Source organism: Nycticebus coucang, chromosome 3 (assembly GCF_027406575.1).
Source record: "Nycticebus coucang isolate mNycCou1 chromosome 3, mNycCou1.pri, whole genome shotgun sequence".
Classification (NCBI taxonomy): domain Eukaryota; kingdom Metazoa; phylum Chordata; class Mammalia; order Primates; family Lorisidae; genus Nycticebus; species Nycticebus coucang.
This window is the reverse complement of record NC_069782.1, coordinates 139,182,305-139,326,483: the sequence shown is the minus strand read 5'-3', so window position 1 is coordinate 139,326,483 and position 144,179 is coordinate 139,182,305. Positions and strand designations below refer to the sequence as shown.

Genomic DNA, 144,179 nt, shown 5'->3' with positions numbered 1-144,179 from the left:
GTGGGGACTGTGAAAACTAAGGCAGCTATACTGTACCCAATGGCATTTAAAGTTAAAAAATGCTAAAACCTGTTGCTGGCCAAACAAAACAAAATCTGCCAGTCAACAGAGTTTTGGGCCCTGACTATAGGTGAACAAGTTGACTAGAAACAAAGAATATAGCGGAGAGAGCTGGGAGCTGCTTGGCTGTGGAGCCAGAAAAAGTCAAGAGAGCCCTGTCATTCCTTTTTCCTCCCTTTGGCTATCAGATGTCAACTCCCCACCCACAGTCTAGGCTCACTTGTCCTCAGAGTCACTCCACCATCCCCAAAAGCAGAATTGGGGAAAGGAAGGTAACCGCTGACTTGCATGAAGGATGAAAATCTCTGCCGTCCTCAGCTCAGGAGTGCCTGGCTGCTGGCTGCAAGCACCGCTGGTTCCCTGCGCTCAGTGAGACAGGACAAGCTTGAAGATTCAGGGAGGGAGTTGGGAAAATAAACAGAAGATGCAGAAAGGAGTTGAAACAGAGTCATAAGTTGAGAAAATAAGATTAGAGGGTTGACACACTGATGGCTGTTTCAGTGTTAATTTCCTAGCACAAGTTGGGGTCATTTCTATTCCACATTGGCTCTTTCAAAGCTGGAGGTGGGAACTTATTTAGGGACCTCCAGGATTTTCCCTGGGTGACAGTAAAAACATGGTGGAGCTTATCTTGAAAGGAATCACACTTGACAAAAGAACAGTGATTATTTTCTTCCCTCTTTGCAAATGTCCTGATTGCGGTGGGGAGTTTCTCTCACCTACTCCAGGTGCTCACACTTTGTGTGTTTGCTTTGCCTGCAATGCTGATTAAGAACTAAATTCATTTTGCCAGACCTTTGTAGGGCAAACCTCCTTACTTGACAGGAGGAAAAGTTTTTTTTTTTTTTTTTTTTTTTTTGGCCGGGGCTGGGTTTGAACCCGTCACCTCCGGCATATGGGACCGGCGCCCTACCCGCTGAGCCACAGGCGCCGCCCCAACAGGAGGAAAAGTTTTATTCTATCCCATAAAGGAAGGAAAACAATTTTAAGTGACAGAGTCTTGCTATGTTGCCCAGGCTGGAGTACAACAGCTAGTCACAGGTGTGATCACAGCTCCCTGCAGCTTCAAACTCCTGGACTCAAGCGATCCTCCTCCTTAGTCATGCACCGCTGTGCTTGGCTAAGAAGAAATATTTTTAAAAGCCATTTCCATTTGTAAACACTTCTTTTTTTTTTTTTTTTTTTTTGTAGAGACAGAGTCTCACTTTATGGCCCTCGGTAGAGTGCCGTGGCCTCACACAGCTCACAGCAACCTCCAACTCCTGGGCTTAAGCGATTCTCTTGCCTCAGCCTCCCGAGTAGCTGGGACTACAGGCGCCCACCACAACGCCCGGCTATTTTTTTTTTTGGTTGCAGTTTGGCCGGGGCCGGGTTTGAACCCACCACCCTCGGTATATGGGGCTGGCGCCCTATGGACTGAGCCACAGGTGCCGCCCTTGTAAAAACTTCTTTAGCTACACAGACGCACCTACTTGATTGTATGCAGAGAAACTCCTTGAAGGGAGCCACGATTTTGAAACAATGGGCCCATGAACAACAAATTCCCAAAATGTAGTGAGCATGTGGCTTCTTGATGGCCCAGAGAGCACTGGGCTCAAGTTCAGATATCTACTCTTTCCTCCTTAGTCCATGAGGTTCCAGCAGAGCTGACTCTGCCTGGAGTCCCAGAAAAGGCATCACATCCAGTCTTGGACTAGCAGAGAACCACACCCCCTGATTGGTCCAGGGATGGCCACCTGACATAAATCAGCCAATCAGAGTCATGGAGACTCAATTTCAGCTGCTAGGGAAGAGGATTCTTCCCCTTTTCTGCTGGACTAAAACCTGGGAGGACAGGAGGCTTGGGCTTTTATGGCCATCATGTCCGCATGAGAGGGGAATATATGAGATCAGAGCCAATAACTGTGAAGGCGGAGCCAAGACAGAGAAATCGATTCCTGGTCACATCATCTGAGCATTTGAAATGGAGCCATACCCAACAATAGCTCTACCCATGGACTTCTAAGCCACACGACACAATAAATTTCCAGTTTTTCCCTAAGTTAGTATGAATTACTATCTCTCTCCTGATCTTCCAGGTATCAGAAGATTCTGGTAGACTCCGTCTGATTATTATTATTATTTTTTTTTTTTTGTAGAGACAGAGTCTCACTTTATTGCCCTCAGTAGAGTGCTATGGCGTCACACAGCTCACAGCAACCTCCAGCTTCTGGGCTTAGGTGATTCTCTTGCCTCAGCCTCCCAAGTAGCTGGGACTACAGGCGCCCGCCACAATGCCCGGCTATTTTATGTTGCAGTTTGGCCAGGGCTGGGTTTGAACCCACCACCCTCGGTATATGGAGCGGGCACCCTACTCACTGAGCCACAGGCACCACCCACCGTCTGATTATTTTTATAGTGACACTTTATTATATATGTATAATGCTTTCAACCTCTTAAAGCACTTTGACGATGTGTTACTGCATTTCATCCAGACCATTCTCAGGGCAGTTGTCCCATGTCACCTCACCCCTCCCTAGGGTAAGTGGCTCTCCCATTGACACACAATAGTAGACAGAAGATCTTGCAAGGCACGGTGGAAGCCGACACGCCCTTGTCCATATTCTTTTCTTCAAAGGAAGAGTTCAACAGTTTAAAGACTATACTAGGAAACTTGGTCTAGAGAAAGATTGAACAGAGAGGTTCTTATTCACCACAGCCTCATTTATAAAATGTCCACCCACTGGAACCCATATGCGGCAGAGTAGCATGAAGCTGTTAGCAAGGCAGAGCTACCTGGCCTTGTATGGTGCAACTGCCAAGAATTATTATTAAGTGAAAACCAGACATTGTATCTAGTATGGATTGTATACAAGTGAACTTGCATATGAGCAGACTGGAACAAAATGGTGACATTGTTACTTTTGGAGATAGGGATAAAAGCAAAACAGACTATATTTTTTTCGACCATGTACCCCTTTTCACCTTTTCAATTTTATACAATGTACATGTTTTACCTATTATACAAATAGATTAATTTTTTTTTTTTTTGCGGGGGCTGGGTTTGAACCTGCCACCTCAGCATATGGGGCCAGCGCCCTACTCCTTTGAGCCACAGGCACCGCCTCCAATAGATTAATTTAAAAAAAGATAAATACAACAACTAATGACCATCCAAACAGACCTTTTAGTGTGAGGGCCTCACAGAGCTAAGGAATCGGTCTCTGGGCTTTTACCCAGAGTTGATTTGTGTGGCTTGGCTCCTTCCAGAAGAAGCTTCTACCTAGAAGCTGATTTGGGGGTTGGGGCTGTAGATTAGGAGTCCATATTGGGGGCTACCAAAGGGGGAAAAGCCCTAAAACCTTTGGAGCAATTAGGCAAAATGTAAACAAAGCCTTTGAGGTGGGGTTTGGGGGGCATGAGAGGTGTGGTTAAGGAGAAGGGCTGCAAAAATGATTCTGCATTTTGTATGGAACCAAAAAAAACCCCGTATAGCTAAGGCAGTTCTTAGTAATAAAAATAAAGCTGGGGGCATCAGCATACCAGATTTTAGTCTGTACTACAAAGCCATAGTGCTCAAGACAGCATGGTACTGGCATAAAAAGAGAGACACAGACACTTGGAATCGAATTGAAAACCAAGAAATGAAACTAACATTTTACAACCACCTAATCTTCGATAAACCAAACAAGAACATACCTTGGGGGAAAGACTCCCTATTCAATAAATTGTGTTGGGAGAACTGGATGTCTACATGTAAAAGACTGAAACTGGACCCACACCTTTCCCCACTCACAAAAATTGATTCAAAATGGATAAAGGACTTAAATTTAAGGCATGAAACAATAAAAATCCTTCAAGAAAGCATACGAAAAACACTGGAAGATATTGGCCTGGGGAAAGACTTCATGAAGAAGACTGCCATGGCAATTGCAACAACAACAAAAATAAACAAATGGGACTTCATTAAACTGAAAAGCTTCTGTACAGCTAAGGACACAATAACCAAAGCAAAGAGACAACCTACACAATGGGAAAGGATATTTGCATATTTTCAATCAGACAAAAGCTTGATAACTAGGATCTATAGAGAACTCAAATTAATCCACATGAAAAAAGCCAACAATCCCATTTATCAATGGGCAAGAGACATGAATAGAACCTTCTCTAAAGATGACAGACGAATGGCTAACAAACACATGAAAAAATGTTCATCATCTCTATATATTAGAGAAATGCAAATCAAAACAACCCTGAGATATCATCTAACCCCAGTGAGAATGGCCCACATCACAAAATCTCAAAACTGCAGATGCTGGCGTGGATGTGGAGAGAAGGGAACACTTTTACACTGCTGGTGGGACTGCAAACTAGTACAACCTTTCTGGAAGGAAGTATGGAGAAATCTCAAAGCACTCAACCTAGACCTCCCATTTGATCCTGCAATCCCATTACTGGGCATCTACCCAGAGGGGAAAAAATCCTTTTATCATAAGGACACTTGTACTAGACTGTTTATTGCAGCTCAATTTACGATCGCCAAAATGTGGAAACAGCCTAAATGCTCACCAACCCAGGAATGGATTAACAAACTGTGGTATATGTATACCATGGAATACTATTCAGCTATTTAAAAAAATGGAGACTTTAATCCTTCGTATTAACCTGGATGGAAGTGGAAGACATTATTCTTAGTAAAGCATCGCAAGAATGGAGAAGCATGAATCCTATGTACTCAATTTTGATATGAGGACAATTAATGACAATTAAGGTTATGGGGGGGAAGCAGAAAGAGGGACGGAGGGAGTGGGGTGGGGCCTTGGTGTGTGTCACACTTTATGGGGGCAAGACATTATTGCAAGAGGGACTTTGCCTAACAATTGCAATCAATGTAACCTGGCTTATTGTACCCTCAATGAATCCCCAACAATAAAAAAAAAAAAAAAATTAAAAAAAAAAAGAAGGGCTGCAGAGACCTGCCGCTGGGAAGGAAAAGAGGTGGCTGGTTATTTTCTGGAGTAAAAGGCAGGTCCTTGGTTCTCTGTCTGTGCATGTATTTAAGGTCTTGACATTGTCATTGTCTTCTCCACAGGGCTACGTCTGTGGAGAACAGGGTCCTGACCGCCTCATTGCCTAATGCTTCTGGGGAACCTTATTTTGGATGAGATGTAGCTTGGAAAAACTAGGTGGCAAAAAACATTATAAATGTACTAAGCTCATGCAGAGGAAACAAAGAAATGAAAGCCACAAGAACCTAAGAATCTCACGAGCCTGGCACCATCCCCAGGGCCTGAGGAGGTGGCACAGTAACACAGGGCCCGCAGCAGGAAAAAGCAGCCGGAGCTGGAGAAATACTCTGAGGAGCGCACTCTGCCTACCCGGAACAGAAGGGCTATAAGACTCAACCTGAACGGGCACTGGTGGTCTGAGAACCAGCAGGCCAAATCCTCTCAAGCAGCTACAGCAATGACTAGGGTCAAGGCAGCAGCAGAGACCTTTTCTCACCCCCCATGGCATCTGGGCACCAAATAGGGACAGGCCCTGTAAACAGGAATAACTCCAGTAGTAGGATGTTACTGAATTTACAGAGAATCTGTCCCTGAGTTGTCCTCAGCTCCCATGGGAAGCCAGATAGGCCCAATGATGTTTAAAGCTTGGTTTGATGGAAAAGCTTTACTGCTGCTTTCTATCCTATGATGTGAACAGGACAGCCTTTATTCATCCTGTCCACTGCTGGCAGATATTTGTCTGGTTCCTACTTTGCAGCCATCACAAATCAGGCCGCTGTGAACATCCCCACCCCTGTCACTGGGTGATGCATTCACTGCTCTTGGGTCCTGGGACTAGTACAGGGGGCAGGGGGAATTACTACTCCCAGGTTCAGCTTTTTCTATTCAGCTTTAGCAAAGATGCTGCCACAGAGCGAGAGGGTTCTGACTGGTTTGTTTTCTCACCAGCACATCTCAGGGCTCCTGATGCTCAGTGGCTCACCAGCATCTACCATTGTGATGCTTTTTTACTTTTTGTTGATCTGGTGGCTTGGTGGCTTTCGTCGTGGCTTTAATATCATTTCACTGGTGCAAGTGAGGTTGAACCTCTCTCGCCTGTTCATTGAGCTTTGCAATTTCCTCATGCAAAGTTTCTGTTCATGTTTTGCCCACTTTTATTTGAACTGATTCTGATAACTCCCTTGACGATTAACACACTGTAAATCCCCCCACCCCCATTTTGTGGCTTATTTTGTCATTACTAGAATTTCTTGATTTTAATGTTTTATTGCTTCTTGAACTATCTGTGGGTGACAGACCCATTCTTCCATTGGTGGCAGACCAATGTGATCTAATATAAAATGAGATCACTGAATAGTAAATTTTTAAAAATATGCTAAGGTAACTGTCAAGAAAATTTTGCTGAGTCCTTTTCCTGTGACTTTGGCTTCTAATATTCTATTAGGTTTTCTTCAAGTGAAATACCTGTATTGAGCCAGACACATTTAGACATTCCATGGATGCTTTAGGATCTAAAATGGAGAGTTTAAAGAAATCATATTGGCCTGGAATGCTGAAAATGAAGCATGAAAGGAAAGAAAATTGAGCTACCAGACATGAAAATGAGGAACACTAGAAAACTAGAATAATGACATAATGTTCTCAAAACAGAAAAGTCTGAAAACAACCAGCTCAAGACGGGAATACACTCTACCCGAGCACATTTCTTGCCATCTGAAACGGTCTACCAGAATCGCAAGCAGGGAACACAGTGATCTTACTCACTGACATGCCATTATCCAGAAGGCTCTGTAGTTCATTACTCGGAGGAAGAACTCTGAAAGCGTCACCGTTTGGAAATGAAAGCAAATTAATTTTAGATATGGCAAGATCATCTATTCCACTTGTTCATGAGATCCTTCATTAAAGTTTTGGTTTCATATCATCCAACGTCAATTCATTTACCCAGATGGTATGTGGCGTGTTCTCTGAACTTTCAAGCATTGTGGGAGTTAACTCAGGGTGGCCTATTTCAAACAAGTCTCTTTTAAAAGTCATAGTACGTATTAACTTTTTGTTAAGCTCAGTCTATATGGGTCACCTCCTCTGGGCCAGCTCCTCCATGATCAAAGATAGAGACATGGACAAAGACAGAGAGAGAGTCAGACCGTCAGAGAGATACGTGGATAGAAAAGGAGGCAAACCATGCCAGGTGTGTCTTTGTAACCATACCTGCTCATTTTTCTTGATCTCCTTTCCACCAGACTCTGATCTGGCAGAGAAGTAACATAAAATTATAATGGAAAGTGGTGACTCTTCCCTGACTCAGGTCAAAATTCCATGCTGTCCAACTTTCAGTTTGCTGGGCAATTAAGGCAAAGGAATGGGAAATAGCTCATAGTCCATTAGCATCATGGATATTCAGACTGTTCGTGAATATTTGCATGTGTTGAATGTGTGAGTGCTGAGTCCATATGTGTACATACATGTGTACTGAGTTGTGTATCTGTGGTGTATGTATGGAGCATGTGTGCTCAGTGTACACGTGTTGAGTGCATATATATATTAAATGTCTTCGTATTGAGAATATTATTAGTGTGCTTAGGTGTTGAATGCATGTGTTGTATGTGGGCCTCATGAGTATGTGTGTGTGTGCGCCCACAAGTGATCTGTGGAAGGGACGTGTGTGGCCAGGATACCAAGGGCTTAAAATATACCTGCCTTAGGTCACATATGTTGCATCAGAAATCTAAAGGGCTGCTTTCAGAGTCTGATTTCTTTTGTGGTTTGTAACTTGGCATAAATGAGGCAGCAGAGATCAGCCATTATTTATTTGGGAGAGATTATTTGAGTAGTCTGGGAAAGTGGAGAGGACGCCAGGGCTGGCATCTGTCCCTAGCCTGCACTGTGATCTGATGGTTGGTATCTTCTTAGTCAACTCTTTCTTCACTGGGGCTCACAGCCCAGTTTTGTTCCCTTTTAAATTAAAAAGTAAGCCTTAATTAGCCAAAGACTGTGACTGGATAGGCTGCAATTCACCAAGAAAGTGAATGAGTTAAACATCAAGAAATCAGCTCGCAGGCTCCTTGTCCAGGTACCTATGTAAAGTGTATGACTTTCCTAGGTGGAAAACTAGATGGAAAGCTCTTTGAGGCTTGTGACTTTCTTCATTTCCCTCACAGCTCCCTTCTGTCCCCACCTGCACTTGGCACTGGTGAGCTCTTAGCAATAACAGTGGGAATAACTGTGCCAAGCCTGGTGCTGAAGCTTCCTTCCAGTTGACAAGGCGCCATGTGACATGGCCCCGCAGACATCTGCCTTTCCAGCTCCGTGTTCTAGCCACACCAACCTTATTTTCTATTTCTTGAACTCATATAAGCTTGTCCCCATCACGGGGTCTTTGCATTTTCAGTTCCTTTGCCTCAGATGCTCTCTCTCTAACCCTCAGCATGGTGAGCTCTGTCAAATGCTGCTGCAAGGTCAACCAAGTTCAGAATAGAGAAGTAATGATGGGACTAGGGCCACTTGGACACTACTGGCCATCTTGACAGGTGTGGTCTTAGTGGCCTAGTGGACAAGCAGCCCCTTCTGCAGAGGGTAGAGGACAGCATATGGAGTGAATAAGCAGTGACAGTAACTACAAGAATTTTGCTGTGGAAAAGCAGAAAAATAAGGTGACAGCAGTAGACAGATGTGGGATCAAGGAGGGTTTTTTGTTTGCTTGTTTCTTTTTAAGGTAAGAGATAAAAGAGCACATCTGCGTGGATTTTCTTAGTCTGTTTTGTGCTGCTATAAGAGAATATCTGAGATTGGATAATTTATAAAGAACACAGATTTGCTTTTTTATGGTTCTGAAGGCTGGGAAGTTCAAGGTTGTTTCTGGCAAGGCCTTTCTTGCTGCATTTTCCCAAGATCAAAGGCAGAAAGGCAAGAGGGGGCCAAACTCACTTTTACAACAAGCCTCACTCCATAATTAACCCACTCCCATGATACTGACATTAATCCAATAACCTCTGATTGGGCCCCACCTCCCAACACTGTTGTATTGGACACTAACTTACTTCCTCTCCTCTCCTCTCCCCTTCCCTCCCCTCCTTTTTTTTTCTTTCTTTCTCTCTCTTTCTTTTCTTTCAACGTCATTTTAAGAGTTAAAGGGCACTAACTTTCCAACATGTGAACATTGGGGAACACATTCAAGCCAGATGGAAATGACACAGGCCTCTGGCGTGGGACCCAGATGCGAAGGACAGAGGGGATAATTGCTGAGAAAAGTCATTTTAAGAAGAGAAAAATGAAAATGGGATCTGATAGGAAAATGCTGTAAGTTTCCAGGCAATATCAACTTCATTCAGTAAATTTAGTGCTCTGAGGTATGTATTGTTATTCTCCTTATTTAAGAGATGAGAAATGTTAAGTAACTTGCCCAAGAGCGCATTGCAGGCAAATTGGAGTAGGTAAGGTGTGAAGAGAGGTTCTGACTGCTGGTTAGTTCTGAGACGAAAGCATAAGATTACAAAGGATGAACAGTGAGCTCATTAAGTCTAAGTCTAAGAGCATCAAAGACACACCTAAAACCCCAGGCTCACAATTCAGGTGCTAGAGACATGGAACAGCTCCAGTGGTTTACAAAATGAGGATATTTCAAGATTTTATTTGGTTGCCAGAAAATACATCTCAGCTGGGAGGTGGACACTTGGGTGTTTCCTTAGAGCAAAATCACTGAGCTACATTTCTGTGTCATATACTTTTCTCTGTGTGTGTTATGTTTCACAATAAAAGGTTTAAAAATAAACCTGAGCTGCTTTATTGATGGTAGATGGTATGTGACCACCTCTGTTCAAAATGTGGCCCACTTTAGCACTTCCCAAACCTGACCTGGAGGAATTTCTAAAATGAAGATTCCCATCCAAGACACAGGAAGTAACTCAGAATTCCCTGAGTTCCCAAAACTTCTATCATCAGAAAGGTCCCTGTGACAAGTTTGGAAACTGCCAGCCTCAAGAACAATTTAGTTAAAATTGATGTTTTCTGCAGCGTTGTTTCGTATGGCCGGCAGAGATGCTCAAAATATGCCTCACACGACAGAAGGCTGCTGAATTCAACAATGCTGTATGATCCCTTTTCCTATCCTACACTCCATGAACTTAACCTCATCCTTTCTCTTCAGATCTCTCCATTGCTTCAAGCCATGGAAATAAAATGTAGGTAAATGTAATGTGTTACACCCTTTAGCTTAAACACCAAATGGTCATAAAACTGATTGCATCTCTTCCTTCCCTTTAGTGTTCCTCTCTCGACACCTTCTGAAGAAAGACCACCTGCCACCATAGGAAGAGAGCTTTATACAGAGGTCAGAGCCACAGGGAGAAGCATGGCACCTGCATTGGGAGGGGACTAGGCTCCTGCCTGAAAAAGATAGTGGCAGCAGTCAGGCCATCTACCTGCTAGGAGGGCCACAGCAGTACACTGCTCAGGGCAGGAGAAGCTCTCCACACTCACCTTTAATCTAGAGCCAGCTGAAAAGCCACAGCGGCCATGGCCACTCCTGGCAAGGAAGGGCACAAGGGCTCAGTCACAGATGATGTTTCGGGGGAAGGTGGGAGCAGAGGCAAAGCCAGCCTGCAGTGCCCAGCCAGTCTCTCAGGGGCCTTAAAGAAGCCAGCTTTGAGAGTATCGCTTTCCCTCATTCTCTAACCTACAAAGAACACGATCAAAAAGCAGTTCCACTTGCTGCCCTTCCCCAGGAAACAAAAAAAAGGAAGAAGAAGAAAGAAGCAATAGTTCAGGTCTTGCTTTGCAATGTGAATCTCAGGAATGCATAAGGAACAGCAGTTGCTGCCTCTAAGCAAAGATGCTCTATTGAAATTTGACTCATCCTTGGCAGTTCATTGTGTTTTCCCCCCTCTCCTTCCTTGTGACACAGATGAGTGAGGTGAGTAATGCTCTGCGCAGTGAGAGAAAAATAGATCCCCAAATGCCTTCCATTATGCTAAAGGCCTGTGTCACCAGCTGTGGCAGCAGGGGTGTGGTCACCATCCATTAGGAGGGGGGATTCAGAACATCTGACTCCCTCTCTCCCAGGCTATTTGTGGTTCCAAAAGTGTGACAAGCAGGGACTGAAAACTGATAAACACAAAGAAATTGAAAAGCCCAGAATGGTCACAGAGCCCTGGTCTGCAGGAGTTCCCACAGCCATACAAAAGGAAAACAGTCAGACCTGCTTTCTGCTCCTGACGTTGCCCGGCCCCTTCCCCACAGGCATAAGAACCATTTCTTCTACCCAAGAGTAAAAATAGCTAATATTTTTTGAGTGTGTGTTCTATGCCAGGCACTGAGCAAAGCATTTTCCACGGATTGTTATCTAATGCACATGCATATAATGTATTCACACATGTGTATGCACATGCACACACACCTTGAGGGGGTACTATCAGTATCTCCTCTTACAAATGAAGGGATGAAGATTCAGGAAGGTTCCATAACTTGCCCAGGGTTACCAGCTTACAGCAGCACACAGATGCAGGCAGCCTTCAGAGGATAGTTCTAAATAAATGCAGCCTTATCAGAATATCTGCTTGGCTAAAGGCAGTTATTTGAACAATGAACAAGAGAAGTGTAGGGAAAAATTATCTGTTGCTTCATTTATTTTGCTTTAAAGACTACCCAGGTCTTATCCTAGAGATAGGACTACAGATCAATAAGCCCAGACTTCCCAGCAGCATTTTGGGATACCTTCTAGAAGGAGGAAGCAGGGATGTGGTCATTGCCAGATTTAGAAGTTTGTGGATGAGGCAGCAGCAGGTACAAATCACAGGTAATCGTTGTGATGGAGCTTCTCCCTCCCTTACAGAAACAAAAAAATTGAAAAAAATTAAAAGCCTTCAGGGGGCGGAGCAAGATGGCAGCCGAGTAACAGCTTCCTTGCATCTGGGCACCGTGAGTCTGGGGAGATAGGACTCCAGGCATCTCTGGCTGGTGGGAACTGCCTATCGTCACTCCTATGAGGATACAGGGAGTCAGCGAGAGACTTCTGGACCCCAAGAGGAGGACTAAAACAGTGGAAAACCGGCAAGTGGTCGCGTGTGTTCAACCCGTCTAAACCCGCCCACAACTTCCACAGGCACGAGAACTTAAAGAGCAAGAGGAAGTGAAAGGAAAATTAGGGCAAGGAAACAGATAAAAGAAATCACTCATGAGGAAGAATCAGCAGAAAACTCCAGGCAACATGAAGAACCAGTCCAGAACAACCCCGCCAAGGGACCATGAGGTAGCTACTGCAGAGGATTCCACCTATACAGAAATGTTAGGAATGACAGAAAGGGAATTTAGAATACACATGTTGAAAACAATGAAAGAAATGATGGAAACAATGAAGGAAACTGCTAATAAAGTGGAAAATAACCAAAAGGAAATCCAAAAACAGAATCAAATCAGAGATGAACGATATGAAGAATATAAAAAGGATATAGCAGAGCTGAAGGAAATGAAACAGTCAATCAGGGAACTTAAAGATGCAATGGAAAGTATCAGCAACAGGTTAGACCATGCAGAAGAAAGAATTTCAGAGGTAGAAGACAAAGTTTGTGAGATAACTCAGATAGTAAAAGAGGCAGAAAAGAAGAGAGAGAAAGCAGAACGTTCACTGTCAGAATTATGGGACTTTATGAAACGTTCCAACATACGAGTTATAGGAATTCCAGAAGGGGAAGAAGAATGCCCCAGAGGAATGGAAGCCATACTAGAGAATATTATAAAAGAAAATTTCCCAAACATCACCAAAGATTCTGACACACTGCTTTCAGAGGGATATCGGACCCCAGGTCGCCTCAACTCTAACCGAGCTTCTCCAAGACACATTGTGATGAACCTGTCCAAAGTCAAGACAAAAGAAAAGATTCTTCAAGCTGCCAGGAGTAAGCGCCAGTTGACCTACAGGGGCAAATCCATCAGAGTGACCTCAGACTTCTCTAATGAAACTTTCCAAGCAAGAAGACAATGGTCATCTACCTTTAATCTACTTAAACAGAACAATTTTCAGCCCAGAATTCTGTACCCTGCTAAGCTAAGCTTCAAAATTGATGGAGAAATCAAATCATTTACGGATATACAAACATTGAGGAAATTCACCACAACAAGACCAGCTCTACAGGGAATACTTCAACCTGTTCTGCACACTGACCACCACAATGGATCAGCAGCAAAGTAAGAACTCAGAAATCAAAGGACAGAACCTAACCTCCACACTGATGCAAAAGATAAAACTAAGCAATGGACTCTCACCAAATAAGACGAATAGAATACTACCACACTTATCAATTATCTCCATAAATGTTAATGGCTTGAATTCCCCACTGAAGAGACATAGATTGGCTGACTGGATTAAAAAACACAAGCCATCCATTTGCTGTCTGCAAGAAACACACCTGGCTTCAAAAGACAAATTAAAGCTCCGAGTCAAGGGTTGGAAGACAATTTTTCAGGCAAATGGAATTCAGAAGAAAAGAGGAGTTGCAATCTTATTTTCAGATACATGTGGATTTAAAGCAACTAAAGTCAAAAAAGACAAAGATGGTCACTTTATATTGGTTAAGGGAAAACTACAACAAGAAGACATTTCAATTCTAAATATCTATGCACCAAATTTAAATGCTCCGAGATTCTTGAAACAGACCTTACTCAGTCTGAGCAATATGATATCTGATAATACCATCATAACAGGGGACTTTAACACACCTCTTACAGAGCTGGACAGATCCTCTAAACAGAAATTAAACAAAGATCTAAGAGATTTAAATGAGACCCTAGAACAATTATGCTTGATAGACGCATATAGAACACTCCACCCCAAAGATAAAGAATATACATTCTTCTCATCACCCCATGGAGCATTCTCCAAAATTGATCATATCCTGGGACACAAAACAAATATCAACAGAATCAAAAGAATTGAAATTTTACCTTGTATCTTTTCAGACCATAAGGCACTAAAGGTGGAACTCAACTCTAACAAAAATGCTCGACCCCATCCAAAGGCATGGAAATTAAACAATCTTCTGTTGAATAACAGATGGGTGCAGGAAGAAATCAAACAGGAAATCACTAACTTCCTTAAGCATAACAACAATGAAGACACAAGCTACCAAAACCTGTGGGATACTGCAAAAGCAGTTTTGAGAGGAAAATTCATCGCTTTAGATGCCTACATTCGAAAAACAGACAGAGAGCACATCAACAATCTCACAAGAGACCTTATGGAATTGGAAAAAGAAGAACAATCTCAGCCTAAACTCAGTAGAAGAAAAGAAATCTCCAAAATCAAATCAGAGATCAATGAAATTGAAAACAAAAGAATCATTCAGAATATTAATGAAACAAGGAGTTGGTTTTTTGAAAAAATAAATAAAATAGATAAACCATTGGCCAGACTAACTAGAAATAGAAAAGTAAAATCTCTAGTAACCTCAATCAGAAATGATAAAGGGGAAATAACAACTGATCCCACAGAGATACAAGAGATCATCTCTGAATACTACCAGAAACTGTATGCCCAGAAATTTGACAATGTGAAGGAAATGGATCAATATTTGGAATCACACCCTCTCCCTAGACTTGGCCAGGAAGAAACAGACCTCCTCAACAGACCAATTTCAAGCACTGAGATCAAAGAAACAATAAAAAAGCTTCCAACTAAAAAATGCCCTGGTCCAGATGGCTTCACTCCAGAATCCTATCAAACCTTCAAGGAAGAGCTTATTCCTGTACTGCAGAAATTATTCCAAAAAATTGAGGAAGAAGGAATCTTCCCCAACACATTCTATGAAGCAAACATCACCCTGATACCAAAACCAGGAAAAGACCCAAACAAAAAGGAGAATTTCAGACCAATCTCACTCATGAATGTAGATGGAAAAATTCTCAACAAAATCCTAGCCAATAGATTTCAGCTTATCATCAAAAAAGTCATTCATCATGATCAAGCAGGCTTCATCCCAGGGATGCAAGGCTGGTTCAACATACGCAAGTCCATAAACGTTATCCACCATATTAACAGAGGCAAAAATAAAGATCACATGATCCTCTCAATAGATGCAGAAAAAGCATTTGATAAAATCCAGCATCCTTTTCTAATTAGAACACTGAAGAGTATAGGCATAGGTGGCACATTTCTAAAACTGATTGAAGCTATCTATGACAAACCCACAGCCAATATTTTACTGAATGGAGTAAAACTCAAAGCTTTTCCTCTTAGAACTGGAACCAGACAAGGTTGTCCTCTGTCACCTTTACTATTCAACATAGTGCTGGAAGTTCTAGCCAATACAATTAGGCAAGACAAGGAAATAAAGGGAATCCAAATGGGAGCAGAGGAGGTCAAACTCTCCCTCTTTGCTGACGACATGATCTTATACTTAGAGAACCCCAAAGACTCAACCACAAGACTCCTAGAAGTCATCAAAAAATACAGTAATGTTTCAGGATATAAAATCAATGTCCACAAGTCAGTAGCCTTTGTATACACCAATAACAGTCAAGAGGAGAAGCTAATTAAGGACACAACTCCCTTCACCATAGTTTCAAAGAAAATGAAATACCTAGGAATATACCTAACGAAGGAGGTGAAGGACCTCTATAAAGAAAACTATGAACTCCTCAGAAAGGAAATAGCAGAGGATATTAACAAATGGAAGAACATACCATGCTCATGGATGGGAAGAATCAACATTGTTAAAATGTCTATACTTCCCAAAGCAATCTACCTATTCAATGCCATTCCTATCAAAGTACCTACGTCGTACTTTCAAGATTTGGAAAAAATGATTCTGCGTTTTGTATGGAACCGGAAAAAACCCCGTATAGCTAAGGCAGTTCTTAGTAACAAAAATAAAGCTGGGGGCATCAGCATACCAGATTTTAGTCTGTACTACAAAGCCATAGTGCTCAAGACAGCATGGTACTGGCACAAAAACAGAGACATAGACACTTGGAATCGAATTGAACACCAAGAAATGAAACTAACATCTTACAACCACCTAATCTTCGATAAACCAAACAAGAACTTACCTTGGGGGAAAGACTCCCTATTCAATAAATGGTGTTGGGAGAATTGGATGTCTGCGTGTAAAAGACTGAAACTGGACCCACACCTTTCCCCACTCACAAAAATTGACTCAAGATGGATAAAGGACTTAAATTTAAGGCACAAAACAATAAAAATCCTCAAAGAAAGCATAGGAAAAACACTGGAAGATATTGGCCTGGGGGAAGACTTCATGAAGAAGACTGCCATGGCAATTGCAACAACAACAAAAATAAACAAATGGGACTTCATTAAACTGAAAAGCTTCTGTACAGCTAAGGTGACGATAACCAAAGCAAAGAGACAACCCACACAATGGGAAAGGATATTTGCATATTTTCAATCAGACAAAAGCTTGATAACCAGGATCTATAGAGAACTCAAATTAATCCACATGAAAAAAGCCAACAATCCCTTATATCAATGGGCAAGAGACATGAATAGAACTTTCTCTAAAGACGACAGACGAATGGCTAACAAACACATGAAAAAATGTTCATCATCTCTATATATTAGAGAAATGCAAATCAAAACATCCCTGAGATATCATCTAACCCCAGAGAGAATGGCCCACATCACAAAATCTCAAAACTGCAGATGCTGGCGTGGATGTGGAGAGAAGGGAACACTTTTACACTGCTGGTGGGACTGCAAACTAGTACAACCTTTCTGGAAGGAAGTATGGAGAAACCTCAAAGCACTCAACCTAGACCTCCCATTTGATCCTGCAATCCCATTACTGGGCATCTACCCAGAAGGAAAAAAATCCCTTTATCATAAGGACACTTGTACTAGACTGTTTATTGCAGCTCAATTTACAATCGCCAAAATGTGGAAAGAGCCTAAATGCCCACCAACCCAGGAATGGATTAACAAGCTGTGGTATATGTATACCATGGAATACTATTCAGCCATTAAAAAAAATGGAGACTTTACATCCTTTGTATTAACCTGGATGGAAGTGGAAGACATTATTCTTAGTAAAGCATCACAAGAATGGAGAAGCATGAATCCTATGTACTCAATCTTGATATGAGGACAATTAATGACAATTAAGGTTATGGGGGGGAAGCAGAAAGAGAGAGGGAGGGAGGGGGGTGGGGCCTTAGTGTGTGTCACACTTTATGGGGGCAAGACATGATTGCAAGAGGGACTTTACCTAACGATTGCAATCAGTGTAACTGGCTTATTGTACCCTCAATGAATCCCCAACAATAAAAAAAAAGAAAAAAAAAAAAAAAAAAAAAAAAGCCTTCATCTTCCCCTGTGCAGTTAAAAACAAAACAAAACAAAAATGATTAAGTCCCAATACATCAGAAACGTATTTTTTCCCTTCTGAAATTGACCACATTACCCTCCTACACAGCTGGAATCATGCTAGGGAGAAAAATAAATGTTTGTCTCAGTGGCATTTTCTTATTCAGCTAATTGATTTTTTCAAATAACAATAATGCTTGAACATCCAGCCACCTAATTACCAGCAGCTTTTTATTTGTACTATCATTAACTTCACAGCTGCTTTGTTGGTGACAAGTGGCACCACAGAGACATCAGCCGAAACTGTTAGTTTCTGAAAGGAGGATCATGCAAAAGACCCACCTCCCCCTTGGCCAAGGTCAGCGCGGGCTTCAGGCCGACTTCAACAGCACCAGCTCCCGATTCTTAGTGGTGGAAACGACACATGGAACCAGGATGGTGGGCAGAGCTGGGTCAATCCTCTCCATTTATAGCTGGGGAAACTTGAGGTCCAGTGAGGTTACTAAAATCAAGTGTTCATAACCCCTTCAGATTGTTACTCCCCACTTGGACCTCCGCAATTACCAATCTCATGCTCTGGGACTGAGATCTGGTAGCAAGAGCACTGTAGTTTTCCCTCTGAGTCACAAACTTGGGGACAAAATATTCTTCATGTTCCCACTTGTCATTTCCTTTTTCTGTAAATGCAGAAAGTCAGTCTGGTGGTCAGGTGAATTCCTAAGCAGTGATCCTTTGGCATAGTGTTCCCTTTCTAACCTCTTAGGTTGGCTGAACCTATTGATTTGCATAAGTAGAAATATAAAGTCTCTTTCTCTAAAGAATTTGCTAACCTGACTCATAAGTGCAGTTTTATTCCCGTCAGAATATAAGATCTCTGAGGCAGGGGGACTTATTTATCTCCAGGACTTAGTATATCTAGGCCCTCAAGGACTCTGAATTTATTCATTCAACAAATATTTACCGAAGCATTTACTAAAGAGGACATTGTGTCAGGTGATACTTGAAACAGAAGGAATTAAACACAATTGTAGCCAAGAGGATGTTTCAGCCAGAAATAACAGAACTGCTTTAAACAATCAGACATTTACTAGTGTATAGGAGAAGAACTCCAAATTTAGATCAGCTCAGGTTTGTTCCATTCACCAGCAAGGACCACCCCCCACCCCATCATCCTAAGACATGTTTCCTTAGGGCAGTGGTTCTCAACCTTCTTAATGCTGCCATGTATCTTCATTGTTAAATAGGGGTCCCTTCCCACAGGTTGAGAACCGCTGCCTTAGGGTAAGAGGAAGAGGGGAGGAAGAGAGAGAGAGCCAGCACAATAACAAGGAGGGTAATGACGGGAGAGAGAGTGGAGCTTCCTGCAAAAGCAAATAAGACCCTTCCGAGAACCCCGGCAGTCCTCTGGTGTCTCTGTGGCCAGAACTGTGTCACAGGCTCATTCCAGGGATTTGGCCTTGGAACAATCAGACCCTCACCTGACACTGAGAGAGAGGTCTGCTTCCTTTAAGCAAAGGGCGGCTCTCTGAGCAGAACCCAAGGAAAGCGGGTACGAGCTGGAGGCTGGGGTGGGGGTGCAGGATGGCTGTAGCATTCATCACAAACAGCAACTAGCATTTGTCAGGAAAGGCTATAGTTTAAAAAAGTGTCTGTCTATATGTGAACTCGTTTAATCCTTCCAGTGACCGTAAGGCAGTGGTTCTCCACCTAAGGAGACATCAGAGTTACCTAAGGAGTAATTCTGATTCCAAAGGCCTGGGGCAAGACCTGGACAATTGTGGGTGTTAAATGCCACACAGGTCATGGTAATGCTCGGGCCCCTTTGCACACCAGGGCTTTGGCCAAGCAGCACCATCCCACAGGTTTGCAAAGAAGCATTCAGCTCCGTCCCACCCTGGAATTCTGCACAAAATGTCAATGTTAAGAGATTTTGACATATAAGCCAGAGGAGTTCCGGGGAAGAAAAGCTCCCCACAGGCAAGCAAGCTGGGGAAGAAAGGTTACCAGGAGAGAGTGAAACCCCCAAGACTAGACTTTGAGTAAGGAGCCAGAGGCAGCATGTCAGCCAGAAGGGCACAGTGTGAGCCACGTGGAAAAAGATAGGACATTTGTTAAATTCATGCACCGTCTTTGTCAGAGGATGGGCTGATTTCTGGTTGTTACCCTGTTAGTTCACGGGAAACAGGTTCCTCATCATGAGCCAACTAAGAGAAACTAAGGTTTGTTTCCAGAAGTTGTTGAATCAATGTTACCTGATATTCCTGACACTTTGCCAAAACTATTCACTGAGCTTCCTCTTTGAGCACAAAGGGGATTTTAAGAGGCAACATTGGGGCTTTCTTACATTTTTGTTTTTAAAAATCAGATACACTGAGTGGAAAAACCCTGTGAGATCACCTCTGCGTTCTATCCAAGCTGTGCAAAGGATATACAATTATCTTAGAGAAGGAGGCATTTCTATTCCTCCTCAAAACAAGGATAAACCCAATCAAATCCAGCCAGGCTGCAAAAGTGATTAGAAGGAAGGTTGGAAACAACCAGGAGAACACTGAGGAAGTTTGTAAATTGGCTGGCAACTGGATTACATGTAAAGATTCAATTAGTGACAGATTTAGAATAGAGTTTCTTTTAGTGACTCTGTTAACAGCCAAGGCAGAGGCTTGGTGCTTTGCTGATAGCACAGAAGGTGAATCATTCAGCATCGGCTTGCTCAGCTCGACTGGGACAAATGTCACCCACTCACTTTGATGGATATACCCCATGCACAGAAATATGTGGATGGGTATTGATTTTTCAAACTCTATCATTACTCAGTCTTCTCTATTTGTTTTCCTTGGGGGTGCTATTTCTTCTGCTTCTAAATTGCTTTTTAGTAAACTCTGAAGGGTTCTTCCTCATGTACAAGAAGTTTCTCAGGGGTAGAAAGAGAGTTGGCAAGAGACGTTCAATGTGTGGCTTGGGCCAGACACTGGGGGAGTATTGCCTCTCTCCAGTTTCAAGTACCTCATCTATGTAACCTATTAAGTGGATTCAGGCTGGGAACTCGGGGCTAATCAAGAGGTAGATAGAGAATGCTAGTTGGGCAATTAGCTGCAGCAATGAGAATGAACAAAATTTGTGCATACCTTTCAAGTAGAGGTCATAATGTAATCTTTAAGAGAGAAGTGTTATAGAGCCAATGGAAAAGAAAGAAAGAAAGAAAAACACCAGGCCACAGAGGAGAGGACTAGCAAAATCCAGTGAGGGCAAAGGCAAGAACTGGCTTGCCTGGTTCCCAAACCTGTGCTCAAGTAGCCTCGGAAGACAGAAGAGGGAGTGGAAGCCAAAGCAGGAATGTGCAAGAGGGCAGCTGATGTGGGGTGAAGCCACGACACGGGCCTCCCTGAAAAGTGAAAGATGATTCACACACCCTGGGCTGGGAGAGCCAGAGCTTTCTGATGGTCACATCTTTCCTGGTTTGAGCTGATCAGTTCAGTGAGAATCATTTTTATAGTGTCAACTCTGTACTCTTCTCTTTGGGGTGGACCTGGAATCAATGATGCTGAAGAGCTGAAAATGACTACAAACAAAAGACCATATTTTGGAGAAATTCAGCTTTGTTTTGGCAAATGAGTTGCTTAAAACCCTAGCAATATGAATAGTAGTGGCCATGAGTACTAGTCCACTAACAGTGGTATAAAAAGCAAGGAAGGGCAGGCTATCCCCTCTAGCTGAGAAGGGGGCAAACTTTCACTGACAAAGATTGCTCTTCTGGCTTAAGCTAGTTGGTGGTCTACTCATGTCCTAATGATCATACGATGTTAGGGAATTGAATCCTTTAGCCCAACTCAACCCTTTGGTGGCAAAACGGGCCCAGTTGCCTCACTGCCATCAGGTCCCCTTACCTAAGCATGTGTACAAAGTTCCTTGGGCCTCTGGCTCAGGTTCTTTCTGATTTTCTCATATTTTTATCTGGAGAAGGCTTATTGTGGCAAAAGAACTTGGTGGCTAAAAATTGGGTAGGCTCCACATAGTTAATCAATTCAAACTGTTTCACTAAGGTATTTGCTCATTCAACAAACACCAAGCACCTAATATTTGCCATGTTCTGTAGATCTACAGATGAATAAGACCTGATCCTAAAGAAAGGTCAATGACGAGACTGAAGTGGAACTCCAGATTTAATAAAGATAAGTAAACACAGGATACCATGGCAGCACAAGGCAAGAACACAGGGGACATCCCGCTCTACCTGGGGAAGGGTCCAGGGAGGTTTTCCAAGAGGAGGAAATGCTTGAGTTGAGAATTGAAGGATGAGTACAGATTAGCCAGGGCAACAAGAGAAGAAGAACCTTTTACACAAAAAGATCAATGTTGGTAAATTTGAAACTAAGAAGTGATGAGAATTGGGCTTAAAATAACCATTCTGAGAGCTCAAAGAGAAGAAGGCAGTATGACAGTGTAGGAGACTCCCAGGCTACAAAGGAGCAGGGACTGAACAAAGCAGCTGTGACAGAGAAAGAACTTTGAGCTTTATCTGGTATAATGGATGAAGTTGGTGCCCCACTGAGTTAGAAAGGAAAGGAGAAGAATTAATCAGGAGGGATCCCAGGACTCCCTCTTGTAGGAGAATGAGGCTGGTGGCATCACTTCTTCAAAAAAGAAATACAAGATGAGGAGCAACTTTGGAAGAAGAGAATGCATTCCATTTTGGACATGTGTGTGAAGTGTCTGTGGCTTCTTCTGCTTTTAGTAGTTTGGGGAAAATGTGTCTAGGTATAGTTTTCTTTGTGTTTATCCTGCTTGGGTTTACTAAGATTCTTGAATCTGTAATGTGGAAAATTTTCAGCTACTATTTTCTAAAAAAGTTTTTCTGCATTATTTTCTCTTCATTGGGGCTTAAAATTATACATGCACATATCTATGTTAGAATTTCTGATATTGACCCAGAGGTCAATGAGCTCTATTATTTTTTCCTCACTTTTTATCTATTATCTTTGATTCTGATCACTTCTATTGATCTCTCTTCAAGTTCATTCACCTGCCATCTGCAACCTTCTGTTAACTCGTTGAGTGAATTGTTAATTTTACATATTGTATTTTTTACTTTTAGAATTGCCTTTGAGTTCCTTTTTTGTAGTTTCTCTTCCTCTGCTGAGGTTTCCTCTCTGTTCATTCATTATGAACATTTTTTAATTTATGTCCTTGAGCAGAATTATAATACCTAGTTTAAAATAATTGTATTCCAATTCCAAATTTTGCATCATCTTCAGGTCAAGTCTCTATTGAGTGCCTTTTCTCTTGAATATTGATCAAAATTTTCTGGTTGTCCAATAATTTTGAATTGTGACCTACGCATTATGAATGATACATTGTAGAGACTGGTTTCTGTTATGTTTCTCTGAACACTTTTTTTTTTTTTTTTTTGTTGAGACAGGGTCCCACCCTATGCCCCTGAGCAGAGTGCAGTGGGCGTGGTAGCTCACCACAACCTCAGACTCGGGCTGCGGGCACCCCGCTGCCTCAGCCTCCGGAAGCCGCTGGGATTACAGGCGCTCGCTGCGGCGCCCGGCTGGGTTTTTCCATTTTTTTCACGAGTCGGGGTCTCACTGTCGCTCAGGCGAGTCTCGAACTCCTGAGCTCAAGCGATTCTCCCTCCTCAGCCTCCCACAGTGCTGGGATTACAGGCGTGAGCCACCGCGCCCGGCTCTCTGAACACTTTTTAATTTTTTGTTTTACTAAACAGTTGATGTAGCTAAACTCTAAACTATTTATCCTTTATGGTGTTCAGACATTGAAATTTCTGTTTAGTTCTTTTGCTATTAGCTGGGCTGCTTGACATCTGCCCCACATGTGTGTAATTCAGCAGTAAGCCAGAGATTTAGGAAATCTGGGGCTTCTCTTCTGTGGTTCTCTCCTTTCTAGGATGCCCACCACCACAACCATTTTGTAGCGATCGCCTCAAGTTCTGTCTTCTAATTCTTCATGTCAATAATCAAAACCATGGATTTCTATCCAAATTCTGACTATCTTATCTTGGAGCTGACTGGGGCCTGCCTTCAGGCAAAAGTCATTAAAAAAAACAGGCAAACCAGGAAATTTATCCAGTGTCATCACTTTTTCCAACTGTCAACTTTTTTGGTCACTCTTTAATGCCTTTAGGTTATTTTTAAAATTTTAATTTCTATAATTGTCATTTTCAGAAGGGTTAATTGAATATGAATTACTCTGCTATTAACAGAGATGGAATTCCAGATGCTCAATAAATATTTGTTGAATAAATTCAAGTAGCCACTTTATATCTATGTTGATCTCTAATAGACAGCATACACTTATTTTTCCCAACTGCCTTGATTATTTCCACTTGAATGCATAATAAGCACTTTAAACTCAACGTATCCAAATGGGCAATACTCCTACCTCAAAGTCTTTGCATTTGTTTCCTCTACACAAAATGATCTTCCACCAGACATCTATTTGGTTCGCAATTCTTTTTTTTGTTTGTTTTGTTTTATTTTTTTTATTAAATCATAACTGTATACATTGATATGATCATGGGGCATCATACACTCGCTTCATAGACCATTTGACACATTTTCATCACAATGGTTAACATAGCCTTCCTGGCATTATCTCAGTTACTGTGCCAAAACATTTACATTCTACATTTACCAAGTTTCGCAAATACCCCTGTAAGACCACCACAGGTATGATCCCACCAATCCTCCTCCCTCTACCGACCACCCCCCTCCCTCCCCTCCCTTTCCCACTTCCCCCTATTGTAGTGTAACTGGGTTATAGCTTTCATGTGAGAGCCCCAAATTAGTTTCATAGTCGGGCTGAGTACATTGGGTACTTTTTCTTCTATTCTTGAGATACTTTACTAAGAAGAATATGTTCCAGCTCCATCCAGGTAAACATGAAAAAGGTAAAGTCTCCATCTTTCTTTAAGGCTGCATAATATTCCATGGTGTACATATACCACAATTTATTAATCCATTCATGGATTGATGGGCACTTGGGCTTTTTCCATGACTTAGCAATTATGAATTGGGCTGCAATAAACATTCTGGTACAAATATCTTTTGTTATGTTGTGATTTTTGGTCTTCTGGGTATATGCCCAGCAGAGGAATTATAGGATTGAATGGCAGATCTATTTTTAGATCTCTGTGGGTTCTCCATATATCTTTCCAAAAGGAATGTATTAATTTGCATTCCCACCAGCAGTGCAGAAGTATTCCCTTTTCTCCACATCCACACCAACATCTCTGATCTTAAGATTTTGTGATATAGGCTAGTATCACTGGAGTTAGATGATATCTCAAAGTGGTTTTGATTTGCATTTCTCTGATGATTGAAGATGATGAGCATTTTTTCATATGTCTGAAGGCCGTGCGCCTGTCTTCTTCAGAGAAGTTTCTCTTCAAATCCCTTGCCCAGCCTGCGATGGGATCCCTTGTTTTTTTCTTGCTGATGCGTTTGAGTTCTCTGTGGACTCTGGTTATTAAACCTTTGTCAGAGATATACCCTGCAAATATCTTCTCCCATTCTGAGGGCTGTTTGCTTGCTTTACTTACTGTGTTCTTGGCTGTGCAGAAGCTTTTTAGTTTGATCAAGTCCCAGTAGTGTATTTTTGAAGCTGCTTTAATTGCCCGGGGGGGTCCTCCTCATAAAATACTCGCCCAGACCTATTTCTTCAAGGGTTTTCCCTGCACTCTCCTCTAGTATTTTTATAGTTTCATGTCTTAAGTTTAAATCTTTAATCCAATGAGAGTCTATCTTAGTTAATGGTGAAAGGTGTGGGTCCAATTTCAGTCTTCTGCAGGTTGCCAGCCAGTTCACCCAGCACCATTTTTTTTTTTTTTGTAGAGACAGGGTCTCACTTTATGGCCCTCGGTAGAGTGCCGTGGCCTCACACAGCTCACAGCAACCTCCAACTCCTGGGCTTAAGTGATTCTCTTGCCTCAGCCTCCCGAGTAGCTGGTACTACAGGTGCCCGCCACAACGCCCGGCTATTTTTTGGTTGCAGTTTAGCCGGGGCCGGGTTTGAACCCGTCACCCTCGGTATATGGGGCCGGCGCCCTACTCACTGAGCCACAGGCGCCGCCCTGCACCATTTGTTAAATAGGGAATCTTTTCCCCACTGAATGTTTTTAATTGGCTTGTCAAAGATCAAATAGCGGTAAGTAGCTGGATTCATCTCTTGGTTCTCTATTCTGTTCCAGATATCTACTTCTGTTTTTGTGCCAATACCATGCTGTTTAGGTCACAGCCCCAGAGTCAACTTTCAGTGAGACTTTCCTGACCCTATGCTATAGAGTGAATACAACCCATGCCCTCCTTTTGCTTTACTGATCTCCTTACTCTCCTTTATTCTTCCCCCTAGCACTTATCACCATGTAACTATTACAGATCTGATTTTAAATCATTGCTGTCTTCCTTCACTAGAGTGTGAACTCCATAAGGGCAGGGTCTTTTCACTACTTTATCCCTAGAACAGAGAAAAGAGGCCAGCGTGGAGTGGGTGTTCCATAAACATCTGTTAAGTGAATGTTGAAGCTACTTGAATCAAAAAGAATGAGAAGCTAACCTGGGTGAGGAACACTAACATTCACAGGCAGTGTGGTAGAACAAGAACCTATAAAATAGACAAAGGGAGAAAAGCCAGGAGAGGATAATGTCACAGAAACCTCTAATTGTTTCCATAGAAAGATGACAAATATTGCAAAGATCAAGTGAGGTGAGAACTGCAGAGTGGCTTCTCTGCCTTTAGGAGTTAGGAGGGCCCTGATGACAGTGTGAGTGACAGTCATCTCGGTGATACAGAAGAGGAAGCCAGGCCACAGCGAGACATGCAGTAAGTAGAAACACAGGTCAAAGGCTGGGAGAAAGGGCTAGAAGGGAAGCAAGGCTGAAGCTGCAGGAATGAGGGAATAAGCAGAGAGCAATGTGGAGGAGATAAAGTCAGCCCAGCTGGAGGGGTTTGCCTTAGACAAGAGGAAGGAGCCTTCACTCTGAGATGCAAGAAAGGAAGAGAGGAAGCAACTGCTCCACGCACAGAGTCAGGGCTGCTATAGATGATCGCACTGGCATGTCCTGTTGTGCCACGCATACTGACTCCTGGCTGAGAGGGCCATTCTGTTCTCCAAGTCATAGCCCTGATGTGGGGCTGTGTCCACCTGGAGGAAGAAGCACTTTTTACTAATGTAGCATCTAAGCTATGCCTCTGTGGTATCACATTTGCTGAAGAAGAGCATAGCTTTTCCCAAGGGTTACAAAAATGGCCTGTATAAAATTTACCTATTTTTCAATAAATACGTGGAGGAGTCTGTAAAATTTTGACATATTAAAGATACTATTGAAGAAATCAAGTATTATAGACACAGTGAAAAAGCTTGCTATAGTATTATCATTTGATCCCAGTGCTCCTCCTTCTTCCCCAAACACAACCACTACCCTGAATTTGGTATTTTTCTTTTTTTATTTAATTTTTAAAATTTTCATATGGGTACAAATGATTAGACACAATGTTTGTGTTGTGAATTTGGTATTTTTCATCCCACAAACAATATGAAGTATGTCTACATGACTTTAAAATGTGTAGATATAGCCTCCTATTGTGCATATTATCCTATGATTTGCTTTTGTTTGTTTAACATTGTTTTTGAGATTGAGCCAAAACTAGAATACACATGTACTTGACACATGTACTTCTAGTTCACACATTTTCACTCATTTCATGAATATTTATTCAATAGGATAAATGCATTCAATAAATAGAATATTGAATAAATACACTATATTCAATATTCAAAATTCTATTGCATAAACATACCATACTTTCCCCTCCATTTTCCTGTTGATGGACACTCAGGTCATTATTTTAAAGCTTTTATTTTTAAAATCAAAGCTATGGCTAGATGCAGTGGCTCATGGCTAGAAAACCAACACTTGGGGAGGCACAAGCAGGAGGATCATTGAGCCCAGGAATTCAAGCTCAGTCTGGGCAACACAGTGAGACACCATCTCTATAAAAAAGTAAAAAATTAGCCAGGCATGGTGGCTCATGTGTAGTCTCAGCTAGTCAGGAGGCTGAGGCAGGATGATTGCTTGAGACCAGGGGTTCAAGGCTGCTGTGAGCTATGATTGTACCATGGTACTGCAGCCTAAGCAACAAAGTAAGACCCTGTCAGAAAGAAAAAGAAAGAAAATTTTTAAAAACAATAAGATCAAAATAAACATTTTTTATGTATCGCCTTGTTACATACACCAAAGTTTCTCTCAGAGTGGAATTTCTGGCTCCTAGTGATGCTCACCTTCAACCTTACTAGATAATGCCAACTTGTCCTCTAGAGTGGTTATGACAATATATACTCCCATTAGTTGTGTTTGTTATTTTCTGGGTTTTTTCCCCAGACTTTTAAATTTTATCTTATCTGAGAGGCTATAGTTTTTGTTGGAAATATCCCTGATTATTCACAATGAGTATTTATATATACATATATATACATTGCCATTTAAAGTTCTTTCTTTTGTAAATATTCTGTTCATCTATTTCTCTTCCTCTTTCTTCTTTTCATTTTTCCATTAGGCTATTCAGCTACTTTCTTAGTGACATATAGGGTTATAAAAATTATTATTCTTCTTGTTACTAATTCTTTATTGTAAATATCTTTTCATGGACTATGGCTTGTCTGACTTTTTAATGTCTTTGGTTATTGACCCGATTTAAGTTTTAATACAGTCATATTTTTCAATCTTTTCAAGGATGAATCAACATCAGTAAACTTTAGGCACGTGTGCTGGAGTGGAGAATGTATGTAAGGAATCCTTGCAGATAACCTTCTTTTTCTCTGTAAAGTAAAAGGGGAATACAGCTCTTACAGATTACTGTAGAATTCCTATGCAATTTCTTCCTTCAGTTACCTTGCATCAAATGCAGAGACCTGGGATTTGGCTGGGGTGGGTGGGGAAGGGTCTCAGATAGATTTCATACATGGACTCCTGCCTTTCTAGAACTTACCATCAGGAGTCTAATAGGGGTTAGACTGTGTAGCCCTTACACTGTATGCTACAGTAGAAACTCAGGGGAAGGAGAGATTGAGTGATTGTCTATAGACTGGATTAATCAGGGAAGACTGAATGTCAACTTTCTTGACTTCCTATAAATTTAAAATTCAGTGTTCTAGGGCTACAAAGAAAAATAAGGAAATGGAAGGCCACTGAAGTTAAGCTTTCATAGCTAGTGAGAGGCAGAATACAGATTTCCATCCAAGGCCGGGCATGGTGGCTCATGCCTGTAATCCTGGCACTTTGGGAGGCTGAGGCAGGTAGATTGCTTGAGCTCAGGAGTTCGAGACCAGCCTAAATAAGAGTGAGACCCAGTCTCTCCTAAAAGTAGAAAACTAGCTGGTTGTTATGGAGGGTGCCTATAGTCCCAGCTACTGGGGAGGGTAAGGCAAGATTATCACCTGAGCCCAAGAAATTGAAGTTGCTGTGAGCTATGATGATGCCAGGGACTCTGTCTCAAAAACAAAACAAAACACCAGATTTCCATCCAGTGTGCTGTCCACCTGCCAGTAAAGAATATTGAAATATTTCTCTTTGATCACAAAATAAATATCTGAGAGTAATGTGAAAAAAACCCAAGTCAAAGCAGAACATCGATAACAATCAATAAAGTCCATGGCCATTTCATCTGGGTTGCTAGAAGCAGCTTTTATATTCACATCAATTTGTTTCTCTTAGGAGGCTACAGAAAAACATGTTACCATCTTTTATCACCCCCGCCCCCCCAGGATAAGATACAAAAAAGTAAAGTGACTTATCTCAGGTCACTTTATAAGTCACAGCAAAAGAAAGTAAATTAACATGAGTTCTGTGCTCAATACTTACATAAACCACAAGATCATATGCACCATAGCCACTTTCTTGTCTTGGTTACATGAATTTTGTTCTTCTACTGATTATCAGGTTAATTGTCTCTACTTCATTTTGCCTGTGGAGAAAGCTGCAAACTTAGGCAGCCACTCAGTAACACTGAAAAAAATAAGCCAGAGATACATTGCTTAAATTCCTTCTAATCAAGCTGCTATTACAGTCTTCATTTTTCCTATTTATACCCTTACCAGCACACACGAGTATAAAAATCATTTCCAACTGCCTGCAAGAGATATGCTGTAATTAGGATTAATCAAAAATTTGTTCCTTTATGAAAATGCCGAGAACATTACCTCCTTATATCTTACTACGGTAATAAACTTCAGAAGAAGTTAATATCATGTGCCCGTGTTAGAAAAATATCATAATGCTAGTTACAAGAAAGCTTTAGAATATTCACCAAAATCAAATACAATGTTCACTTATGTTGAAAATCTGCTTCCTCTGTGTTTTCAGGAATATTGAATTTAGTCCAACAGTCACATTATCAAGTATTTACTAATGCCAGACACACCCTGCCAGGTGTTGAAGATGCAAAGAGGAAGAAGATGTGATTACCACCCCTGGGATATAATGTCTAGAAGAGCCCAGTTCTAAACAGTCCAGGTTGCTCTTTAAAAATGTAAAAACAGGCAAGGCGTGGTGGCTCACACCTGTAACCTAGCACTCTGGGAGGCCAAGGCAGGTGGATTGCTTGAGCTTACAAGTTCAATACCAGCCTGAGCAAAAGTGAGACCCTGTCTCTACTAAAAATAGAAAAACTGAGGCAAGAAGATCACTTGAGCCCAAGAGTTGGAGGTTGCTGTAAGCTATGACACCATAGCACTCTACCCAGAGCAACAGCTTGAGAGTCTGTCTCAAAAACAAATAAAAATGTAAAAATACCAAGGGAGCAGAAGAGAGAAGCAAGCTCTACCTCTGTGAGCTGGTAAGCTGTCACCAGTTCCCATATGCAGATGGTCTTTAAAGACACTCTTCCAGGCAGGGAAGTGGGAAAGGCATGTGAGGTAGAGCAGACACAAGGGCAAAGGTGGCAAGGCAGGTCTGTGTGTGTAGGGTGTGGCCAGGGCTAATGCCACAGCCGTATCACCCATGGCCTTGTGTGGTGGGCCAACAAGTTGAGATTTTAAGTTGTAGATGTGACCAGGTTTAGATAGGTGTTTCTCGAAGATCAATCAGAAAGCCAAGAGTGGTGTATAGATTGCAGGAAAGGAATCCCATTCTTAAACCAAATGAGAAACGGTAAGAGCATGATCTGCAGTACAAGAAATGGAGGAGAGGGATACATCCAGAAGACTTCTGGGGCATTTTTACAGTTAGCTAAATGACTATAAGGGAAGAAAGCTTCCCCTTCTGCTGAAACTAGAAAAAACTAAAAAAAAAAAAAACTTAAGAAAAGCATCGGTGTCACAGAATACAAAAGAAACTGATGTCAGGCAAAAATATAAATAAAAAACCTTCTTTGTAGTCAACTGCATTTACAAACGGCAAAGAGGCCATTTTCAGGAAATATCATTTATTCCTTCTTTTCTCTCCCTTTTTATAAAATTCACTCAAATCCCTTTTGTTATACAGGAGTAAACAATCACCAATTATGCAAAAAATTTTCAGAGTATTTATCAACAGATGAAATGCTTATTCTTTGAACCTGAGATGTTTACCCATACACAATCTCTCCTGTAGCATATATACCAGAAATCAATTTCAACCAAACATGATATCATCTGCAGGAAGTGCTGAGGCAGTTTGCCATTAGTATTAACCTGAGGAAAATAAGACGAGAAGGACATGTTTCACGGTTTCTAATATGGGTGCTTCTGCAAGAGAGGCAGTGTCAGAGATACCAAAAATAAGAGTGACGCGAGAGAAATATGCCTTCTTCCCCACTACAGTGAGTAGTTACTGCGGTGCTTTGCCCAGATTCCCCCTTTAGGACTGAAGTCCTCATTTTCCCAGCAGTTGGGAGTGCTGATGGCTGACAACTCTCAGCTGAATTGTTCCCAGCCCATTTCACAAGGGGCAACTCAATCTTTTGGCTGACCAGTTGAAAATAAGGTGAGTACATGTATAAAGATCTGGCCCCTTGACTTGGACATCTCAGCTCCAGAAGGGCCATTTCAGCTCCAGAGCTCCTGCAGGACTGATTGAACCCCTACTGCAACTGCGTAGCAGCTCATGTCCCTCTTTCCTGTCCCAGCCATCACTTCTCACCTCTCAAAAAAACTTCATACACAGAAATTTCGAGTCCTCCTCCCAGGAAACCCCAACTACAAAAGCTTCCAAGATCATAAAGAGCATTTTGCAAGCAGGAATTACATACGATGAGGGTGTCAGTATAAAAGTACCTATTAAATAAATGTACTGGGCTTTGAGCAAATAAGCTGCCCTTCCTATTTATGTTCTAGCTTGTATTCTAAAACCAAAAAGTGCTGCAAACAGTTTACAAGTAGTCAAAAGGGCTTTGGACACAAAAGAATTAGTAAAATTTATTAAAGAATCACAGCAAGGCCAAATAAAAACATGTATTTTAGAACCAAAATGGAAGTTGAGTTCAGATAACTTGTGGTTCTTCATTTGGGTACTGCAAGCCATAATTTTTTTTTTTTTTTTTTGGTTTATTTTTCCCTATCTTCCCCCATCACCTCTCCCAGAATTTACTTAGCAATGTTCCTTCACTCTCAGGCTCCATCACTGGGTGAGGAAAAAAAAAAAAAAAAAAAAAAATCAGACATCAAAAGATGCCTGTGTCCTGACTGCCCCCTAATGGAATCTTTGAGCATTAAACTCAAAGTGTTGGGGGCTTTCCTTTTTATTTATTTATTTATTACATATACGTGTGTTTATTAGGTTTCCACTTTCTGCATGGGGGCTTTCCTTTTGAACTGCTGGCATTACATTAATAAAATGGCTAAAAGTGATCATGTCAAGTTACGGGCCACTAGTATTGACAGGGAAAAACTCATTTTGGTTAAGAGTCAAGTAGTTTCTGAAAAAAGTAACTCTTTTTTTCTCTCTACATTTGAGAATGTATATCTCCTACCATCCATGGTTATTTGGTTTAAATAACTTTTAAAAAATGTTCTGAGGGTATTTTTGAGGACTGTGATGCAGGCAAATCCAATTAACTCCTAATTTAAAAGACCATCTTAAGACCAATGCTGGAGCTATTATATGAGAAAGCTAAGCAGGGCCAAAGAATGAAAAAAAGGTCCCATTATCACGTCAGACCACAAGGCACACTGGACTCTCTCCTGCCAGAGGGGAAGTCAAAGTAATTCTTTCACATTTTAATCATGCTTTCCTTCCTGGCCTTCAAAGAGCTCCTGATGACTGGGTTAGCCTTCACTGCCCACATCTTTCCTTTTAAGCCTGAACCCATCCAGATTTCTACCGTTTTGTTTTTTTGAAGGTGCTTTTGTAATCTCCTATATTACTTTTGAGCTTGTTAAGCTACTGCAACTTCTAAATTCCCTCCAATTATCTGCTGAACTTTTCCAAACAGACACACACACACACACTCCTAAAACCATTCTAAAAGGTGTTGTAGGCAGTCTATGAGTATTTTTTATTTTTGAAAAATTTGAAACATACAGAAGTTCAAAGACTAGTACAATGAACATACATATCTAGAGTCAATAACTGTTATAATTTTTTGCCACATTTTCTTTTCCTCTTTCTACATATATACATGTAACTGTATACATATATATGTGAGTTTTATAAAATTTTATGTAATTTTTTTGCCCAAACCATTTGAGGGTGAGTTACAGATGTTATGGTACTTCACCCTTGTAAGTAGCTCAGCATAAGATATTCTCTTAAGTAACCATAATTAAAACTAATACAATTCAGCATCATCTAATACTGATTTCCTATTCAAATTTCCCAGTGTCTCCCAAATTTTTATAGCTTTATTTTTCTAAACCAGGATCCAGTCACGATTTACCCATTGTACTCAACTGTGACATCTTTTTGTCTCTTAATCTAGAATAGTCCCCCACTCTTTTTTTTTTTTGCAGTTTTTTGGCTGGAGCCGGGTTTGAACCCATCACCTCTGGTATGTGAGGCCAGCGCCCTACTTCTTTGAGCCACAGTCCTAGTCCCCCACTCTTTTTTTTTCGTTTTTTGTAGAGACAGAGTCTCACTGTACCGCCCTCGGGTAGAGTGCCGTGGCGTCACACGGCTCACAGCAACCTCTAACTCTTGGGCTTACGCGATTCTCTTGCCTCAGCCTCCCGAGCAGCTGGGACTACAGGCGCCCGCCACAACGCCCGGCTATTTTTTGGTTGCAGTTTGGCTGGGGCTGGGTTTGAACCCGCCACCCTCGGCATATGGGGCTGGCGCCCTACTCACTGAGCCACAGGCGCCGCCGCCCCCCCCCCCACTCTTTTTAATGACACTGATCTTTTGAAAAATTTAGGCCAGTTTCCTAATAGAAGAATGTTCCACATTCTGGACTTGATTCTTCCCTCACATTTTTACCTCTTCTACACCTGTATTTCCTGTATACTGGAAGATGTGTCAAAAGGCTCAATTCTATTTGAGCCTTTCTTAGCGATGTTCAGTGGGTTAAGTTGGTGACTGCTGAATTTCTCCATAGTAAGGCAGATTTTCCCTTTGTATTTATTAAGTAATCTGTGGTGGGTGATAGTTTATATGTATAATATGGGCAGCACTTTGACACTGTGCAAACATCTTCCCTTTCTTTCTCCTCCTTTTACCTGATAGGTTTTAGCTTCTATGACCTTTGTCTGAATCATTGGGGATTGCAAATGTTGATTTTTCCAGTTTTATCATTCCATCTACATTTATTGGCTGGTATTCTTCTATAAAGAAAAACTCCCATCAGGCACACTGGCTCATGTCTATAATTCTAGCACTGTGGGAGGCCAAAGTAGGAGGACTATTTGAGCTCCGGAGTTCGAGACCAGCCTGAGCAGTAGCAAGACCCTGTCTCTACTAAAAATAAAAAAAAAACGGAGGGAAGAGGACTGCTTGAAACCAAGAACTTGAGGTTACTGTGAGCTGTAATGCCACAACACTCTAGTCGGGGCACCACGGGGAGACTATTACTCAAAAAGGAAAAAAAAAACAAACCTCCCTTTCCCCATTCTTTTATCTGTGCAACATTAATTTATTTTTAAAAGGCTATATTAAATTTTAATTCTCATAAAAAGATAGCCAGATGTTACCCTTGACTTATGAATTTCAAAAAATGCTTTGATAATCTATTATAATTATTCTTTTTAGTGGCCAGTGGAGTCCCCTCAAACTAGGTTCTGCAGGCATTTGACTTGACCTATTAATCTGGGGGCACTTTGCTTTCTGGAAAGGTGTTTCAAATTCAACTTTGTTTCCACAAAAAAATCTGTGACTTTTCAGGTGTGTTTGGGTTCTTTTTGTCCCTAGAATATATACCACTGAAGAATGTGTGGTTAAAGTACTGTTATATTCTACTTCTGAATAACTCTAAAGAACTATTATTTCTGATCCTTGCTTCTAAACCCTTAGATTATAATCATTTTCAAACTGAAAGAAGTCTCATTTTCTGCTTTTAGTAGCATGTTTTCTTTTATTTAGTGATATAGTTTGTTCCTTAGTGATACCTGTAAAACACCAAATAGCTGAAAATATGCACATCCTAAGACTAGCAAGACAATACAAATTTAAGTAAACAATTCAGGATGGCTATAAATGATGAACATCTGAGCCTCTCCACTGACCAACAGATATTTAAGGCTGTTTTTCCATCAACTTGAAACAGATGATGCCACCTAAGCATCATCCCAGGATATATGAGGCCAGATGATTAAGTCTGTGAAAAGTTCTACATACTTCATTGCTGAATATCACTACAGTATGTACTCAATGCCCTGTATCCAAAAACTCTCAATAAGCACAAAAAATCAAGTAGCTTGCCCTGCAGCTTATCTCCATACAAGCATTCAAAACACATGACTGAAGAAATAGTTATGACTACACATACATCTCTAATTCATCACCTTAGGCATCTGTCAAGATAGAAAAAAATATGAACAAATCTGGGGCTACTTAAAGTCAGGAAAGGATACAGTAAAAGCTAATCTAAAGAAAGCAGTCTCACATTTGACTAACATATATTATTTTATTGCATACTCTTGTGCCCTGTAAGGGGGGGAAGGGGGGGGGGTTAGAACATCTTCACAGGTGATAATTATACTTAAATTTTCTTTATTAAGGAGAGGAAATACCTGTATATTTTGGCGACAATTTCGAGTCTTTAAATTTTATTTACAGGTTTGAATAAATAAATACCAGGTTTAACGACTACGGGTTTTAAGATACTGCTCTTTAAATCATGCAAACTTAATCATGAAAACTCAGATAATGAAAGTGGATTTTGACACTTCAAAGGAGCAGATAAGTCAGAAAGCCTATTTGAAGTATAGTTCTTAATTTATAATTGTTCTAGTTTTGTCTTTAATGCCACATAAAATCACTGTGAAAATTAAATGAGTATGTATAAAAGGCTTAGGATGTTATCTGGCTATCTTTTTGTGAGAATTAAAATTTAATATAGCCTTTCAAAAATAAATCAATGTCTCACAGATAAAAACATCCTGAGAACAAAACTATCAAGATGGTATAGAAATCAAAACTAGAACTTATGAATATTCCTGTTTTCTGATCCACGCAGTTCAGCAAGAGTTCTTGTTTGAGATTTTTACACAACTGTTAAAAAGATCCTCCTGGTATCTGTTCTTAAAATACACAATTAGAATAACAGCAGTTGTCAAAACTACATTTTATTTTAAACAAACCTCTACTATAATTTAGGAAAAGTTCACTCTTTCCAGTTTGTCTTCCTTCTGACTTCTAGCTGCACACTGCTGCCCTCTGCAGCATTTTCGATTCTTGTAAGTCTAATGCCATCCCAGTCATACGAACCTGGCCTAGTTTCTACCTCTACTGGTTATCTGCTCACTATGAAAGTTACGTGGGTGCATATAGCAAACAAAAAGGAAGCCTCCTTCAGAAGAAAACAAGAAAGAACTAAAGCAAGAGGTTGGCACAGTTCAAACGAACCCATTTAAGAAGAGAGCGTACTTAATGGATCCAGCAACAAACCCTCACACCCCATCCCGGGAAGGTTCCTTTCTGCCTCCTTCTTTGTATGTTAGGACTTTATTTTTGGTAACAACACTTCCTGTGAAATTGTTTTTTAAACTGTAATAAAATTACATGCACACGGATATGTGTCTAAGAAAGGGTAGTGAAAAGGGTAATCAATGAAACCATTTGGCTCCCACTTCAAACTAGTGTTTTCTTCCTGAACTCCTTTTGTATTATCACAACCATATACTTAATGTATATTTCTTTCTCCTCATAAGTGGAAGTATTTATACTACTGTGCTAACATTCAAGACTAAGAGATTTTCTATCAAGCGAGATTTATCTAATTAAAACCAAACAAGTTTTAACAAAATTTTAAATAAATCAATCTCCTCTCCAATAGGTTCTTTCTGCTATAATTTAATTACATTCCTACTGTTACTAGCGTTTTTATTAGTACTGTATACAAAGCAGTTCTCAAACTTGAGAGGACATCGGTATCACCTGGAAAGCTTGTCGAAACTGATTGTTAAGCCCACCCCAAAGTTTCTGGTTCAGAAAGTCTGGAGCTGGGCTTGAGGATTCCATTTCCAATAAATTCTCAGGTGATGCCGAGGCTTTAGGGCCCACACCTTGAGAATGAAGTATCTAGTACAAAGACTACATTAAACCCCGTTCCTCCCACCTCCCAGGCACACGCCGATTACTCGTTTGGAAACCTCAGGAAGGACACAAAAGCACCAACCCTAAAAGAAACAGCTCCCAGGGGCAAGCCGGAACCTAGGTACGACGAACCGCCGCTCCGCGTCCGGCGCAGGCCAAATACGCCACTTCCATCACACTAGACCCGCCTACTCCGCGTCCCTAACGTGAGTTTAGATGGCCAGCTTAGAGGGCGCGAGGAACCACGTGAATCGAGTGACATCTCGCGAGTATTTGTATCTCTCGCGAGACTTCATCCACCTCTGTCTTTTCCTTCTTCTAGCGCCCGGCTTTCCTCCCCTCCCCCTCATCGCCGGCCGAGTTCTTCCTTTTCAGAGTCGTCTTGTCGCGAAGATTTTCTTACTGCTGCTGTCGCTGCCGCCACCACTACCACCCCGGGCTCATTTGCCCTGACCCCTTCCCGCTGCCCTGCCCCCCAACCCTACACAAGGTAACAAATCCTGTAGTGGAGAGTGAGGCCTCGTCAGCCCTCGGTCTCTCCCGAGTTGAAGCCGAGGCCTGAGGCCGAACGGAGAAGTCCGGGCGTCGGCGATAGATTTAGGAGCTACCGTCTCTTCTCCGACCCGGAGTTGAGCCTTGAGGGGCCTGGGACAGCGTTGGGGCCCCCGTGCTGTGCCGCGAACACGGCCAACCAGGGGAACCCGTTGGGTGGGGTTGGGACGCCCGCGGCGGTTCAGGGAAGAGCGAGCCTGCTTGAGGGTGTGGGGCTCCGGTGGTTTCCCTGGAAACTGATGTTTGAATTTCGAGGTCTGACATAAGCAGGTTGTGGCGGGTTTTGAGGTGTTGGGGGACTGCGAGGACATCCCAAGCTTTCGTTGAACGAGAATTTTAAGACGGAAATCCCGCATTATTTGCTTAGAAATCGTCAAAAAAGTTAATTCGTATCTCATTTTCAGGAAAATGAGCTGGATTTGGCAAAAGGCATGTTCCTTCCTTAAATCGGAGTGTATTTACGCTGTTTCTTTTACTGAAGAAAATGCATCGACAGCTATTTAGGCTACTGGTTGAAAGATTTGTTTTGGATAAGAACTTCAAAATACATTATTGAGTAGTTCTAGTAGAGTTATTTATGTATTAATTTAAAACCATTTTTATTTGACTTAAGAAGCAAGTACTTAAAAATAATCCCCCCTACCCCGCCAAAAAAACTCAACAATTCCAACAGACTAGTGCTTTTTTAAAAGAAGGTATAACAGCCTTGATTATTGAGCCAAACACGGTGCCCTTCCTGTAATAGGAGATTCAAGATTATTATACGTTTCCCTTTCCCTCTAGTCTCTATTTTCTGCTTTTCTTTTTATGTGAAATTGATCTCATGTTTATGATCCTTAGAATCTATCCTCTTAAACTTTTGTGCTTTAGTTCAAGTCTGAACTAAGAGTAAAGGTAATGGAGATCTATAAACTGCAGTGTTAGGAATTAGAAGCAAAAACTGGTTAATTCAAGCAGACGGAAATTATTTTGTATGCTGGATTTTTGCTTCCATTTTCATGGTCTTACCCTTTTTATTTTCCTTAGATGTCAGAAGATTTAGCAAAGCAGCTGGCAAGCTATAAAGCTCAACTCCAGCAAGTTGAAGCTGCGTTATCTGGAAATGGAGAAAACGAAGATTTGCTAAAATTAAAGAAAGATTTACAAGTAAGTATAGGTGGACAATTGTAGTTTCTCTGTTTTTCAGATGATTTATTGCTTAGAATCCATAGGTATCCAAAGAGGTACCCCTCACCTGTATTGTTACATGTATATGCACATAAACTCTGTGGCTTGTAGAAGGAGGCTTGCTTCCTCAGTATATATCAAAATGAGTAAATAGGTATTCTTAGTTATATAGATCTGGTGTGCTTCTGTGATTTTTAAAATGAGAGTTGATTTTTTAAGTCTCCATCAAATTCTCAAGAGATTACATATACTACTTTACAACAAAAAGTGCTTTTATTTTTTAAGACCTGGCCAGGGAAATTCAGTTCAGGAGACAACTAAGATTAAATAAATATATAGCTATATTAAGATTCTTTTTAATGGCTCGAGAGTCTTTGAAGATGTGGCTTTTTTTCCCCACCAAAACTAGAGGCTTATACCTTGTATTGAAAACATCATTTTAACAAATGAGAAAGGCCTAGTTAAAAAAGAAAACCCATCATAAATACCAAAACAAGGTACATGTTCTCTGCATAGGTGCTTGGACTTAGGCTAGGTTATTTACAGTATAATTGTTGACAATTGTTGAATTTGTGAAAAGGAGATCTTAATTTTTCTGTCATGGGAGAGGTTAGTTACAAAATCTTTTTTTTAAACCTGCATTTGTATTTTGAGACAAACCCATGATAGTAAATCAGGTTAATTACAAAAAATGCCAAATATAATTTGTAAATAAATGACTTTTCATCTTAAGAACTTTTAAGTTCTGAATCTGATCCTTAAAAAGATTTAAGGGTATTTTGATCTCTTCACTGATTCAGTATAAAACTGAAATCTGTATTCTATCTAAATAATCCTTTCCCTCCGTTTATCATCCTGTTGTCCATTAAAACTATTAATATTTTAGGGATATTAGAATGCAAACAAGTAGAACTACCTGAAATGAGATCCAGATTTGGGATTCTGAAACTGCATATCTGGGCACAACTAAGATGAGTTGAATATTTTCAGATTCTAGATTTAGGATGATAGTATGTTATTTAAAATATATAGAAAGTATCTGGGATAATTTTAATATGAATAGGAAACCCCTCCCTTCAATATTTAAAAGGTAGGTCTGTGGATTTTAGGTTGCCAGTCAATAAAAAGGTGTGTAGGAGTAATTTCTCATATTCACAGGCTCTTCAGTAAAAATAACCCAGTGGTTTGCTTCCTGCTCATTCATTTGATTGCTTACCTGTTGTGAATATACATTGAAGATGACACAATAGAGGCAAAATGACCTTTCGTATACTTTGTAAAGTAGTAAGTTTCTGTTTGCCCCACTGAGAAATGTCCAGTCTACTTTTACCAACTTAAAAGCAGTCATTTTTTTCTTTCAGGAAAAGAAAACACTTGTTTTCTTTTCTTGTACCAGTGTTTTGTATATTGCTTCCTAGGAGATATATGTGGAACTGGTAGAGGGGGAGTTGGCAGTGGAGTGTGAAGTAATATCAGTTCTTTTTAATATTTCTAGAATAAATTGTCATTAGAATCTGGGTAGAACTGCTTTACTATGACATGATTTATACTGTCCTGAGAAACCATTGTGGTATACGTTACAGTAAGCACCTAAAAGGGTTACCTAGGGCTCAGTTAATAATGAACTAGGAATCATTTATGTGTATATTTTCTTTTCTGTAACCATTCAGAACAGCACTATCTAATAGGACTTTCTGTGACAATAGAACTGTTCTACATCTGCTGTTCAGTACCATTGCCACTAGTCATGTGTGGCTACTCAGCACTTGAAATAACAGGTCAGGTTACTGAGGAGCTGAGTTTTAAATTTGATTTGATTAAATAAATAACCACATGTGACAACCATATTGGATGGCAGCAATTTAGGAGGTTAAATTCTAATACCTCAGTAATAAAAGTGTTTTTCCTGACCAGTCTTGCTCACAGTTTCTTTCCCTTTTACTCTAGCATGACAAAAAAAGTTGCATTTTGGTTACTAGTAAGGTCCGTTTTGAATTGAAAACTACTCAAAGGTAGAAAGCATCTTTTAAGGTTAAGTAAACTCTAAAAAGTATATGTCTGCAGGCTTCCACCTAGTAACTGTTTTCTCCATTGAGGTTACAGTTAACAGCTTCTATTTTGCTATGGGTATTTTCCTCCCTCTTCTTTCTGGGGAGTATCTCATATCATTGGTATTTAATTCTGTCTGTCATGTTTGGTGAGAAGTCTGTTTAGACTGAATTTGTGGCTTCCTCATTCTTATATTCTTGGACATTCCTATGGTTTCTAATTTCTTGTGGAATTATATCATGTTTTGAAATTATATCCTTGTACTGATTATTAATTTGTCATTTGATTTATGACAAAATGCTCTGCATTTTTTCAGTGACTTCATTTTGCCAGTAGGTTTCTGTGTTTATTTCTTTTATGTATTATTTTTCATATAGACTAAAGTTACTCGGCAGGCAGAAAATTAATCTACTGGAGTCCTAACTGCCTTTCTTTTTTCACTTAAAAAGCGGTATAGTAAAATCCAGGCTAGCTAGCTAACTAGCTCCCAAGGTAGTTCTGATAATCACAAAAATAGTAAATTTATGAGGCTGTGTTGCTGAATAAACTGGTTTTAAAGGAGGCAGGGGTCAAGTCACTTGTCTCATATATTACAGTGGCTCTCTGCATCCCCGAAACGCCTTCCTTCAGTAAGCAGAGTGCTTGAGTGCACCCCCTTTGACCTGCTGATATGTAGATCACAACACCTGATGCTTCCTGGAATTGCCGATTACTGTAACTGCTGCCCATCTGTCGATGAAGGAGCAGTTTCAGAACTCAGACTTGAGGGAGGAAAAGTAATTAATGGTATGTACCTTTGAGAAACCCCCTCATACATAAAATAGTTTTTCTAATACTTGGGTCCATATGTACATGTGAAGAAAAATAAAATTAGTAGGTTTTTCATAGTTTGGAGGTGTGTGTAAAACTATAGCAAAGTTGAAGGACACCAGAAGTAAATGCTCTAGATTTTTTTAAGGGTCATTTCAACATAGGGCTCTGAAAATTCTTTATAAAATGTGCAGCTTTTCAGGACCCGTTTCTTTGATGAAAATGTATCTCCTTATGAAAATACAGTGGGAAAATGTTCTGTTCTAAAACAAAGAGTTCTGAATTTGAGACCTTAGACCTATAAATGCAGAATTTGTGTTTGTGCTTTAATAGTTAAATGATCCTTAGGAAGATGTGGAAGACTTTAATGATAGGGGTCATGTGGGCTTTTGAGCCAGGGTTACTGGATTATGTTCCTGACCCTAAATAAAAGTGGTTTTATTTCCAGAACTGACCTTTCTCCAAGAGTTTAATATTCCTTTTATTAAAGACTCAATGTTTTCAGAAATAGGAAGATTTAGAATCTTTAGGAGAAAAGGTAATATTTACTGGCTACTGAATCAGAACTACTATTAGAAAACTTAAGTGGGGAGTGGCGCCTGTGGCTCAGTGAGTAGGGCGCCGGCCCCATATACCGAGGGTGGCGGGTTCAAACCCAGCCCCGGCTGAACTGCAACCAAAAAAATAGCTGGGTGTTGTGGCAGGCGCCTGTAATCCCAGCTGCTGGGGAGGCTGAGGCAGGAGAATCGCGGAAGCCCAAGAGCTAGGGGTTGCTGTGAGTCCTGTGACATCATGGCACCCTACTGAAGGCGGTAAAGTGAGACTCTGTATCTACAAAAAAAAAAAAAAAAAGAAAGAAAGAAAACTTAAGTGGGAATTAGAAGAATCTCAGTACAAGTTTAGTTTTGCTAATTTTTCTCCCTGGACACACAATATGCCATTTGAAATGCAATAGTGGGAGAATGGGTATGCAAGGTCTTCAAATAAATCATATGAGATATAACATGGGTCTTCATTGGAATAAAAAAATAGCAGAAATAATTATCAATTTGTACTATTTCTCAAGTGTTTACCAAACATCTTTGAATGAAGCCAATAAATACAAGCCTGAATTAGAAAAAATATCTGACAAAGAGGCATTGCTCGCCTGTGTGTTACTTTTGTTTTATTTTTTCCTTTTAAATGAAGCCTAATGTGCTTAACATTAAGGTATGGAATATTTTTTAATCTAACCCAAATGGAGTAAATTTTACAATAAATGAATTGGATGACTACTGGTTTCTTTTATACATGGCCTAAAGTATTTTAATAGAAATAGGTATACGTAGGAATATTTGTGTTACTAATAAGGCTATTCCGAGGATGAGGGGGTGGCTAGGCAGTTAATACTACTGCCAGGAAATTTTCAGTTGCATAAAATATACATGACATTAAGAATAAAAGTGATATCATGTCTAATTAGCCTTCATATTTGATTTTATTTCTTATTTTTAGAGAGATCTAATTAGCTAAAACATAGTCATTTAGGAATAATGCATGGTACTTAAGGTCAAGTCTACTCGATTACCATTAGTATTTGTGGCAACTTATATGTACTTAAATCACAGTTCTACCATTTACTAGTATAAAAGTTTCTGTCTCAGTTTCTATATGGGAATAATCACTATTCTCTTGATAATATTATGAACAGCAAATAAATAACGTAGAGTACTTAAGTGCTATACATTGTAAGAGTTGTCATTAATAACAAAGTAGTTTATAAAAGAATTACAAAAAATGTTGTGGATTTTGTTTTTCTTTTTTAGGAAGTCATAGAACTAACCAAAGACCTTCTGTCAACTCAACCTTCTGAAACTCTTGCAAGTTCAGACAATTTTGCATCTACTCAGCCCACACACTCATGGAAAGTAGGAGACAAGTGTATGGCAATCTGGAGTGAAGATGGACAGTAAGTGTAGAAAAAACTCTAACTATAACATGAAATAATAAAATACAATGGTAAGAAGTTTTTATTCAGTTTGAACCACTCTGTTTTAATCTTTCTATATAGGCAATATGATTTATGGAGCCAGTTTGATTCTTAGATACAATTTAGTTTTAGCTTTAGATTAAGTTTGAGGGAGAAGAATGGTTTGAATCCTAGAGGAAAGAAAAAAGCAGAGGAAAATGATTACCTTAAAAATCTAAATTCTTTTCTACTTGAAAGTTGAGTGAATGGCTTATTATCTCAGACTTCTGTGACTTGCACACATTGAAATTATTCTTTTAGGAAATACGTGTATCTTTTCAAAGAGATTAATGCACATTGAGGAGGTATATGTAAGAGACTTTGCCAACAATATTTTGATTAGGACTTCCTTTTTTGATTGCAGGTGGCTAACTTCAACAGGCTAACTTAAACTACTATTTTGTATTATCTTTGCCAAAAGGGCTATTTGATTATAGAAGTTTCACTTTAGACGTATGTAATGATTATATCACTGCAGTATAAGTCTTGTAGGCTGAGTACCAAACCTTTACTCACCTGCTTACAGCCATGATATCTTTACAGGTGTTATGAAGCGGAGATTGAGGAGATAGATGAAGAAAATGGCACCGCTGCAATCACCTTTGCTGGTTATGGCAATGCTGAAGTGACTCCACTGTTGAACCTCAAGCCTGTAGAAGAAGGAAGGAAGGCAAAGGAGGACAGTGGCAACAAGCCCATGTCAAAGTAAGTAACTTTGACTTTATTAGTATTGTAGGTGTAATCTTCCCCATTTGGGTATTTGAGGTAATCTGCAAAGAGAATCTAAGTAGTCTAGATTGAGTTGTGAAAATTATACTGGTTACCATTGTTTTGAAGATTAGTGATAATAGGGTCAACTTTCTATGTGTTTGTCTAGGTAAAGTGAAGGCATTTGGTTCCCATTTGGGCATTCAATAAATATTAAGAGGGTACTCTGTACTAAAAACATTTTTTTAATTGTGTGTGTGTGTATTTTTAGTCAGTCTTAACTATGTCGCCTTTGGTAGAATGCTGTGCCGTCACAGCTCACAGCAACCTCAAACTCTTGGGCTTCAGTGATTCTCTTGCCTCAGCCTCCCAAGTAGCTGGGACTACAGGTGCCTGCCACAGTGCCCGGCTATTTTTTTGTTGCAGTTGTGATTGTTGTTTAACTGGCCCAGGCTTCGGCCCCAATGTATGTGGCTGACACCCTACCCACGGAGCTATGGGCACCGCCCTTCCCAATATATTTTTATAAGTCAGGTGCTAGGGCTCACACCGTAGTGAAGAAGACTAAGTATTTTTAGTCTTTGACTTCTGTGTAAAAAGCCATGCTTAGCTTCATGGTGGTGATATGGTACTGGAAGTCTCATTTTTCTTAAAGATTTCTTCATCCTTCAGCTGGTTAGAAGTTGTGGTGTTAACTGAGCAGAAATTATTGAGTTTTATTTAGAATTTTTTAGAAACAGATTTTTTGTTTTTATAAGAATTGTTAGCTATGATCATAAATGATTGCTATGCTGCTGCATTTTTCTAACAGGTGAAGTAGTTTTATCTGTATTGAATCTCGTCATACGTTTTTTCCAAATGCTGTACTTGCTAACTGTCTATTTGGAAACTGATAAAGGTTTAGTAGCCGTTAATGGAACTCAATTTATTCTTCATACAACTGGCAAAAGCTATATAAAAGTCAAAAAGTCACAGTTGAAATATTTGATTTATATACGTAATAGATTATAGTTATGTTTGAAAGCATCCAAGGATGCTATATATTAAAAAAAAAAAACGATTGGCTTTGATTTTAATGAGTTAATGTTTTTTACTCATGAAAAGAAGTGTGTACATTTATTAGATTTTGTTTTTTTTTCCACTGCTAGTATCTACCAAAAAGTCCCTTGTTAAGTCAACATTTAGCTCTGGTTTTTATCTGGTTTTTTCTTTTATGCAGAAAAGAAATGATTGCCCAGCAGCGTGAATATAAAAAGAAGAAAGCTTTGAAAAAAGCACAGAGAATAAAAGAACTTGAGCAGGAAAGAGAGGATCAGAAGGTGAAATGGCAACAGTTCAACAACAGAGCCTATTCTAAAAACAAAAAAGGCCAGGTTAGTAAACCCTTTAATTACATTTTATAAATTTGAAAAGTATAACTGTCATTAAAATAATTCTAAAGTGAAAAGAGAGGTACATTAAAATTTTAGAAGTACGTGATTAACCATATCTTGATTCAGAATCCTTGTCAGTCTTCAATTTGACTTACTGAAAAGTAATCTCTATTCCACTGTCTCTGCAATAAAAAATACTATGAATAACTTTATATCAGGAATTACAGAAAGTTTATGCTCTGTTCCTTCTACAAACTAAAGTTTAGGAATTATTTACTACGTAACATACCACTTACAGGCAGTCTGCTGAACTATACCTGTTATAACATGCTTTTGTGCTGAGCATCACTAGGGGATGTTATTTTAAAAAGCATTCAGGTTCCCTTGATATACACTTTACTTTCTGAGTGCATGGGGGAGGTAGAAAATAACCATAGCATTCATACAGGAAGTTGAGAATGAGGATAACTTGATTTTCATTCATATCTTAGTTTTCATTGCTGTCCAGATAGCTCCTTTTCTGGTGGACATGACTTATGGAAAGTAGCACTTGCTTTCATAATGAAGTTTATTTTGTGACTAACAAGGGCCAATGGACTTCATAATTAATCGTCTCCACAGCAAACTTCAATAGAGCCACAGGTTTAGTCTTGCTAAAATGGATAGTCTCATAGCTAAAATTAGGATTGGAATCTGCAAAACTAAATTTTTTTGAGACAGAGTCTTAAGCTGTTGCCCTAGGTAGAGTGCTATGGCATCATAGCTCACAGCAACCTCAGACTTAGTTCTCTTGCCTCAGCTGTGCCCATCACAGTGCCCAGCTATTTTTTGTTGCAGTAGTCGTTTAGCTGACCCAGGCCGGGTTTGAACCCACCAGCCTTGGTGCATGTGGCCGGTGCCATAACCACTGTGCTATGGGCGCCAAACCCCAAATTAAAATTTTTAAGATACCTGAAAGCAAGTATTATGAATGTTAATAGCATGTAGTGGTATTTTTCACAACTTACAAGTTAAGAGTAAATGGTTTCCAGCATGAGACCATTTCAGTACCCAGTATGTCTTTGTGTTGCCATAAAGAAAGGCAACACACTTCCCTTTATAAAATACTGAAACAAGGGTATATTTTAACATGACTTAAAATTTGAAACTTTGACTTACTTGAAAACTAATCAGGAATGGTTTCTATTTTCTTTCTCCAGGTAAAGAGGAGTATTTTTGCTTCGCCTGAGAGTGTAACAGGCAAAGTTGGAGTAGGAACTTGTGGAATTGCTGACAAACCTATGACACAATATCAAGATACTTCTAAATACAATGTTAGGCATTTGATGCCTCAATAATCGGAAAAACTGTTGGATTTCATCTCTGCAGGGCTTTACATTTACCTTTTTATCCTTATATTTTTCTAAAGGTAAATTATTTGTTAGATGAGTAAGGAAGATACCATTGTCATTATTTGACTTCAATAGAATGAAACTTGAAGAAATTGATAACTGCGATTCATTTAACTTTTTCATTACTACTACCACAGTTCCCTCAAAGTTTGTTGAATAAAGCAACTTTTCTAGATGCTGCTTAATACAGCACTTAGATGAATTATTGATCTTCCTATTATCAGGCCCCCAGTTAATCTGTGGCATATACTTTTTGTAAGTCATAACTTGGAATTTTCAGATGCTTTCACCTTGATCCATAACTCTAGCAATTCATTGGAACATCAAGGCAAAATACCAGGCTGCTAAAGAGATCTTTTTAATTTTCAACTTTTAAAACCTAGCTTTTGTCCAGTTAAAGCCTAAATATAGGTTAATTTGTAAATGGCAGAGTTTGAAGTTTTTCCTTCAATACTTTGTTTCTTAGGCCTATTATGCCATCTCTGAAGTTGATCCAGCTCTTTTATTTTCATTGGAATTTTTGTTTTATGTAAGAAACCATGTTGAGGATGAGCTACTTTTTCTAAGGAATTTTTGTTTTCTGTACATTTGCTTTTTTCCAGTGTTGATTTTTTTTTTTTTTTCACTTAGTTGTGGTACCATGTTTGGAATATGTGATGTTTATATGGGAAAACAAAAAGCTGATGTATAGCCCTGTATACAGTGTAGATACTATTTTTGTAAAAAAAAAAAAAAAAAAAGGCTAAATTAATGAACAAGAGTACTGAATGTTTCATTTAATTTCCTGTATTTCTTGTGCATTAATCTGACCATAGTTCCCTGTATATTATGTTCATGTAGCTGAGTTTATAATTTTCATTAACTAGATCAAGTCAGCATTTGTTGATGTAAGTGAACATCACAGTTATTGTCAGTTGAGTTTAAGCCAAATACATGCATAGAAAAGGGTCTTCCTGTTAATGGAAGATAATTTTAGGATGTATGTTAATTTCATTTTGTATGTTTAACTTTTATTAAATAAAGTGTTTTTAAAATCTCCAGGGTGTGTTGACAAAAGGTATCTTTAGCTATTAGCATTGGTATAGTGATAAACTTCGAAGTACTCCCCCACAGCATTGCTATGGAAGGGAATATTGGGTATGAGGTAAAGATTTCAATAAATTCTCAAGTATTCCTTCCATTAGATAAATTGGGTCCTAAGGTACAAGCCAATCTTATTTTAAGGACTTGTGCTGTGTTTGTAAATTTTTGACAGAAGGGGAAAATTAGTGTTAATTCCATGGATTTTTTATTTTTTGATGAATTGGAACTTAGGAGGATAGTGATGGAGAGGTAGAATTCACCATCTCTCCCTTCTACCTTCAACCTTTCAACCCCGAAAGTCACTGTTTTTCTTTCTTCAGGGTAGAACAGAAAGGCAGAAAAAAAGGGACTACTAAAAACCTGAAAACTACTAAATAAAATGTACTAATAATTTGTTTTAGTGCTATTGTTAACAAATATCTTAAGAGCATACTAATAATCAAGAGTAGCCACAAAGGTTTGCAAGAGAATCCTTTGAATTAAAAAAGCACTGGAAAGAAATTTGGTTTAATTGTGTGACGTCAGAAAATGTTTTTGTTCAGATTACCTTGGTCTGTTTTTTGGGAGTTCATTCCGTGTTTGTGTAGGCAAGACTGTTGCTAACAGACTGTCCCTGTGATCTACCTTTCTTAAATGTTAGTTTTCTCAGAGGACTTTGCTGTAGGGAGATAAAGGGTGTAAAAGTGATCCTGTCATTAAACTTTTGTTTTGAAAATATAGTGTAGATGATAGGGAAATCAGAAAGAAACCTTTGGGCCAAAGACCTGAGGTGGCTCTTTGGAAATCCTGGTGTCAGGATGATGTTGGTGTCTCGAAACTAAACTAAGTTAGAACACGTGGGGAAATTAGAGTACCTGTCCCGTAAATGTTACACTGATTTGGGAAGATGGCTTACTGAGAAGCATACCACCAGCAGTGTTTTACAAATAAATATAGTTAAGCTATCTTCTTAAACCAAAGCTTGGCTTCATGAAGCTTTGTTACAAAATTTAGGGCCAGGCTGGGTGGCCTGTAATCCAAGCACTCTGGGAGACGGAGGCAGGTGGATTGCCTGAGCCCACAGGTTCCAGACCAGCCTGAGCCAAGCAAGACCTCATCTCTAAAAGTAGCCAGGCATTGTGGCAGGCCCCTGTAGTCCCAGCTACGTGGGAAGCTGAAGCAAGAGATTTGCTTGAGCCCAGGAGTTTGAGGTTGCTGTGAGCTATGACGCCATGGCACTCTACCAAGGGTGACAAAGTGAGACTCTTGTCTCCCCCCTAAAAAAAAAAAAAAAAAATTTAGTATAGAATTTTCTCTTTCAAGAAAAGACTTGAAGCTCTGAAACTGACAGACTGAAATGTTAAATATTAATTTATGGTACCTAAGTGGGAATAATTGGATGTAACTTCTCAAAGCTTGACATAATGACTTTGTTGTTGGCCATTTGCGGAAAAAACAGTCCTGATGCTACAAAAACTAATCAAAATTTAATAGTAATCCCAGGTAATAAATGCTGCTTGACTTAACATGTAGACAGGTTATAGAACATTGGAAGAGCAAGGACTCTAGGACCACAGTGCTTTTGGAATCCTGGCTCCCCATTTATTGCCTGTTATTAACTACTGCATTTTCATCAGCTGTAGAATGAAAATACCTGTTTTTCCAGTTTAAAAGATTGAGTTAATATATGTAAAGAGCTTAGTAGAGCATCTAGCATTTGGTAAGCATTAGAGAAGTGTCTGCTGTTACTGTGCAGAGTGGTAGTGGTGATTACCTGATGTGTTTTCCTAACTTGAATAGCAATTCACACTACAGTGGATAGTAATAACACCCACTACTTATGATTTGAGGCCCAAATTATAACTATTACTGAAATGTTAATCAAGTTACCAAAGTTAGCAAAATACATTAAATCCTGCTAAAGGCTTAAATTAATTTTTACACCACAATAAAAATCACCCCTAATGTGTGTTTAAATTAAAGAGGTATTCTCGGGTCTGACCCTTACCCTAGACCTAATCCAGGCTAAGGTATGTGTGTCTGACAACCACCACAAATGATTCTGTTTGTGATGTGCATTCCTGGCTGAGAACCATGTTTGGAGTTAAATGTAAAAGCAGTTTTACATGTTTACTTTTGAAAAAGAAAAATTACCTTTAGTGGCAGTTTTATTAGCCTAATTATGAAGACTAGGCATCAAACCAAAATGAAATGCATCAGTTTATTATAGCAACACATTTTTAAAAATGTTTTTCCCAATGGAAGATATGCGTGTATTCCTATTTCCGGTTTGATATATTTTTAATGCTGAGTGTGTTTGCCTTGAAAATAGCAACAGAAACCATCAGGTCACATAAAGGAAAATTGTAGTTTTCTGACTTGAGTGTGTCTATAGATTGTAATTTTTTAATTACACCTTTTATAAGGTTAAAAAATACCATTTATAAATTCAGCCAAAAAATATACTTAAAGCTTTGATTTGGCTTTTTGCCTTAACTTGGGTATTAAGTGAAATATGAAAAGCAACAAAATTTTGTATTTGTTGAAATTTGACAGGATTCAATAAATCTTCTGAATTAAGTATTTGTATTGTACTATGAAGCAATCAATTAGTTTAAGTGGTAATTTACAAGTTCAACAGTAAATGTAAACATTCTTTATATCTAGGATTTTTGAGTTGCAAGTTAAACTGAATTTTTACTGCAGTGGAGAGGAAGAGCATAGCAGGCAAAATAGCAGGTAATACTGTAGTTTAAACAAAGAGAAAACCCAAATAATTGAATCCCTTTATCGACTTTTAAAAGGCATATATGTGCATAGTTATGTTCTTAAGTATCTTCAGAGGTTCACAAACCAATATTATAGATGGCCATTCTAAGATTTTGTTTGGTCTAACCAAAAAAGTAAGTAAAAGAAAATGTAAGATGTTAGATTTCTGTGAGGTTTTTCAAATGCCTTTCTTGCCTATAATTTGTGTATGTAAAGGTGGTTCTTGTGTGGCCTTGAGTGGGGTAAAGCAGTTCTGAGGATAACACTGTGTTTGTGGTAGTTGACAGCTATACTACCCCAAAATACCAAGTTTTGGAAACTTATTTTCAGAAATTTTCCAGGCAATAAAAACTGGCAATTTACTTTGATCACATATACCAGTTCATTTATACAAAACCAGTGTAGACTAAAGGTACTGGAATTGAAGTTATAATTTGTTTCCCCAGTTTGTCTCTTGTAAGAGCACAGCAGAAGGAGCTGTGGTGGCTATGCTCATTAGGAGAGAAGGTTGGCTTTTAGTTTGAAGAGCTAACTTTCTCAACTTGGGGCCCAAACTCATGGTAATTATTTTGCTGGTTCAGGATTTCCTTTTCTTGGTAAAACTGATGTGCTTTTGTTTTTTCCTCCTTTCAAACCCTGTTACTAATTTAGCAAGATGCAGTGAATTTCTGACCAGAGAACAAAGAATTCAGGCTTGGAGGAAACCCTTGATTCCATATCCTGGGAAAACTAGAATTGAAGCCTGAGATCTACAGCTAGGCTAGTCTTTAATAGATGGTAATTGTCCAAGTGTTCATTGCTCAGAAGTAGCAGGAAGGAGTAAGTATCCCTTTGGTTCTTTTGCATGGAGTTTTTCCCTCCAAAAGCACTGTTAGGTTTAGTTGACCTAGCTTTCAGAGTGTGATGAAGCTATATAATTTAGAAACAAGTGATGTCTTAAGTTTATATTCTTTTTCTAATATTAGAGACAATTTATGGATTTGTTGTATTTTTATAATGCTATTTTGTGACCTGTTGTGAACATCTAAAATATCCCAGTTGTTGCCCTACTAATGAAGACTTTAAGCATTCCCTGTGGCAAAGCGCTAAGAGCTTAAGGATATGGGAAAAATTCCAAAATTATAACAAGTTAGTTGGCAGTATTTCCCTGAATAATTTATGACTCCATAGAATGGTAAAACAGAATCAGGAAGTGAAGTTGTCTGCCAATACATGTATCAATATTTTGAACTACACTGCCTACTCCACTGCCTACAAGAAAACAAATTTCCTTTTAGATCTGGTATGTGAGCCAAGAAGATAGCCGATTCTCTTTTTCTGGCAAGGTCAGCACTAAATACTAACTAGGGCACTCAATTATCAGCATGTAACATGCTCACTCTTAGGTTAGCCCTTATTTTAGGAAGACCAGATATGATCAGAAGTGTTGCCACATTAATTTTATAAAGCCTTTGTTTTAAATAGTCTCTAGGACATCAAAATTGGATTTTTTTTTTTGGAGATAGGGTCTTGCTCTGTCAACCAGACTGAGGTGCACTAGTGCATCATATCACTGCAGCCTGGAACTCCTGGCTCAAGTGATTCTCCCATATTAACCTCTTGAGTAGCTGGGACTACAGGCGCGTGCCATCATGCCTGACTAGATTTTGGTAGAGTCAGGGTCTTGCTGTGTTGCCTTCCAGCCTCAAGCAGTCCTGCCTCAGCCTCCCAAAGTACTGGGATTACAGGTGTAAGTCAACACACCCAGCCAAAATTGACTTCTTAGAAGTATTGCTTGCCATTGAATTTTGTAAAAATGTACCAATATTTAGAAAGTCTTTTTCAGTAAGATCTAAAGTCAAAATTCAAGATGAAAAATAAAGAAATTAGAAGGTTATATGCATTAGAGAAGTACATACCTTTTTCCTATTGGTGCTACATTTTCCTAGATTAGGGGATTTGAGGTGGATAATTCAAATATATCAGCTTAAATCTTTACAATCCCTCAAGATACAGGTATTTGTAACAACTTTGAAGAATGAACAGGTTCCACATGAAGAAATTAACTTGCCCAGGATCTAGCAAATGCTCAGATCTGGGATTAAAATGTAATTAAAACCCTTGCTTTTCACCATAATATGCTGTTTTTGGTAGGTAGGTTGGGATTCTGACTTTGATTAGGAATATTGCCTCAACAATCCTTGAGGCCTTTTAAAATCTCTTCATAATTCTAAAAACAGTCATTGTCTTGGGGACTAGAAAAGTTGTTTTAGTTTTTGTACCTATTTCAATCAGAAATTAGTGCCACAATGACCATCCTTTGGTCATATGGACTGGAATAGGTTTTTTTTTGAGACAGAGTCTCACTTTGTTGCCCTTGGTAAAGTGCCGTGGTGGCACAACTCACAGCAACTTCCAAGTCCGGGCTTAGGCAATACTCTTGCTTCAGCCTTCCGACTAGCTGGGACTACAGACGCCCACCACAAGCCCGGCTATTTTTTGTTGCAGTTTGGCTGGTGCTGGGTTTGAACCCACCACCCTCGGTATATGGGGCCGGTGCCCTACTCACTGAGCCACAGGCACTGCCCCTGGAATAGGTTCTTAATATAAATATCAGTCACAAGTATTTTACAAAGAAGTTACTCTAAATAACGTTACTGGGGACTAAAGGGGAACTTCCAAATGTTTTTCAATTTGAGTAATAGTATAGCCAAAGGAATTCCCTCACAAAAATTGAGAGCAGGTAATGACAAATGACTTTCATGTCCTACCTGACACAGTTAAGATTATCAGGTACATTAACCATGTGCAGTTACGTTATTTGGAGTTATCAGATGAGCACCTGTTTAAGTTGTGTAACAGGAATAGCAATTATAATTCAGACTCCATTAATACTAGTCCTTATTTTTTGCCTTCATAGAGAAGGGAGGTACAAAAATAACTCCGGTGATTCTTTGTTCACAGTTTTTATTTCTTGCAATTAACTTGTGTCTTCAAAGTCAATTTGTCTTTAAAAAAAAAATTAATACTTCTTACTCATTGTACAGTCTACCCCACCCCAAGGAAAAGAAACCCAGGGAAAGTAATCTAGAGGGCAGTTGAAATATGTACTACATACAGGTTTGTAACAAAAGCTTCCCAGCCCAGCATCCTGTACATATACAATAAGATGACAGCACCTCAAATTCACATGAATGAGTCCCAAACTCCAGCCCTAGGCCAAATAATGCAAGTGAATGCCATGGGAATAACAAAGAAGTTTAGTTATTGGTTTCCATTTACTTTCCATTATAGTTAGCACAGTCTTTAAACTGTCTTAACTTGGGAAAGTCAAAAATAAGCAAATGTATAGAGAAAAACCCAGCCAGGAGTAATTGTAAATGAAATCAGAAATAAAATTTACCTGGGCCATAAAACTGAATTTGTTATGTTTTTCATCAAGTCCCCAGCACCTGAAATGTAGCAAGTTCTAATACTGGGCTTCTAAAGGCATGCAATTTTTCTCACATATCTACTTCAAAGAATTTCTTTCACTCAAACATAGCACAATCAAGGAAAAATTTTTGTGGCACAGGAAAAGCACAAGAACAAGTAAATATATGCTGAGGCCTAACATGACCAAGATGGTACATTTCACATATAGAAGCAGTGAATGCTGTTAAAGTGCTACTCACAAAAGGATAGTCTAACATTAACACACAACTCAACTGCACTGCTAAATATGGTTGTCTTTATTTTCTTTTTCCTTGCCCAGCCCTATCTAAACATAAAATAAAACTACAGGTCTAAAATTAACAACCCATTAAAATCAGCAATAAGTTATGAAAATCATAAAGCTTTTTTTCTTTTAAGTAATTAAGGGTAGTTAAATTATTCAAAGTGTACAAAGTCCAAACAGCCAGGGGTAAGGTCTCCAAGAAGACTTCAAGGTAAAGGAAAGGGCCAGAAGGGAACCTGGGAGTTTGAAAAACAAAGGGAACACATGACATTAAAGTGTAGGCTAGAAATTTCACTTAGAAGAAAATAACATTTCTGAAAAATCTGTAAGAGCAACAGTAGCACCTGCACAGTAGGACTGTGAGGAAGGAGAGAGACTGCCTGTAGGAAAATGGAAGCATATCTTTATGTTAAAATGAGACAAGTGCTGAACTTAACTATGTTAACTATGATAGTGTCTACTATAGATACCAGATGGTTAAAAGCTGGTAAAAGGTAATGATTCTAAAAGAAAACAAAAACAGCATTGATCTTTTTTCTACCTAGCCCAGACCTCATTCATTTTGTGCACTATAAAGAGTGAGGTGTGAGGTGTTTTATCATTATCAAATGCTGCATCAAAATAGATGATTTTTTTTTCCCATGTTTTTCCACTATAAAAGACATCTATTTTTATTTATGGACAAGCTTTAAAAAGATGTCATTTTGGTTTTTAACACATATAAACAGTTATCAAAATCTGAAATAAAAATGCTGCCGTGGCTCAGACCTTGGCCTACTAATCTGCGTAAACAACTCTTCTGACCCACGCAGACACAGAGGCACATGGAGCTTTTTCCTTCTGGCCCCCCAATCCATACTTATAGGCCTTGTGTGATAGAGGCTGTCAGGCATAGACTGCCCCCATGTGGCCTGGGGTGGTGGACGGAGAGCTGAGCTGGCGGTTAGGTGCCCTAGTGTTAACAATGCAGGATAAGGTTAGCTTACTTAGCATGGAATCCAACAGAAAGCTGAGCTGCATGATGATCCCTTTCAAAAGGCTTCATGGGAGTCTCTCCTTTTGCAGAGCATGAAATGAGCTTTTTTATATTTTAATACAGAATTGATCATCCACAGGCTTCATGATAGGCTCTCCTAGGCTGAGTTTTAATAGCTCTTTAGCTGTTCAAGATTAATGCCTGATTATCATGTCTTTTCATTAGTATAGATTTGATTTTGTTTTTAGGACCATAAAGTTCAGGAAGGGTTCATACCCCCATCCTTAAATGTGTCTACTCAGTGTAGTATGAGCAAACTAGAAAAGAAAAGAGAATGGAATCTTCAGTGTCCTCTTTTAAATCAACTCAATCAAATCAAGAAAATTTCACACAAGTTTTCTGTTGCCATTAGAAATTGTGATTTTTTTCCAATATGAATATTTGTTCTGCTGGGGAGGCTCTGCTCCACTTTTGCTAAAGTATTTGCCTAAATACAGGTCTTTGGTCTTTTGACCCTTTTGTTCAAGTATAGTTGTGTTTTTAGTTTTAAAGAGGAGACTGCATCATGAACCCAATTTAAGAGATTGTACTGAATTGGCCCAGTGAATATTTTGCCCTGCACTGTTATGTCATGCTGGGTTCTAGGAAGTGAAGGAAAGTTTGACACTGGCACTGGAGTAACCCTCGTCACTCCCAATACTCTGTAGGCTGCTGTGGTCATCAATGTCACTGATGCTGGTGGTGCTTATATTGTCCACTTCTCCATGGGAGAACTCTGTGCTTTCAACGTCCACTTCAATCTCCTCTGCCAAAGGGAAAAGAAGAATAACAAAATCAATAAGCTAGTATATATGTGCACCTTCAAAAACTAACAGGGCCTGAGGAAAGGTGACATAAAAGAAATAATATACAAACAGCTTATTATTAGTGATCTCTGGAGAACAGAGGTACTAAAGGTGAAGAGACAGGAATATTTTTTGCCAAGGGGAATGTCTGGTATACAGTGGTGGTCTTAATTTAGGCAGCAAGTTTACTAAACCCTTTGACGCCAGTCTGTCTGGACCTCCCACTTAAAGCATTTGGCCTACTTGGGAATTAGTGCTTAATATTAAAAGATCTCAACCCCAAGTGGTTTAACAACATCTGTTTTGCATTAAACAATTCTCAGTGTTGTTTATTAATCAGGGTTGCCTTAAAGGGGGGGAAAAAACCCCAAATAAACAGAATATAGGCAAACTAAAAAATTTATCCATCCAGGCCTTTGGTGGTATCATTCTACAGATAGTTTGACAGGTTTCTATTCATCATAAAGATCTCTGACTATTCAGTAACTAAAATAAGCAAGTCATAAAGTTGACTTTAAGGGATTTATCTTCATTTTAATTTTCTTCCTCAAACATTGTGTGAAAGAAGAGTCTAAGGCATAAAAGTCTCTGGATTACAGTGATAATCTATAGTAAAGATTATAGTAAAGGCCCTCTGGTAGTGATTTATAGCTACAAAAATCAAACATTTAAAAAAAAAACCTAAATACATATGTGATCTAGCCATCATTAACACACAAATTGTTAAATACTACATACACAATCACCAGTAATACATAGAAAGCAATACAAACTTCAAAAATAAAAGGGGATTTAAAAATTGTTTTTTCCCATAAAAACTAAACTTAAATAGGTCAAAGGCTAATGTTTCACATTTGGCACCGATAACAATTGCTTTAGGAAAAGTAGGTTCTTACTGAGGCCAAAAAGACAGGGTGAAGCTATTTCAAAGTATATACTTTTCAAAAGGGCTTGCTGCTTCAAAAGTTTTAAAGAATTGTTTTTAAAAACGCAGGCAGCTGTCCAAACAAGCTGTGCAAATAATCTGTGAATTCATAACTATTTGCTTCATATCCACATGCAGAAGCCATTCAGTGTTTCCCTGCATCATAGAACACTCATCCAACCTACAACTGAGAAGTAATATCAAAGCACCTTATATCAAACATACCATGCTGACTCAATCAAAGTAAAATGAGAGACTTTTCCAGCCAAATGGACCAGAAATTAAAGGTCCCTGTAACACTGGGAATAAATGGTTGCCAGCTCAGGATAAGAGTATTTGGTAAAGTATACTGAGAGTACTAAAAAAAAAATAACTATCCTATCTAATAATAGATACACCCTCTGTGAAATTTAGAGGGTGGTGGGGTTGTGTTCAAGGAGGAGGTAACAGGAAAGCAGCGAAAGCCTACAGACCTGACAAAGTCACATAACGAGATAAAGACTAGGACAGAAGTCATCGTAATTCAGGATTATTTCTAGTATACTTTTCTTCAAAGCTGAGTGCCACATTAAAAATAACCATTTACACAGAAAAATAGAACAAAATAGCTAGGGTTGTTATTAAAAAGGATAAAAACCAATTTGAAAGGCTCCTCCTAACCAAACGTGGGACAATTTTGAGTATTTAAAAGAATTAAAAAGAATGACTGCAATGGATTGAAACACATTCAATACATAAAAACATGAGTTTAGAGATAAAATAAAAAAAAAAAAAAACTTGTCACCTCTGGAAGTTGCTTCTGGCACCAAGTCTATTTGCAAAATTGATAAAGCAAGAAAACCAAGCATTTATCCCACCTTCCCTGTGTTAACCAAAAGTTGATGAGGAAATGTTCTTTATGGAAGAAAAGCAAACACCAGGGAAATGACAGAATTAGAAAATCACTGTCTCATAACACCTAATGAAATAATCAGGGCAAAAATTATTGATTGCTAAACTATTAAGTGAAAGGTTGATACATTTACATAAATTATCAAGATGATAATGCTTGAACCTACTGATTAATCAAACATCACCAAAAGTGAGACAACTAGACATAATACTGATGCAACAGGAAATACAAAGCACCACCTACGAAGTCATCTCACATCTGTCACCCAGTTTACAGGAAATATAAGGGAAAGAACATGTTAAAAGGACACCATAATCAGACAAATCATGTGGGAAACTCTGTAAGAAAAATGTCCTAGTTTCTTGATGTTTAAAAAATATTTGTTTTTACAGACACACACACACACACACACATACTCATTCATATTACCTCTCCTGAAGAAGTCTTTGTGAGATGTTGGGTGTAAGTCAGTTTTCTGTTTCTATCAAAATGGTATGAAAAAAACAAGTGCAGGAGGAAAAATTCTGATACATTAAGGCACACACTAAAATGCAATGTGGACTTTGGATCCTGATTCAAAAAATGTTATCAATAAGTTAAATACCATTTTTGAGAGAACTGGAGAAAATTTATCAGACTGGACATTATATAACATAAATAAGATTATCTGACTTCATTAATTTTGTGTAGTTATTATAACTACATTTTTAAGTCCTATGTATTTAAGATACATATTAAAATTTAGAGACAAAATGATGTTATCTAGGTGGTGATTTAAAATATTCCAATAAAAAATATTGAGGATGAGGGTGGTACAGAACAGATGAAATAGGAATGACAGAATGCTGACAGCTGTTCAAAGTGGATGGTGAGTATATGTTGATTATGTTTTATTACTGGTGGTGAGTAGGAGTTCATTATTCTATACTCTCTACTTTTGAGTATGTTTGAAAATTTCCATTATAGAAAGTCAAAACAAAAATAATAAAAATCAAAGTCTTAAAAACAAAAGAAACTTGTCACTGGCTAATGTTTTAGAATCCTTAAGATCTCATGAGCTCTATTCCCCCAAATGTAAGATGTAAAATCACCAGTTCACCTCTGGGACCTTTTTACTGAGAAATGAGGCCTGACATGGTGGGCACTATAGATAAACAAATCAATATAATTCAAACCATTTCTTTTTTGGTTGATTTCTGTTCTTTAATTCTGCCAAAGATAAAAATTCTAGGAAAAATGGAAAGAGAATTGAAGGGTGTGGTACTTTAAAATATACCTATAAAAATTATCACCACCAGTAATGAAACATATCATCATCTATCACAATTAACTGAAAGCACAGTATCACTTGTCATATTCCTTGCCCTACACATACACCTTTGACCTAACCATTTGAAAAGATCACACAAACCCAAATTGAGGGACACTATAATTAGCCATTATTCTTCAAAAGTGTTATCGTCATGAAAGAAAGGTCAATGACTGTCTAATGAATGCAGGATCCTGCCAAAGATCCTGCAAGAAAAAGGGCGTCAATGGAAAAACTGGTAGAATTTGAATAAAGTCTACAAATTACTTAACAGTATTGTATCAGTGTTAATTTCCTCCTTTTGATATTGTGTTATGGAATAAAATCATGTAAGATGTTAACATTAGGGGAAGCTGGGTGAAGGGTATATGAAAACTATCATTTTCTACTGAAATCTTAAAATTTTTTATAAGTCTAAAATTATTTCAAAATAAAAAGTTAAAAATATATACATATGGGCGGCGCCTGTGGCTCAGTGAGTAGGGTGCCGGCCCCATATGCCGAGGCTGGCGGGTTCAAACCCAGCCCTGGCCGAACTGCAACAACAATAACAAAAAAAATAGCCGGGCATTGTGGCGGGCGCCTGTAGTCCCAGCTGCTCGGGAGGCTGAGGCAAGAGAATCGCATAAGCCCAAGAGTTAGAGGTTGCTGTGAGCCGTGTGACGCCACGGCACTCTACCCGAGGGCGGTACAGTGACACTCTGTCTCTACAAAAAAAAAACATATATATATACACACACCCATATATTTTCAAGAAAAAACTATTCTGTCCTTCATACGGGCATTGCTAGACAAAATATAATTGCTAATAATATAACTGTTGGCTAAAAAGAAGGCAAATACAGTGCTTCCCAACATACCCTCCCCTATTTCCAGATACAGAAATGCTTAGTATTTCATTAGAGAAGAGGCACACTGCCTACCTCGCTCTGAATCAGAACGATCTGAAGAAATAGTTGATCCAATGCTGTCCATTCGTATTCGTTCCATCTCCTGAGGACCCTGCAGCTGTTCTAGTCGCCGCTTTAAAAATCTCTGTTCTCGTTCCAAATTCTCAAGCTGGTGTTGGCTCTTCCTTTCAGCTTCTTCAAGTTTCTAAAACGATGAAATTATACTTATGCTTGTGTATAGTCCAGTACAAACAATAAAATCAATTTCTACCTAACATCTTAAAAGATTTTTTTGACATAGAAACGAATATACAAGTAGACGTATATTCATATATAAAATAAATATAAATACGTTTTTAAGTATCCAAAATAGTTCAGTCTTTATGTGTGTGAAATGAATGCTATGTTACTTAAACAAGATGGAATTATAAAAGTCAGTGAAGTAATCTACAGAGAAACTTTCCTCTGTAGTGTGGTGTTTGATGGAAAAATACTGAGGGCCACAGCTAAATGAAGTTATCTCCACCAGAGGGCACAACTGCCTTCTTTCTGAGTATAAGGAGGGTAATTGTTACTTCCTAGTGTTTCTAGTTCTTCAAATGGCCACTGTCAAAAAGATTTACTTTAATCAGGTTATGTTGCTCCCATCAGATTAGCTGGTAAGTTTTTTAAAAGATTTCTCTTGAGGTCAGTTATTAAGGAGAGCACGGTAAGCTAGCTGAAGTATATAAATAAGAAGGAATCATTGCCACCTTAAACGAAAACCAAAAGAATTGTGCAAATCTGAAAGTAAAAGTTCTCACCTTGATGTGTGCTTTGGCTTTGTTCAGCAAACCAAGTGTTGTATGCCTGGTACAGTCTGGTCCTAGTGGAATCAGAACTTTCAAGCGTTCTAAACACAGACGCAGATGAGCTCGTCTAAAAGACAAAAAGTCAAATCAGCACAACTTGTATATTCCACTAGAAACATCATAAAACCTATTTTACGATAAATAATTTGCAGTTATTCAGCCTACAGGATGGATGTTATACTGCTAATTCTTCAGTTCCAAAGTACCGTATCTCCAAGTGTAGGGTCCTGCATTTCAGTGTCTGCCATTTCTGCTATTCTTTGTGGACACCAGTCACTTCAGATTTTTATCCCTAATGGTAATAATCTCTGTCAGAGATGGTTTATTTTTTAGCCCATCCCCATGAACTGTCTCAAATGTATTAATATGGAAATGTGAAAACATACTAGGGCAATTTTATTTGTTCTTGAATGCCTAAAACCACAGGTTAGATAGGAGTTTTCAGCTGTGGTACTCCAAAGGGATATACAATGGAAATACAAGTTTCCATTTCCTCCCTCGGACACACACACACAAAAATCTCCACCTCTCTGCAACTGCACCCATCCTATGTTACATGTTGTGATGTATTAGTTCAAACCATTGGAAATTTTTGATATTCAACCATTTTTTACTTATAAAAATGGTATTTTCTTATGATCCACATAAATGAAACAGCAAAATTCTGTGACCAGCTATCGGGTTAGACAAAACATATGCCCTGGAACCAATTCTAGCCACTGAAATAACAACCCATAAAATAGTTCCCTGCTTCCTATCTAAGTGTACCAGCTCACTGGCTTAGTTATATTTTTCTATTCCTTGCCCGCCTTTTTTTACTCTCACTACCTTGCCTCCATTTTTCTACAAAGTTTTTACTTAGTCATTGCATTCTCTGATCCACCCATCCTATGGGAAAGTTAGGGGAAATTTCTCCTGAAAATGCCAGCAGAGAACCCCATAGATTTAACTTCTCTGGGTTCTAAAAGGAACTCTGATCAAGGTGATAAGAGTTCTAAGTAGTAATTTCATTCTAAAACAATACTAGTCAACATCTTTAGTCCCATGCCTCATACAGCATAACAATTCAGCAGATAAGAGTACATCTGAAAAAATTTACAAACATTTATTCCTCTCCTTAAGAAGCTAAAACTGAACTTTCAGCAACTGTTTCAGCTGCATCAGTAACAAAACACACTCCATTTTCTTTCCAAAAGGGACCAAAATGGCATGACTAACCCACCAAACTATGCTTTCTCTGTCTTAATACACAAAAATGTCAAATGAAATTCTCAAATACTAGCAATCTGAAAGGAAAAGGCAGTAAGCAGCCAATTATGTCACTGACAAGCAAGGATGATTAAGGGTAGTGAGGTCAGAGGTTTGGCTGATGAATCCTCAAGATTCTTTGAGCACCTACTAGCCCAGCTATGGTTAAAGGTCTGTTAGCATATCCATTCCAAATCTCTTTATTGAGTTCAATACCTCAAGTCTAATAATTGGTTCCAGGCTGAAATCTGACATACCTGATGTGGATAAAGAAATGCTTTTATTTTTCCAAAACAAAAGGTATATCAGTGGATTCCCCCTTAATAATATTTAACAATTTCAAAGTTATTCTCCTCACTGTTCTCCCCAAATTCATAGAACCTTTAGCAAAATTTTCATTTTTAACCGGAAAATCTCTTAGGTGAGGAATCTCACGTGATGAGAGTGCACTTGCTGAGCAGACAAAAAAAAAAAAAAAAGAAAAGAAAATAGGGTAAAAGATGCCTTTAAACCGTCCATTAGGATTATGATGGCATATGACTAACAACTACGCTCACACGCTATGACTGGGGATTGCAGAGAGACACCAGCAGTTCCTTTTACTAATAGTTTAGAAGTTCTGGCTCTGAATTCAGCCTTCTAAAAAAGGTTAAAGCAACTAGCAAAGTTAAGAAATATATTACCTTAAGAATAGCTTGTCAATTTTGTTCAAATTACTCAACTCCACAAATTCAGCATATATAGGAATTATCTTTTACTTTTCAGTTTAAGAAACTTCAAAATGGGCGGCACCTGTGGCTCAGTGAGTAGGGCGCTGGCCCCATGTTCCGAGGGTGGCAGGTTCAAACCCAGCCCCAGCCAAACTGCAACCAAAAAATAGCCAGGCGTTGTGGCGGGCACCTGTAGTCCCAGCTGCTTGGGAGGCTGAGGCAGGAGAATCGCCTAAGCCCAGGAGTTGGAGGTTGCTGTGAGCTGTGTGACGCCACGGCACTCTACCAAGGGCAATAAAGTGAAACTCTGTCTCTACAAAAAAAAAAAAAAACTTCAAAATGATTCCTCACTACAGTTTCACATCAAAGAAAAAAGGGCGGGTTGAGTTTCCATTTTGTGAAATTTACTAAAACCTAAGCTGAAAATAACTAACATAATATTAAAATGTCTGGGATTTTTTTCTGTTTTAGTCAATGTACTCAGCACTGTTTCAGATACTTGCAGAAAAAGTAAAAAAAATATTGAACTTTAAGAGTTTATAGACTATCGAATGAAACATACTGTTCTGCCTTCCTTGGTTCATGCTGAATTAAGTCATATGGATATCAAGAGCAAGAGAATGTGAATAAATGGAGAGATTGTAATTAGAGGGGATAGACTTGTAAAAGAGGTTGAAACTTAACTTTGGACTTGAAAGACATTGAATCTGTCTATGAAAAAGCAAGGTTTACCCCGATAATTAAAAGAGAGCACAGATAGAAGTAAAACTCTGCAGAACTCAACAGAACTCTAGCAGATGGAAGAGGGGAGGAGAAGGGTGATATCACACCTCACAGGTATAGGCTACACTATCTGGATGATGGGCACACTTACAACTTTGACTCAAGCAGTATAAAAGCAATCAGTATAATCAAAACATTTGCACCCCTGGGCGGCAACTGTGGCTTAAGGAGTGGGGCGCCAGCCCCATATACCGGAGGTGGCAGGTTCAAACCTGGCCCTGGCCAAAAACTGCAAAAACAAAAACAACAACAACAACAACAAAAATAAAACATTTGCACCCCTGTAATATTCAGAAATAATAATGACCTAAAATTGTAGATTAGGACTAAGTTTAAGCCTAAAATTAAAAATACTATAGTTTCTTTCATTTAACGGAAAATGACTGAGTTGGAATTCTGTAAGATTATACCAGATAAGTGTAGTAGTATGGGGATTTGCAATAGCACTGTCAAACCAGGAGCTACCCAGACCAAAGTGGAATGAGGCGTAAGTGAACAGGGAAGGCAGAATGCCCTCTAAAGTATTTTATTAGCCACTACCGAACATTACTTCACCGAAGTAATTACAAATCTCTTCCAACATAAGCTTATACCAAGAAAACACACCCTGAGATATGTCTCACAAAGGACAGTGAAATCATTCTCCAACCTTTGTAAATACAATCCTTCGAAATAGATACGAGTGTGAAGGACAAGCAGTGAATGATGTCCTCTGCTCTCCTGTGGGGAGAGGTGTATCTGTGGGAGCCGAAGATCATTTCCTCTAGTTTTTACATTTGTAAATGAAAAAGGATTTGTAAAGTGTGACACTTTATGGGGGCAAGACATGATTGCAAGAGGGACTTTACCTAACAATTGCAATCAGTGTAACTGGCTTATTGTACCCTCAATGAATCCCCAACAATAAAAAAAAAAAAAAAGAAAAAAAAAGAAAAAGGATTTGTAGACTAGAGGACAGTAGCTGACCAAGGGAGCCATACTTTTCAGAGTCCTATCCCATCCAAATAATGCACACAGTTAACCAGCTGTGCTTATATGCCACTTAGGTAAATGCATCATTCCAAGAGCAATGGATAAATGGATACTCTATGACTGAAAACCAGAATGGATTAAATCAGAACACCTGTTCTCTTCCATGTGTAAGTTTTTTCTCTCCAGCAAATTCTCGGGATAAGAATTATATAGCAAAATTATTCCTCTCTTATGATGGGGCTGCTCTCCACCCTTTCCCTCTCAGTCTCCCTCTTGGTACCGCAAGCTCAGCCACCAATGACCTAGAAAGGCATATCTTCTGCTGCCATCTGGTCCTTTCTTTTCTTGCCTCCACTCTCACGTGACTGGTCAGGAGCCTCCTGCGTGGGGCTGCCAGATCATGAGCACTAAAAGACTTTGGGGAAAGGTAAGAGGATGAGAAACAGAAGAAAAAGGTTTGGTTTGAAAATCCATATGCACAGAGGAAAAAATGGAACTATCATATGATGTTTTTCAAGTCTATAAGGAGTAGAAGAGCTGACATGGAGAAGGAGGAGTCATGAAAGGCATGGTCCTGCACCTCCACTCAAAGTAGGGAAAGAAGGATGGGGAAAGTCAAGGCTGCTATTTCGAATATTATGATGAACACTATACAAACAGTAAGTAGAAAGAAATCCAACACCGTAAAATTTATGAAACTAGATTTGATGAAAAACAATGGGAAAAAAATTAGCCCCCTGGTTGGCACATACTGAACTTAACACGAGATTTTTTTTTTCCAAATACATGGATAACTTGATAAAAACTGTATACCTGAAATGTTTCCTAGTTTAGCATGGGTGATAGTAAAGCAAAGTCAGAATTAGACACTGCAGCAGGAGGTACCCTGTGAGAAAACTGGAGTCTCCTTGCTGAAAGGGAGGGGATTAGGGAATAGAGAGATACCCAGGTGCTTTTATTTTCAAAGACACTTTGAGGTCTGTTTTAAAATTGTGATTTAAAAGTGGGTTTTGCCTAGGGAAAAGGCAATTCCCAGCCACTAGCCCTGTTAGAGAGAAGAGTCCTATCAAAAGTAACTACACCTTCAAAAAGGGCAAGCCCCCCTGTGGGAGAAGGAACAATTAGAGTCTGTTTGGCTTTTATTTTGGTACATCGGGATCATTTTTCCATGAAGGAACCAATGCTGCTTTTGATTTCAAACCCTGTGAACTCTACTGCCAAGTTGACATACCACAGAACATGAAGGGAAGTGATTTTGTTATATAATGGTCTTTTCTAGTAGCTGTGGCATTTTAAAGCATAGGTATAACAACTAAAAGCAGCACGCACTGTTGTGAGGAGAGAAGAAAGGATTCCCTTTTGAAAAAAAATTGGAAGTATCATTTGATGGTATTTTTCATGTAGTCTCTTGAAACTTTAATCCCCCTGGCCCAACAATAAGAAATCTAACCCCGATCTGGCCCTACAAACTGTGCACTGGCTGATGCCCTTAAAGGCAGGGTCCTTCACTGGAACTTGCCTTTCATTCCTCCACTACAGGACACCAAGACTTTGCCAAGCAACTAAATCAAAATGGAAAACAAGTCAAATGATAGGGACTGTGCTTATATTTTCCTCTCTGCAGAATGTTATGCAATGGGCTGTGAGCCCTCCCATGAGCCACCTTCTCAAAGCTGCAGTGGCTTGTGGCCAGGTTTCCCAACTCCCCACACAGACTCCTGCACATGACAGCTGCTAGCTGCTTATCCTACACATTATATATAATATACCAAAGTTTCTTTAAAATTGAGTGTGTTGAGAATTTCTTAAAAATCTCCAAAGTTATAGAAAAAATTGCCTGCCTCCTTTTCTTACAAATAATGACATGAGAAATGGATCCTGAGATATCAAAAACACCTGGTGCTCATGAATTTTATTTATTTTATTTTTTATTTTTTTGAAGTTTTTGGCCAGGGCTGGGTTTGAACCCACCACCTCGGCATATGGGGCTGGCTCCCCACTCTTTTGAGCCACAGGCACTGCCCATGAATTTTATCTATTAAAACATAAATGATCACATTTAGCTGTGTAGCTTGTGTTTGTGAAATAAGAAAGCTAAACAAGCTATTTCTATAAAATGGCATTTGATAATTATATGTTTCATCTACAATGCATATATTATCTACTTCACAGAAAATAAACATGCTATTAACTCCCAGGTAGTAACTTGGCAAGTGGCATTTCCCTAGCGTCACATCTGACTGTGGTAGTCATGGGACTCAATGACAACAGGAATAAAAACTTAGGAAAATAACTGGGACCCTATTCTCACTTTTCAAAAGAAGTTGCTTTCATTTAATATATTTCTTAATTAGTATATTACAGAGTGATCAAACAGAAATATCAAGTGTTATTATGAATTAGCAAATTATACAAAGTACATACTGCAAATGCTAAAGTATACACTATATACAGGATACTATAAAATACATATATAATAATATAAATTATTCTAGTATCATACTGTCCACCTCAGCATCAATGGATTCATCTACATACAAAGGAGAATTAAAAGGTTGAGATACATGTTATTTATTATTGGAAGACTTTTAAAAACCACTTTCTCCCAATAAAATCTAAGTTGTTCTTAGGGTAGATTATATATACCCCTGGAGGTATTCAACACTGAGCCAGAGGGTAGCTGAAGCCATTAGATTAAAACACTTTCAGAAGTCATAATTTTCTCAAAGATTAGATGAGAAACACTGTTTTACATAAAAACATGCACAGATAATGTAAAATGTACTTAGAAAATAAAAGAAGTCTTGTAATAAATTTCACATAATTTCATACAGGTTCAGTATCCCTTACCTGAAATCCTTGGGACCAGACGTGTTTTGGATTTTGGAGTATTTGCGTATATTCAGTTGAACATTCCAAATCCGAAAATCCAAAATGCTCCAATAAGCATTTCCTTGGAGCATTGGTTTTGGATTTTGGACCATGTCAGATTTCCAGATTTGGGATGTTAAATCCCAGGACCTCCAGGAATCTCTGTTCAAATTGCTAAAGCAAATTACTATAGATCACTGTTAGAGCTCTGGACTTTGGAACACCATTTCTGAATCAAGGCTGGGATTATGTCTCTCAAAGATTTAGAGAAAGAAGGAAAAGAAAGAAGGGACAGGGGAAAGGGGATACAGGAGGGAGAGATGTTAAGATGACAAAATAGTATATTCTTTCTCAAGCTACACAGATTACATGTAGGCTAAAATTTTATTTAGTTTTTACAACTCAGAGATAGGAAGGGCCTGAAGTGCCACTCAGTCACTAACAATGATCATAAGTAAACAGTGAGTCCTGCCCTGTTATGACACTGAGCTAGATGCTATGAAGATTGTAAGAGCTGCCAGTAGTAATGTAGTAGTAATTTTTATCTGTTTAAAGACTATCATTTAGTCCTCTGCTACCACCTTTCTAGCCTCATGCCCCATTACTCATACCCTTCAACAACCAAATGTGTTTTTACACTTGCCGATTTCCCTATCTGGAATGCCCTTCTCTCCAACTGTCCACTTGGCACCTAAGTCACTTTTCCACCCGCAACCAAACTATTGTTTCTTCGTGAGACCTTCTTCACTATACTCCCCTTCCTTGGATAATTAATATTTGGTTTTTACACTAATCACACTGTATTTCAATTAAGATTGAATCCATACTTTCAATCAACACCAAAGTGGAGAGAAGAGATATAATGTAATTTATACATATGCACGTATACATACACAAACATACATATGTGTATATGTGTTTACACGTATGTATATATGTGTGTATGTATATACTTAAAATATAATTTTTAGTAGCAGGTACTGGGACTTTTTAACTTACCAAAGTTGAGGTAACAATACTGGGGCCTCCAAACAGTATAACCTGCTGCCTAGCCAGCATTTATTAAGAGATCTGCTTACGATTTGCTTATGAATGCTAGAACTCTTAATACTTGTATTGGTGCAGGTGAAGTGACCTGTGAATGTTAAGGTGTGTTCCACCAAAAGATCGACATGTAGAGTGACTGACCAACAGTCTCCAACTGCCCTGGTTAGAATGCAGTGGCCTCCTCATAGCTGACTGCAATCTCAAACTCCCTGGGACTACAGGCATGTGCTGCCACACCTGGCTGAGTTTATATTTTTTGCAGAGATGGGGCCTCAAACTCCTGACCTCAAAGGATCTTCCTGCCTTGGCATTCCAAAGCACTAGGATAACAGGCATGAGCCACCTCACTGGCCTCCAACCTAACTCTTGATTAGAATCAATATTAGAATCTCTTAACAGTGAAGCAGAGGATTTAAGAATTGCATTACAACACAATTATTCAGAAGACAAAAATGTCAAATGAAATTCAGACAGAAAAATTTTAATCCAACTTGTCACCAAATTCAACTTTCTGATCTTATTAAAAGGCCTCCTAGCAAGTGGAAGATTTGACCTGACTTAAATTTAAGTTTATCTTTGTTCCAGCTGTTGTTCAAGAAATAGTAGTTAGAGAAAAGATATGCCATGGTTAAAAAAAAAATAGGGATAACAACAGGTAACAATGCAGGAAGGCAGTTGCTGAGAAGAAAATAGAAAAGTAACAGCTAAGAAAACCTGGGTATGAGAGGGTAAAGCCTAAAAAGAAACATGCCCAATGCAAAGAAAGAAAATTAAATCAACTGTTTTTGTCCCATTCAGCAAATGGGAAACTAATGTATACACAAGTTTGCAAGACCCATGGACTAACCATATTTCATTGTCCTACACTCATTTCTGAGGAAGACTTCACTTCTGACAGCCTCATTTGGGGGAAAAAATTAAAATCTTGTTCCAGAGGCATGTGTCCTTACTAGAATTCCCACAAGGAAGCCAAAGTGATTTAACTCACCAAAGTGATTTAAAAGAAATTGTTCACTTGATAACCATTCTGTGTTAGGTTTAGTTTCTATGCATATATCCCTTCTCTTATCTGTTTATAAAGATCTGGTTAAAAACAAAAACTTGATCATTCATTTACCAGATTTTTTCTTTGGTCACACAAGAACTTTCTGTATTCCAAGTTTCAAAGTCTGGGAAATAGGGCTACATCACTGGAGAAAACAGTGGCAATTTGTTCTAAATACAAAATAGCTTATTTTCCTCTGGCAAGTCTCCAGGGCTTTGGGTGGAGGGAAAGGATACTTACTCTCTCTGGAGACATCAGGCCAGAAACCTGGACTACTGTCAAAACTTAGCTGTGGGTGGGAGAGAATATTTAAAAATTATTTATCTTTCACATCAATTTGGGAACTGATTAAAGATTTTTGCCTTATTAACAGTTTTTCACTCTTTGGTCTTTTGTTGGTGTTTATCCCCATTCTGGCAGCCCCCATCGGCTGATTTAATGGTACCAAGGGGCTGAGAAGTGTTGCTGTCCAAAAGAAAAAGCATTCTCTCACAGGGACTGGGAAGGCAATCTGCAATCACAACAGTAGCTACTTGTTAATTTTCTATTTGAAACACAGTGATGTCAATAGTATTGTACCCCGCCAGCCACCATGGGGTAAAGTACATTTTGAAACCAAAACAAACTTCCTACGTGCTGGCAAGTCAGATTTGAGACACAGTGATAACACTCCATAAGACGCTGTCCTTGCTTATATACAAAATGCACACAACAAGAATTGAGTCTAGGGCAGCATCTGTGGCTCAGTGAGTAGGGCACCGGCCCCATATACCAAGGGTGGATGTTCAAACTCAGCCCCGGCCAAAAACCACAGAAAAACCAAACTGCAACAAAAAAACAGCTGGGCGTTGTGGCAGGCGCCTGTAGTCCCAGCTACTTGGGAGGCTGAGGCAAGAGAACTGCCTAAGCCCAACAGCTAGAGGTTGCTGTGAGCTGTGACGCCACAGCACTCTACTGAGGGTAACAAAGTGAGACTTTGTCTCAAAAATAATAATAATAATGATAATGAAAAAAGAATTGAGGGTACTCTTCTACAAAAGTTCAAGTCTAACTTTTACAGCTCCACTCCTACCCAGAGCCCAGTATAACTGTTTAATTGTATCAAATTATTGTCCAGGATGGCAGAGGGAAATGAAGAAATACTATTACTGATCTCTAACAAAACAGTAATCCCACAGAGCACAGACAGCACACTTGAAAATACTTTGTAATGGAGCTGTTCATGTACTGCATAGAAGCATAAGATGAAAATAGCAAAGTGATTTTAAAAATGGTCCCACTACTAAGATGTGATTAGTGTAATAGCTCATTTTAAGGGATATATTCACTTAGGAGAAAAGATACATTTTATTAAATGAAACAGGAACATTCTAACTTAAGAATTACTGCATTCACCTGAAAGGTGAATACTCAACAATCTATACTGAATTTGAGTAACCTGAAACAGAGAGCTAACTGACTTACAATCGCCTGTAAGTAGTAACTATGCTTACTACTGACAGATGGCAAATGCTTTGGCATGGCTGGACATCTGCCAATTCAAACATTTTACAGTCTCATTTTAGTACATTATCCCAAAATCAAAATGCAGTTTGTTTTTTGGTAAAGAAGGGAATAACATTTGGAGTAGAAAAAGGGGGTAACAAAGAGCAATTGTTGGCTGATGTGTTTGTGTAGTTTTTTGTTGTTGTCTGTTTTAACAACCTTGAAGTATTCATAGGCCTTTTGGAACCTCTGGAAAAACAGAATTCACAGAATTTTAAATTTGCCATACTCCTAAAAGTGACAGAAAATTAATGTTCTGTTGTATCTTTTTATTACTAAATTGCTTAACTATTCTGAGCTTTCTCTTTCATTACACCATATCACATTTTTTTTCATGACCACAGGACCCAACTTAAAGAGTAGTTTTGTAAGTTACTTCTGGAGCCAGCCTAGTATAACACAACACCCGGCACCAATCCTGGGCAGGCTCTTCCCTGATAAGGCAGACATTTTTTCTTTTTTTTTTTTTTTATTGTTAAATCGTAGCTGTGTACATTAGTGCAATCGCCTGTAAGGCAGACATTTTTTCAATGTTGTCTTAGGGCACTGACAGATGGGTACTTCTACGCCGTAGACAGTGAACATGCCTTAAGAACTATGCCATTTAAAAAAAAAATCATCTGAAAAAGGAAAGATGTTCAGAAGATTAACAACAGTTACAACAATCTCCTAAATGGTAAACTTTTATCAAGCAAAAGACTGGGTTTAAGTTATGGCTAGACTGCAACACTATACTGTGTGACTTGTTTCTATTTATATGTGTCTAAGTCTTAGACTTAGACTAAGACTCTCCTCTGAAAAAGCCCAGGAAAAGACTACATGAGAGGGGAATAAGGGCTCTAGTATTCACTTCATGTGATTCCAGCCAAGCTCGGTTTGTATTTATTAGAGTTTTCTGTTCTGAGGACTGCTACACAAGTGTTTTACACTTTTTTCTTTGTATTTCTTTATTTTATTTTATTTTATTTTATTTTTTGAGACAGAGTCTCACTATGTGGCTCTCAGTAGAGTGCTATGGCATCACAGCTCACAGCAACCTCAAACTCTTGGGCTTAAGCAATTCTCTTGCCTCAGTGTCCGAGTAGCTGGGACTACAGGTGCCCGCCACAACACTTGGCTATTTTTGTTGTTGTTGTTGTATTGTTATTGTTGTTTCGTAGGCCTGGGCGGGGTTCAAGCCTGATAGCCCAGGTGTATGTGCCTGGCGCCCTAGCCACTGAGCTACAGGTGCTGAGCCTATTTCTTTATTCTTAAAATTGACAAATAATAATTGTACATTTTGATTTCATCAATAGCTCAGGGGAGTTGCCCTGAAAAATCTGAAAAGTTCCATGGATTTGGGAAAAGAAGGAAGAACCAGGCCAAGGGAACATGCCAATCAAAATCCTGGATGTTCTTCCTCACAGGCTGTGTGGCTCTCTTGCCTAAGTATGTTCCAGCAAAGGAATATGAAGACTATTACTCCAACTGATGAAGCTTGTAGAATACATAGGTGTAAAGTTTATCAAACTTGGCTGCATTTCCTTTCAGATACTACAGGATGAAAGCTTAAAGCATCTTTCAGGGTCACCAATAGATCACATACCATAAAACAAAATATATATTAAGGATCCTTTGAAATGGCGAAAAATAAAACCCAGTATTTACTCAGTATTTTCAAAAATACCAATATTTCCTGAACATTGTAAGCCCACATACTCAAGCTTTTCTCATTCAACTGACCCAATACACACAGCCGTAAATTCCAACTGTTTTCAAGAAGTTTTAAGAGTTCAGTATCACCTAATGCTCTTTAGGAAAAGATACATCCATTACAAAAATAGCAGTCTTGCAAACTCACTGAGCTATATCTAAAGTGTGTTACATTTACAAGTGTTTTAACTGCAAAGATAGAATTTCTAATCGAGAAAGAGCTTTATTTAGAAGAGACTAAATTTTTTTACAGCTTTGCCAAATACAAGCTGTTCTGCAAATAAATAATTGTGAAATGGCTGGAATAATGTGAGTCAAGATAGAAAAACATAAAAAATTACAATTTCAAAGAAGAATGCCACACTGATCACACCAATGGTCCAAATGCCAAAGAGTTTTTGTCAGTGACACCAATTATGGCTCAGGCAAGACTGGGACAGTTGTCCTCTGTGACAATGACCTATATATTATAGACACATATCTCTCACTATCTTTCCAAAGCCCAATAGCAATATTTTATCAAAGAACTGATCTAAACTTGGTTTGATTTTATTTTTACTTTCCTTTAGGACAGTAAGTCCCTACATAGACCATGCATTGTATTAAGTAGCATTTTTTTAATCAGAAAATTCTTCCTTTGAGATTTAAAAGAGGTACACTCCTTAATTTTAGTCACTATGATTTTGGTGACAAAATCTAAGTACACCATTCCCTCATTTCCAGATTTCTCCCTTATTCTAATTTAGCCATTACAACATTTCCAGATTAGAAAGCTGGTATCTTTCACATTTAATTTTAGATTATTTAAAGATCAGCTTTTCTCTAATTATTTCAGATAAAAGTACTGGAAAACAAAGAAAAAAACAGATTTTTTTTTTCTAATAGCTAAAATCCCATCTCAACTTCAGTTTTCAGGCAAGCTTAAAGACAAGTTGTGGGTTTAAATTTTTAAAAATCAATAATCTAGGAAGATGTATTAGAGCAGGCAGAAAGTTTAAAAAGGCACAGGATTTCCCACACAAACATTTGTTTGGGGTTCTTTATTAAAGGATAAAATGAGAAGCACTCAGATAAAATATAAGGTACAAGAGGAAATTCATGACCTCAAAAGCTACTAGGCTCTTCACCCTATAGGGTTTACTAGGACAAAATTAACATCTTCAATAGTACCCCCAACAGAACGACATCTAAGAGATTCTGGACGGCTAAGGAAATGGGTACACAGTTATCCTTTTTTACTCAACAGCACAGCAGATTTAACCATCCCAGTTGAAGCTTTTGGTTGTTTTCACAAGTCACTTGGGCATTCACCAATATAGCCACTACGAAAAGAACAAACCATAGGAGATGTCCCTTCATAGAAAAAACACAGCCATTAAAAATGACACCATATTTTAGCTGTCATCAGAGACATACCAGGCAAGGAACAATAAATTAAGAGAAAATTCTCTATCACATTCTCTAAATGTACTCTCAGGCCCATAGCTATCTTATCCATGCTGAATAGCTGTAAATCCACCCTCACCCCAGAATAAGTGGCAAGCTATATTTTAATGATTAAAAGACAACAAAAAAGACTCCGACATAGCATTTCTCCTGAAAGCCCTTTCAAACATAATGAAAACATGACAAAACCAATTTTGGCAAACTCCTGGACAGAACTATGCACGTCACAGAAATAATCGTTCATGACTAAGCTGTTCATGGCAGCTTCAGCCTCTGATAAGCCCCTGCTATGAGTTTACTTCAACTCTCATCTGGGACACACACACAACTTAGCACTTAATTATATACTTCTCATAGGGGCTTTATAATAACATCTTTTGTCTTCTACCTAGTTAGACTATAAATTCCCAAGACCAGGGCCCAGGACTTCTACTTCTTTTATCCTATCCTCAGTACATAGCACAGAATTAATGCTTAATAATTAATTATTAAGCACTGTCAATGATTTGTAATTATCTTTAGGAGTCCTTTATTAGTACCAGGAACTAAGGCACTTCAAATGAACTCCCATTTCCACCAAAAATTTCAAATCAGGAAACACGATCTTAGGGTTGGTTAATGGCATATAAGACTGTTAAGAAACATTAGCATAAAGTATCTGACCACTGCCTGTAACTTTTAAGTCATTCTAGATTGATAATCAAAGAAGTTCAAAACAAACCCTAAATTTTCAACATATTTCCTCATTTTCTTACCTAAAAGTACAAAGAGTGGAGGAGGAGAGAGAGTTCGAGGGAAAGGCCAAATTGTACCTTATTAAAAATAGTAGAAGTGTTGATAAAAGATAATTCTTCTTTAAAAAAATTTTTAGAGGCAGGATCTCACCATGCTGCCCAGGCTGGCCTCAAACTCCTGAGCTCAAGTGATCTTCCTACCTCAGCCTCTGAGTTTATAGGTGTATGCCACCATTGTCTAGTTTCAAAGATCAATAATTCCTAGCTATTGTTAATTCCTAACCACTGTTAGGCCTGTACTAGCATCAAACCCCTCTGTACTCAAAGCACCGCAAGAAATGTTGAAAAACCTCTAATTAACCTTCACCTGCCAAGAAAGGTGGGTCCATTTTGCAAATTGAAGGTGCCAAGCTCAAACATATGTTTGAGCTCTAGCTTTTCCATATCCAACTAAAAAATCCTGAACAGAAGGAGAATACAGTTCTTCATAACATCTGAAAAAATGTTTCTCCATTAGAAAACTATCATTTGGAAAAAAATATTTTAAAATTAAAGAACTATCACTAACTCTCAACTAATGTTAAAAAAAATCATTTTTTCTATTCCATTCGAACATTATGGAACATTGTTGACAATATTCAAATAAATGGAATTTTATTACAGAAAATTCTAAAGCTAATTAAAATTTAGAAAATGATATATTTAATAAAATATTAATTTTAGCCTGAGTAAATTAATCTACGTAAGGAATCTATCTGGATGAAAATTTAAAATTTGTGACCTCAAACCATTAATATTTTTCTTTCTAAGCCAGCAGATCAGAATGTGCTAAACAAAACTATTTTTTAAATTTCTAATAAAAAGCTCAACAGAGAACAAACAGGGTTGGTTAATGGCATATAAGACTGTTCAATATACCATATTTGAAACTCACTAAAATAGTTACACATCACTTCCTATTTAATAACCTCTCGTAAATGAGCCTCAGAACTGATATACATGTAATTCATACATATCTTTGTAAAAACAAATGCATATCAGGTGGTGCCTGTGGCGCAAAGGAGTAGGGAACTGGCCCCATGTGCCAGAAGTGGTGGGTTTAAACCCAGCCCTGTCCAAAAAGCTGAAAAAAAAAAATGCGTATCTCTCTCTCACACACACACATTTTTTTGTGGTAATGTAAGAGTAGCTCCATGTGAACACCTGTGAGCACTGACTGACCGCTGTAATAACAATCTCTGTGGCTAGCAGCATTTATGGAAATTCACAGCATCCTATGATATTTTTGTAATGCTATTAATTCTAAACTAAGAAAGATGTTAGCTTTCCAAAAAGGAATAAGTCTTCCCAAGGCCCCACCCAAGAAAACGGTTCCAGTTGATCATGGAAACTTCCATGAAAGAATCTATTTGTTTAAATAGTTCTGCAAGCTTTTAATAATGTCAAAGTAAATAACTATGAGAATAAACCAAGTTATAAAAAATCAGATGCAAAACAGAATTAACACAACTGTAAATTAAAAATCATAAAGAGTCTACATCACAAAAATCGAGTAGAAATTTAGTAAGATACTAATATCAAACAATATAGCTATGTAGATAGATAGGGTAACAAAACATCAAGGTTAAGACACTTCTTTTTTTTTTTTTTTTGTGATTTTTGGCCGGGGCTGGGTTTGAACCCGCCACCTCCGGCATATGGGACCGGCGCCCTACTCCTTGAGCCACAGGCGCCACCAAGACACTTCTATAAATTCCAAACATTTTGAGGAAATGTTTTCATAACAAAAAATAATCTGTCACAGCTTCTACACTATTTATAGTAAAACTTTAAATTGCAATTGAGTTTTTTGGTCTGCTGTACCAAATTAAATACAGAAAAAAATATACTCTCATCATCAAGAGTCATTTTTCCATGGCACAACTTTAGTAGAGAGGTCCCATTATAAAGCACAATTGCCACATAGTTCCTAAGTGGGTCATATTACCTAGAATATCCTATGGGGACAAACTGTTCTCTCTGAAGCAGGAATGAAGAACAAAACTATTTTCTTTGGAAAGGGAAGATATTTGCAGGGTAGCAAATATCTCACTATGTGCCTTCCCAAAATATTTTCTATCTTGAAACGGCAGATTTCACTAAAAAACAAACAAACAAACAAACAAACAAAAAACCCCACAGCTTATTTGACTTGGCATTCAACATTTTTCTCTTAATCTAACAAAAGGTGCAGAAGAGCCTGCCACAGAAATGTCTGTTATTAATTCACTTAGTACCTGTTGCTTGAAGTACCCAGTATCTTGAGTACTAAGTGCAAGCACTCTGTCAGATACAAAGACAAACAAGTAACAAATTCTGCCCTCATGGAATGTATAAGATCTAGAAAGAAGATATATGATCTGTATATGGGAGAAATTACAATATAAAGTATACGATCTGTATATGGGAGAAATTACAACATAAAGTGGTATGGGTTAAAATTCACATGAGTGACACAAACTGTGAACTTCAGATAGGAATTAAGAGGAGAGGTCACTTTGGATAAGCAGGAAAGGCCTTGTGAAAAATTTACATTATATTTTACCTGTGCCTTGAAGGGAGTATGAAAGCCTCTAGTATGGGAATCAGAAAACCTAGGTTCTCACCCTTTATCATTAACCAGCTTGGGGGCACACATAACTTACAGGGACTCAGACTTTGAATACTTGACTACTTGAATAGACAATTTTCTGAGGTCCATTATCTATGGATCTGACAGATAGGTTACATATATTGCTTCTTTTAAGGTATCATTTTTAAGCAATACACTCTTGATACACGACAGTTTCCCTTGAATCCGCTTCCTTCCCCAAAGGTAATAAGTGTATCATTTTAACATATATCTTTTTTTTTTTAATTTTTTTTTTGTACAGAGAGATGTACTGTACCATCCTCAGGTAGAGTGCCATGATGTCACACGGCTCACAGCAACCTCTAACTCTTGGGCTTACGCGATTCTCTTGCCTCAGCCTCCCAAGTAGCTGGGACTATAGGCGCCTGCCACAACACCCGGCTATTTTTTTGTTGCAGTTTGGCCGGGGCTGGGTTTGATCCCGCCACCCTCGGCATATGGGACCGGCTTTTTGGACATGTGCCTTTTCCAATGCATTTATATACATATATAATGTACATATGGAAAAACAGCCTGCCCTCAGTATCTGTGAAGAATTGGGACCTCCCTCGAATACTAAAACCCACAAATGTTCAAGTCCCTGAAAAAAATGGCACAGTATTTGCCTATAACCTATGCTTCTGTGTAATTTAAGTTATCTCTAGATTACTTATGATACTTAATATAATGTGAATGTTATGTAAATAGTTTTTTTGTTTCTTGGTTTTTTTTGTTGTTGTTGTTGTTTTTTGGTACAAAGTCTCACTCTATTGCCCTGGATAGAGTGCCATATATCATAGCTCACAATCTCAAACTCTTGGGCTCAAGTGGTTCTCTTGCCTCGGCCTACCCAGTAGTTGGGACTACATGTGCCTGCCACAAATCCCAGCTAGTTTTTTGTATATTTGGTAGAGCCAGGGTCTCGCTCTTGCTTAGGCTGGTCTCAAACTCCTGAACTCATGCAATCCAGCCCCCTCAGCCTCTCAGAGTGGTAGGATCACTGGTGTGAGCCACAGCACCCAGCTGCTATGTAAATAGTTGTTATACTGTATCATAAAAGGAATAATGACAAGGGAAAAAAATTCTGGTCAATGCAGATCCAATTTTTTTCCCCAAGTATTTTCAAGCTAGTTAGTTCTACACATGCAGACCCAGGGAGATGGAGGGCCAAACCCATGGATATATGGTTTTGCTTTATAATTTTTAACACAAATGAAATCGTACTGGAAAACCATTTTATAATTTTTTTTTCATTTATGTCTTGGAAATCTCTCCACATAACACATATACAGGTCTATATCATTCTTTTTATTTGTTGCAAGGTATGGATATCTCATCATTTATTTACCTATTCCCCTACTGACAGGAATTCAGGTTACTTTTAATTTGAGATTAACACTTGTTATGCTTACTCATGTCTCTTTGTGCATGAGTATAAGTTCCAAGGGATGAGGATACAGTCCACGAATCTCAGCCAAAGGTAGAAAAGATAAGGGAAAATGAAGAAGTTGAAACCAGGCATCCATATTTTCAGTAGAAAAGGAAATAAAATGTCATAACAGTATACTGGAAATGCTTTTAGACTGGGAGACAGGTGATAGGGTCCTAGCCCTTGGTACAAAAACTGTATCTGAGAGTAAAATGTGGGATTGGAGCTCGGTGCCTGTAGCTCAGCGGTTAACATGCCAGCAACATACACCAGGGGCTGGCGGGTTTGTTCCTGGCCCAGGGCCTGCCACACAACAATGACAACTACAACAAAAAAATAGCCAGGCGTTGTGGTGGGCACCTGTAGTCCCAGCTACTTGGGAGGCTGAGGCAAGAGAATCGCTTAAGCCCAAAAGTTTGAAGTTGCTATGAGCTGTGATGCCACAGCACTCTACCCAGGGTGACATAGTGAGACTGTCTCAAAAAAAAAAAAAAAAAAAAAGTGGGATTGGGCACTTAAAATCTCAGGACTCTTTAAGACTAAAGACCATTCAATTGTACCACCTAATTTTAGAGGTAGAAAAACCCTATCTGTAAACTAGAATATGATTTGATGACCTCTAGCTTTGCAGTTTTAACCCATATTCTACTGGAGGGGTTAAAAAATGGTTTGATTACTCATTATGATAAATTCTATAGGGAGACAGTAAGAAGAAGGACCAAATCACAAGGAGGTTGCAATTAAAGACAGCATAAACTTCTAGCGGATCCAGTCAGCACATCTGTGACGTGCAGCAGCTCTTAAAAACTCTGAAACCAAAATTAAAAATAAGAAGAAATAGAGATGTCTCTGACTAAGGAACAGGGCCTGGCAGACTATCACAGCAGAGAGGACATGATTGAAGAGATACTTTCATTTATTGTCTAAATGGTAAGGAAGAAAGGTTACAATATACTAACCTGCCGCTTACTTTCTTGCCAGATTTACTGACAGATATTTTAGATGAGCTAAGCTGTCCTTCCTTGTTCTGTGTTAACAGCCGTGTGCTTTTTCCCCCTGGTACAGTACACCTCATCTAATGATCACTGGGGCCTATTAAAGTGACGGATTAGATACGGCAATACAATATGGTTACAACACAAAACCAGATTTCTGGAAGATACAGCAACATGATATAGTTACAAAGACAAAACTGGATTTCTGGAAGATACAGCAATACACTATGGTTACAACTACAAAACCGGATTCTGGAGCCTGAGCAAATACAAACTTGTCAGAGAACACTAAAAAGTGACTAGGAGTTATAGCACAATAATGTTTACAGATTAACTTGTTACCTCTCCTTAGAAATCAGCTTTCCAAAAGGGACAAGGTCCTGCATATTTGTGAGCATTTAAATCTCTGAATTCAAATTTCTATCCATATTTATGCATAGGTATATATGTACGTAGGTATATTTGCAGCTTTGAGAAATCAGTTTATAGTACACACACACGTTTCTTAAGGCAAATTCTAGTTTTATATAAATACTAATCAAAGTACTTCATTATAAGACTTTATAGCTACAACCAACATGTATTATAATAATCTATAGATATTTTACAAAGTACCAAATTTTAAATGAAATGTGGGACTAAGCTGATTTTTCCCATTGGCCTTTCATTTTTTGTGTGTTGGGGGGGCAAGCATTTATATATGTACATATGTATATATTTATATTATGAAAAATGCTTCAATGACAGCACAATTAAGTTTTTTTTTCTTTTCTTTTCTTTTTCCTTTTTTTTGAGACAAAGTCTCACTATGTCACCCTCCGTAGAGTGCCTTGGCTTACACCAACCTCAAACTCTTGGGCTTAAGCGATTCTCTTGCCTCAGCCTCCCCAATAGCAAGGACTACAGGCACCCACCACAATGCCTGGGTATTTTTTGCTGTTGTTTAGCAGGCCCAGGCCGGATTCCAACCCACCAGCCCCGGTGTATGTGGCCGGCGCCCTAACCACTAAGCTACGAGTGCTGAGCCCACACTTAAGCTTCTAATATGCCTATAATTACTGAACTTAAAAATTCACAGGACTATAAAACGTTTTATATAGGGAAGGCGTTCAGAGATATCTCAATCTCTTCCTTTTACAGCCAAGAAAAGCAAGATTTCAAGAAGTTATATAATTTATACAATATCCACAGCCTACCTAGTGGTAGAGATGAAAAGAAAAATTATATCTTCTGACTCCTGGCACAATTCTCATGTCAATGCATTATTTATCCCTGAAGAAGCCATTTGTATTGGATTCCAGGTATTCTTGTTGACAATTTGGCTTCCAAACCATGGTTAGTATTAAAAAAAAAAAAAAAATCTTTCTTCACTGGCTTTCCCTTCAAAAACCAACAAAACAAGGAAGTCATTTACTTATTTAATTCTTAAGGTCTAACTTTTCTTGATGCTGAAGATACGGGGTATAAGCAATATATCGTGTACTTATCCCAGTGTTGAATTATCTTCCAAGAACATTTGTCTTCAAAAATAGGGCAGCAAATAATCAGATTAAGAAACTCTGTTCTCACTACTGAATCCCCATTTAGATCTGAATTTTTCACTAGTAACACTTATGGTATTTTAAAATACAATATTCACCAGAAGTATAAAAAGACAAGCAAGTACAAAATAATTATTGTCTTCCTCACAAAAGTTAAAATACATCATAAGAATCTGACTAAAGCATCAGTACTAAAGGTATAGTTAGTTTTATGGATGAAACACATTCCTCAAATTTGCACATAAAATAAATTGGTATATACTGCATCATCTAAAATATCTCAGGAAAATCCAATAACTAAACTCTTGTTTTTGTTTTAAATTACAAATTCATAGTATGAGAAGAAGTGTTTTCCTAAATAAGTTATACCTTCTTCACCAAGATAGACACTCTACAATGACTTGGATAAAAAGGTCCCGTATCTTTGACTATGTCAAGTTTTCAAAGTCTGACTTAATTTTTTCTTTCTAGAGGAAATTTTAGAATCCGAGTTTTAAGTTATAACATTTCTGTTTTTTTTTTTTTAAACCTGATCTCATCTATTCCCATATGCCAGCTATAGAAGTGATTCAAACTTGAGTAACTGGATAGCTGAAGTACTAAGAACACTTGGTTTCTAGAAGACAATCCTTGCCTCTCTCTGAATCAGCCTGTCACCTTGCAGTGTATGTAGCCTAGGTTAGGGAGTAGAAAGCTTAGTCTTGGGTGGTGCCTGTGGCTCAAGGAGTAGGGCGCTGGCCCCATATACCAGAGGTGGTGAGTTCAAACCCGGCCCTGGCCAAAAACTGAAAAAAAAAAAAAAAAGAAACCTTACTCTTAATGAGCTATTTCTAACAAAGGTCAATATAGAAACTGTGACTCTATCTAGACACAAGTGCAATGACTTCATTGCATAGACTGCATTTTAGATGTGTAATTTTATCCTGGCTCTATTTCCTCTATTAGCCATAAATTTTATCTCTAAAACCTGCATATTACTTCATCTTTATCTCATATAACATTCCATTCTAATGCTAACAGGTGCCTATCTCTGCACTTCTGACAACTATTTTTAGTTGATCTATGGTTTTCAGCATTCCTATCCCTAAAATATACAGTTTAAGACATTATCTACTTGTATACAAAAATAAATATATCAATTATGTCTCTCTGACACACGATGATCCTATTCTTCATACTGTTTAATAATGTCAACTTACACATTTATCTGGCTCTACAGTTTCATGAGAAAATTCTACTAAATGGATATCCCCCACTTTCCAAGACATGCATGCTTTTTAAATGTTCTATGGTGATCCTCTATAATTCAGTACTGTAACTGAACTCCTATACCCTAAAAAAGTACAAAGAATGTTAATTATCTCTCCAGGGCCTCCCCATGAATTAAAAGTAAGAGTATCAGTTTTCCACAAAGTGGAGTAGTCATCATTTTTATTTGCCCGATCAGAAAACTAGATACGTAGCCACTTCCTGGTCACTGGAAAATGCTATTTCTCCTTCTCTCCACAAATATACTTTTGAATTTTGCTGTTTAAGGCATAACAAATACAATCAAGTTATATTTTATTATACCTTAAATGAAACTGATAAAATTTTTACAGTCTTTCAATCTGGTCTTAATTTTGTTAGACTTCATTGTTAATCAGAAGTTCTTAAAAATGTCTTTTTGTATGCTTCTTTTAATATGCTATATAGACCCCAATCTTTCCCATTATATACTCATACCACCATTAGGTACTGGTACTACATAATAAATTGGAAACTTACCTGTGATTAAATACATGTCTTGAGTCATTCGTGCAGTGCCATCAGCTGATGATGACATCAGCATTTTGGGGCGGGGTTGAGACAGAGTCTCATTATGTCACCCTTGGTAGAGTGCTGTGGCATCACAGCTCACAGCAACCTCAAACTCTTAGGTTTAAGCAATTCTCTTGCCTCAGCCTCCCAAGTAGCTGGGACCACAGGCAGCCGCCACACACCCAGCTATTTTTGTTGTTGTTGTAGCTGTCATTGTTGTTTGGCAGTCCCAGGACAGGTTCGAACCCTCCAGCCCCGGTCGGTGTATGTGGCCAGTGCCCTACTGCTGAGCTACAGGCACCGAGCCAGACAGCAGTTTTTAAGTGCCAAACTGTGAGATCAGTGGACTTTTCAGGACCTTTCCCCATCAGTGGGCTGTTACAGTGAATGGATGACCACAAAGTCAAAGAGCAACCCTAGCTAGTCATCTGAGGAGGTGTGAAATAGTTGTGATTTGCATTTTCAAATCATAGTTGTGATTTGCATTTTCCTAACAAGTATAATGAACTTGAGTTAATTCTGTGTATGGCATGAGGTAGGGATCCAACTTCATTATTTTGTATCTAGGTATCCACCTGTATAAGCATTATTTGTTTAAAAGACATTTACCGTTTTTGGATCCATGTCAAAAATTAGTTCACCAAAAACGTGAGGGATTATCTCTGGATCTCAACTCCATTCCACTGAGCTGTAAGTCTATTCTTTGACTACTACCATACTGTCTTGATTAGTGTAGCTTTGTAGTAAGATCTGAAGTCAAGAACTGTGAGTTCTCCCACTTTATTCTCGTTTTCAGGATTTTTCTGGCTATCCTGGGTACCTTGCATTTCCATATAAACTTTAGGATCAACTTGTCTATTTCTGGAAAAAAGGAGAGCTGGTACTTCTATAGAACTTGCATTGAATCTGTAGATCAATTTGGGATTTGGGGAGTAGTACACACTTAACAATAGTAAGTCTTTTTTTTTAAGACAGTCTCTCGCTCTGCCGTGGCATCAGCCTAGCTCGTAGCAATCCAAACTCCTGGGTTCAAACAAGCCTCCTGCCTCAACCTCCTGAGTACCTGGGACTACAGGTGAGCATCACCATACCAGTTAATTTTTTCTATTTTTAGAAGAGACAGGGTCTTGCTCTTGCTCAGGCTGGTCTCAAACTCCAGGGCTCAAGGGATCCTCCTGCCTTGGCCTCCCAGAGTGCCAGGATTACAGGTGTGAGGCATTGCAGCTGGCTGAACAATATTAAGTCTTCCAATCCATAAACATGAGATGTCTTTCCTTCTATTTAGTTTTTCTTTAATTTCTTTCAATAATGTTTTGTAGTTTTCAGTGTAAACGTCTCTCATCTTCTTGGTTAAATTTATTCTTAGGTACTTTATTCTTTTGGATGCTGTCATAAATACAATTGTTCTTGAGTCCATTTGGGATTGTTCATTGCTGGAGTACAGAAGCATAACTTGGTTTTGTGCGTCAATCTTATACTCTGTAATTTTACTAAATTCATTTGTAAGTTCTAATAGTTTTTTGTTTAGGATTTTTGATACATACTTCAAAGACACTGACATTCTGCAACCATTCAAGTTTGACTATGAGATTGCAACAATTCAGTCACATCTTTGGGTTCCACTTGTAATTAATTATCTTGTTACTTCTGCCACATCTACAGTTAACTCCTCCCCTGAAGTCTTGAATCTCTCCAAAACATCCATGAGAATTGGAATAACTTCTTCCAAACTTCTGTTAATGTCAGTACTTTTACCTCCTTCCATAAAGCACTAATGTTCTCAATGACATTTAGAATGGTGAATATTTTCCAGAAAGTTCTCAATTTACTTTGCCCAGATCCATCAGAAGAGTCAACTATGTATGGAAGATATAGCTTACGAAATGAATTTCTTGAATAAGAAAATTTAAAAGTCAAAATTACTCCTTGATACATAGGCTACAGAAAGGATGTTTCAGCAGGCAGGAATAGAATGTTAATCTCCTTGTACATCTCCATCAGGGCTCTTGGGTGACCCATACATTGTCAATGAACAGTAACATTTTAAAAAGAATTTTTTTGTCTGAGCAGTATGTCTCAACAGTGGGTTTAAAATATTCAGTACACCATGCTGTGAACACAGGTGCTGTCATCCAGGCTTTGTTGTTCCATTTATAGAACACAGGAAGAGTAGATTTAGCATCAATCTTAAGGGCCCTAAAAATTTCCTAATGGTAGTGAGTTCTGGCTTCACTTCCAAGTCGCCAGTTACATTAGCCCCTACCAAGAAAGTGATCCTGGACTTTGAAGGTTTGAAGCCAGGCACTGACGTCTCTTCTTGATGACTTCCCCTCTAGCTGGGAATGCCCTAGATGGCATCTTCTTCCAATAAGAAAGCGGTTGCCAAACTGCAACAAAAAAATAGCTAGGTGTTGTGGCGGGCGCCTGTAGTCCCAGCTACTCGGGAGGCTGAGGCAAGAGAATCGCCTAAGCCCAGGAGTTAGAGGTTGCTGTGAGCTGTGTGATGCCACGGCACTCTACTGAGGGTGATAAAGTGAGACTCTGTCTCTACAAAAAAAAAAAAGAAAGCTGTTTCATCTGTGTAGGAAACCTATTGTCTAGTGTAGCCACCTATATTAATTACTCTAGCTACACCTTCTGGATAATTTGCTGCAGCTTCTGCATCAGCACTTGCTACTTCGCCTTGCATGTTTGTGTTAATGGAGATGGCTTCTTTCCTTAAACCTCAAGAACCAACTTCTGCTAGTCGCCAACTATTCTTCTGCAGCTTCATCAGCTCTTATCCTTCACTGAATTGAAGAGAGTTAGGGCCTTGCTCTGGATTAGGCTCTGGTTTAGGGAAACAGTCTGGTTATTCTTTTTGTTTTGTTTTTGTTTGCTTTTTTGGCCGGGGCTGGGTTTGAACCCGCCACCTCTGGAATATGGGGCCAGCACCCTACTCCTTTGAGCCGCAGGCACCACCCTGGTTGTTTTGATAGTCTATCCAGATCACTAAAACTTTCTCCATAACAGCATTAAGGCTGTTTTGTATTCTTATCATTTGTATGTTCACTAAAGTAGCACCTTTAATTTCCTTCAAGAACTCTCCCTTTGTATTCACAATTTAGCTTACTGTTTTGCACAACAGGGCTAGCTTTTAGACTATCTCAGCTTTTGACATGCCTTCCTTACTAATTTTAATCATTTCTAGCTTTCAACTTAAAGTGAGAAACATGTGACTCTTCACTTGACTGCTTAGCAGCCTTTGTAGGGATATTAACTGGCCTCATTTCAATATTGTTGCATCTCAGAGATCAGGGAGGCCCAGGAGAGGAAGAGAGACAGGGAATGGCAGGTCAGTGGAGTGCCAGAACACATATGACCTTTATCAACTGTGTTTGCCATCTTATCCAGGCATGATTCGTGGTGCCCCAAAACAATTACAGCAGTAATATCAAAGCTCACTGATCACAGATCATCATAAACAGGTATAATAGTAATGAAAAAGTTTGACATATCGTGAGAATTACCAAATGTGACACAGAGACAGGTAGTAAGCACATGCTGTTAGAAAAATGGCACTGATGGACTTGCTTAATGTAGGGTGGCCACAAACCCTCAATTTGTAAAAAATGCAGTATTTGCAAAGTGCAGTAAAACCAAGTATGCTGAGTATAAGACTATGAAGCTTCAAATAGACATAGTTTTACTTCTTCCTTTCCAATCTGGAAGCCTTTTATTTCTTTTTCTTGCATAACTACCCTGAATAGAACCTCCAGTACACTGTTAAGTATAAGTCATGAAAGTTGACATCCTTGTCTTATTCCTGGTCTTAGAGGGAAAACGTTCAGTTTTTGTTTTTTTTTAATCACTGTAGGTTTTTCACAAATGCTCTTTATTAGGCAGAGGAGGTTACTCTAAAGTTATTTTCATACTGAGACATCCTAACACCCTTTGTATTTTAGTAATAAAACAAGGCTAAGAAGAGCTTTTGATTAAACTTTTGAAACTCATAGGACCCAATGCAAAACTTTAGATTTTTAATCCATCTGCAATCATAGGTTAATTTCAAACCTACAGTAAAGGTTTGGATTCCCTAACTTCGTAACTTGTCTTTAACACAAGTAAATACCCTTTATGTACTACTGAGATAAGAGTTGTAATGAAAGTTCTGCCAAACTAATCTTGGTTTTTCTCCCAACAAGTGTACATTTAAAGGTATTCTACTTCCCCGCCACCTTCACCTCTACCTCTTGACTCTAAATTTCTACATCATCAGTCCTGAAAGTACCTAAAGTTCTCTAACAGGCCATAGACATCCTTGGGTAATTGTGGGTCAAAGCAAATCTTCACCACTAGGATTCCCTCTGAGATCTGGGAGTACCAACCTCACATTTGTGGGCCATTTGTCTCCTCAAGGCCAGACCCCAGAATTTCAACGATCTTAGCCTTTATTTAAGACAGCCATCTGTAATTACTCTGCCATTCACTAACAGTTTAGAATCACCTACTCTAATTCTCACTGCATTTGCCCAGTAAAAAAAACACTAACTCAGAGCAACTTTATATGCAAGATTTTAGAACCAAACTAAAAAGAAAAAAAGCAATTTCTGACATGAATATGTTATATATAAAGTGGAAAATTTTAAAGACTATGAATTACTTTAGGAATGTCTTCTTAGAATGAAGACAAAATTTAATTACCCTTTTAATAATGAGTTATTTTCTTCACATAAGATCACACGCAAAGGCAGATGAAAGGCAAAGCCAAAATTCTACCTACATTAAAGGATCCCAAAGCTAGGCTAACATTTTTTTCTCTAACAAATCAAAAAGGACAGTTAAACAGGAATGGGTGGGTGCCTAAAAAATTAATAATAACAATACAATCATAAATGTTTTAACTATTCCTATGCTGCCTTTGTGCTATTTGGCTAAGACATCCTCCACTCTCTTTAAAGCTTCCTATGTCTACCAAAATTTTGATTTTTTCCAGATAACAGCCAGTAACATTTTGGAAGTGGGGTAAGGGTTATTAAATTTGATTTTTCTTCTAGCACTAACCCTCTGTCATATGCTACTAAATGTACTAATAATGATTTTTAAAAATCCTTTTAAAAACAAATATGTCTTGGAAAAATTAACTGTACATCAACTTTCAGTGATGTCTCAGGGAAAAGAGTGTAAAAGGGGAAAAAAGGGAGGAAAGAAAAGAGAGGGGGAAAGAAATAATTTAAGTAATGAAGAATGTCTATTAGCCTTTCTAGGGCTATCAGAAGATGAGGTAACCATGCCTCAAGTGAAGTGGGGTAGGAAACTAGTCTGAAACTCTTAGATCTAAGTAAATAAAATAGGGGCAAAAGACCTTTAGTGGACATTGCATACAGCCCAGGTAATAAAACACATGTGTTACACCTCTGTCACAGTCAGATACTAGATTAAACAACTTATAGGGCATGTCAAAGTAATACTATGGGTGATACAAAACATTTTCTGTGAGGTTTTATAAAAAGCTATCAGTTAAGTCAGAAATGAATATGCAGAATGCATTAAACAAAATTTAATTCAAAGATTTTAAAAGCTCCATTCCAAATACAAAATTGCAGATGAATTTTACTTTTGTTTTTTCTGTAGTTACCTTTAAAAGCTGAATACAGTAGAACTCCATAGTTGAGCACCTCCGTACACTGACCACCTCCTTAAGCTGACCTAATTTTCACAGACCAGACATGCACCACATGTAGATACAGTATGGTAGGCCTAGTTCCTTATGCTGATCATCTCCATATGCTGACCAGTCCTCTGGGTGATCAACTTATAGAGGTTCTACTGTAGTCACTAAAATAAGTCTCTTTATCCCACGTTAAAGGTTTTTGCCAAGTTATCAATGGGGGTCTCTCAAGAAGCACATCCAGTGGATGAAGTAATTATAAAAGCCACATATTCATCAGTATTTAACACATATGGCCCAACATATCCTCTATGCTCTAAATTAGAGTGAACTCCAGTATAAGGTTTTCTTTTTAGAATCCTCAGAGCCGTCATTTCTTAGTCTTTTTGGCTATGTTTAACTAGTCAGATACTTCCTTTAATCCATCCAAATCTTTAATATACCAAAAATATTAGGCATAAAATAGTCATTAAAATGGAGGCTCTCCTGCTGAACCGCTTTGCCATAACTGGCAGAATGTCTTTGACTAGATGACTGGACTCTGAGCTCCAGATTTGCCCTTCACTCAATATTAAAACCATCATCTACTGTGCATGCACCAAATGCCAGGCACTGAGAGTAAGACACTGAACAAAAAAATATTCTTGGCTTTGAGGCAGGTGGAGTCATTTGGCAGAAAGGGACATGAACAAATAATTACAGTGCTACCTAATCAGTCTTATAATGGGAGATACGAACAGAACACTGCTCAAACAAAGTGGTAAGAGCCACTATGTCTGCCTGAAAGGCTATGCTAAACCCTTTCCAGAGGGACACATTTAAACTCACATGTAGTGAGGCAGTTAGCTAGTCACTCTATTTTTTAAAAAAGTTGAAGGTCATAAGATCTTGATTTTGAAAAATGGCTGGTGCAGACAATTCTAGTTTGTTGGTTACTGATCAAATTTCTATATCAAAAAAGTAATATTTGACTCCTATCATTCTCACGTTCTCTCCCACGCTTGTTCTTTCTATATTCCTTTTCTCAGTTAATGGTAATGCCATCTAAAACTTACCTACAGCCAACTAATATCCAATTTCTATTGATTCTACTCCATACTCTCTTTCTACTTCTGTCTCTACGTCCACCATCATCTCTTACTCGGATTACTTCAATAGCCTTCAAAAGGATTTTCGTGTCTCTGGTATCCCTTGTTCCAACCAACCAATTCTTCACACTATAACCAAAGTTCTTTCCAAAACTCATAGCTGATAATATGACAGGTCACTTTAAAATCATTCAACTGTTCTCTACTGGTTTCCAGAAAAGTTCAAACTCTTCAGCAAAGTTAACAAGACTCTTCAACATCTAGCCTGGCTTATTAAACTTAATGCTACAATCTTTATACTCATACTGACCATCTTGCAGTTTCCTCAGTATGTGAGTTCACTCACCAACCTCTGCAGAGCCTTCCAAGACTCCCTTCAAAGGGCATCAGGTAACCTTTCAAAATAATCTTTCAGTACCCTCTCGGACCCTGTGCTTCTCTTTTACCATACAGGAATTACCTGTATAGCTCTGACTTCCTTAAGGACAGAAACTATCTTACACGTTTTCTATGTCCTATGTAAAGCATTGTCTGTGCCTAGCACTGACATATTATTCATGTTTGACACATATATGTTGAATGCATGAATAAATGAGTGAATGAATGAGTGAACAAGTTACAAAGAGAAAAATTCAATACCCTCCAATTTGTCACATTTATTCCCTACTCTTTAGAACCCTTATCCTTTAATAAGACTGTATTTAAACCATAAGCTTATCATATTTCTGTCTTCAGAGACAGAAATAAAGACAACTATCTCATAAACTCAAATTTTAAATAAGCTTTAAAAATATATTTACTTCTTCCAGTTTAGATAGTATAACTTTACTATTTAAGTCATATTTTGGACAAATATATATGTATCATAATCATAATAGGGCGATGCATTAGAAAAATAAAATTATAACTACATATGCACTATTAACATTATTTTCACAGGTAAAACAGTTAGTTTGCTTTTTATATGAATTACTATAGAGATGAAGAAGCCTTGGAGAGCTAGTCAATATGGCTAGTCTCTACGCAGAGACCGAGAGGGCCAGTTATTTACCCAAGGTCCCATAGTTGATTTACAAATGCAGGCAGGACTTAAGTTCAGATGTCCCAGTCTGGAGGCCTGTGCTTGTACTACCAAATCATGGTACCTTCCAATCATCTTTAAATTCTAGAACAAAGCCCTGGCACATAGCAGCTGTTGACTGAACGAACAATCAAGCATAGAGTTCTGAAAATATTATGCCTGGGCCTTTGTTAGATGTCTTCATACTGATCAGCAAATTTCATCCCCCCAATAATTTTATGTGATAGACCATTTCACAGACCAAGAAACCAAGGTTCCAAAAAAGTAACAGCTTACACTGTCTGCATGCTTATTGAGGGATAAAGCCAAGTCACAGCTCAAATCTTCAGAACATCTAACTAAACATAATTGAAAGTTGTACCTTATCACTGACTCACCGATTCTTTTCCAGCTCATTGTGTGTAGATCTAAAAAGAAAAAAGATAAAATAAAGAGCATTAGCCATGCTTTGGTGCTAAGGCTATAGAAAGGGGGAATAGTTTAGTTACTGCTATACCCCACCCAAAGAATTTATTTAACAATGCAATATATTTCAATAATATCTCTCATTAAAAGGAAATAGTCTACATTCATTAGGACTGTGCATTCAGATATAGTGTTTTCAGTTAACAATGGAGTTTCATTGTTATTTTATTAAAAGTAATATCAGCACCTGTGATTTATAGACATTATATCAAAAAATTTAACTTAAACATAATCCCACTTTTGTTTAAAAAGAAAACAGAGGTGTGTGTCCCTCTATGTTCTCCTCTATCTCCACTTACCCATTCCTAAACATCAAAAAAAAAGTTCTGGCTAGCACAGAAGCTGAAACGGGCTTGCCTTACAGCTAACCGATTTAGACAAATCCAAGCTTTCCTGCCTTTTGTGTAAAACACAAGAAGTTATACAAGGAAGAAAAATATATGAATTTAAATAATGAAGATATAGTAGTAAGATCAAGAAACATGATTTATAAGATTAGACAATACAGCCAAGAGGTTTTTTGGATGATATTTTTCATTTTGCTTTTTAGTATTTTCATTTTGGTTTTCAGAGTTTTTGTTTGTTTTTTTGAGACAGGGTCTTGCTCTGTTGCCCAGACTAGGAGTGCAGTGATGTAATCATTAGGGCTTAAGTGATCCTCCCACCTTAGCCTCCCAAGTAGCTAAGATAAGGTGGACACCAACACATCTGGCTAATTTTTCTATTTTTCTGTAGAAATGGGATCTTGCTTTTGCTCAGGCTGGTCTCAATCTCCTGGCCTAAAGTAATCCTCTTGTCTCAGCCTCCCAAAGTGCTAGGATTATAGGAATGAGCTATCATACCTGGCCACTCTGTTAAAGAATAATAATAATAATACTTTCATCTAATGAATGAGCACAGTGTCTGCTAAAAACTGGGCTAAAGAGTTAAAATACATTATCTCATTTTAGCCCTGAAACAATCTTTGTTTTATAAACAAGAATACTGAAGCTCCAAAAGGTCAAGAAACACACTCCTGTCCTGAGAGTGTAAGTAGCAGCCATAATTCAAGCCCAGGTCTACCTTGCAACTCCAAATTCTTAACAACCTAGTGAGAAGCAACACTGAATATAGGTTAGGGCACAGAGTCGAAGGCCAGACTGACTGGATTCAAATACTATGTGGCCTTGGTAAAGTCTCTTCATTTTTGTGTTCAGTTTCCTCATCTATGAAATAGGAAAAATGCCTCATAAAGATAAGTATACACTTAACAGCAAAATGTAATAAACTCTACATAAAGTTAGCTACTGTTAAAATGTTATGCCAGTTCCCTTAAATGAGTAACTTGTGTTACTTTTGCTATAATTTAGCATTTACAACAACAGAAATTTTATAAAGGAGAATTCAGGTTTCTGTCACAATAACTAAAACTTTAATAATTTTATATATTCTAGTCAATCTTAAATGCCTTCAGAATATTACATTACTGGTTGCTTTAAACCTGACATATTATTCTAATGGAAATTTAGTAACCAGATCCCCACACCCTGACAAGAAGAGTATTTTTGCCAGCCTCATAATCTGGGGAAATGTTACCCACTGTCTTAGTTCAAGAGCCAAAGACTTGAGTTGCTGTCTCTTGTCCACCATTTGCTTTATTAGCGGTTTTCATAAAGTCCAATGACAAGGGATGAAAAAGACTGTTCATTTGAAAAAGATTACCTTAATAAAAGGAATTCTCTCCCTCAAAGGGGATAAAGAGAGTCTTAGGATGTTTCAAGAGTTCACCCAAGGCTCAGCACCTGTAGCACACTGGTTATGTACCAGCCACATACACCGAGGCTGGTAGGTTCGAACTCAACCCGAGCCAGCTAATCAACTACAACAAAAAAATAGCCCGGCGTTGTGGCAGGTGCCTGTGGTCTCAGCTACTTGGGAGTCTGAGGCAAGAGAAATGCCTTAAGCCCATGAGTTGGAGGTTGCTATAAGCTGTGACCCCAGGGCAATCTACCAAGGGCAATATGGTGAGAGACTCTGTCTCAAAAAAAAAGAAAAGAATTCACCCAAATTAACAGCAAGTGTATGTACAATCCAGACAGAAGAAACTATAAGAACATAAAAATTATAGTTTAACAGAGACCCAGTTCAAAATTCAATAAAGTACAATAAACCTTTATCAGAATATAATGATGAAATTCTTTTTTGTTTGAATGAAATGTTAAAGTAAACCATCACAATAAAAGAGAGAAAAGACATATAAAAGAGATTTAAAAGAAAAAGTATCATTCAAAATTTGAATGAGTAATCAATAATGAGTTTTCCTGCCCCCTCTTGGTTGAACAAGTTTTGTTTTAATTGTCTTATTGAGAAGAAAATTAAGGACAACAAAAACAATGCATGTATAAAATACTAGAGAACATGGAAACATTATATTTAGAGACAAGCAGACTGTTTACCATAAACTCACTCTAAACAGTCTGGCAATCCCACCGGCAGCCATAAATGCAAGAGATAATATACCCAACAATAACCAATTGTTGAATTCCAATATTATATTGAGTCTATTATCAAAACTAGCTCCAAAAGAACATAATCTGACCCACTGCTGTGAACAAAATTAAAACAGCAGGTTCTTCCTACCTCTGTCATAACAGATTTTTCAATATTTATCTTAAAAAAAAAGTTAGCTAATAATATAAACCTTTTCACTAAACCAGGAAAATGCATGCCACATTTAGCTACAAAACCAGCAAATTTAACAAGATTTCCAAATAACAATAAGGAAAAATGATCAGAAATATATTAATCATTCCCATATTGCCATGTTCTTCCAATGTTTTTTAAATGCATCAATAGTGTTTACTCCTACTCTGATGGGTTTTTGCCTATAATAGCAAATCAACAAATACTGAATACCTTCAATGTTCAAGGCTGTCTTAAGCTACAAGAAATCAAAGACAGTCTCCAGTTGGTAAATGAAGACACAGATAGGAATGATTATAACTCAAGATAAAATAAGTATTTTTATAGAAATATAATCAAAGAAAGGTTTAAAGTATTGTAGGAGTTCAAAGGAGGTAAAATTTACTTACAAATGGGGCTATAAGAAAAATTTTAGAAAAAGTAGCATTTGGTCTGGGGGTTAAATGACAGGCACATGTACTGCACAAGCAGATTCTGTAACTGCTAAAGAGGTGCCACTCCAAGGGAAAGAAGTAAGATAAGCAAACAAGCAGAGTTGTGAAGTCCAAAGCAAAATCACCAACGTAGAGAAATCATAAAAACCCAGTGTTAAGAGGGAGAAAGTCCTGAATTTAATACTAACTCTGTCACTCACACTAGCTGTGTAACATTAGGACATTTTATTTAACCTCTCTGATTCAGTTTCCTCTTTTGTAAAACTGCAATATCACCCCACACCTTGGGTAGGTTACTGTGAGAATTAGAGAAAAAAATATGTAAAAGCATCTAGCACATAAGTGTTCAATAAACATTAGCTGTTAATATTTTTAACAAGACTAAAAATATACTACCCAGAACATTAAGTATACTGCATTGGACAACAAATTGATAGGTTCTCAGTAACACTTAGAATCAGCCTGGAAATAACCAACCAACCAACCAGTTACAATCCTGAAACAGAAAATAAAAGGTGATTGAAGCTACATCATGTAGCCAGCTATGAGGCCAAACAAGGTTTAGGAGTGTGAAAAGAGAGAAAGATGCCAAATTATATATGTACACATAGAAAACAGTAATCCAAACAGTGCTGGCAATAAACGTTATCACACGCTGGCACACTCAGCAACAAGCCCTGTGCTTCTCTGAGCCTGTGTTCAACTAAGCCCATCCAATAATGTGCCACTGACATATTCAATTATGATAAATTCCCTGTAAGGCTAAGATGTTCTGAATTCATCTGGTTAGCACACTTTTCTTCTCCAAATAAAATGCATCTCTGAAAGCAAACACTAATGAACTGTCTTCCCTTATTCTGAAAGCTTAACAACTTCCAAGGACAGAGAGAAAGACCTTTCTAACAACTCAACATTGAATCATAGGTAATCTTTTTCACAAATAACATCCCCCTAAGAAAGACATCCAAATGTATTCTCCATTTGAATGGGAGTTGTTCCCTCAACCAGATGTGACTTTTCATTGACCACGATGTAACTCTAATACATAACTAAATCCTTCAGGGTGTAGTTGGTGGCAGTCAATGAAGCATAGAATTGAAACCACACAAAATGATAGAGTTTGGCTCCAGTGTACTGCTGCCATGAAAGAAAAGTAAAAGCCACCATTCCTAGAATTAATACCTTACTTCTAATTAATAACAACAAAGGTCTCTGTCTTTGTTGAATTAAGGTGCCAACCGCCAATTTGCTAACATTTTCATTTTGGTTAGTCTTTAATTCCAAAGTCCCTCACAGATGTTGCCCTCCATACAATGAGAGGAACACATTTAATTAAATTAAAGAGTATCTTCTAACTGGTATCCTAAAGCTTACAATTTATAAACATATATTCAGAGGGCAAGAGAAACAAAAATTTCAGCTATAGTAGAGCAGGGGTCTCCCAAGTATGTACCCAAAGGAAGTTGAGAAAGAAAATCTACTAGAATCACAACAGTAAAACTTATATTTATATTTAGTATTACTCTTCTTTCAAAATGGTAGTTTTACACATTTGTTTCCATCAAAAGGTACATCTCATCTTAAAAAAGTATAACAGACAGTAAAACTTGGAATATTATAAACTTTTAGCAAAAATTCATCATAAGAAATGCACTGCTTCTTCCTTAACAATAACAAAACATAAGCACAATAACTAAGCCCACAAAAAGCAAGTATCCAAAAAGGAGGCACAATAATAACTATAATATAAAGTTTAGACTTTTCAACAAATGGTGCTAGAACAATTAGATGTCCATTTGCAAATTAAAAAAAAAAAAGGAAACTTTAACCCTTCCCCAGACTGTCTACCAAAAATTAACTCTAAATCAGTTTTCAATCTAAATGTAATGCCTAACACTATAAAACTAATGGAAGAAAACATAAGATTTTTATGATCTTGAGTTATGCAAAGATTTCTTAAGACACAGAATCATGAACCATAAAAGACAAGCATGATAAATTGGAATTCATCAAAACAAAAAACCTGTTCTTCAAAACACAGTTAGGAAAACACCAAAGACAGACCACTGAGTAGGAGAAAAATACTTGCAAAACACATATGTAATAAAGACTTGTATCCAGAATTTACAAAGGACTCTTATAACTCAATAACAAACTCAGTAAAAACCAAACGAACAAGAAACTCCAAAAGATTTGAACAGACACTTCACCAAAAAAGATGTATTGGTAGCAAACAACCATACAGAAAGATGCTCAAGATGATTAGCTATGTAAAGAAAACACAGATTAAAACACAGATACTATGACACATCCATTAGAATCGGTAAAATTAAAAAGACTGACAATAGGCTTGGCACCTGTAGCTCAGCAACTAGGGCACCAGCCACACACACCAGAGCTGGTAGTTTCAAATCCAGCCTGGGCCTGCCAAACAATGACAACTACAACCAACAAACAACCGGGCGCTGTGGCGGGCACCTGTAGTCCCAACTACTTGAGAGGCTGAGGCAAGAGAATCACTTGAGCCCAAGAGTTGGAGGTTGCTGTGAGCTGTGATGTCAAAGCACTCTACCAAGGGTGACATACTGATACTATCTCAAAAAAAAAAAAAAAAAACTGACAATATCAAGTGCTATCAAGGATGTAGAGCTACTGGAAGGCTCACAAAACTGTTAGAATGTAAAACGAAGCCAAATGTGGAAGCTCTTCCTGTAATCCCAGCACTCTGGGAGGCCAAAGAGGACTGTTTGATGCCAGGAGTTCAAGACCAGCCTGGGCAACATAGCAAGCCCCCATCTCTGCAAACAATTTTAAAATTAGGCCATCATGGGTGGCTCACACCTGTAATCATAGGCCACAGCAGGAAGTACATGAGCTTAGTTCAAGAACAGCCTGAACAAGAGCAAGACCCCATCTCCCACTACAAATAGAAAGACTAGCTGAGTTTTGTGGCAAGTGCCTGTAGTCTCAGCTACTCAAGAAACAGGAGGATCGCTTGACCCCATGAGTTTGAGGTTGCTGTAAGATATGATGACACCATGGCACTCAACCCAGGGTGACAGAGTAATACTTTGTCTAAATGAAGCAATGGATGAATGAATACATGGCAGGGGTGTGGCACAGAGGTTGAGACAGGATTGCTTGAGCCCAGGAGCTTGATATTACCATGAGCCACTGCATTCCAGCCTGGGCGACAGAGACCCTGTCTCGAAAAAACAAATAAATAAAAATGTTTCTAAAAGAATATATAAAGGTATTGCGACTTTGGAAACCAGTTTGGCAGTTTCTTTATACATTTAAATATACATTTACTATATAATCCAGCAATTGCACTCTTAGGTAGGTATATTACCTAAGAAAAATGGAAATAAGGCACAAAAAGACTCATTCGTGAGAGTTCATAATTATCTTTATCATAGCTAAAAATTACAAAACAACCTGTCTATAAATCAATTAAAGAATAAACAAATTATGATAGAGCCATACAAGAATGTTACTCAGCAATAATGACTGAACTGCTGATATTGAACATGAATGAATCTGACAAGACATTATGGTAAAAGAAATCATACATAAGAGTGTATGTTATATATACTATACTACATGTGTATATACATATAGGGCAACATAAGACTCCATTTACACAAAATTCTAGAATAGTAAAACTGTACTAACAGAAAAGAGATCAGAGGTTTCCAGGAACCAGAAGTGAAGGAAACTGACTATAAAGGGTCAGGAGATAATGTACAGGGTGACAGAAATTATATATATAATAATTGTGTTGATGGCTACATGACTGTGTATATATGTCAAGTCCCTGAATTACATACTAAAATTGGGAAATTTTGTTGTATGGAAATTTTATCCCAATGGAACTTATTTTTTTAAAAAATAAACCTCATCATGAAATTGAGGCAATAATCTACCACAAAGTACTCAGGGATGAAAGTAAAATATCAATTCTTTATTGTAGGAGACTAACAATATAAATTACTCAGAAGTACAGAATTTGAGCTCAGCGCCTGTGGCTCAAGCAGCTAAGGCACCAGCCATATACACCTGAGCTGGCGGGTTCAAATCCAACCTGGGCCCGCCAAACAACAATGACAGCTACAACCAAAAAAAAAAAATTGCTGGGCATCGTGGCGGGTGCCTGTAGTCCCAGCTACTTGGGAGGCAGAGGCAGGAGAATCACTTGAGCCCAGGAGTTGAAGGTTGCTGTGAGCTGTGATGCCATGGCACTCTACCTAGGGTGACAGCTAGAGGCTCTGTCTCAAAAAATAAAATAAAATAAAAAGAAGTACATAATTTGAAAACATCATTCCTTTGGGGAATATTTGCTCCACGTACTTTAGAAATATGAGGGCAAACAGAAGAAACTACTGAATTATTAGAAGTGGTAATCTCTAGGAAGCAGAAATTAGATGGGGAGAGATGGTGCAGGAGAACTGTTACTTTTCTTTATAAGCTATTTATTATAGTTTTAATTGACTTTTTAAACTACATACATTAATTTTAAGAATGAATTTAAAATAACTACTACATCACTTTCTATTGCTTGTACCATCAGAAATTAAGAAGCACCTTATACATACTAAAGTTATGCATTTGTAAAATAATCAACCACATAGAATCCTGAAAGTTAATGATTGCTCTTAAATATATTTTCAAAAGTTTACAAAGGACATTTATGATAAACCACTAATTATTTAGACCACCTTATTAGTTTGCAGCACATTCTATCACAGAACAATACTCTATTAACCTTTAAAAAATAGAGAAAATATCAGTGATTTTCTAAATAACCTGACTTCCAAATTGTAATTCAGTGTTTTAGGAAGAGTCAGGCATTAAATAAACATTCAGTAAAACCTGTTGAAACAACAAAAAAAAGGCACCATAACAGCATTTACTCATAAAACATAAAGCTCATTTTTTGAAGCTGCTCCTAATTTTAATACACTCAGTTCCTCCCTATAGATATAATAAGAGTCTATTTCAAAGAATCTTAACTGTCTCTAAGGGAAGTATACCACAAAGAAAGGTAGCTCTCAAAGGGAATATGAGAGGAGAGGCTAGAAGGCTGACTGAGTCTCCTTGCTCTGGGAGAAGTGGGAGAGGGGAAGTGCCATCTTCCAACTGGCTACATGCCCCCCCATCCCCTATCATTAGTTTGTTTCACGTTTTAAAGGAATCACTGCTTAATTGTCATTCACCCTTTCTGCTTTTCCTTCTTCTTAGCATCCGTCACATGTTCAAGACTTTTCATTAACTTACTGCAATAAATAAGAACAGGCAATCTTTCTTTAAAAAGCAGTTTTATTGAGGTATAATTTACATATTATAAAATTCATTTTAAGTATACAGTTCAATAACCTCTGATAAATTTATAGAGCTGTGTAACCTTTACCACAATCCATTTTAGAACACTTCTATCACCCCCAAAGTTCCTTCCTTGTACATGTGAGTTGTTTATTTCTTTTTATTGTTGGGTGATATTCCAGTGTATGAATATACCACATTTTATTATTCACTCATCAGCTGATGGACATTTTGACTGTTTCTAGCTCTTTTTGTTTTTTTTCTTTGAGACAGAGCCTCAAGCTGTCACCCTGGGTAGAGTGCCATGGCGTCACAGTTCACAGCACCTCAAACTCTTGGGCTTAAGCAATTCTCTTGCCTCAACCTCCCAAGTAGCTGGGACTACAGTCTCCTGCCACAATGCCCGGCTATTTTTTGGTTACAGTTGTCATTGTTTGGTGGGCCCAGGCTGGATTCAGCTCCAGTGTATGTGGCTGGCACCCTAGCCACTTGAGTACAGGCACTGAGCCTGTTTCTAGCTCTTAATGATTATAAATAATGCTATTCTGACCATCCCCATGCCAGTCTTTCTGTAAGCATGTAGAATAGGAGATCTTCATCTTAAAGGACTTCTTACAGTTTACCATTAGCATCTGAGTTACTTCTCACACTTACGAAAATGGCTAGCAGTATAAAGTACATATTAGTCCTTAAGCTACTGATACTTGCCAGATGTTTACTCAAAGAATAAAAGAAACATGTCACTTAGCTATTTCTGATAATGTATATCAGAAAGTCTCAACTTCACATGTGAAAAAGAAATCATAACTGTATCTCCAATGACTATATCTGCTACAAATACAATAGCAATAAGAACAAAGATATAAACGTCCCTAAATCAGTTTCATACAAAGCTATCAATTGAGCTTTCTCCAAAACTCTTCTTAAAAATATCTGTCAATGTTTCATCAAAAAAAATACCTTCAGATATCCATGATCTTGCTCAAAGTGTTCAGCCCTGTATTCATGCAGTAGGTGTTTACTAAGTACCTTCACTGGGAATATAAATACTCTAAAATTACTATAAGATAGGCCTACCCTCATGGAATTTGCATTCCATCACCCCACTTTTTGCAAAACATAATTAACAAAGCAGGACTCATTAAGAAATTAACTATATGCCATACATTATGGTACTATATCCTTATAATGTTAGATAACTATTATTCTGTTTAATTAATTTATATGTTTTTAAAACATTTATATTTCATATAGATAAATTTTGTTTCTTTAATAGTGGATTAAGTGGTAAATTCTGTAAAAAATACTGGACTTTGAGCTTTTGATAACAGTAACTCCCTAATCAACAATGATTCTATAGAAAGATGAAATTCAAACACTTCTTTTGGACTTACAGTACTATTTCCAGGAGTAACCTGCGTTACAAACTGACTAGATACTAATATGCAGATGTTACAAAGGACTGATTAGATACTAATATACAGATGTTAAAGTAATATTATGTATACCAAATAGTTTTAGTAGAGCCATACCTAAAATTCTCAATTTTAAATTCATAACTTATATGTGCAATAACTGTTAACCTACAAAGATTACAGCAACCAATCCTAATAGACTCAGTATTAATGGCAATATTTTGTCTGGAGTTTTTAGGGACATTGAAGATCACTTCAGTTCTGTCATCCATATAGGAGAAATACACTAGATATGGTGGGATCAAAATTAAACACCTGAAAGCTCATTCATGCGTCTTCTAATACCAAGGCAAACTTTTTTTTTTTTCTTTTTTTTTTTTTTTTAATTGTTGGGGATTCATTGAGGGTACAATAAGCCAGTTACACTGATTACAATTGTTAGGTAAAGTCCCTCTTGCAATCGTGTCTACCAAGGCAAACTTCTTACATACTACCCTCTAGTCCAGGGGTCCTCAAACTGCAGCCCGTGGGCCGCATGAGGTCGTGTGATTGTATTTGTTCCTGTTTTATTTTTTTACTTCAAAATAAGATATGTGTAGTGTGCACAGGAATTTGTTCAGTTTTTTTTTTTAACTACAGTCCGGCCTTCCAATGGTCTGAGGGACAGTGAACTGGTCCCCTGTTTAAAAAGTTTGAGGACCTCTGCTCTAGTCTCTTTTATGACCTAAAAGGTTGTTTTAGACTCAAACAATGAGAAGCCTAAACTGTCCCTGCCTAATTAACCAAAATCAGAATAAAAGAAAATTGGTTGCTTCATCAAAATACGCAACTCAAGACAAAATTACATTGTTTTATAATTGAGAAACACCCAGTTTCAAATGGCTTCAAGACTCTAGCCATTGAGCCTCAAAAAACTGGCACTTATGTAGTATTCTCAAAAACCAACAAAAATATTCCTTCTGATAAATAAAGGTAAGGAAATAAGCACCACAGAAAAACGCTCTTATCCAATGTCATAAAACTAAATAAAATCTGTAACGTAACACATTCCGTGAAATGTATGCAATAACATTAATAACAAAATTTTCTATTGAACCAAATGGTTTGTCATATAAGTTAGTTCCTCAGACAAAATACACGGAATTTTGTTCTAATACCAAGTTATGGAATCCCTGTATCTCCCTGAATGCATGTTAATCAAGGGTCAAATATATACTGGGGATCTATAGCATTCCTACAATAACCTATTATAATCTCTTTTTCTATAAATTTAAACAATTTGCTCTCTGTTCTTTGTATTTGGCACAAAAATGGCCCTGTTCACAGCATCTTATTGCCTTGTATTATTTGCCATTTTATTATATGTAGATAATATATTTCCAAATACATCATAAGCTCCTCATGGAGCTCATGCCTCACAGCAGGGAAGCATATATAGCAACAGCTCTATGTAAGTTCAATAAATTTGGTTACTAATTACCTTCAAGAGAGCAATTTCAATAGCTAGTGGAAAAGGAAGCAAATTGCAGAGGGTTAAAAAAGAGCACTCATAATAAGGCACTAAAAGCAGCAGGCACAGACCACACATTTCGGCATTTGACAGAGCAGAAAAACAAAGCAGTAACACATAAAATTCCAGGTTACAGTCACTGAGTCTTACTTTTTAATTATTACTAAAGGCTGTTTGCTGATCCCAGAGAAACAAATCTCAGGGATTTGTCTCATCTTTTAGTTTTACCTATGAAAATTACTTGGCATAGCAGTCCAGTTTCCTCATCAAAAAAATGGGGAAAATATTCCACTCTACTTCACAGAAGTGTTCTGAAATTTAAATGAGATGATAATGTATGTTAAACAGCTATACATAAGTAGGATATTAAATGAAAGGTGTTATAATTGTTATTATTGTCAATGAAGATGGAGTCTACCCTTTGACCCAACAATTCTAATTCTTCATGTTTACCCTGAAAATCTAGGTGGACAAATACAAAGGTATCTGCAGAAAGATGTTCATTAACAGCCCTGTTGGGAAAGGCAAAAAAAAATGTGAAAATAACTTAAATCATTAATGGATGATTGGCTGAATAAATTATGGTACATACATAAAACAGAATATCATATAATAATTAAAAATAATGTCCACAGATACGTAACTATACACATGAAGAAATGTTCAAGATAAGTGAAAGCAAGACTGCAAAATGTCCAACCTGAAGTCTTCCACACCCTCAGACCTGATCAGGTCCTCTGCTCCATACCTCACAGGAGCCTGTTTCTCCTATAGGAAGCTCATCACATTTGAAATAACATATATATGAATACGTTTCATTCATGAGATGGCAAGCTTCCTGAAGGCAAGGAAATATAGTATGTAAATGTAAATACACATATACACATATGTATGCAGAGGAAAAAAGTCTGCCAGTATTTTAAAATGTAGGAAAACAAAATGAAAAAAATAACAATAGTATTTGTCACTGTAAAATAAGAGTTAAAATGGGATCTGAAAACATATTTTACCAAGCCATACCATCAAACCTCTTTATTAGATTAGTATCTGGAAAACTGTCCTCATTAAAGAAATTACAAAGATCCACGCTATATCCAAAAGTAAACAATGCTGTAAAGAAAAATTTAGAAGAGATTTCTTTCCTCCAGTCCGTAGTCCTACTATATATATACACACATGCACACATAAAATCCAGCTTGGTATTACAGAAAACCCAATGGCTGTAAGACTCAAGCAAATCACTTACCATCTCTAGGACACACGCTTTAATCATAAAATGGGTGGCAGTAATCTTACCTTCATAAAGCAGAGAACTGTACTAGATGAAATCCTGAATTCCCTTTCTATTGATATATTTTCATGATATTCCACATCATATATTTAATATTTTGTTAAAAAGGCCTCTCATCTAATAGGAACAGAAGCAGTTGTTCAATTGATTTACAAGGCATGATCACTCAAGTCTCCTTCAATCTATACTTCCATAGAGGAGTATATTCTTAAAAAATCCAGCAACAATGAATTTAGGTTTTAATGAAGCACTTAATGGAGAGCCCAAGTTTGTTTAGTATGAAACCTATAAATAATTCCTGGAAATTTTTCATTTAATTCGGTTTTGGTGGAAGACGGAATATTACAAAACACATCAAACAGAATGTGTTAATCACCCAACATGCAGAAAATACTGAAGAACAGTAATAACATCAATAAGAATTTAACCGCCATTAATCTCCATTTTTGTCCTGAAATTCTGAGAGTTTTCTATTGGACAATGATCCAGAAACCGTTTTTTTTTTTTGGGTTTGAACCTGCCACATCTGGCATATGGGGCTGGCGCACTACTCCGTTGAGCCACAAGCACTGCCCACCAGAAACTGTTTATATGTTTATGTTTTTAAACATAGAAAACTTGAAAAACACAGAATAGTAAGAAAAAAAACTTCATAAAAATAAGGCTTCATTTAATTCTTCTATAAACAAATAGGTACATTAAACAGATAAAAAAAAACAAGACAAAACATCTCAAATTACTATTGGAGAAAAATCCTCTGTAATTATCCTAGAAAAAAGATTTCACAGCCATTTCTCTCCCGTATATGAAAATCCATAAAGAGAGCCAGAAAGGAAAATAAAGCTAAAAATATAACAATACAATAATTCCCTCTAAAATAAGACTAAAACATTACTTTACCCTGTAGTTTAAGAAAAGTTAAACTAAAAATTAATACCCATCAGGAAAGTTTTGTTTTTTAGTGTCTTCAATCTTCAAAGGAAGAACTGAACTACCACTGTTATGAGATTTAGTATCCCTAGGACACTACAGAGAAGACATTACATATCAACTTGAAATTCAAGCATAAATCGGTTACTTACTACTTTTCAGGTCACCTTAAGACAATGCAATTATAATGTATGGGTCACAGGCTCATACCATTAATTATTGACAAAATATGATAAACTTCTGGTTCTTTGAATATTATGTAAAAGTTTCGATATTTTATCATGACAAAGGGTAACAATAAAAGTTCTTTAAAATTTAGTATTCTGCGACCTATTTTTGTCCAAAAGAATTACAGTTTGGAGATTTTCGTTCTTCAAATACTACATATTGTTTTCCTTTCCAAATGCAGTCATCAACATCCCTTAGAACACAAAGTAATCAGAGTTTGCTAAAGCAGGAGTTGCCTACTATTCCATAATTTCTCCTTCCAGTTTAATATGGTACTTAGCACAAAAAAGAAACTCAATTTCTACATAAGACAGTCTACCTAGAGTTAGAAAACCTTCTATTCTTTAAGACATACCTACTGCGTTCAGGGTCTTGTCATAGGTATTGGGGATAATTTTTTTTTGTTTTGGGACACAGTCTTACTATGTTGCCCTCGGTAGAGTGCCGTAACGTCACAGCTCACACCTCAAACTCTTGGGCTTAAGTGATTCTCTTGCCTCAGCCTCCCAAGTAGCTGGAACTACAGGTGCCCACCACAACGTCCGGCTATTTTTTTTGTTCTAGTTGTCATTGTGGTTTAGCTGGCCCAGGCTGCATTCGAACCCACCACCTCAGTGTATGTGGCTGGCACCGTAACCACTATACTACCGGTGCCGAGCAGGGGATAAATGTTTAAGCAGAGGGAGTCAATCCCTGCCCCAACAGAGTTTTTAGTCCGATGGATGGGACGTGCGTTTAAGAAACATTCTATCATAGAAACTGTATTTCTACAAATGGGATGAACACCATGAAGGAGAAGTAGGGATGCCATTAAGTATGTGAAGACCTCATCTAAGGCAGGTGAGGGAAGGCTTCCCTGAGGAAGTTATAACTGAGCTGAAGTTAAAGTGTTATTTAGATAAAGATAACCTGACAAAAGGAGAGGAAAAAAGTGATTCCCAAGAGGGAATAGAATATGTGCAAAGACCCTGAGGTAGAAGGAAACATGGTATATTGGAGGTAATGAAAGGAGGCCAGCCAATGTAATTCATGAGAATTATGGCTGCAGGGACACCAGGCAAGAGTATCTGGAAAACTGTCCTCATTGAAGAAATTACAAAGATCCACGCTATATCCAAAAGGTGTCCAGGTGAGAAATGATGGTAGCTGCGATCTGAAGAACTGTAATGAAATTAAGAGAAAAGAAGGCAGATTTGAGAGACATTTAGGAAGAAATGATTGTTACTTTGAGGTCATGGCTCATTTAGCAGAGTTTTAAAGATGACAGACCTTAAGGTTTTCCAGTTTGGGGTAAAGTTGAGAATAGTAAACCTGAGAATTTGACCTTATCTGATGCTCCCCCATGAACCAGACAGCTATTACAGCCAGGTACTCTAATAGTAGTAACATCTTAGTAAGGTTAATTTTAGAAGTGTGCCAGAAGGCTGGAACCAAGACATCAGTAAAATCAAGCATGTGTTTAAAAAATAGTTGGCGGCGCCTGTGGCTCAGCGGGTAGGGCGCCGGTCCCATATGCCGGAGGTGGCGGGTTCAAACCCAGCCCCGGCCAAAAAAAAAAAAGAAAATACTGAATGGAAAATTCCAGAAATAAACAATTCCTAAATTTAAAAAAAAAAAAAAAAAAAAGTTATATATTACAGGTCACCTTTTACCTATCATTTACCTCACAAATGATAAAATTACTGGTATTTGCAAGATACATACTTGTAATATCCCATTATATCATGTATTTTGTCTCCTTTGTACTTCTGTAAAAGTAAGATTTCAGGGATTAGGGAAAAGGGGGAATAGAAACTTATTATTGGTCAACTTTCAGCATAAACCTATAAAGTAATTTTTTATCAAGAATATCATGTTATACCTGAGAATATTAGGGGGGAGTCAATTACCATCATGTTTTAGATGCTACAATTGCCAGAGAAACAGGTCAGAGAAACAATGGTCAGATTAAAATGTATTATCATTTTATAATACACATCAATGCTCAAGATATATGGCAGGAACAGGAACTTCCACAAAGGCAGTTCTTTTGATTAGGAAGAAGTAAAATGCATACAGTCATCAACTCTATTCCTTTCCTTGTTTCAGATGATAAAGAAAGATAAATTTCTATAAGTCTTTAACCTCCTGCTTGATGTAACCAGTATAGTATAAAATCTCTCTTAAATCCAAAAGTAAGCTTCAAGGTAACAGGAAGCCCATAGAGTCCCCTTACAAATAGATTAACACTATTTCCCAAATACCATAGTATTAGAATTTGATCTTCAGCTCCTCTACTTCCATGAAGCAGAATTTTAAATATGTGGTTAAGGAGAAATAATTGCTAGTGTTTCACTTTCATATACTAGTTTCTCTCACAGGCCCCAGCCTAAACCCCACATATGGAAAGACCTTGAGATAAAGGTGTTCTAAAAACCTATTTCTCTCTCTTTCTGATACTTATAGTCCCATGAAAAAAATACTTTTCTCAATTTTAGGTGGTCCAAAATACATGTATTCTCCCTTTGGTACCTACCAGAACATGGCATGCTTGTAGTTTTACAAATTTTCTGACATCCTATGCTAAAATACAGTAATTAGCACTATGATCCTACAGATAATAGTAGAATCCTAACAGGAGTAATAGCATGAAAGAAACATCATTTAGTCAAAATCCCAAGCTGAGCAAAGTATAAGCCAACAGATGACAAAGACTTTTTTATTAATGACCTGTAACATAATTGGTAAAATCCAGAAATGCACATCTTAGTTGTGCTTTAAAATCTTTGGGTGGTTTGTAAAAATGTCACATCTGCAATGATGGGGAGATATCCTGAACTACTAACACACTAACTGATCTCTAAAACTGTCACTAAATCAGAGTCACAGAACTTCATGGGGAAAAAAGAACCTTGGTGGGTATCTAATAAATCCCCTCATTTCACAGATAAAAACAGTAAAGGGAAAGGAGGAAAAGTAATGAGAGCATATACCTAATTACTAGAAAATTAGGAAAGACTTAAATACTTGCAGCATGATAAAACCTAGGCATGGTTTCCTATCTGGTACTCTTTCCATGTCTTCAAGTTAAAGAAAAAAAAAGTTGTTTAATCTACATATGGAAAAAAAGATACACATAAATATAGCTTATTAAGCTTGAAGTTAGTTATGTTTCTAATTTAAAAAATTAAGTTTAAAAAGTACATTCTGTCCCAAACGAAAAAAATCCCCCCCCCAAAGGAAATATATAGTTCAAAGATTAAGTCAAATGGAGAAGAACGAATGTTTTGCCTCAGTGATGTCTGTAATATAAAAAGGACAATCCAATTTCATGAGATCTAATTATTATCCATGGGAGCCTCAGGTTTTCTGCATCAAGAACGCTAATCCTGCTCCTTCCTAACCTGCCCCCCCATGTAACTAACCAATCACACGGCTAGAGCTTTTTCCCCAAAGTCTTCAGGAAAACTTACCCAGGGATTGCTCTGACTCCCTCTCCCATAAATGTTTATTATATTCCCTAGACAAAGCTTTGGCAATTAGAAATAAAGGTTTCATTTAATCTTCTCTTATCAATGGAAAAGGCAGCCATCTGTTAATCTTTTTAAAAAAGTCTTTGAAAATTTCACATGAGATGAATCCTTGGAATTCATTGGCTTCCTGGAATAAAAATACTGAAGAAACAGCAAGATACTTCCCAAAGTTTTAAAAAATGGAAGTCAGCTATGTTTGAGTACATCTAGACAAGTATATTCTAAAGGATCTGTTGTGCTTGAAGGCTAAACATTTTTCTTTTCTATTTTTGCTTTAACCACCCCTTACCAATCCAATCCTGTAGAGACCAAAACCTTTGCTGTGTGGTCTTCTTCCTCCTCCAACTACAAATCCACCATGCCCCTAACTTCTTACTGTACCTCAATACCTGTATTCCTTTAACAAAGCTCTTGATTCTGCTTTATACACTGCCAGAGCTATAAAATTCTTTTTGGACCATTTTAAACTTGGACAGAACAATGAAGGCTGGCCCGAGACTATTTGTAGCATGGGCTGCATGCACAGACACATGCTGCCAAGTCTCTCAGCTTACCATCCTCTCAATCACAGACCTTCCCTTTACAGAAATCCCAGCAAGAACTTCTTTGGTTGTCTTTCCAGATTGTATTCTTGCCCCTCCACACAAAGCCAGGTTATGGTTCCTAGCCTTTATTATTTTTAAAAAACCAAATCCCCAAAGTGGTGGTAAAGGAACCCATCCAGTGTTGCTCCAGAGTTAGGATTAGAGGAGAAATTTAAATCTGTAGGTCTGGCACTTCAGTATGAGTCTGTACTCCTTCCCTCCAGTTCCCTTCTCTAAACTTCCCCAGCTGGCTACCTGTTGGCAGTGCTGGTGTTGCTGCTCCCGCTGCTGTGTTTCTGTGCCCTGCTCAACCTTCGTGGGGGCTTTGAATGCTGCAGCCGGGGACTTGGCATGGAGGGGAACGATGAGGCGTAGCCATGTTCACACTCTGAAGAGAGCAAGGAAAAAACAAGATATAAGAACACAGATACCCAAATCCGTGGATCCACAAATCCCAGGTCCTTACCGTAACAGGTTTTTGAAAGCAGAGGCAATAAACTGTTTCCACTCTTTTGGGTTAGAAAATAAAAAAACTCCGTCCTTGCCTGTGTATCAATCCTGTGACACACACAGACCCAACCCACCACCTGAAAAGATTTATACTTCCCCCAAACCAAATATTTCTCCTTCCTCTACAAAATCCTTTTCTCCAAGAACTCTTTTTGAGATAAATACCTTAACTGCTGAGCCCAGTTAACCATTCGCTGCAATGATTTCACTTGTTTCAAAACTCCCTTTTCCTGCAGCTCTCTCCGCTGGTAGCGCCTCTCCGAGCCCCGCGTTTTTGTGCACATCACATTGTCAAGCACCTGGTTTCAGAGGACTCGCTCTCTCTCGACACCAGTTCCCAGAGTTCCTGTTCTCCACACCCCAATCTCTCCCCAGCCTCTCCTGCGGCCACCGCGAAGGGACCCCACCTCAGCATACCCAGATCCTGCGCGGCCCTTCCCTCCCTCGACTTTCCCACAGCCTCGCCCGTCCACTCAGATCTGCCCGGCCCCAGAGCCACCAGCACGCTCCTCGCCCCTCAAGCTCTGGGTCCCTTCACACTGGCTGCCCCGTCCTCCAGCGTCCCGCAGCCCCTGCTTCTCCCCTCCCTGCCCCCACGCACGCACCTCGCCTCACACCTGTGCGCCTCACGCACCTCTCCACCTACAAACTCACGTGCGCCTCGTTCCACATACACCTGCCCGCGCGCACAGCGCACACCTTCCACATGCGCGCACCTCCCCTCACGCGCGCGTACCTCATCTCACGCCGCACACGCTAACTGCACACGCGCACCTATCCTCAAGCGTGTGCATCTCGTCTGGGAGCACACACGCGCACCTCCCCTCACGCGTGTGCATCCCGTCTGGGAGCACACACGCGCACTCCCCTCACGCGCGCGCACCCCGTCTTGGAGTGAACATGCGCGCGCCCTCCCTCACCCGTCGCACCGCACTCCCGGCGCGGACAAGGAGCGCACGGGCTCAGGCGTCGGAGGCGTGGGAGCACAGCCGTTACCTCGCTCCCGGCGCTCCAAAAACTCGGCTGCCTCCAGCAGACGCTGCACGTTGATCATCCGCACCCGCTCCATGGGCACCGCCGGTGGCAACCGGGCCTCTCCGCGCTCCCTTCCCTGGCCGACAGGAGGCGCCGCAAGGGGGTACAGTACGGCACCGCCCCCGGACATGTGCCGCGGGCGGGCGGGCCAGCTCGGCAGCTGCTCGGCGCGCACTCAGCCGCCTCCGCAGCCCCCGCCGCCGCCGGCAGCCCGCGCGCGGTTTGTTTACCTCCCGGCGCGAGCACGGGGGAGGGGCGGGAGCAGCACCACGGCCCGCCCCCGCCCGCCCCTTCCTCTGCCCCCTGGGAACGTAGTCCCGCCCCGCCCACTGCACGCCGGGAATCGTATGCACACCGCTCCAGTGCGCCTGCGTCCAGCGGGATTCTGCAGTGGCTGCTGGGAAATGTAGTCCTGCTGGGCTTTCCCATTTCTTTGTACGGTGAAAGACTAAGAAGTTGCCGGAATTTTGCTTGCGGAAGGGAAGGATTCGAGCGGACTGTGAGTCTACTCCAGGGAAGGTTAGCTCTCAGCGACTCCCTGCGGGTGCCCAGGGAAACAGGAATTCTTTGTTTAAAAGTGCCATATTCCAGTTCTTTATTCCTACTTTCTCATGTAACTATGTGCCTCAGTTTCCTCATCTGTAAAATGAGTTAAGTAATACACCTGCACGGACAGCACACACAGAAACACTTGAAAAGCCAAAATCGCTGTTCAAAAACAAGGGGTGATTTCCTCAAAGAGGGCTTCCATGAAACCCTGCTTCCTCACAGACAAGTTGGAGGGTTTTTAATCATATTTTTAAAGCTAGAGCTTTTAGACTCCAAAAAAAGCTTTCTGGTGTTATGACTTCAAGTCTCATGGCTAGTGCCTCTGGCTACTCTCACTGCCAATTTCTTTCCAAGTCCTTAATCTAACAAATCCTCAGTCTAGTCCAGGTTCCTCAACCATGGCATTATGACATTAGGAATGGTTAATTCCCTCTTGGAGCTCTGTTCTGGGCATCGTAGGCTATTTAGTAGCACACTACCACCTCTCAGATGTGAAGACCAAAAATGCCTCCAGAGTTACCTAATGTCTCAGGGGACCCAAAATCGGTCTCCACCCTTCCCTCCACCCCCCTGTTGAAAGTAACTGATCTAGGTAGAGCAAGGACAAGAGGATCCTAACTATTGAACGCCCTAAGAGTAAACTGGGGACTATGTAAACAAATTTATAACTTTTTCCCACCCTGATTATTTAACTCTGCTGGTTGACATCCCAAACAACAGGAAGCTCCTAGTGAGGGGAGAATTTACCCTTCCCCATGGTCATTCCATTGGCGACTACAGAAAATACTATCTTGGGATGGAAGTCTTACCCTCTCAAAAATGTAGCAAGTTTCAGGATGCATTTTAACACCCTCTCCCTTGTGCTGTGTTTTTTATTTCTTTTTTTCTTTTGAGACAGAGTCTCACTATGTTGCCCTCGGTGGCGTCACAGCTCACAGCAACCTCAAACTCTTGGGCTTAAATGATTCTCTTGCCTCAGCCTCCCAAGTAGCTGGAACTATAGGCGCCCGGCACAATGCCTGGCTATTTGTTGTTGTTGTTGCTGCAGTTGTCATTGTTGTTTAGCAGGCCCTGGCCGAGTTCGAACCTGCCAGCCTGGGCATATGTGGCTGGTGTCCTACCCACTGAGCTAGGGGCACTGCCCTGTACTGTGTTTTTGAGGGTTTTTTTTTCTTTTTTGTAAAGTAAACAAAATCTCCAATGAGGTCACAAGCTACAAAATTCTGCCGGTTCTTTTAATAAATACAACAACTGGCACCACATTTAAGAACCAAATAGATGTTCCATCAAATGCAAGGAGCCCCAAAATGAGAGGTGTTCACAAGCCATGAGAGAATTAATTAATTAATTAATTTGTAAAGGCTTTGTAAAAGAAACTGTGCTTTTTCAGCTGTTGGCTAGATCATTCTACATCTGGGTTTTCCCATTGGGTGTTGGTAGCAGCCAGCCTCAACAAGCGATGTGTTGGATACGGTTGGGACGGAATTATTCACAAGAAAATACCCATTTAGAACACTTGTTAGTCGCAGATAGACATTATTAGGCTGAAAGTTAGTTTCCACCACTTGTAGAACCCCATTAGGCTTCAAATCTCAAATTGCCAAGGCTACACCAGGAACTTAAAAGAGGCAGTTAATGACAAATACAACTCTACTTTGCCCAATGGGAGGTAAACCCAACCAAGAAAAGTAGTGCAAACTGAAAATTTACATGAATTCAAGCATGGGTTTAATTCTATAGGTCATAGAGGCATAGCAGGTTAGTAAAAGAAGGCTGGATAGGTGGTTGGGGCCCAAGCCTGGTTTTTCACAGTTAATCTCCAGGTGTACTAACCAGCCCTTCTTCTAAACTAGAGGGCCAAGATGAGGAGATGAAAAGTAGAACAAAAGGCTACCTGCTTACACTGAGCAAGAGAAGTGATGGTGATGGTGACTGTGGGCAGTGCACAGTGTTAATTCCTGGTTTAGGTACAGAAATCGCCAGCCTTTTCTAAAAGCAATTGAGGGGACACTTCCTTCCCCCTGCTCTGGCTGCCTCCTCAAGTCCTGGCTTGAACCTTGGCCACAAGGACCTCCCACATCACAAAGCTTAGGCCTGTAGCCTCAAAAGAGCGATTCCACCCACAAACCATCCCTCAGCAACAGTCTCAGCCTGGAGAAACCCAGAGGCAGCCATGGGCATTCTTTTGCTCAGGTGAATCTACTTTGCACTACAAATACAGATGGGAAACAGGAAAAGCAAGGCTACCAACGTCTACTGACAAAAAAACGGGAAATCCTACCCATAGTCGGTAGTTCTGTCTTACCTAAAGTATCTCTCTAGGTGGGGGGATGTGGGGAGAGAGGGGAAAAAGGGGTAATCTCATTTGAAAATGGAAAAATGCCCCAGAGTCCCCCAGACCTGTAACAATCACAGCCTGGATGGGACAGATTCATGAACAATGGAAGCTCCTCTGTTACATCTTTTCTGCAGAGAGGAGAGATGGAGCGAGGTGAAGGGGCCATGATGTTAAACTGCAAGTCCAAAGCCACTGTGTTGGTGACACCTGGTGCTTAGAACTTCCCTGAAACTGCAAAGTGCTTACTGTGCAGGGCACTGTTTGCTGCAGTTATCTTTAAGGATGGGGGGTTTCAAATGATCGAGGTTGGGGACAGGGGAGAGTGAGCTCCGAGGTCCTAAATGAGAACCGTAACAGTTGCACATTTTCCCATCCCCCACCCCAAAATGAAGACCGCAGCCGCCTCCCACTTCTCCCTCCCGAGCCCAGAAACGTGAAGAGCAGCAGAAAACCTTTCCGTCTGCCCAGTGAGTCAGCTCTGCCTAACTTCATGCGTAAGCTCTCAAGTCAGCGGCAGCTCAGAGCTGCGGGTCTGTGTGCAGCCGAGATAAATTTGGGTCTAGAAGGGATGACGTAATGCTAAACCCGAGAGGTAGCTACCTCCTCCCGGGGCTCCAGTCGCCAGGGCTGCAGGCTGACATCCCAACCACACGGAAACGCACCAAACCACCAGGTGCCCGAGCTGGGGAGAAAGGGAAAGGATATCAGGTTGGGGGGGGGCAGGCAGGGGGGAGGCAGTGTTAATCCGAGATGGCTGAATCTGTTAGTTTGTTGTTTTTTAACTCAAGTTTTTCAGTGAGATCAGTCCACTAGCAAAGGCTCAAACAGCTACACTTGACTTCCACCCTGACCCACCTCTTCCCTCTTAGAAAGGGGCTTCTTAGATTTTATTAAATGGCCCTTATTCCTGCAGCCAATTTCAGTGATTATAATGGACGTGTTAATCCCTCCAGTGTCCTCTTCTTTCTTTTTTTGTATGAACTTAGATCCAAGAAGAAATCTGCATTGCAGGATTGAATTAATATGCACATCTAAGTAGCTTGCTTACTCTGGAGCAGCATTTGGGTGCTGTGAGGTGCAACTGATAAGGTGTTCAGGAGGATTCTGCTAGGGCCACACCAAGCGAACATTTCATGGTTTATGTCATAGAAGTTTATATTATTAAGCTGATTTCTCAGTACATTTTTCAGTTGAGAAAACTGAAGCTCAGAGAGGTGTGGTAACTTGCCCAAGGCCACACAGCTGTCCATCAAACTGATGGAGCAAGGGTTGAACTCAGGCCTGCAGTTCAGTGCTGTCTTCTCATCTCCGTACTTCTCTTTCTGGCTGATTCATGTTTAAAGAAAAACTAGAGTAAGTTTTCTGATCCTTTAAACCTGTGGTTCCCCAATCCTTTAAATGTCAGGATCAAGTTACATGCCCAAAGGATCCTAAGGCTGCTTTTTCCTGTTCATGGTTCATTTTTCCCTAAGGAAATGTTGCCCTCAGAGTCAACTCTTTCTCTGCTGATGATGACTGAAAGCCCTGAGCCCAAACTCACTCTTCCACTATAATTAAAAGACCACAGGTAAACAATCTTTGTTGCATTGAAGTAGTTTCCCTCATGAGAAATGCTCTCAAATACTTTTTTCAAATGACCTTTGCATCATTTGTTGTAGTCACGTACTATTCTCCTATACTTTGTGGCTGTAATCATTTTTATTGGTAGATTTTGTGACTTTCAGCCATATCTGACATATAACCTGGTTGGCCAAGGTATGTTATTCTTTTAAAGCAATGCTCAATTCCATGAGTTAGTATTTTTGTTCAGAGTTTTTTGCATCTACATATATTCAAAATGAGAATAAACTGTAATTTTCTTTTTTGTTGCATTTATGGGTTTTGGTATTGCAATGATCTATTCTTTCAAACTTGATTTAAAGCCTTAAAAAAAATAAGAATAAAAGCTGCTAGAGGCCTTCTGCTGCTAAGAGGATGCCCCACATTCTTGCCACAGCCCTGGGCAACCCTCCCTCCCCTGCCAGGAGCTAGCCTAGAGTTGCACTGCCCCCAGCCCTTGGCATCACTACCTGCTTCTAGGGAGCAGAAACTCATAGAGGTCACTTTTAGCCCAGCAAGGCCCTAGACACTAAACCACACATTCAGCTGCTGCTGCCTTATGTCTGAGTTCTCTCAGCTTCAGGTGCAGCATTAATAATAAAAACAGGCTCTTGCCTGTCTGAAGACATAGGTGATCTCACCATTTCTTCCAGCTCTAATAATCTGATTCTAGGATGCTGGGGTCCTCCCAGAAAAATGTGGTCCACTTGCCTACTCAGTGCCATGTAGCTTGAGCCGCTCCTACAGTCAGTTCATTTAATCCTCAGCACACCTCTGAGATTCCTGTTTTATAGACTAGGCCCAGAAAGGTTAAGTAATTTGCCTAAGGTCACACGAGGTGTGATCAGATTCAAACCTCGGTTTTCTTGGCAGCCACAGCATACATCCATATTAGGTTCAATCAGATAAGATCAAACAGAATTGGTTAGGGCAATGGTCTCAACCAAGGGCAATCCCATTCCTCTAGGAGGTTTTAAAAAATATGTAGGAAGGTCTTTCTCAATGTCAAAATGACTAAGGGTAGGAGTTCCAGTGGCATTTAGTGAGTGGGAACCAAGGATGTTAAATCCAGCAGTATTCTAGACTAATCTGTACAAGAACAGTCCCACTAATAGCTCCTTTGTTGAGAAACACTAGGTCAGAAAGACAGAAAACTCATCATTTATTTAATAAATATTCCTTAAGCATCTTTATGTGCTGGGCCCTAAGCTAGACGCTGAAGATAGAATAAGTAACAAGATAGAATAAGAATAGTGCAATAGGCATTGTACTGTTTCTGGTCTCTTTCCTCAAGGTGCTTACATTCTCACCTAAGAGACTGATGATAAGCAAATAACATAACTGTAAATTGTGATAAGTAGGATAAGTGATAAATGATAAAGGGGAGGTAGGTAGGAGAGCTGGAAAAACAACAAAGGCTGTCCAGGAAATCTTTTCTAACTTTAAAGAGCACACAATCACCTGGAAATTGTGATAAATGCAGATTCTGCTTCAGCAGGTCTGGGATGGCGCATGGGAGTCTCATTTCTCATAAGCTCTCAAAGGGTGCTGAGGCAGATCATCCTTGAACCATACTCATTCCAAACAGCAAGGCTGAAGGCCATGGCAAGGAGTTTGGATTTTTATTCTGAGTGTGATAGGAAAGAAACTATCGTAGGGCTTTGGCTGTGTGTGGTGGCTCTCACCTGCTGTCCCAGCACTTTGAGAGGCTGAAGGAATATTCGAAGGCTGAAAGTAGGATCACTTAAGCCCAGGAGTTCGAGGCTGCAATGAACTATGATTATGCCAATGCACTCCAGCCTGGGTGACAGAGCAAGGCTAAAAATTTTAAAAAGAAAAAAAAGTGAAGGCCTTTAATCAAATGAGTAACACAACCAGTTATATTTAGGATCCTTCTTGTTTCCTAGACCTGGATCTGGGAAAGGACTATATAGAGGCCTACATCACTTGACCGGAACCAGCTGGCCCACACTGCTTCAGTGGCAGCCAGGACCCAAAGCTCATCTCTGCAGCTCACACTTGTCTCTCTCTTCTGGCCTTTCTGGCAGAAACCCTTGGCTCCATATACATGACAGCACAGTTGCCCTACAACCTTGGAGGCCTTCAGGATGCCTAGCACAGCATAACAGGGTGTGGACTCACATTTCTGACACCTTAGCTTGCAAAGCCACAGGAGCCCTACTGGTTGTATGAGTTCCCCAGGGACTGCTGGGCAAGGGAGTATTGCACGTGCAAGCGGCAATACCCTAGGCCATTGCCCTCTAGAGGAAGGGTCCTATTAGGCTCCAGTGTCAATGCCAAAAGAGCCCTGGAAGGTTTTGGCTATTTTCTTTCTGCCCTGGGATGACTGGGGAGAAAAGGAAGCCATCCAGGCCTGGGGGGCACACCCCCAAGGGGTCCCTCAGCCTGGACTTAAAACATTACAGATTCCAATTCTTGCCTCATGCTGACTTCTTCCTCCCTGTAGGTTCTGCCAGTGTCTTAAGGTCTCTCTAGGAAGAAAGAGAAACCTGGGTTTGCCTTTCTCTTCTACTATTTGTTAGCATGTTACCTTGGGAAAGTTAACTGGTCTTGCTAAGTAAGGCTAAGGCTTTCCTCATCTATAAAATGAGGGCAGTTATAGCACCCACCCTTTGGACATTTGTGAGGATTTAATATAAAGCACTTAGCTGGCACATGGTGAAGGCTCAGTAAAAGAAGGCCACTATCACTATTCCTTTGGAAAACAGAGAAGGTATCGCACTTGTCAGCAGCCCCCTTGGGAACAGGTTATTAAACTACCAAGAGACAGACAAGAATTGCTGATTGGTTTCTATTTGCTTGTCATTTGAACTGGAACTGTGAGGCCACACATGCTTCACTTTGGAAGCACCAAGCACACTGTTTGTCTCCTGAAAGGTTTTAGAAATTTGTTGAATTGAGCTCAATTTTACAGCTAGTAGAAAGAATGAAAGAAAGTTGTTTACAAGGCATTCAGAGTCTTGGGAGTCAAGAAATATGGTAGGATGGCCAGGCTGTGGTGGAGGTAAGGGGGAGATAACACAGGTGCACCATACAGTAGAAATAAAAACAAAGGCCATACTAGCTTCCACTTGCCACTCTCAGCCAGAAACAGAGTAGCCCTGCACGTGCTCTACATTTTGATGCAATAGTCCTAGGTCATCTTTATTTGAGGATCCTTGCTAATGGCAATGAAGATATGGAGTATGATGTTGCAAATAAGAGGTAATCCAAATCCCTGTTTACTGGCTTTCATTTAAATTTCCCAATCTCCCTCTCCCTCAGGAAAGAGTGTTTATCTTTCAAATTTTGTCGTGTTTAAATTTCCTTAGCAGATACTAGACTTGGATATTTGAGGTATGTGCCAAGGGCATGTTGCATGGGAGACTGGGCTTGGCACAAACACTGGTGTGGGCAATCCTCCTAGTGTAAAAAACGTCCCTATCTGTAAAGAACTCAGAGTAGAATTTGTTTATTTACAAGATTGCTTACATTGTGCTTGGTTTCCTAAGCTCAGGCTGTAAAGAAAAGAAAAAGGAAATGAAGGAGAAGAAGAGATGAACAAAGAAAAGAAAAAAGTCAGTTCTGTAGAAATTATAAGAACAAACATGAAAACACAAAGGATTTTAAACATGGAGGGTGGAGGCAGGCAGGGAAGGAACTACAGGCAGACCCCAGGTTACGAACACGAGGCGTTCTATAGGTCTGTTCTTATAAACGGGTCCATTTACCTATTACCCATAATAGAGCATCTGTTCGTGTGAGTTGTATATCAGTGGGATGTTTGTAATTTAGGGACTGCCTGTATTCCTTTTGGAAGCCCAGGATAAATTTCTATTCTATCTCTAATAATGACTAAAACCAAAGATACAAAGCCTAAGTCAAATACCATTTCACGTTTTGGGGGAGTTTACTTTAAGACAACTGTCTATTCAAAATCTGGCATTGGAATAGAGTGAGTATACACTCCATGAGGCCAGGTACTGTACCTCCAGGACCTCGCATGGTGCCTGACATAAAGCAAGTATGCGCTCCCCACATGCCAGTTTAACCAATAAATGAATGACCACATCTTACCAAGGTAGTTGCTGTAAGGGCCTTTTCAAGAGTTTCTCTAGTCTCATTTTTTTAAAAAAAGAAATTCTATTTACATATATTTCCTGGAGGCTTATTGCTCAAAGCAGGGGTCACCTGAACTTTCAAAATGTTTCACAACCAAGGGGCCCAGCACACATTCTGCCAAGATGAGGAAGCTAAAGAAGTAGCCTCCTGCTTGGGATGATGGTGGCAAATGTCTGTTATTTTTGGCTGTAGAGGTCAAGTCACCTGTTGACAGCTTTAACACTTCTCGCCAGGCCACTCAGGTGCAAGGATAAGATGATTGTTTCCTTTAAGTTTAGCTGAAGTGCCAGAGGACAGGTGTCCTCCCTTGGGAATTGATGCCTCTCTTTCTTCTCTCTTTCTTCCTTCACTTCCTCTCCCTTCCTCTCCCTTTCTCTCCTCTCCTCTCTGTCTCTTTCTCTCTTCCCCACTCCAGTGTGAGTCCAGAGCTCTACCCCAAAAGGAGCGCCCCGACCAAGACATGAATTTCTCCTCTTCAGTTAAGGCTTGGGACAACCATCTCATCTCTGTCACCACATTCTAGCTCCTCCTTCTCTCCTCCTACCCGTCAAATGTAAAAGAAAATATTTTTCTAAGTTTGGCAAATTCAAATTAGCTTCATTTTGAAAGACAATTGAGAATGTTGCAATGACCTCAGTAATAAACAGACACACCCTAGGATCAGTAAACCAGGTTTGAGAATTGCTGACTATATGAGCATTGGACCTATAAAACAAAAGCCCAGTTTGGGGCTCAGGCTGGGACCCATTCTCCTGTCAGGCAGAAGGGAACACAGCCCAGAAGGACCTGGTTCTGCCGCTGCTGTGTCATCTTGAGCAAGCCACTGTCCCTCTCTGGGCCTCAGCCTTCATGTCAGTATAGTCAAGATGATGAATGCTCTGTGACCTCTGGGACTCTTTCTGGCCCTGATGCTCTGTTCTACCACCTGCCTCCTTTAAAAACAAAACCCAAAATGGAGAGAATGAAGAATGGAAGAGAAGAGAAAGGTGCAGAAGGCCAGACTACCAGAAACCTCCCCCCTTTTCTACCTGCTGAAAATTGCTTTTCTTGTCCTGCAAGAAGATTCCCATGTCTTTCCGGGTTGTTGCTTTTTTATTTCTTTTTCTTTCTCTCTCTTTTTTTTAACTCAAAAGCCACAAAACCATAAAATTTACCTCTCCAAAACGGGTCAGCTGGAAGCCAGAGCTGTTGGGGGTTAGGTGTGTTAGGTCTGACTTACTGGTGGGTATCTAAGTGAAGACCAAGCCAGGGCAAGCATGTGCTTCTCCTCCAGAAACCCAGTTTAAATCAATATTTATCCAACTGTATTTATAGAAAGTGGTGGTGGCAGGGAGGAGGGGGCGGGTGAGGAGGCAGGGGGATCTAAAACAGAACAAGCCACAATGACTGATGCAAATCTTTGTGGCCAATTCCCTTCTGCAGGCCAGCCGGGCTTTTTCTTAAAAGGCAAAAGACCCGGCTTTTGATGAACCTGCTGTTGGCCCCAGTACCATAGCAACAGCCCCAAGTCCTCTAATATGCCCAGAGGATAGACTTGGGAAAGGCGGCAGGAGGGGGGAGTGGTGTTTCCTAGGAACCCTAAACTTGAGTTAGGGCCAGCAGAGTTGAACAACTCTGAAAAACAAAAATCCTCTCTCGCTGGCTATTCTGTCTTCAGCTGTACTTCTAAAAACCCTTTCTAAACAAGGTGTGTGCAGGGTAAAACATGCTTGAATAATCAACAAGGTGTTTCAAACACCAGCTCTGCTTCAGGTTTCTGGGTGACCTTGAGCAAGTCATTTCACCCCTTTGGACTTCAGTCCTTGGCTATAAAATCAGTACACATGTGTACGGTTAAGACTGGATGAGACCACAAGCTCAGCTCTGCTGCTTACTGACCAAGGTAGTTGCTGTAAGGGCCTTTTCAAGAGTTTCTCTAGTCTCATTTTTTAAAAAAAGAAATTCTATTTACATATATTTCCTGCTCCTTATCCCAAGGAGCAGGGAAGCCAGGTAACCTTTGGACAAGTTACCTGGCTTCCCTGCACCTTGCCTACCTCTCTGTAAAATGGGATAATAAAATTGCTTCTGTCACAGGGTTGTTGTGAAGATTGGGGTGGATAATGCATGTACAGTCCCACACTTGGTATGTGGTCAGTATTCAATAAGTGGTAGCCAGTATTGATATTATGTAATACAATTAGACTTTTGCCCAGCCATCTCAGATGAAAAGCCCCATTTCTGGGCATGTCAATGGGGAACTATTTTGGTGAGAGATGAAAGATGAGTGAGTAGCTGCTGCCTCGATAACCAATGAAGCCTCCTTTTTCCTCCCAAACCAGGAATGGCTCAATTCAGCTTTGCTAACTTCCTAAGGCCCTGTCCTCCTTCCCTGGATCGCCCTTCCTAGGGCACCTAGTGGTGGGGAGCTCTGGAACTCCAAAAGTCACAATTTCCTCTGAACAGTCTTCTTCTGACATTTACCAGTGGGCAGAGACCATATTGAAAACTGGGGGAAAAGCTGAATCAGGGAAACGCAATTTAGGGTGCAGAGGAAATAGGACCTGATTTAAGAATGCTCTTTATACAACTCCCGTAAAAACAGTTACCCTATACCACTCCAACCAACAAATCAACCTACAAGGTTTTCAGAAAAAAGCAATTACACATAGTAGATGTTCAATATAAATTTGTGGAATGAATGAATTCATCATAAGATGCTGCCAGGCAGAAACATTAGTTGCCATCAAAGCCTTCGATTTCAGCACAAGTTGCCCCAGTCTATTAGTTTCTAAGCCAGTACCTTTTCATTCTTAGGGTCACGGCTGTTGATAGAATACAGGTTCAGCTCCCCCACCTTGACCTACCATCTGTTTGTAGGCTTTGGTCAGAGCTCAGTATTTCCTACTCTCCTGCAGGTATTCAGAGAGGCTATTTTATGTTCCCTAGCTTCTAAACCTGATCCCTGTGTCACAGCCAGTGACAGCCAGTAAATGACAAATATAACCGATTAATGCATTTATATTGTCTTCTGTTTGCCCAGTGGTATGTATATGCAATGGGTGATAAATGCTGAATACTGCAAGTGATCTTTTCCCTTAAGAAGCTAATAATCTTCCTGTGAAGATTAATACACAAAAGCAAGTGGAGAATTCCATGGCTATCAAAGCTCAGAGAAGTTGCTATTTATCGAGCACCTATTATATTTCAAGTACTTGAAACATTTAAATGCAGTACCTCATGCAGTTGTTTGGCAATGATAAGAGAATTATTCTATTTCCTTATCCCCATTTTACAAAAATGAAATGGAACCTCAGAGAGAATAATAATTTGTGGCTAAGATTACACAGCCAGTAAGCCACAGAGTAGGACCCTGCTCCATATGCTTGCAAAGTTTTCATTCTCTCAACTACTCTGACTTAAGAAATAGAGCCAAGTGGGCAGAAATAGCCAGTGGAGGCTTCCTGGAGGACATAGGAACTGACCTAAGTCTTGAGGGGAGATAGGATACAGATGGCTGCAGGGAATTAAAGAACAAGGGCATTCTAGACAAAGGGAAGAGTCTGAGGCAAGCAGGAAGGCTTGCCTGTGAAGCCTACTTGCTGGTGGACCTGCTGGACAGAAGCAGAGATTTCAGGGTGAGGTAGAGGAGATTGAGTCAGGAAGGCAGGGTGGGGTCAAATGACACCACACAATAGCAGCTCCCAGCACCAGGAGGAAGAGGCTGCTTCGTGCCCTATCCATTCCCCCTAGAAAAGCAACCCACCCTGCAACCAGAGACCCACTCAGGGAAGAAACCCAAAGCTTGCTAGTCTTGTGTAATCATTCTTCCCTAGCTTTTAAGTGTTGCCTCCAAGACCACTGGGAAGCCCATTTCTCTCCTCTAGACCTTACCTATCATAGCTTCTTCCGCCAAACAGCTTTTATACACCTGATATCTGTGAATCTCTTTTTCCCTCTGAGTTTTAACCTTTTCCAAAACAAGGACTAAATTTTTTCTAAGTATTATTCTTTAATTGTCACCCCTCCACTAGACTTGAACTGCATACAGATGATGGTGCTAGCTAGCATTTCTTTTTACATATAACTTCGAATTTGTGATAACAGGGCCACAGTTGTCAAGGTTAATATTTCTGGAAGCCTTCAATTTGAGAGTCATAGGGATACACATACAAATGTACCTGCACTCTCCAGGGAATCTCTTGCCTAGCAAACAGCTTACAGCCAACACTGTTGGCTGAATTTTAACATTTCCCCCAAGAACACTCACCCTATCTACTGGAAATAATTCAGCACTGTGGCCACAAGTTAGTGAACACTTTTAGTACGGAAACCTCAACAAGGCGAGGAAAAGCAGTTCTGGCTACAATGGAAAATAAGGCAAGCTCCTGCCAAGTAAGCGCTTTGCAAACAGCAGTAAAAACGGAACATGTGAACTTGTGACTAGGGTCTATCGTGCATCTTAGGAAGATCTCACCTAATTTGAAATGGAAAATCGAGGCTGGCCGCTCATCTCCAGGGAAAATTGCGTCCCTTTAAGAACAGACGGGACCAGCTGGCCACACAACAGCTCCCAGAGATTTCCTGGCTTGCATCCTGGCCCCACCCTCCAGTCTCTAGCCTCAGCAACGCATGACGTCAGAGGAGGCTAACGCTGCCAATTGGCTGAACGAGGCAGCTAGGTCAAGTCCAGTCGTAGGAAAGAAGTTTGTCTCCATGTGGAAACCATGTGTCTCTAGCAGGGAGGGGGAGGAGGAGGCGGAGAAACCCAGATCAAGTGATTACTGGGGAACTCGCTGAAATGAAGGCAAGGAGGTTGTGCACCTGAGCCAGCCAGCAATACCCTTTACAGTAGTGACCTAAAAAAAAAAAAAAATTAAAAAAAAAGACTTGCACAACAAACAAAACCTAAGCCTCCCCCATCATAATAATAACTAAAAAGCTAGGATCCTTGCTTCCTTCCCCAAACCTGGAACCTGAGAAATGCTGGAATCCTATCGGAACGCTCAGATCCCTCTCCCTCCCCCAACGACTGAATGATGTAAGCGTTTCGGAAAGCAGAGCTCCGGAGCAAAACAAGCCCCGCGCGCGCTGAGCAGCCCGCAGTGCCCGAGCCTGGCGCACGCACGACCCGCCCCCCGACTCGCGTTATTGCTGTGCACACGCGGACCGCCGTGACGCGCGGGCATTGTGTGCAGCAAGCAGAAAACAACGGCGAGCGCCGCCAGTGCGAAGAAGCGCCCCTAATAAAACCAGGCAGATGCAGGGCCCGCCGTTTTCCGTTCCAGGAGACCAAAAGCGAGCCGGAGGAGGGGAAGAGAGTGGGGAGGATAAAGTGGGCCCCAAGGGCCCCGCCTGTTTGCAGAGGGTAACAGAGGGCCAGGCGGATGGTCGCACGGAGTTTGCTGGAGGTCACCCCAGCCTGCGTGAGCTGTTGGGAAGGGGGCGAGAGTCTGGAGCGGGGTCTCTGCAGCCGAGCTGGGTATGGCGCAGCGCCCCAAGCTCTCGGGGAAATCTGGGGGCCGTTGGCATCACGTCATTTAGAACCAAACAGCGCTAGCAAAAAGAGGCGAGAGAGCTAAAAATACTCCCGCGGGGAGCGGGCCGGAGAAGGAGGGGTTGCGGGGCCGAGGGACTTATTACGCACACCAAGTTGACTTTGACTGGGGCGCTAGGGCTCCAGAGCCCCTCTCGGGGGCTGGCAGGTTTGCAGCGGTGACGCCTCGGGAGAGAGACCGGGAAGAAGCCCCTGGCTTCACCAGCCTCTGGAGCCCCGCTCCGCCGCCGCGGGCCCGCCCCGTGCGGGGCAGCCCTAGCTCGGCGCGCCTGGCTCCCTGCTTACGTGACTGGTGGCCACGCCGGAGCCCCGGCACGGGGTAAACAAGGAGGTGGTGGCAGCCGGGGCGGCGGGGGTGGGGTGGGGCGAGGGGAGGTCTCCGATTGTCTGCGTGTGCGAAGGGGGGGCGGGACGCTGAGAAAGCTCGGCCGCCTCCGAAATGCATTTGGCCAAGTGGTGGGGGCAAAACCAGGTTTGCCACACACTGCCAAGGTGCCCTCTTTGGGTGCACCCCTACCTAATCAGAGCTGATGCCACAGAACAGACTCCAGAGAACTGGGGACCGGGACAGGGTAGCTAAAGAAATCGAACCCCTCCCCCCTGCAACAAAAGCAAACACACCAAACAAACCGCGTCTTCGCCCAGCTCCCCCCACCCCACCCCTGGCTTTTCGGAAACAACCCTCCAGACGAAAGCACACATTGTGTCCCCAGCCCCCCACCCCGTCTCCCCCTTGAATAATAGCGAAGCGATTCGGCTACATACACAGCCTGCGATGCGCCTCTCTCCCAACCCAGGCACTCCGGGAAAACATGCGAGAAGAGAAATAAAGAACGCACCACCGATCTCCCAACAGAAATCCCTGCTTTGGCCTTACAGCGTCTGCACAATTGCACTGCCAGCTCACGGCTACTTTAACACTGAAGGCCTCGGGGGGGAGGGGGTCCATCAGCGAAGGTGTTTTTGTATTTGAGGGGTGTTGTGTTGGGTAGGGGGGAGGTTTGCAAGATCTGACACGTTGCAATCGGACCTTTCTTTCTCTCTCTCTTCTCTTTCTCTCGAGCCTCATTGATCTTTCTACTTGTTCGGGCGGATTAAACCTCCAGGTTCCCTCCTGTCTTTTGGTCCATCTACCTTGTCCCCTTCCTCCTCCTCACAGCTATTATTCTGGGGACTGTGCTGGAGACACCGCACACGCGTGCCCCCGTTAGGGCTCTGAGTTGACTGCTGGGGACGGCTAGGGGACCTAGCTGGCAGTGGCAAAAATGAAACAAACAAGGAAGAAGCCAGGCCGGGGTGGGGTTCCCAGCAACTCCCCCCCCCTCGCCCGCTCATAGCTCTCTACCTGAATCTGGAGGTTGGCTGGCCGGGGTAGGGGGGTGGGGGAGGGCAGTAGAAATCCACCAGGAAGACGTTTGCCTTCCTCGCCCTGTGCGCTCACTGAGGAGCCGGGAGCCGTCTCTCGGAAAATAAAGAAACCGCAGATATCAGCCCACATCTTCGTCCCCAACTATTGTTTCTGCAAGATCCCAAAGTTTCCTTCTAGCCGCGTCCCCATGGCCAAGTTCCTCCAGCACAGGACGACGTGTCTGGGGCGTGCTATTGGCACTCCCTGGCCCCGCTGCCCTCACTTGGTGGGGGGGGGGAGATGGCACCCCAAACAACAGAGGTGCAGGGCGACTATGTCCGTGGACGCGGTAGCTTGAGCCTAGTCCCGCTGTGAGAGGCGATGGGAAAGCGAAGTAGACAGAAGGGAGAGGCAGCCCGAGCCCACGCCGTGGAGAGCTGTGTGGTTGTGTTATTGTTGTAGTGTCTGCGTGTTTTCTTTCTGGATCCCCTGAGCTCTGCCTATGGTTTCCAACTTTCGGCTTCTAATCCTCACCCCACCCAGGAACGAGCGACAAAAAGCAACAGCAACAACAACAACACTTGTCTGCCTGAGACGGCTCCGGGGGCAGAAGAAGGGAGGGGGGAAAAAAGGAAGAAAGGCAACCTGAAAGAGATGAGCTCTCTCGGCTCAGTTGTCAGCAAACAACAACGCTCCCCCGCTGCCCGGCCGGGCCATCCCCTCAGCCCGCCGCAGACAGACAGACCGACGCACCGACAGGCCCCCTCTCCCCCTAGCTCGTCTTTGTTACATCTTTAGCAGCTTTGTGCGTGCGTGTCCTTTCCCCGGTGTCATCGGCTTTACTGCTGAGGGCTTGATGTATGTGTTGAGGGGTGGGGGTGGGGGGTCTCGGGGCTGAGCTGGCGACAGGGGTCGCCCAAGTAGGCGAAAAGGAAAGAGTCAGGCGCCGAAGAGGAGCCGGGGCCCCCAAACTTACTTTTGTTTTCTTTCTCGATCTGCTCCAGGTAGCTGGCGGCCTCGAGCAGGATCTGCACGTTCTGCAGAAAAGTGTTGATGTGCTTCTCCATCGAGTTCTCGCTGGTGTTGAAAATGTCCGAGAAGGGGCACCTGGGCTTGGCCCCCGCCGGCTCCTCGGGCTGGGCCGGGGGCTGGGGCGCGGCCGCTAGCGCGGCCGGGGGCACAGCCGGGGGCGCGGCTGAGGCCAGCCCGGTGCCCTCGCAGCGCGCCTCCTTGCGCGGCCGCCCGCGTTTGCCCATGGAGGAACCGGGGTCCGCCGAGCTTGTCCGCTCGCGGGGCTGCGCTGCCTGGCCGAGCTCCGGGCCCCCGGGGAGACCCTGCCGGCTGGAGCGGAGAAGGCGCCGGGGCGAGGAGCGGGCCTGACTTCCCGAGGCTGGATGCGTGCGGTTGTGTGTGTGAGTGTGTGTCGGGCTCGCTGTGGGTCTGTGTGTATGAGAGATTGAATGAACCTACAGGACAGACGGAGGCGCTATGGCGCCTGGGTCCTAGCGCGAGCCTGTCGCCATCGGACCGGTCAAAATAAAAGGTGGAGACTTGGCGAGGTAGGGCCCGCCCCCGGGCGGTCCCCGCACCCTTTCCCTCCTCTCCCCAAATCTTACCACAGTACTGACCGGTGTGTATTAACCAGAGTGGAAAAAATACACAGTGTCTCTGAGGGCATCTGTGTAAAAACAAAAACTATTTTCTTCACAGAAAAATAATACCTTGAAAAGCATCCAGCACATAGTAGGTCCCCAGGAAATGATAGCTGCTATGACTAAAAAAAGATAAAGCCTAATTCAAATACGAAGACTTGAACCATCCCTGTAACCTGTAACCTAACCAGAAGCTCCTTCCCCCAGCACTAACACACACACACACACACACACACACACACACACACACACACGCACCCCTGTGTGGGCCTTCACACAGCCAGATGAAACTCCCAGACCACCCAAATCCGGGTTACAGATTTACTCTCTCCTTCTTTCCCCCTTCAAATGCAAAGTTATTTTCCAGGAAGAGGGAGGAGATGTAAGCATCTCTCCACACTCCTCTTCCCTGCCGTGGTCCAGCTGTGCAAAGCTTCATGCCAGGGTGCCTCCACACCTGGCTCCCTTTTATGTGCCAGAAAGGCAGAAATGGCAGGCTGGGAACCGCCTCCCCACCCCCCAGCTAAATTCCATCTTGGGTTCTAAAGACCCCTACCCTAGTTGACATTGTTTCTCTGCTGCTGCCGTTAGCAACCATGGATGCTGTCCAGCTCTGGGTGGTGCTGTGGGAGTCAGGGGATCACTTTAGAGGCCATTGAGAAGGGTTCAGCTCTCCTGCAAGTCCCTTATCCTCTCTTGGCCTGTTTCCACACTGTTGAAGCTTCTGGTAAGGTGCTTGTGTGGACTGAATTTTATCTGCACTTAGCTCACTCTGGCCCATAGTAAGATCTTGTCCTCCCAATCTACCCCCAGGCTCTTGCATCTAAGAAGGGAAGATGCATCTAACATCTGACATAACTTGCATCTAACAGGGGAAGATTCAGTGAACAAGACTCTTCTGTTCTTCATTGGAAAACATCTCTATGACAAACCCACCTAAATATTGTCATCTTGCAGGGACATCTGGAGTTTTCCTCCAGGGGAACCACTGACATAGGCGGTGCAGGGGGCACTGCCCCCTAGAGTTGTGTGGTGCAACCACCCTACTGAAATGCAGCTTCATACAAATTTGTCAGACTCTTACTGGAAATGGAAACTTTTTTTAAATGGTAAGAAAATACGTTTGTTTGCAAAATACTCTCCATATAAAACATACAGAGCACGTATACACCAACACCCACTCCCAGAGCCTTCAAGAAAGCCTTTGTGAACTTTCAAAAATATCATAACCTACCGGCGGCGCCTGTCGCTCCATGAGTAGGGTGCCAGCCCCATATACCGAGGGTGGTGGGTTCAAACCCGGCCCCGGCCAAACTGCAACAAAAAAATAGCCGGGTGTTGTGGCGGGCACCTGTAGTGCCAGCTACTCGGGAGGCTGAGGCAAGAGAATCACTTAAGCCCAGGAGTTTGAGGTTGCTGTGAGTTGTAATGCCATAGCACTCTACTGAAGGTGACAAACTGAAACTCTGTCTCTAAAATATATATATATATTATATATATATCTAATAACCTGCTACTGATAACAACAGGAACAATTAGTAATTGGCATTTTAAAGCCAAGGTATTCACATTTCAGACCATAATATAATTACACTGCATACATGCTCTTTGCTTATATTCCACCTTATGACAAATTTTGCCTGATTGATCTCTGAGTCCTTTGGCTACTAGAGAGGCTTCTAAGAGCTGGGAGATAAAAGTTCATCTTCCGTTATCAGAACAATTAATAACTTTTTGTTTCTGTTGGAACGACAATCTGAGTCCTTCATGTTGAAATGTCTATAAATGTCTAAGGACTTTAGAAGGCCTCATGTATACAGAGTTTCAAATAATCTTTATCCTAGGGCATTTCGCAAAAGACGGCACTTGGGCGAAATAGCTCGGATCTCTCTTGCCCCAAATGAAAGGTGTTACTTAGACAATGAACCAGCTAAGCTCAGAGAAAACCTTGCCTTTTCTCTTTAATCCTCTCCATCCCCTGGTGGCAGGGGTCAAATACACAGTTCTGCACCCCACATATATGAATATGCACACCCACCAAAATAGGCACACCCCATACATGAGTGCCGGGTGGGGGAAGGGTGTTTTGTAATTATTTATTTACCCCTGTTCCATCTCTCATCCGTCTGAGAACTTCAGAAAGTCCAGTGGGAATCTTCAAGCTGGGCCACGGATCTGACCAAAGCCAAAATAAACAATAGCTTGAAGAAAATCTACAAAAAAGTGCTGATTTGCACTATTCCCACAGCCAGCCACAGCCCCCACCATCATTCCCATGGAAAACACCACTGCTGGTGCCAAATCAAGTTTTCCCCCCATCATAGGGGCATTGTTTTTTGTTATTATGTGAGTTCTTAGCATCAGACAATGGCACCACAAGAGACACAGTGGAGGCAGGAGAAATGTCTTTTTGTTTCACAAAGTCTGTGCCATTGTACCCCCAGAGTCTTGCATATAGTTTAGTTGCACATATTCATTTTGGTAACACGTATGTGGAGCGATGAATGTGCCAAGCTAAGCCCAAAGCCCTTTCCTTATTTGTTTTCAGAGCTCATCAAGTGTTAAATCATATTAACATCGCATTGCTTTCTCCTTCTTTCCCCTCCATCCCCCAATTAACACATTTCTCTAATAAAGTTGGCCCCAACAGAAAGAGTGGTGTTTCAGGGGTTATATCACAGGACAGGCATCCAGGATGCCGGGTTACAAGCTCAGCTCCATTCCTGATTAGCTTTGCTTCCCAGGAGGAGCCATTCAAACCCTTTGCAACCCTCCTTTTTCTGGGGCTTTGATTCCAGAAGCAAACAGGCCTTTTTGGAAATTTGCTGAGAATTTCTTCAGAGAACAGGTAGGGGATGAGAATGCATCCACTCCAAAGGGTGTGAACTCTTTGAAAGAAAAGCAAAAATGCCCATGAGGTCAGCTACAATGCTCCTGGAGGGTCCGGGGTAACTTGGGTGCCCACTCAGCCTGGGTCTTGTCTTCTCAACCTTCTGTTTATTTGTTTAGCTTATTTTCTTATTTGGTAAATGTTTTTCCAACAACCTTGTTTACATATTAAAGCAAGATTGTTCTTTCCCTTATTTCCTTTATTTGTCCCTGCCCCCAGGACATTCTGTACTCCTACATCAAAGGAGTTGTTTTGTCTGTAATTATTTCTTCTTCACAGAGACTGCTTAATTATTGAAAAGGTGATAGATGAATTGCCACTGAGACCTTCTCACCTTGCATTGGGATGGAATGCTCTCTCTGCCATGAACGTGTCTGGCTCTCCTGAGCCCCTTTACCCTGCCCTTCCATCCTATTAATTATCCCCTTACTAGCCTTTTCTGCCTAAATCTATTACTCCAACCCCTAGCTTTACACCTCAGATCTTGCCAACATGTTCTAGTCAAGTTCTTCATTTGGGTTCTTCCCTGCTCTTTGCCCTGTGGACTTGGTAAACACCAGCAAGAGGCCTTCTGCCTCCTGCATTGTACTTGAGTCCTAATTCGCAGAGCCTTCCCAGCTGTGCTTTTCCTGGGCACCTTTCTCTTTGGAAAGGAGTCATCCAGCAATAAGTAGAGGTGCTGGCTCATAGTTCCTTCTTCTTGGGGGGTCTTAATCTTGCCTTCATCTGTTAGAAAGGAGGAGAGGCCCATGGAAAGTCCAGGATTAGGAACTGTAAGACACAAGCAGATATCCCACTGGCTTAAAATTGTTGACTAGACCTCTTCAACCACTCCCCATACTCCCAGCCCTGCCCCCACGCTCACCAGTGGGTGTGGTCATGGGCAGAGGATAAGTAGCCTCCACCCTATGGTGGAGCTCACTGGGTGTCACCTGCTTCTGGGGACATTATCTCAACTCTCCTGGACTCTGCCCTCGTTTTCTCCTGGAACTCTGAGTCTGGCAGGCCCTTCCTGGCTCAATCAACTCCTGGACTTCTATCCAATGTCCAGTATTTACAGGGTTCATTAGACTATGAGCTCATTGAGGGCAGGGAGCACACCTCTGTCCTGCTGGCATCCCCAGGCCCTGGCATCTAGCACAACATGGACATGGCAGGCAATGGGGGCTTAGGTCATGAGACTAAAGGCATGAATACCCTTTCTGCCAGGTTGAAGACTTGGGACTGGCCTTTCATGGCTTCTTTGCTCTCGTGTGGTAAGAAGAGGCATTTGACATTGTCTGCAAAACTATTCCTGAGTCACTCACATTAAAGTTTAAATATCTAAATACTGTCTCAGTGGAAAAGCCAGAAACCCACTGAGCCAGATAGTTGAGATTCCCTTACCAAAACTGCAGAGGCTCGGCTGCCCTTTCCTCTTTCCTTTCTAGTGGTGACAGATCTGGTGATGTGATGGGTCTTCTCTGTTATAAGATGCCTCTGATGGAGACTTTTCAAAATCACCAGGCAATGAAGTTAGTGACCTGAGACCAAACTGACAGTCACATGCAGCTTTCTTCCCCAGTCTGGAGGTGTCTTCTTAGTCCTTCAGGCCTTAATTTCTTTAATGTCTCTATTTTTAAAAATGAGTTCTACAAAAGATTTTAAGTTGATGTACATTAAAGTGTCATGTATCAGTGATGGACACTTCCCAAAGGCATTTGAAATTAAAGATGGCTGATGTCTTAAGATAAAGGAATAAAGGTCTAACGTGAAATACTAGGCATCAGGAGATGGAAGGCAAAGGTAGCTTGTAGGTGGCAAAGGGTCTTCCTCCCGATTATTAGCTGACTGGACTTATGTAAGTCACTTAATCTTTCAGATATTCAATGTTCTCATTTACAAAGCAGGAAAGGGTATATATGAAGGAATTTTGGAAACAGTGAAGTGTGTGCACATGTCAGGACAGTATTAGGCTATGGGAGAATTAGATTTTCAGAGAAAACAAAAATAAAAACCAAAAACTACAAAAATATAAGAGCAGAAATTGGAAGACCAGAGTTTGGGGCCTGCTCTCCTACTGCACTACTGCGTCGTTCTGGACAAACAATCTCACCGTCTGGGGCCTCAGTGTCCCTGCTGGTGAAGGGAGGCACAGAGTCTACCTCTCTCCCCACTTCTGAAAAGCTTCATTAATTCATGTCCCCTGTGTTCATTAATTATAAACTGGGATGTCACCGCCCATTGGGGCTTTGGATCAGCGTGGGAGAACCAGTCTGACCACATTGAGCTGGTAAAATTCTAGCCAAAAGCAAAGAAACTGACATTTTAGGTTACCCAATCTACTTTATCTATGGGAAAAGTCTGCTGCCCACTAGTTCTTTTATGAAAAGCCAAAAAATAAAGTAGGGGACGTCCCATTCCTATCGTCAAGGGGGTCTAGGGAACCAGGACTCTTGGACTGAATAATCTGGACGATGCCCCCACATTGGAAGATACACAAAAGCTGGTGTTTCTTGTTCCTGCCCTTCTTCCTAGACACCAGCCCTCCATCCACCTCCTCCTCCTCTCTGAAGCCCATTTTCTCTTTGTCTTTTTTCTGTCACTTCTGCCTGAGGCCTCCAAGTATCTCTCTTCCTTTCCTGACCCAAAGCACAGTTCACATGGGTGAAAAAGTTGATGAGCATGCCAGTGAGGATGCTTATCAGGGGTAACAGATCCATGAGCACGTACTCAACAGGCAAGTTAATTTACTCCATTGGAAGACACCGAGTCTTCTGTGGGCCAGGCTTGTTCTAGGTACAGGCACGCAGTAGTGAGCAAAAGGCCAAAAGCTCCCAGCCTCACGGGACTTATACTTACACACTGCAGACGTACACACAGCCATACACACGCACACGAGACGGGCCCTTCTTCCCTGTGTGTCTCAGTGAAACATAAACTTCAAAATAGGGCCAAAGTAGAGGGATTCATTGATACAGAAGGACTACTGCATCCTCTCATACATCGTAGGAGTAGTCAAAAAAGAGTGAGAAAGAGTGTGCTTTCATGTTTCCCTTTTCTTTCTTTTTTTTTTTTTTTTTGGCAGTTTTTGGCCAGGAGCTGGGTTTGAACCCACCACCTCCAGTATATGAGGCTGGTGCTCTACTCCTTTGAACCACAGGGGTGGCCCCAGTTTCCCTTTTGTTTCTTCTTGCTTATATTGTAAACTAATTTTTATTTGCGTACAACTTCCCCTTTGTAGGTTTCAACAGCAGCAAAGTATATTCAATTGTGTATCAGAATAGTTAACTTTTTTTAGAATTTCATATGTCATTTTAATTCACAGAGGTCTAAAGATTTCACAAACCTGTGCCTTGCCAGAGTCACGTCAAAACAACTGTCTGAAATTATAACCTACCTGGAAAAGTCAGAAATGTAATCGGAGGCTATTTTCATATAACTACACCCTAAAAAACACCCATCCCAGACAGGCAGGCACAAGAGAACAATGAGTTTGCATACAGTCACAAGAATCTGCTTTGGACTTTTGACACTTAATCACATCATTGTTAAAGTAGAATTGAGTAGAAAATTCCAAACACAGAGGCTAGAATTGGTAAATTCTCTATTTCCTACTTCACTTTCAAGTCTTTAAGGCCATGGGTTCTAGCAAATCTTGGATTGAACTGGTGTTAAGGAAAAATTCTTTTCTTCTGGTTAGTTTCGTTCTTACATCATTTGAAAATGAGCACTTTTGAGTGCATTATAAATCATGTAATGAGGTTTCATACTGTCTTAGAGACACTGTAATTATAAGGCCTTAAATTCATAGAATGCTTAAAATACAGACATACCTTATTCTATTGTGCTTTGCTTTATCATTCTCTACAGATATTATGTTTTTTAACAAATTGAACATTTGTTAAATGTTCCCACAGGCAAGTCTGTGGGTGCTGTTTTTCCAGCAGCATGTCTTCACTTCATGTCTCTGTGACACATTTTGGTAATTCTACCAATATTTCAAACTTTTCATTATTATTATACCTGTTATGGTGACCTGTGATCAGTGATCTTTGATGTTAATATTTTGATCATTTTGGGGTGCTGCAAACCACACCCATCTAAGAATTTGTCAATAAATGTGTGTGTCCTGACTGCTCAACTGACCAGCCATTCCCTCATCTCTCTCCCTGTCCTCTGCCCTTCCCATTTTCTAAGATACAACAATATTAAAATCAGGCCAACTAATAAGCCTACAATGGTAGTCTCTAAGTGTTCATGTGAAAGGAAGAAACATACATCACTCACTTTAAATCAAAAGCTAGAAATGATTAATCTAAGTGAAACTAATTAAGGCATGTCAAAGACAGGCTGAAAGCCAGGCCTCTTGTGACAGTTGACCAAGTTGTGAAATGTAAAGAAAAAGTTCTCGAAGGAAATTAAAAGTACTACTTCGGCGAACACACAAATGATAAGGAAGAGAAGCAGCAAAAAGTCTGAGAGAGGTAAAGAAGTTGCAGAAGAAAAGTTAGAGGTTAGCAGAAGTTGGTTCATGAAGTTTAAGGAAGGATGCCGTTTACAGAATGATGCTAAGTCTGCTCTTCCTGTGGTTTATAAACACAACAACAAAGCCACATACGTTTACAGCATGGTTTACTGTATTTTAAGCCCACTGTTGAGACCTACTTCTTAGAAAAAGAAATGATTCCTTCCAAAATGCCAATACTCATTGACAATGCACCTCATTACCCAAGAGCTCTGATGGAGATGTACAAGAAGACTAACATTGTTTTCCTGCCTGCCAACACAACATCCTTTCTGCAGTCCATGGATCAAGGAATAATTTCAACTTTCAAGTCATTTTATTTAATAAATACATTTTGTAAGGCTATAGATGACACAGACAGTGATTCTTCTGTTGGATCTGTGCAAAGTAAATTGAAAACCTTTAGAAAGGTCCATCATTTTAGATGATGTTAAGAGTATTCATAATTCTTAGGACAAGGGACTATATCAACATAATCTGAAGTTTGGAAGAAGCTGACTCCAACCCTCATGGGTGATTTTGTGGGTTTTAAGAGCAGTGGAGAAAGTAACTGCAGATGTGGTAGAAATAGCAAAAGAATTATCATTAGTAATAGAGCTTGAAGGGGTGGCACCTGTGGCTCAGTCGGCAAGACACCGGCCCTGTATACTGAGAGTGGCGGGTTCAAACCCGGCCCCGGCCGAACTGCAACAACAACAACAAAAAATAGCCGGGCGTTGTGGTGGGCGCCTATAGTCCCAGCTACTCAGGAGGCTGAGGCAAGAGAATCGCGTAAGCCCAGGAATTGGAGGTTGCTGTGAGCTGTGTGATGCCACAGCACTCTACCAAGGGCCATAAAGTGAGACTCTGTCTCTACAAAAAAAAACACAAAGAAAGAAATAGAGCTTGAAGATGTGGCTGAATTGCTGCAGTCTCATCATCAAACTTGAATGGATGAGGCATGATAAATGAACAAAGAAAGTGATTTCTTGAGACAGGATCTACTCTTGGTGAAGATGCTGTGAACATCACACAGTATCTTGAAGTGACAGCAAAAGATTTAGATTTTTTTTTTTTTGAGACAGTCTCACTATGTCGCCCTCAGTAGAGTACCGTAGCATCATAGCTCACAGCAACCTCAATCTCTTGGGCTTAAGTGATTCTCTTGCCTCAGCCTCTTAAGTAGCTGGGACTACAGGTGCCCACCACAACGCCCGGCTATTTTTTTGTTGCAATTGTCATCGCTGGTTAGCAGGCCCCAGTGTATGTGGCCAGCTCCCTAACCACTGGGCTATAGGCACCGAGCAACAAAGATTTAGAATATTATATAAATCTGGTTTAAAAAGCTTCAACGTGGTTTAAGAAGATTGACTCCAAGTTTGAAAGGACTACCATTGTGAGTAAAATGCTATCAAATGGCATCACATGCTACAGAGAAATCTTTCATGAAACGAAGTCAATTGATGCAGTGAACTTTACAGTTGTCTTATTTCAAGATATTACCATTGCCATGTCAACTTCAACAACCACCATCCTGATCAGTCAGTAACAACACTGAGGCAAAGCTCTCTACCAGCAAAATGATTATGAATTGCTGACGGCTCAAATGTTGTTAGTATTTTTTAGCAATATTTTAAAGTTAAGGTATGTATACTGTTTTTCAGACATAATGTTATTGCACACTTAACAGACTAGTATAGTATAAACATAATATTTATATACACTAAGAAACCAAAAATTTAATGGGACTCACTTTATTGCAATATCCACTTTATTGTGTTGGTCTAAATCAGGGTGGGGAACCTGAGGCCTTTTAGATCCTTAAGTGCAGCCTTCTGACTCAATCCACATTTTACAGAACAAATCCTTTTATTTTTATTAATTCATTTTTGTTCTTCTTTTATATTTTATTTTTTAATAAATGTATTTAAAATACAAAGAATACAATAAGTTTCAATGAAATAATCCTCCCAGTTTGACAAGCATAATTGGAATATTAGTAAGCCATAAGGGCTAAATTGATAGCTTCTGTGTTGATGATTTAGTTATAACTTCTCCCATCTGACTGGTGCCACTGTTGCATGGGGCTGGTTGGTCAGAATTTATGGGAATCAAGAAGGCCAGTCTGTTATCAGCTTTTGAATTTTGTATTGTGTTTATTTGAAGTAGAATTTGTGAATAGTTGCACAGCTGACAGTATTTTTAAATTGTCTGCTTAACAGCCCATCATACCAAAACAGACCAACAGAACCTGGAAGAAGAAAACAGATTTTTTTAAATGAAGATTGGGAATTGTAATATTATCTTGTTTCTGCTATTGATAAGATGGTTTGCTTGCTTTGTGATACTGCAATACCGACATTAAGGAAATTCAATACTCATCAGTATCAGTACTCATAAGGACCAAAATTATTTTAAATTACGGGGAGATATGTGAAAGGTTGTGTTGCAGAAATTAAAAGATGAAAAGACAAAGCAAAGATAATTCTTTCAAGCAGCAAAAAGACCTGAAAATAATACCACTATAGCAACTTAGAAAGTAGCTTCTATACTCAGGGGAAAAGGAAGCCATTCAGTGATGTAGAAATTGTGAAAGTATGCAATGTTGAAGTTGTAGGATGCTTACACCCTGATAATGTGTCCAAGTACAAACAACTGCCTTTTTCAAGAATAACCATAACTGATTGAAACATGAATTCACTTTCAACTCAAAAGAACAACTTCATGCAATATTTCAAAAGAAAAATATATATTATTCAATCACTTTGAATAAATCATCTGATACTACTGACTTGGCACAGATTTTATACTTCATTCAGGTTTTAACAGATTTTCTTTGCTACAAGTTACTCACTTTGGGCACTCTTGTGAACAGAACACAGGACGAGATATCTTCAACAATTTTCAAGATAAGTGTCGTGAAATTTGGTAAATTTAGTGAGTGTATGTACAGATGGTGTACCTTCCATGACAGGAAAACATGAAGGGTTTATTGCATGGATAAAAAAAAGTATTAACAGATCCAGATGCTCTCATTTCTTTTCATTGTATCTTGCATCAGCAAAACCTTTGTATTAAAGCTACTATTTTAAATGACACTTTGCAACAAGTCATAATTATTTTTTCCTGTATTTGTGCAAGTACAACATAGCATGGTCAGTTTTATAAAGTTGAACCAAGAGGTATTCAGTGCAGATTTGCTGTATCATTCTAAAGAGCATTGGCTATAGCAAGGACAGGTATTAGCCAAAATTTTATCTCTGCTAATAAATTTTATCTGAGAACAGTTAAATTTAATGAAGAACAGAACAAGCAATGTGAAAGGATTTCTATAGGAATGAAGTATTTCTGTGTCATATCAAATCAAAATGACTTGAGTATTCCTTTGCAAGGTAAAACTAAATCTTTATGTAATATGTGGCAAAAATTCTAAGTATTTTGAAAAAAGCAATCTTTTTTTTTTTTTCAAAACACTCCTCCTTCAAAAGGAAAATTTGGGCTCACACCTGTAGTCCTAGAGCTCTGGGAGGCTGAGGTGGGAGGATCCCTTGGGCTCAGGAGTTTAAGACCAGTCTGAGCAAGAGTAAGACACTATCTCTACTAAAAATAGAAAAAATTAGCCAGCCATTGTGGTTGGGACCTGTAGTCTCAGCTACTCAGGAGGCTGAGGCAGGAGGATCACCTGAACCCAGGAATCTGAGGTTGCTGTGAGTTAGGCTGAGGCCATGGCATGCTACCTGGGCAACAAAGTGAGACTCTGTCTCAAAAAAAAACTGGAAATTTCAGATAAACATTTTCCCCTGTTAGCAACGGTAATCAATGCAAGATGATGTATGTGAATCACATGAAGAATAAACAGCTGTTACAGACCTATGAATTGAAGAATATAATGAAGGGTTCACTGACTTTGAGAATCATATCACACTCAAATTAGCATTTCAGTTGCTCCTAGTTGATATCACCAATGCACCTAAAGAACTACAGATGGATCTGATTGAGCTCTCAGTAGACAACATTTTAAAACCATTATTTGATGCTAAGAAAGATCCAACTGAAATATGGAAAAATGCAGTAGAACACCCCTTCTGCAACATGCCCCCAAAATGCTTTCTTGTTTTTCAACCACTTATTGCTTGAAATCTACATTTTCCTACCTAACCCGAATCAAGATGCCCTTAAGGTCACAAATGACTAATACCAATCCAGAGCAGTGTTTTTCGACCATTTTTATCTCATGGCATACGTGAACCCATAGTTAGACTTCTGCAGCACACCTAAATTACTATCAGGGTTCATGCAGGGTGCACAGCTTTGAGAGTGGTGGGTTCCTGCCTTCTCTTTAGGTACATAGGTACACCTATTTTGCTAAAAAATATAACATGCCATCTTTAAATTACATTTTTCCTTCAAAGAATGGAGGAAAACAATGCTCACACTACCTTTTCCCCTTCTTTAAGATGACCCCAAACTCACACTAATTGTCAAAGTCCATGGTTACAAATAAAACTGAAATGCAGAAGGGCTGTTTCGAGGGTGTCACTCAAAAACCAAAGCCCCTCCCCGCTCATTGGAGCACCCTGAATGCACCTGTTCTTTTTTTCTTAGGTAATCCTTTCCTAATCCTTTTTCAAATTTCACCTGCCACTCAGCATCCACTGCTGTTGTCATTTTTGAAGGACAAACCTGTTTTTCAAGTGATAATTGTGTTGGCCATCTGTCTCTGTTAGCCATCCCCCAATCTTTCTCTAAATCCCAAACGACTGAAATAATAGTGCAATAAAAGAAAACATTTTGTCTGGTTGCAACAGATAGCATTTTGTGCACGTTTGTCCAGAATCAGGGTGAATCTAGGAGGAAATGACAAAAAAGTCCTCCTTGGGTTTGCAGAATATTCCTGTTATAAGGCTTATAGCTGGGGAAATAGCTAGCTCTCAACTTTCATATTATTAGTGTGGATCCGGAGAAATTATGTTTTTTTTTTTTTTTTTTTTACAAGTAGACATAACTGGCTAACATTCATTCTTATGGGTATTCTGAAAAAATGTCTGTGTTCATTAGACTTGAGATAAAGTCCTAATCAAAGTGGTCATGAACTCCTTTTGAAGCTACACAGGAAATCTCTGGGAAATCAAGTAAGAAGGAAATTTCTCTAGTTCAAAAGAAATTTCTCTTTTATTAGTAATAGTCAGAGATTTGTTTCTGATTCAATTTTAGTAACTTGCCTTGCTGAAAGAAATGCAATAGGAATTCAGGCAGTATCTCCAGGAGATCAAACTCAAAGGGTGGCTTGGGGTTGCGGATAATTAATTCAGGAACATCCTCACCATCCATCAGAGCTCTGATGTGGTGAAGCAAAACCCAATAAGCTGGTTATGTTGGTGTTTATAGGACAGCCATTCAAGATTTAACACCCTTTTATGGCGTTAATTTTATTGGGATAACAGATATATCCAGAGAGGATCCTGGACTAATTCAGGCCTGATTATCTCTCTGGAAAGATGGGCTCAAAATATCACATGGAGACATTTTATTAGCAAAAGACTTAGATCACTTAAAAATGTTGATGAGTTATGTGAAAAATTGGAATGGCACCAACATTTTAGTAAGTTTTTGCTTTGGTTAGAAGTATAAGTAAAAACATGCAGGATAGAATTTCTACTTCCAGGAAGATACTTTTCCCTATTCCTCCTATGTGCAACTAAATACCTTCAACATTATGTATAAAACAAGAATTAGAAGACTCTAAAAAGTATAGAGAAAAAGGCAGACTAGCTTGGGATCTCAGAACCTAAGGAAAAACATGGTGATAACATTCTCAGGGTTTTATTTTTGCCTACTTATCCAGATTTGGAGCTGAAGAAGCCAGTAATCTGGACACGTCAAGAAGTACACACCAAAATAAATAAATGTGCACATACAAAACAAAACAAAATAAAATAAAACAAGGCTTACCAAGAGCCTGTTCCCTCTAGCCAAAGGACCAGAAAAGGCATGGGCTAGAAGACCAAAAACTTTTAGATAATAACCACTCTACTCCAGCCAAACACTGTAGAATAATTGTAACTCCCTCCACACTCTCACCAGAAAAGACCAAGTGAGGAGTCTAAACTTCCACTCTACTCAGGCTATAAGGACACTTTCTATTTGCACCAGAGAGATGTCAGAGAAGGCAGCAAAGGGAGCTGGGACCTTCAGTCCTACCAGCTGGTAGTGAAACCCCTGGCCCTGTAGTTAGTGGAGACCCAGGGAAACATCCCTGTGCAGGGGGCCTCTTCAGGTGCCAAAGGAGGCCAAGAGGGAAAATTGGACTTATATCTCCACCCAGTGATAACAAGACAGCAGCCCCCGCTCCAGTGTTAGAGAAAGCCACATGAAACAGAAGGTGTAAATGAAATGCAGAGCCTTATAACATAATAGGAACATTTCCAGGTTTCAACTGAAAATCATTCATCATTCCAAGAATCAGGAAGATCTCAAAGCCAATGCAAAAGACAACCAGTAAATATTGGGATGGGGAGAGAGATTGGGAAGATGTTGGTCAAAGGATTAAAATTCAGTTAGACAGGAAGAATAAATTTTTTTTTTTAATTTTTTTTTTTTTTGTAGAGACAGAGTCTCACTCTATGGCCCTTGGTAGAGTGCTGTGGCATCACACAGCTCACAGCAACCTCCAGCTCCTGGGCTTAAGCAATTCTCTTGCCTCAGCCTCCCGAGTAGCTGGGACTACAGGTGCCTGCCACAACACCCGGCTATAGGAAGAATAAATTTAAGAGATCAGGCTCAGCACCTATAGCTCAAGCGGCTAAGACGCCAGCCATGTACACCAGAGCTGATGGGTTTGAATCCAGCCCAGGCCTGCCAAACAATGACAACTACAACCAAAAAAAAAAAAAAATAGCTGGGCATTGTGGTGGGCGCCTATAGTCCCAGCTACTTGGGAGGCTGAGGCAAGAGAATCGCTTAAGCCCAGGAGTTGGAGGTTGCTGTGAGCTGTGATGCCACAGCACTCTACCCAAGGTGACAGCTTGAGGCACTGTCTTGAAAAAAAAAAAAATAAATAAAAATAAAAATAAATTTAAGAGATCAGTTCTACAACATGGTGACTGGTTATCGTAACAATGTATTGGATACTTAAAACTTTAAGTGTTCTCACCAGAAATACATTTTTTAAAAAAATCATACAAGATGATGCATGTTAGTTCACTTGATTTAGCCATTCTACAATGTATACATATTTCAAACATCATGTTGTACATCATAAATTTATACAACTTTTATTTGTCAATTAAAAATTAAGTAATCAGATGTCAAAGCCTAGATGAAAAAGAAATGGTCATGCTAAAAAATGTTTCAATGAACAATTACGAACATGAAAAAATAGAATGTCTCAATACAGAAATAGAATTTTTTTAAAAAATGGAAATTTTACAACTGAAAATTATTTTACAATATCAAAAACAAAAAGCTCAGTGAATGGGCTTAACAGCAGAATTAAGGAGACAGAAGAAAGAACAAATGAACCAGAAGTTAGAACAATAAAAATTACCCAATCTGAACAACTGAGAGACAATTGACTAGAAAAAAAAAAGCAGAGCCTCACAGACACATGGGACTATCGCAAGTGATCTAACATTCATGTCACTGGAGTTCCAGAAGGAGAGGATAAACAGAGCTAGGCTGAGAAAATACTTGAAGAAACAATGACTGACAATTTCCCCCAACTTTTTAAGAGACATAAACCTACAGATTCAAGAAGCTCAGTGAACCCCATGCAGCATTAATAAGAAAAAAAACCCATTCTAAGATACACTATAATTAAATTTCTGAAAATTAAAGACAAAGAAAAAGAGCTCAAAAACTGCCAGAGAAAAATGGTACTTCACCTGTAGGGAAAAGCAATTGAAATGACAGCGTATTTCTCATCAAAAACCATGGCGGCCAGAGGGAAATGGTATGATCTTTTTCAAGTGCTAAATTCTGTACCTACTCAAAAGGGAATATCAAGACATTCTCAGAGAAGGGAAACTAAGAGAATTTGTCATCAGCAGACACAGCCTAAAAGAATGGCTAAAAAATACTAAGAACAAGATAGGAGATATATTT

At 39.8% G+C, this 144,179-nt stretch overlaps 2 protein-coding genes and 1 long non-coding RNA gene across 6 annotated transcripts; 1 reads left to right on the top strand and 2 right to left on the bottom strand.

Annotated features, from left to right (window-relative positions):
* Positions 1–27,542: 27,542 nt before the first annotated feature.
* Positions 27,543–37,203, bottom strand: LOC128581187 (uncharacterized). Its single transcript, XR_008378775.1, has 3 exons — positions 37,120–37,203; positions 29,238–29,381; positions 27,543–28,195 (listed from the first exon to the last, which is right to left on the bottom strand). It is a non-coding gene; the product is annotated as an uncharacterized LOC128581187 (long non-coding RNA).
* A 134-nt stretch (positions 37,204–37,337) lies between these two features.
* Positions 37,338–48,135, top strand: SMNDC1 (survival motor neuron domain containing 1). 2 transcript variants are annotated; one of them, XM_053583612.1, is made up of 6 exons: positions 37,338–37,527; positions 38,616–38,735; positions 43,421–43,563; positions 44,167–44,328; positions 45,551–45,704; positions 46,904–48,135. In XM_053583612.1, exons 2-6 carry the CDS (start codon positions 38,616–38,618, stop codon positions 47,039–47,041), a joined length of 717 nt encoding a protein of 238 aa, XP_053439587.1. In that variant the 5' UTR covers positions 37,338–37,527; the 3' UTR covers positions 47,042–48,135. The 2 variants fall into 2 exon arrangements, with proteins under 2 accessions (XP_053439587.1, XP_053439588.1); XM_053583613.1 differs by lacking the exon at positions 37,338–37,527 and adding an exon at positions 41,402–41,591 and having other exon boundaries at positions 38,614–38,735.
* A 6,478-nt stretch (positions 48,136–54,613) lies between these two features.
* Positions 54,614–128,786, bottom strand: MXI1 (MAX interactor 1, dimerization protein). Of its 3 annotated transcripts, none has more exons than XM_053584863.1 (6): positions 128,025–128,786; positions 110,267–110,399; positions 92,016–92,045; positions 61,264–61,378; positions 60,494–60,665; positions 54,614–56,404 (listed from the first exon to the last, which is right to left on the bottom strand). In XM_053584863.1, exons 1-6 carry the CDS (start codon positions 128,302–128,304, stop codon positions 56,241–56,243), a joined length of 894 nt encoding a protein of 297 aa, XP_053440838.1. In that variant the 5' UTR covers positions 128,305–128,786; the 3' UTR covers positions 54,614–56,240. The 3 variants fall into 3 exon arrangements, with proteins under 3 accessions (XP_053440838.1, XP_053440839.1, XP_053440840.1); XM_053584864.1 differs by lacking the exon at positions 128,025–128,786 and adding an exon at positions 111,518–112,009; XM_053584865.1 differs by lacking the exon at positions 128,025–128,786 and adding an exon at positions 111,442–111,459.
* Positions 128,787–144,179: the final 15,393 nt, after the last annotated feature.

Bases quoted from the DNA above. Each gene is read 5' to 3' on its own strand.
- SMNDC1 (XM_053583612.1), top strand. From the start codon at position 38,616: ATGTCAGAAGATTTAGCAAAGCAGCTGGCAAGCTATAAAGCTCAACTC. The intron at 38,736-43,420 runs GTAAGTATAGGT...TTTCTTTTTTAG, and splicing joins AATTAAAGAAAGATTTACAA to GAAGTCATAGAACTAACCAA. The intron at 44,329-45,550 runs GTAAGTAACTTT...TCTTTTATGCAG, and splicing joins GGCAACAAGCCCATGTCAAA to AAAAGAAATGATTGCCCAGC.
- MXI1 (XM_053584863.1), bottom strand. From the start codon at position 128,304: ATGGGCAAACGCGGGCGGCCGCGCAAGGAGGCGCGCTGCGAGGGCACC. The intron at 60,666-61,263 runs GTGAGAACTTTT...TCATCGTTTTAG, and splicing joins AAGCCAAAGCACACATCAAG to AAACTTGAAGAAGCTGAAAG. The intron at 56,405-60,493 runs GTAGGCAGTGTG...TCCCTTTGGCAG, and splicing joins TCGTTCTGATTCAGAGCGAG to AGGAGATTGAAGTGGACGTT.